Genomic DNA, 144,179 nt, shown 5'->3' with positions numbered 1-144,179 from the left:
TTGAGTCAGATGCCAGCCTCTCTGAGTGGAAGGAGTTTATGGAAAAGCCTAATTGAATAAACCCGAACCCAAAAGAAATTTACACTATTACTGAATAAGCAATCAAATTCAATGCTCCTGGATTTACCCTTTTCCTTTTTCTTGGTTGCTGTCTTTATTAACTTTGTTCCCCACACATTCATTTTCTTTCCAGTAGTCCTTGTAAGAAGTGTTAAGTCAGCTTCATAAAGCCAAAAAAGGGATTAATGTGTCAAATGTATGGATAGCCATACATTCATATAAACAAAGTAGATGACAAAGGCTAGGCACTGCTGCTCTCAGATCTTCTACCATGGTTTTTTGTTTGTTTTTTTAACCATAGTTTTAAAATTCAACCATTCATTCCTTGAAGTTAAGATGCTGCCCTCTTCTGGGCTATTCTTTTAAAATGCAAAATAAAATAAAATAAAATAAAACAATTCCTGGGTCAGATAACAGCTGCTTTCGATCATTAAGGACATTAGAAAAATGGGTGAATTGGTTCCTCTGAGATAATGACTAGGACACCTAAGGATTACGGGTTTTATTGGAAGCAGGTGGAGGGATTGAGGGACAGGGAAGGTAGGAATCACTTTTTGCAAAAAAGGTATAACAGGAAGGTGAAGAAGGGGTCCATAAAAAGTAAGTTGAGGTTACTAAATGACTAAGACTAAGGAAGGTCTTAGGGAAGGAAAAGGACACAAACAAGTAAAATGGATTAGATTAAGGATGAATTTGCCATCTTTTACAGTTCTGCTTGAAACAAACCCTGTTGCCAAATCCTTGATGTATTTTTTCACTCCATAGGAAAATCTTTTGGCAGAGATTGTGTGAATAGCAAGAAAGAACCCAAAGAAAAATCAGAAGGCCCAAGTTCCAAAGGCAAAATAAGTATTGCTAAAAATCTAAAAATAAAGTGATACTTTACAGCAGAAATCCTGCTGAATGCAAACTTGTGAAATCCTCACTGTCCACACTCTTTTCCCATCCATCATTTCCAATAATAAAAGCAAGGAATTCTCCTAGTTAGTCAGCAAATGGTCAGATCCCAAAAAAAGGGGTAAAAAAAATCAAAGTGATAAAGAAGTCAGATGATTAACAGTCAGGGCTAACATTGGACTATTTTTTAATAAGCACCCACATGGACCAATGCTGTGCCTTTCACATACACACACATACACACACACACATACACACACACAGATATAGATAATAAATAGATATAAAAATGAAAGCAAAACAGTTCTCAAAGGCCATAGAGAGGCAGACTGAACATAAATAAATAAAATAAATCACATATGCAAAGTAAACTCAAAGAAATTTAAGGGGTTAATACTAGAAATTGGGGAATCACAGAGATCTCAAATAGGGTACTTGATAAATGTTTTTACCTTTTGGGTCTGAAATTAGCTCTTATTTGCTTGAGAACTGATTGTTAAATTTTCATTAAGATTATTTACACCTCAAAAATTGACAAATGCTATATTTTAGGGCTTGAGTTATTGTTTTTTTGTTCATCCAAACCAAGAAAGTGAAGTAAAAAAATTATGACTAATGACTAAAGAAATAATACTATATGGATGTGAAAGAATATTATTGTACCAGAAAGAAAGAAAAATAAGAATTTGAATGAAAATAGGAAGACTATGATGAAGACTGAAAAAAAATAGAACCAAAAAAATAGTGTATACTGACTACAACTATTGAATAAAGGGGAGAAACCATCAAAAACTCATATTTAAATATGTAGAAGTTTAGAAACATGGACAAAGCTTTGGAATCATAACTTTAGAGTTAGAAGAGACCTTAAAGGTGATTAAAAATCTCTTCATTTTTTAATAAGCAGTATCTATCTGAAACCATCAACAAGCATTATATGCAATGGGGAGAGGCTAGGGGCATTCCCAATAAGATCAGGGGTGAAATAAGGATGCCCATTATCACCACTACTATTCAATACTGTGGTTAGAAACATTATCCTCAACAATTAGAGAAGAAAGAGAAACCGAAGGAATTAGAATAGGGAAGGAAGAGAGTCAAAACTCTCACTCTTTGCAGATGACATGATGGTATACCTAAAGAATCCCAAAAAATTATCTAATAAACTACTAGAAATAATTAGTAACTTTAGCTAGGTTGCAGGATATAAAATAAATTCTCATAAATCCTCAACATTTCTATATATGTTTAGCAAGATACAGCAGAAAGAGCTAGAAAGAAAAAATCCCATTCAAAGAACTTCAGATAATATAAAATACCTGGGAGTCTATTTGCCAAGGCAGACTCAGAACCTTTTTGAAAACAATTATAAAACACTTCTCACACAAATTAAATCAGATTTAAATAACTGGGCAAATATCAACTGCTCATGGATAGGCTGAGCTAATATAATAAAAATGACAATTCTATCAAAATTATACTACTTGTTTAGTGCCCAACCCATCAAAATTCCAAAAACTTACTTTGAGTTAGAAAAAGTTGTAAGTAAATTCATATGGAGAAATAAAAAAGTCGAGAATCTCCAGGGATTTAATGGGAAAAAAAGTGCAAAAGAAGGTGGTTTAGCCCTACCAGGTCTAAGATTATATTATAAAGCATCAGGTATTGGCTAAGAAATAGAGTGGTGGATCAGTGGAATAGACTAGGTGCAATAGCAGGAAGTGATTATAGTAATCTGCTATTTGATAAACCCAAAGAGTCCAGCTATTGGGATAAAAACTCTCTTTGATAAAAACTGTTGGGAAAACTGGAAGTTAGTATGGCAGAAACTTGGATTAGATCAACACCTCAAACCCTATACCAAGATAAAATCAAAATGGATACAGGATCAAGACATAAAAAAAACAATATTTTAAGCAAGCTAGTAAATCAAGGAATAGCTTACCTGTCAGATCTATGGAAAGGGAAGCAGTTTATGACCAAGGAAATGAAGATACCATTAAAAATAAACTAGACAATTTTGATTACATTAAATTAAAGAGCTTTTGCACAGACAAAACCACTGTAACAAGATAAAAAGAAATGTAGTAAATTGGGAAACAATTTTTATGACTAGTATTTCTGACAAAGGACTCATTTCTAAAATATACAGAAAACTGAGTCAAATTTAAAAAAAAAAGACAAACCATTCCCCCAATTGAAAAATGGTCAAAGGATATGCAAAGGCAATTTACAGATGAGGAAATCAAAACAATCCATAGTCATATGAAAAATTGCTCTAAATCACTAATTATTAGAGAAATGTAAATTGAAGGATCTCTGAGGTACCACTTCATACCTCTCAGACTGGTCCATATGTCCAGAAAGGACAATGTTGGAAGGGATGTGGGAAATCTGAGACACTAATACATTGTTGGTGGAGCTGTGAACTCATCCAGCCTTTTTAGAGAGCAATTTGGAATTATGCCCAAAAGGCAACAAAAATGTGAATACCCTTTGATCCAGCAATACTACTACTGGGGCTATACCTTGAAGAGATTATGAAAAAAAAGAGTAAAAACATCACCTGTACAAAAATATTCATAGCAGATCTGTTTGTGGTGGCAAAGAAGTGGAAATTGAGTGAATGTCCATCAATTGGGGAATGGCTTAATAAACTGTGGTATATGTATGTGAGGCAACATTATTGTTCTATTAGAAACCAGGAGGGATGGGAATTCAGGGAAGCCTGGAAGGATTTGCATGAACTGATGCTGAGGGAGATGAGCAGAACCAAAAGAACATTGTACACCCTAACAGCAATATAGGAGTCATGATCAGCCTTAATGGACTTGCTCATACCAACAGGGCAACAATCAGGCACTATTTGGGGGTATATGCAAAGGAGAATGCCATCTGTATCCTGAGAAAGAATTGGGGAGTTTGCATAAAGACCAAAGACTATTACCTTTAATTTTAAAAAATGTTAGCTTATTATGTAATTCTGCTATATCTCATACTTGATGTTTCTTCCTTAAAGATATGATTTCTCTCTCATCGCATTCAACTTAGATCAATGCATACCACAGAAACAATGTAAAGACTAACAGACTACTTTCTGGGGGGGAGGGGGAGGGAAGCAAGATTGGGGGGAAATTGTAAAATTCAAAATAAATAAAATCTTTCCAAAAAAATCTCTTCATTTTTAAATAGAAAATTGAAGCACAGAGAGTAACTTAGCCAAAGTCTTCTATGGAGTAATTGATGGAAAGTTGAAATTTAAACCCAGATCTTCTGATTGCTACAAAATCCAGTGATATTTCCACTAGACCATGCTGGTTTGATTTCAACTGAATTAAAATCAATATACATGCATTTTTTTTGTTTTACTTAGTTTGCTTTTGTGTTGTTTTGCTTTACAAGTAAAAATATTCCAGCAGGTGGGAGCCCAGGGTTAAAGGCCTTTTCTATAGATGAGGTTGGGAGGCAAACTCCCAGTTTTGTTCCCTGAAAGAATGCCTACAGGAAGACATGCTGGTAGCCCCAGCCCATAATGCTGGCCTTGCCAAGAGCAAGATAAAAATATGATTTAAATGTGCAATAGAATCTGTGAGGGTGGATTTTTTTAAAAAATTTTCCTGGCTAGCTTATCAACAGGAACCAAAATATAGACTTGGTAAATGATGGGCAGGGAGTGTGTGGGAGTAAGGAATTTAAGGTGATGTACCACAGATAATCACAGGAAATACTTGAATTCAGATTTGAAAGGTGAATCCTTCCTTCTTGTGATATGTTAGCACATTGTAATTTGGTTGTGACAAAATACAGCATATCTTGTTATACCATTCAGAACCATATACATTATTTATATCGAACAGGAGAGGAAAAAAAAAGTGAAATGAAAAAAATTTCATGACTAAATTTTACCATGTTTCATTTCCTTTTTCCTGTCAAGCTTTCTAAAACTTCTGGAAAGCATTCAAAGGTGGGGGGAAGACATATAGAAGGTTGGGAGGATAATTTTTTTAATAGATTCATGAGCTCAATGGCAACTAATTTCCTTAGGATTAATTAGTGTATTCTTTCCAATTCTTATCATTCCCTCCTCACCCCATCCCTAAGTATTGGGAAGAAACAGTGTGCTATATTGTAATGAATAGTAGATTTAGAATTCCTCCTCTCTGGACATCTCCACACTAGCTAGATGCTCAACAACGTACTGTATATTAAAGACCCTAGAAGAACTTCACCCTCCCCTCTTCTGTTTTGTGAGTGGCTAACCTGAACACTATTCCTCTTCATTAGGATGTTAGCTTCTTGAGGTCAGGAATTATTTTTGATTTGTAGACATTTTGATACTTAGCACTGTGTTTTGCACATAATAATTCTTTCACTCATTCAAAGGACATAAGTTTGAATCCTAGTTTTGCTACTTGCTACTTGTGTGATGGGTAAGCCACTTAACCTCTTTGGGTCTCAGTTTCTTCATCTGTTAGATAGTGAATTAGACTAGATGAACTTAAGTTATTTTCCTGATCTAAATCTATAATCCTATGATTTTGTCATATTGAATTTAGAATATTCTTCCAAGAAGGTTAATTGAGTTATTTCATACGTGTGGGCAAACATTTCTTTTTCTATCAACAACTACAAATTCAGAGACAAAATAAAAATCAGTTACATTAAAGTTACTAATTAGGAAGCTATAGAAAGAGGTCAAATAGGAGATGATAAAATATAAACTATAGCAAGAATACAAGAGATGCTAGGATGGTAGATAAACAAGACTTAGCAAGTGATTGCATATAAGGTACTGAGGAAAAGAGTCAAGGATGACTGAAAGGTTGTAAACCTGAATAATCCGAAGGATGGTTGAACCCTCAACAGAAATGAGGAGGTTTGGAGCAGAGATGAATTTGGAGGTAAATATAATGGGTTCTGTTTTAGACTTGTTGACTTTGAGATGCTATGGGACATCCAATTAGAGGTGTTTAGGAGACAGGTAATACTGAGTGGAGTTTAGGAAAGATTGTAGGATTGGATATCTAAAGTCCATAACCATCTGCATGCAAAAGATAAATGAACCTGTAAGAGCTAAAATACCAAAGGAGAGAGAGTATATATATATATAGAGAGAGAGAGAGAGAAAAGAAGGTAGCCTGAACAGAGCCCTGGACTAGCTAGTCAATAATGTTCAGATCCACCATTAATGAGCAGAAAGAGAAGAATAATCTATCAAAGAAGAATGAGAAGTAGTCAGGTAAGAAAATGTGTTGAAAGTCATGAGAGGAGAGAGTATCCAAGATGAAAAGGGCTGCCAAATTAGACAATCAATAAGCATTTATTCAGCACTTACAATGTCAAACACTGTGCTGAAAGCTGAGGATACAAAGAGAGGCAAAGACAGCCTCTTTCCTCAAGGAACTCACATTCTGGGCAGGAAGTATACAAGCCATAACATATACAAGTTATATTCCTAATAAATGGAAAATTATCTCATTGTGGAAGGTAAGGAATCATAGCAGCTAAGGAAACAGGACAGGTCTATTATAAAAGGAAGGATTTGAGCTAGGTTTTGAGGAAAGTCATGCCACAGAAGGGAGGAGGGATGGAAACATTCCAGGCATGAGGGACGCCAAAGAGTAAAAAGGTTACAGAGGTCAAGAAGGATAATGACTTAGAAAAGAAGGATGATGACATTGGATTTAGAAGTTATTGGTAACTTTGGACTAACAGTTTTGGTCAAGTGGTGGAGCCAGAAACCATATTGGGAACTGAGTGGGAGATGAGGAAAGGGAAGCAATGGAGATATATGAAACCCTTTCTAGGGGTTTGATTATGTAGAGGATGACACCTTGGAGAGAACTTCGGGATCTAGTGAAGGTTTGTTTGTTTTTAAGGTTGGATGAGACCTCGGCATAGTACCTGACTTGACTGGAACTAGGTGGGGGATTAGTGGCTTTTCTACGATAATCAAGAAGAGAGGAATCAGGAGCACCCAGGGTTGTGTTTGGCCAGTTCATAAGGACTTTCAAGGATCTACTGCTAAATTTTCATGTGTGAGCATTTATTCCTCAAAAATCAGCAAAAGCTAAAAATCAGAGTTTGATTTATTGTTTTGATGATTAGACTTAGAAAAGTGATGGAGAAAATGTTAGCAATGAAGATAAACTTAAAAGTGTGTCATCTTGAGGATGAAAAAAGCTACCACTTCCAGAGAACTGAATTCTAAACATTTTGCTTTCTTAATTTTTCTTCTTTTTTTAAAACATGGCTAATATGGAAATATGTTTTACATGTCTTGACATGTATACAGGTATCATCTTTCTCGCCTTCTCAGTGGGGAATGGACCAGAGAGAGAGAGAGAGGGAATTTTCTTAAATGAATATTAAAAATAAGTATTATTTTAAATATGCCATCCATGCATTTTCTTTTGGGGGGGTCAATTATTAAGGATACCTCCATAACATCCTCCAGAGAATAAGTTCTTATCTCTTTTGAGGCTCTCAATCACTTCACCTCTAGACTAAAATACTTGGAATTTTACAATTGCCAACCCCTCTATAAATGGTTCAGTCTTCTAACCCTCTACCTTCCATGATGAAATTTATTTTTTTAATTTTTTTAAAATTAATTTTAAATTAAATTAATTTTTAAATTAAGAAATAATAATTAGGACAGGAAATATATTTTGAAAATGCTCCTTTCTAAGATTGATTCAGTAAACTCCCTTGGTAATACATTCATTCAATTGACTAACAATCCTCCATGTCAAAAATGCTTGAATAACCTGTATCTCTCATATTACAAAGTGAGTATTTCCTTTCATTCTGTTCTCAATGAAGACAGAGAAGTGCTGATCTCCACTTTCTGGTTAACAGTCTCATATTTAATAGGTAGAAATAATGTATCTCACAATGACATTTTACCAGTTGTTTTATTCCTCATTTCCCAAAGGGTTGCTACAATAATTTTCTTTCTTCTTTTGTCTATGTATGAAAATATACTTCAAATCCACTTCCCATTACTCCTATTTTCTTTTTGAAAAATTCTCAATGTGTGCTGGATTTCCCCAGGCCATGATTGATTTCCACTAGCAAAAACACAAGACACCTGCTGCAGGTACTCTGACTAAGGCTTTCCAGATTTCTTTTTCCTTTAAGGAAAACAGTCTATTTTCCCAATGGATCAGAAAAAGTAATCTGAAGTTATTTGAGTTTAATCTTCTTGTACTTTTGCAAAGTATAGGGGAGTGGGGAAAGCAAACCTGTGATTTCTAGGGAACTCCTGATTATAATACCTACATCAATCACTCCCTCAATCAGAAAGCATTTATCATGTGCCTAATGTATTCATGTACTTAGAGCTAGGCATACAAAAACAAAAAACAAAACTCTTCACCTTCAAGGAGCTTATGTTCTATAGGAAAAAACAAGTTAGAAATATATAAGCATGGGTAAAATATATATACAAAGCAAAGACAAAGGTCTTTTGGGGAGGGGGAAGAAATAAGTTGCCTTGGACAAAGTCATGGTTGAACTGAGTTTTGAGTTTAAATGGGAATTCTAAGATATAAAGGTGGGTAAGAAAAGCCTTCCAGTCTTGGGAGAACAGTCTATGCAAAGGCAGATAGATAGAGATGGGGTATAGTGTGGGAGGAACTACAAGAAGTCCAGTTTAACTGTACTACTGAGTCCTTTAAGGGGTCAATTATGTAATAAACCCAGAAAGGAAGATTAAAATCAGAAGTATGAAAATTTCAGTGCTTAGTAGAGAAATTTATATCTCATGCTTGAGGTAGCAGAGAAGTATGGAAGCTTTTTGAGCAGGAGAGCCAATACAGACTGGCAAAGTTTCCATAACTTGGGATCACTGAGATGTGGTTTGCTCATCCATGGTCAAAACAGCTAGAATGTGTAAGACATCTTCAACTCAGGTCTTTTGACTCCAAGACTTGCCCTTCTGTCCACTAGACAACACTTTCCTGAATTCTCTTCTCTTCTCCCTCTATACTATTTCACTTGGTGATGTCATCAGCTCCCATAGATTAAATTTTCATCTCCATGCTGATGACTATCAGATCTACTTATCTAAATGGTGCATTGGATAGAGTACCAATCCTGGAGTCAGGAAGACTGAGTCTAAATTCAGCATCAAATACTTCCTAGATGTTAACCCTGGACAAGTCATCTAATTCTATATGCCTCAGTTCCCTCATCTTTAAAATGAACTGGAGAAGAAAATGGAAAATTACTCCAATATCTTTGCCAAGCCAACCCCAATATGGTCTCAGAATCTAACATAACTGTAAAATGACTGAACTGAAAACTTTCAGACTCACATCTCCAAACACCTATGGTACATCTTAATTAGCGAGTCCCATTAGACATCTTAAACTCAACATGTCCAAAACTGAACTAATTTAAATCTCCCTCTCAATTTCCCTATTATTAACAAGAATATCAGCAGTCTCCCAGTAATCTTGACACAAAACCTAGGTGTCATCCTCAGTTCCCCATTCTCTCACCCCCCCCCATATCTAATCTGTTACCAAGTCCTATTAATCCTAATTTCTTAACATCTTTCATATTCACCCCCCTTTTCTCTCCTGACACTAGCAGTACAGGTTCTCATCACCTCATACCTGGACTGCTGAAATAATCTGCTGAATGGTCTCTTTGTCTCAAGCCTCTCCTCACTCCAGTCCTTTCCTGACTCAGCTGTCAAATTAATACTCCTGAAAAACAAATCTATGTCATTCTTTTTCCACATAAGAAACTTCATTGTTTCCCTAACACCCCCAGGATCAAATATAAAATCCTCAGGCATTCAAAACTTTTGATCCTTCCTACTCTTCCAATTTTTCTTTTATCTCATTTCTGTCTCCACACTCTGCATTTCAGTGACACTGGTTTCTTTATTGTTCTTCATACAAAATACTTTATCTTCTGACTCCATTTGCTTGACTTTCTTATGTCCTGGAATGTTCTCCCTCCTCACCACCCCCTCCTGATTTTCTTCAGAAGCCTTCTTTGATCCTCTTTATTGTTAATTCCTTCCTTCTTTTGATTATTTCTAATATATCTTGCCTACTCATAATTGTTTCTTTTGCCTCCCCATTAGAATGTGAGTTCCTCAGAAAGTCTTTTACTTTGTGATGGAAAATAACATCCACATCCAGAGAAAATGCTATGGAATCTGAATGCTGACAAAGCATACTATTTTCTCTTTTTAAAACTTGTTTTTTTTTTCCTCATGATTTTTCCCTTTGGTTCTGATTCTTCTTTCACAACATGACTAGTATAGAAAAAATGTTAAACATGGTTGTACATATATAACCTATATCAGATTACTCACTGTCATGGGGAGGGTAGAGAGTAGAGAGGGGAGGTAGGAAAATGTGGAAATCAAAAGTTTACAAAAGCATGAATTTGAAAACTATCTTAGTATATATTGGAAAAATAAAATAACATTCATTAAAAAAGAGTAGTCTTTTCCATTTCTTTTCCCTCAAATCTAGCACAGCATCCCCTAAAGCTTAGAATATAATAGGTACTTAAATTATCTAACATTCATTAGCATAACCTGTTTCAGAGACCTTCATTTACCATTTCTTCATTTTGAAGATAAAAATTCATAGCAACAAACACTAAACATGGGTTCTGTGTGGGATGAAAATAAATTTAGGTCTCAGTTGTATATGTCAATCACAAAACCTGAGAATTTTGGATGGGTCCTTTCAATTTGGATTTTTAAAATTCTGGGGTAGGAAGAAGGAAATATTCCAGTGTAAATTTATGTATGAATATGGCCTCTGAAGTTTATCTTTAGAAGTCACCATATGGACCAGAGAAATCCCATAACAACCTTGAATAATGAAAGACAGTTTATTTTTATTTTCAACTTTATTTTTAAAAATGAGTTTATACATTTTAATCCTACCAGCCAAAACTGAATTTCCATATGTTATATATATGAGCTATCAAATATTGGAAGCCAATTGTCTACCACTGAACTCTGTTAACACAGCCAGCATCACTTAGCCTTTGAGAAAAAATAGTATTTTTAAAAAGACAAATTTCAGATAATAGACATGGCATATGATGTGAAACACTTTGTGTTCTGTATATGCTCAGCATTTGATAGATAGCATAACATTGCTATCATGCTTTTTTTTTAATCTAGCCCTCTTCTATATATTTTCTTTCTGCAAGGTCTTATTCACTCAAAGGACCCATATAAATAGAGCAATCTATCTTGACTAGTTGACTTTGGATAAGTCCCTTTTCCTTTCCAGGACTAGTTTATACATCTATAAAATGAAGGATTTGGATTAGATGATCTCCTAAGTTCCTTCTAACTTTGATTCTATGATTCTAAGTCTTTTGGATGGGCCCCATTCAATCTAACACAGGACAGCAACTATGCAGGGGGAATAGTGGAAAATACATTGTCTGGCATTCATGAGACATATGTTGTAATCCCAGAATCACTACTGATTAGCTGTGTGATCTTGAGCATTCTTCATTTCTGAAAAGAATTGGTCATATCAGAAAACTTGAAAAAATGATTCTTGTGTAACATTCTGATTCTGTAAAACATATAAAGATCCCACTGCATGATATTTGTCAGTCAAATCTCAGTTTGGGGCAGCAAATACTCAATTATTCTACAGATTTGAAAAAATATCATTCTTCTAACAATGACAGGTTCAATATACTCAGTCTTGACATTTTTAGAATATTTAAAGCTTTGCTTCCATCTAATGAGAAGCTAACTTTACTTCTGGCATAGAAAAAAATTGAAACTCCACAAAGTACCTATTTTTGGCTTAGTGAGAGACCATTTTCACCGCTACATGTGCCCCTTTTGGTAGATAGAATAAAACATAATATTTAAAATTATACTTCATCTGGTAAATTCTCAATGGCACATGGAATACCATGAGAAAAATGCATATTGGCAATGCTGTATTGATTTGGCTTTTCAAGCTCTAAGTCCAAACTTAAAAAATCATTGTCAGCTAGCATTCATTAAGGACTTACTAAGTGCCCGACACTTATAAGCCAGACACTGATATAGAGAAAGTCATATACATACTATACACATGCACATGGGGGGGAGGGGAGGAGAGAGAGAGAGAGAGAGAGAGAGAGAGAGAGAGAGAGAGAGAGAGAGAGAGAGAGAGAGAGAGAGAGAGAGGTCTAGAGCAGGAAGGGCCCTTAGAAAGTCTGTTCAACCCTTTTAATTTATAGATAAGGAAACTGAGGCCAGGAGGTTAAGTGACCTGATCCAAGTTAATAGACATCAAGTCAAAATCTTGTTATCCACATTTATCCATGATCCAGTGGGAAACACTATAGATCTCAACCCCATCGAATCCTTCTGATTTTGTACAATTCTTGTCCATGTCATTATTCTCCTACAGAGTGAACCTAATGAGTGTGTTAGAAGCTCTCCTCTAGTTCTTTTAGTGCTTTATAGCTATCATGGTAGCACTTGTACTTCTCCTGTGATATCTCTCAGTTCTTTTTCTGCCCATAAATGTTTTTTTTTGATACTGTTTAGGCCATTTCTTGCGTTTTTTTGTCATTTTATCATTTTTAATAGTGATAAGCACTGGAGGTACCAAAGAAAGATAAAAATATCCTCATATTTTAAAAAAAGGAAGGCAACAAGAAAATAGCTCTACAAACAAGAACCATATATTATCAGTGGAAGGTCAGTCAAAAGAAGGCAATAGCAAAACAAGGGCTGGTGGGAAAGGTCTTATACAAAGTTGGGATTTAAGTTAAGACTTGATAGAAGCCTAGAGGTAGAAGTTAAGTTGAGGGAGTATCCCAGGGTAGGATCTGAAGGGCAATCTCTATGAACAGACTCAAAGTCAGGATATGAATCATCATGTGTGAGAAGCTTAAAGGTTAGTATCATTGGAGTGCAGGGTTTTTTTTGGGGGGGGGGGTGGATAAATATAAGAAGTCTGGAAAGGTAGGAAGAGTCCAGGCTGTTAAATGCTTTAAATGTTAGGAAAAGGATTTTATATTTCACTGTGGAAGTGATAGAAAGCCACTAGAGTTCAAAATGGATGAGGAACAGTTGAAGGAATTAGGGATGTTGGAGAAGATGAAGGGGGGGCATAATTACTGTCTTCAAATGCCTTAAGGACTATCACCTAGAGAAAGAATTAGATGTGTTTTATTTAGCCTCATAAGGCAGAATCAGGATCAATGGGTCACAAAGTGACTAATCTAGGCTCAATGTCAGGAAAAATTACTGAACAATTTGGTCATAGGTTCTGTGTCATCTACTGCTGGTCACAAAACTCCAAAAATTCTTATTTAATTTCTTATGCCAACCCCTGATATATAGAAACTATATTATGCAAACTATAAACTCTAACTGTAAAGAATGCTGTGTGTTATGAAAACAGAGAAGCATGGAAAGATCTCCATGAACTGATGAGTGGTCAGCAAAAGCCAAGAAAATTCCAACCATGTAAATGAAAAGAACAAACTGGTTCTACCAAATAATCAAAAGTTAATGTGACAAAATTGTAAGGACTGAGTAGGACTTGAAAGATAATATATGAAAGGACACAACCCATCCCTTCATGAACCAGAAGAACCAGTGTTACACATTGTACATCTTTGGACTTTGATAATGTATAATTGATCAGTTGTGCTGGATTTTTCCCCCTTTTCTAAAAAATACTATTTATTATATGGGATGTTTTCTAGGGGAGAGAAGGAATAAGAGGATGGATGCATGAGATGACTATGGTGATGCAAGAACTGAAAATATAAAAAAAAAACTTTTTTCAGAAAAAATTGGATTGGACTGCCTTAAGAGTCTCTTGGTTCTCCTTTGAGGTCAAGCCAAATAAAGACCAGAGGGGATTTTGGGAGGGGGCCTGGGGATGTTGGACCTGTATTTGTATTGGTCCCTTGTATTTCTTAAATTCTGTGATTCTATGATTGATTGGTGTGGGGTTTGCATTCTTGTATTTGTTTTATTTTTGCCAAGTATAGAGCACCAGGAATTTTGTTGCAATTGTACATGAATATTTAGAAAATAAGCAGCTAAGTGGATAAAGTGGATAAAGTGCTGGGCCTGAGTCAGGACGACTCATCTTCCTGAATTCAAATGTGACTTCAGAAACTCACAGTTGTGTTACCCTGGGCAAGTTACATAACTGTGTTTGCCTTAGTTTCTTATCTGTAAAATGAGTTGGAGAAGGAAACGGCAAACTATTCCAGTATCTTTGCCAAAAAATACCCCAAATGGGATCACAAAGAGTTATATTTGATTTAAAAGAGACGGAAAGAAATTAAGGAAACAGGGACAGTTAGGTGGGCAGTGGATAGAGCATCAGTCCTGGAGTTCAAATCCGCCCTCAGACACTTAATATCTAACTGTGTGACCTTGGGCAAGTCACTTAACCCCATTGCCTTAGGGGGAAAAAAGAATTAAGGAAACAGCAGGATTCATGGCCCTCAAGAATAGTTTGGAAGGCCAATCCGAGTGGGGAAAGGACAATTAATGGTAGTAGTTGGGGTGACAAATTAAAGAGAGAATTGTTAAAACTGAAGTATAAATCTAGAGCTTGTGATCTATGGCAGTAATTCATGTAAAAGATTCATCAGGAATGCCAAGGAAGGGGTTTTCTCTACCCTAACACCTTTGATAGATTCTTGATAGATTCTTTAGAATGGGGCTCTAGGACCCTCAAGTACTTAGAGCTAAACTCTCACCTTAGCAAGTTCTTTTAATGCAAATAACAAAGATATTAGCCCTATATGCAACAAAAAATAAAAGCCAACCTTTGAAATTTTTAAATAGTATTTTTACTTTCCCCAAATTACATGAAAAAAACAAATTTATATATTTGGGGGTTTGGGGTTTTTTTAAGGTTTTTGCAAGGTAAATGGGGTTAAATGACTTGCCCAAGACCACACAGCTAGGTAATTATTAAGAGACCTGATTTGAACTCAGGTACTCCTGACTCCAGAGCCCATGCTCTATCCACTGCTCCACCTAGCCGCTCCTATATATTTGTTTTAAAAAATATTTGAGTTTCAAATTCTCTCCCTTCTCCTTCCCCTCCCCTTCCCTGATATGGTAAATAATGTCATATCAATTATGTACGTATAATCATGTAAAACACATGTTCTGCTTTTTTATCACCAAAATTAAAAGGAAGAATGTCACAGATTTTCATGACACTAATGAAATCATATTTGTCCTTTATTACAAAGTATAAGTAGTATAAGTAGATCATAAATTGATGGCTTTACAAAAATATTAACAATTTCATATTAACATGAGACCAGGATAGGATCCTCTTGAAGGATTCTCAGTGACTACAAGAGGTCTCAGTGCTGGCTGATTCAGAGCCATAATATATTGACAGTATCCTGGCCTGAGTTAATATTCTTCCTAAATTGCCTCACATACCCTAGAAAATATTTATGCATTCTATTTATGCATTTTTACTCATTAGATTTGTATAGCACTTGGCAGTTTTCAAAGAATATTCATATAGGTTCTTTCATTTAATTTTAGCAACAATCTGATATTACCCTTAAATGTCAGAAACTAAGGTTCAGAGTTTAAGACTTGCCTAATGTAGTAGGTGGCAGAGTTGGAATTCAAACCTAAACCTTATGTCTTATCAGACCCTTAGAAAGAAATGTGACATTTAAAACCCAAAGTTTGCTATCTATTCCTTTTTTTATCACTACAGTTTTTTTTAAAGAAGCAATCACTATTTGGTCCACAAAATTTTAATAATAATCAAGTGACTCAACAAATGACCTGGATTCCAGGCCCCCAATTATACACCTGTTTTGGCAATTCTGATATAGTGTACGTTATAAGTTTGATCCAATTTCTTCTTCTCTATTGATAATTCCTAGGGCCTCTTCAGCACTTGTAGTACTCATTCACAATACTAGAAATGGTACCATTAATCTAAACAAATACCATAGAAAGATATCAAATTTTTATAGTACTTTCCCCATAACCAAAGGATAAAGGAATAATGTCCATAATTAATGAGGACTCTGGTGAAGACTGAGATGTCAAGAACTGGGTGGATAGGTGGCACAGTGAATAGAGCCTTGGAGTCAGGAGTACCTGGGTTCAAATCCAACCTCAGACACTTAATAATTACCTAGCTATGTGGCCTTGGGCAAGCCACTTAGCCCCATTGCCTTGAAAAATCTAAAAAAAAAAAAAAAAAGATGTCAAGAACCAAAATAATTTTTTCTCCCAAATATATTGCATTGAGAACTGAAAACCATAAAACACTGGAATTGAGGTAATAATCTTATATATAATTGTTGAAAGTGTTCATAATTCAATATCAAGGGGGCAGCTAGGTGGCACAGTGGATAAAGCACCGGCCCTGGAGTCAGGAGTACCTGGGTTCAAATCCGGTCTCAGACACTTAATAATTACCTAGCTGTGTGGCCTTGGGCAAGCCACTTAACCCCACTTGCCTTGCAAAAAAAAAAAACAACATAATTCAAAGTAAGCATCTGCATTCAGATAAAGTGAGATAAGTTAAATCTTACAAGAATAATACAAGAATAATAGCCTATTTTGAACTTTACCTTCCAAGGAATATGCTTTGAATAATTATCATGCAATTCAAACATCTAAATGACGAGTGGTGTGAAGAAACAAGGAAAGGTCATTGATAATGACCTTTTGAGAAAGTAGTACTACTTTCATCTAATTCCCAGGGGAAAAAAAAGTTTAAAACATAGTTCAAAACTTTCAATTTAGATAACTGAATGAAAGGAACTATGAGCTTTTTGTCTTGGTACCTGTTGAACAGGTTTCTTTTCCCAGGAAACTTTATTTACATAAAACTATTACAAACTAGAGAAGCAAATACCCAGTCTGATGTGTTTACTTTCAATTTCACAACCAAATATCTCCTTAGAATAAGTATAGCGCATTTATTAAATAATTGTGAAAATACCAGTTGATATTACAACCACCATAAAGAAAAACTGCATTGGTGCTTTGTATGATCATTTTATGAATAGCTTGTCTTACTTAAGTATAGGGGGAAGGGGATAGCTTTTTCTCATCAGCTTGAGATACAAAGGAGCATAAAATTAGACTTGAGTTGGATTGACAGATTTGTAGGTAGGCAGTGACAATAGACCCACATCCCTGCCTTTGGTCTTTGAAGGAGATAAAAGAATTTGGTGGGCTCCACATCCGTCTCTTCTCTGCTGTTTGCATTGATTTCTGACAACAAGGCATGTCCAAATAAGTAGTTACTAGCTTTGGGGGCATTTTTATCAACACTGCTCTCACACTGAGAGAACTGCAGTTACAGGGAAAGACGGAAGCCCAGTGATGTTCCAAGATCCTAGAGCTAGCATCCTTCTACCCCATGAGCCCATGCAGCTGTGAGCAGGAGAAGTACAGAAGCATCTGCAATGATTTCTAAACTAGTTCCAAGTTAACTGTATATATTTTCCTCTTTGTCACTGGGAGACAAGAAGTCTTAAAAATAAAATGTTGACCTTCCAGGTTAGTTCATCTTTGGACTAGATAAAAGAGAAGTGGAAAGGGTTTCTCCACTTGGGAGGGCTCATTCTGGGGATCAAATGGAATTTTTAATATGAGTAATATTTGTACTTTTACAATTTTTATCTATTCTAGTTAAATTATTTACTATAATGATGCTGACATAAGCATATCTGAATGATAGCTATGAGTAGGTAGAGCAAATAAAATATATTTTGACTGGTAGACACAAAGACTTCTGGACACACTAGTAGAATCCAAGTTAGTCTAATGGTGGGGGGAGAAGAGGGAAAAAAGGAAAGGATAGAGTACAAATGAATGGAAACCATCTGTCCTTAAGGGTCCAACTGAAAGAAAAAGTCACCTTGGCAGTTACTAACTAACTGAAGTAGACATTTGACAGTCCAAGTAGCCATTTGGACTGTCAAATGTCCAACTCAGTCAATTAATCAATAAGTATTCATTAAGGACCTACATTCTGGGTACTGAGCTAAGCACTGGAATTGTGAAGAAAGGCAGTCCCTGCCCCCTGGAGCTCACAGTCAGTGGAAGAAGGCTTCACGCAAACATGGATGTACCAATAAGTTAGATACTGGATAAATAGGAGGAAACAATCAACAGAGGAAACAACTAGAATAGAATATGGGAAAGTTTCTTATAGGAGGAAGGAATTTTCTTTTTTATTTCTTTTCTTTATTCTTAATTGGGACTTGAAGGAAAACAGAAAAACAAGAAAAAACAAGAGAATACAAGAGTTAGAGATGAGGAGGAAAGAACATTCCAGAAATACAGGAGAGCAGATGAAAATGCCTGGCAAAAGTGGCTTTTATTTAAAATATAATTTTGCCAGATATCTTCCTAAGTAATAGCCATAATGAATTTTTGAAACTGTGTTAAATCATAACTTATCCAATCTCTAGGCTATTTCCTTGCTTTATCCTTTTCTGGTGGGGGGGGTGGGGGGGGTAATCAGTTTACTTAATGAAATTTGTGTTAAGAGCCATTTACAAGAGTAAAAAGGAAATGGGTGGAGTGACAGATGGAGAAAGATCAAGTGTTAGCCAAAACAATAGTGTTATTAAAAATCTGAAATAAATAGCAAAGGCAAGGAATTAGTCCTAAAAATAGTCCACTGTATCTCTGTCTTTTATTCCCCAAAACAATAAAACAGAAAACAGAGAGAAGTCAGAACAGATAGGGATTCTTTTTCAGTTGGAAGGGACTCTATTTTTGTCTCATGCTAAAGCTAGTTTCATTCTTTTTATAAACTGTAAGGCCATTTCCTAATTTCTATGACTTATAGAATTTTTGGAAGCGGCAGAAGTACTAAATAGCATGCTGTACAACCTTATTTAAATGAAGAGAGAGATAAAGTGACATGTCCAAGGCCACACATTCAGTTAGTAGCATAAGAACTGATTCCCAGTTCAGTGACCTTGAAGAGACATTGAATAGCTCTCACACTTATGGAAACATCCCAGTTAGTGTCATTCTGAAACAAGTTGAAGGGGAATGAGGAGGTACAAAGTAAGCCAATAAGTTCATTTAAGTACTTTCTGATACTTCCTAAGATATTTTATACAAGTAATTTTGACTGACCTCATTATAACTCCTTTTTTAAATTGGTTTTGTTTATAAATAGGGTAAATGTCCTGAAGTTTTGAGAAGTATTGACTTTGCAAATTAGAAAAGCAAAAATTAGTGGAGCTTCTGTCCTGCTAAAATTACCCTGTTGCCTCTAATTTGGGGAAGATAAATTCAGCTTAGGAAGATTATTGACAACTGTCAAGTACTAGAATTAGCAGGAAGCCAAGAAGAGTAGGAGGAGGATAGAGCTGATTGAACAATGCATTTTCAGCCGTCATTTTCACTGAAGTCTTAGTTTTTTCCTAAAGAAATGCTGTAGAATAATGGGATACAAAACTCAAGAAATCATGGTGGTAAAAACACTATATACACTTTATGCATTTGGGAACTTCTAGAAAAAGCAAAGTTCTTTAACCTGTGAAAAAAAATTATTCACCTCAAAGGATAGATCATGAGGAATAGTTATGAAAATCAGAGCAGAATAGAGAAATACCCCAAAACTGCCTATTCCTCTGCCCTAGATCACTTAACAAGATTGGGGGAGGAAGAGAAGAGAATCCCTACGGTTCTGTCCCCCCTAGCAGCTACTCTGGGGAAGAGCCCAGCAGATCATTTACAATTATTCTTGATTCTTCCCAGTTCAAACCTGGGAAAGATACAAATTCCTTCTTAAAGTATTTATCTGACTTTTCAGAGGAATATTGTCCTAGAAAGAGAAATACATAAAAGCAAACATTGTTTTTTTTAAAAAAGGAATAACACTCCTACAAGTACAGATGGATGAAAGATAATAATACTTCAAAGTAATGGGAGAAAAAAAGAATTCATTTCACTTTCTTTCCATCATTGCTTATTTTTAGTCTATAATTCAATTTAGGAATTCATTCCTAAAGCACAGTCTATACTAAATTGCCTGTTGAAGGGCTAGAAGAGCAATGTTTGCTGACATGTATGAGGTTTTTATACTCTGTCTGCTCAAGATTGATTCATTTGTACTTTCCCCAAATTTATTTCCACAGAGGGTCACTTGAATCAGCAAGAAATCCAGTCCTTCTGAATTTGATTTCCATGTGCCTCACAACTAGAGTTGTGTTTCCATGTAAAAATGCTACCTTCTGAGATCTGAGCAAAAATATTTTTAGGATGTCTGTGTTAGTGTTCAAGATTGTAAATTTAAAGTCTGCTTTATGTTTCTAGGGCCTATGGAAGAACACCCACTTAAAAAAAAAAAACTTCACAAACATAACTAACAGCAATCCCAGAGAGAATGTGAAAAAGAGGCATTTTTACTGTCTCAGTGACCCTAACAGATGGTTACTGAGTGGTTCATTTTGGGTAAAACTTCCTTTTGTGGTCCCATATCTCTATAGCAATCTGTGGATCTAGGAAAGAAGATAGAAATAATATATCCTGAAATGTAGAACCTAAAGTTTGAGTTGAAGATATTTTAAAATAGTCATCTTTGGATTAGCATGTTGTCTGTTTTCCTCTACACAGTTGGAGCACTTTATGATGATCACACAATGCCTTCTGGGATTTTAGTATAGAAAATGTTGTAGAAAATCTGACTGTCAGAGGGATTACCCCAATTCTCCCCAGGCCAAGAAATTTAAAATACTTTAACTAAGTGTTTGTTCATAGTTGTCTGTGAAATCTAACCTCACTTAGAAAGCACCTTTTGAAATTATCCTTCTATTATGGCGAACTTAGTGTATGAATGTTCTTTAAGGGCAGCAAGTGACATTTTAAAATGTGTATCATGAAATTCTAATTCAAACCCTCAGCAGGAAACACCCTGATTCACAAGGTGCACTGGTTTCATCATTTCTGTTTAGTTTCACAAGGCCTAGAACTGACATCTAATGGGAATAAATTGAACTTGAAACAAGTAACATGATAAATAAACTTTCTCTGAAGATTAGGGCCCTCAGTATACAGACCTTGAGAAGGTCTTCTAAACTCAACGAGTTTCAGTTTTGTTTTGAAAAATGAACAGGTCAGACTTAAATGATCTCCAAGACAATTTATATGTCATTCTATGTCTCCAGATGAATCAAATTTAAATAAATTAAACTTTCCTTTTCCACAGGAAAACAAAATTTCCTTTAAAAGAAAACCTGGCTTTGACTTCTCAGAAACATTACCTTATGTGGCCTAGAGAAGAACATGGCAATTGTCTGATAAGCCAAAAGATTCACAAATGCAGTGATATCAGAATCAAAATTATGATTCATGTCCTGCATCAAGAAGGTGAAAAGATATTTTCTAATCCTTTTCTTATTTTATAAATGTGTAATTATTTCTACTTGCTTCCAAACAGCCTACCACTTTCCCATTTAGACAAATAAGAGGTCACTAGCAAAACCTTGGGTGTGGTTATGTGATAGACTGAGTCACTGACCAGATTCAAAAATCAAATATTTTTGTAATGGCTATCACCCAAACCTATAACAGAGCTCCTTTAGATCAGATAATATATGTATAAGAATAATTTTTTTACCATGCTATCTAGTCACTCTGGTCCACCCTGATCTTCTAGCCTATCATTCTTGACTCTTGCTTCACTTTTCTTGTCAACTATAGTTGACCAATTCAACTTACATAGTCATCCTCAATCCTCCATTACCCCTACTATCATTTATTTTCTCTATTCTTAATCCTATGTCTGCAGAATGCCATCAGAGGAAAACAAGCAAGCCAATGAAGTGCATTAAAAATCCATTTTAATCTCAAACAGACCCTCACTGTTGCATAGAAATACCTTTACTCTTTACCAAATTACTATAATGCCATCCACAAATGATGATTCCTAACTTTTTACCATCTCAAGCCCCCTAAATCATTCACAATCACCTCTCTCTCAACAAATGACATCATTTACCAAGGAAATCAAGTCCATCTATCACTGGCTATCTCAGCTCTTCTATTCCATCCCTTAAGTTCTTCTGTATCTCCATCTATTCTCACCTTCTTTGTTCTATTTTCTGAGGAAGAAGTAGATTCCCCTGGAACCTATCCAGAGGAGAGGGAAAGGATAGGAGAGGGAAGGAGAGGAGGGGAGGGAAGTGGGGGGAGAGGAGGGAGAGGGGAGGGGAGCAGGGGAGAAGAGGGGAGGGGAGAAATTCATATGAAAAATAGCTATGTAGATATAATTTCCATTCTATCTATACGTTCAATACTATTTCCTCTTGAGCCTTTAAAAACCTTTACTTAATCCTTTGAACTTGCTTTACTGCCAAGTTTCAGGAATTATCTGCTCCCCAGATTGAAACACACCTTTTTCTCTCACATTATTTTTCATGAGGTTTCTCTTACTTTTGAAGACAATATAATTCTATGTCTAGAAGGTAATTAATAACTATTAAAAGAATTATCTGCTCCCTTTCTTTACTTATCACCTTACTCATGTTCAATCCATCATATTCAGGTTTGATAACACTCTACTGAAACTCTCCACTATGAAGTTACCAACTAGACTTACTTCTAAGTCTTTTCTTTTACCCCCATACTCTGACCTCTGCAGGCTTTTGATGCTTTTGATCTGCTTCTCTTAGAAGCCATTTCTCCTTTGGCTTCAGTAACTACTTTTTTCCCCAGAATTTCTTTATAGATTTTGACTGCTTCTTTTTGGTCTCATGTCTCTTCATTTCTTACTCCCTAAGACCAAATATACTAGGCTTTTTTATTTCTCTTGGTGATCTCACCTATTCAAATGTTTTTGAAATATCATTACTCTGCTAATAAGTCCCAAATCTATAAATCTAGCCCTCATCTCTACTCTATGCACCCATCCCACATCATCAGCTATCTGCTAAATATTTTCAACTAACTGTCCCATAGTTATTTCAAACTCAGCAAATGCAAAAGTGGAACTTTTCTCCCCTTTTAACCTCCCTCCTCCTCCACAGGTTTTCTAATTTTCCAATTACTCAGGGGCATAACCATAGGACATCCTTGCCATCTCCCTATCCCTTGCTTTTCCCATTGTCAAGCTGCTCTGTTGACTCAACATCCATAATGCCTCTACCCCTGACATTACCAGTGGCTATGAGGCTTAGAAGATGTTCAACAGAATAAACAGAAATTTCAGTAATGCATAAAGCAATAGGAATTTTATTATCATGCTTTTTGAAGACAAATTAGAAGAGGGTCAAGTCAAAAAACCAAGAGCATGGGAAAATAGCGATAATTAGGGAAGAGAATTTGGGGCAAAGGATACAACTGTGATTCAGAAGAGCGACCTACAACTGGGCCTCAATGCAATAGTCTTCAGGCCACAGAAGAAAGGGGTCAATGATAGTCTTTCAAAGAGGCTTCATTCAGGCATGTCACATGCTCTCCATCTCTCCATTTCTCAACTCTCCATCTTTTCTAATCAGTGGTTGGATGCATGAGTAGCTCACTGAGAAAGCCAAAGATCATGTTTTTTTAAGAGGGAAGACATGGTTCTCACTCAGCTGCATCTGGCTGCTTTCCTATCTCTGATGTCAGATGTCAGAAGCAGGGTGATGCTAGAATAAATGGAAGTTTTCAGAAAATGTCAGAGGGGACTTTAGGCAAAATTTGTGGGATAGCATTCTCAGTGACCACGGCAGTGTTAGTTGTCTCAATCCAAAAGCTCAATATGTTTTAAGACTATCAAAATCTCTCACATCCTTTCTCTCTACTCACATAGCCACAACTCTAGTTCAGGACCTCATCATCTCTCACTTGTACCACATTAATACTGTACTAACTGGTCTCATTATGACCAATCCACCCTCCACATAGCTGTCAAAGCAATCTTCTTGACAGCTAGCCAGCCCTGTGGATAGATCACTGGCCTTGGAGTCATGAGGTTTGGGAGTTCAAGTCCAGCCTCAGACACTTTCCACTTACTGTGTGACCTTGGGCAAGTCACTTCACCCTGATTGCCTCCCATCCAGGGCCCTCTCAAGTCATCTTGATTCATGTCTGGCTACTGGACCTAGATGGCTCTTGAAGAGAAAGTGAGCCTAGTGACTTAGCACAGCATCTCCTCACTCAAATCCAATTCATGTGCTTGTCGTGACATCACCTCCCTGATGTCATGATCCTCTTCAAGAATGAAGGACAAAAGACATCAAAGCAATCTTCTTACAGTACAAAGGAGCATGTCCTCTCCTCTGGCTCAATAACTTTCAATGTCTTCCTTTTACTTCTTAGATAAAAACAAACTATCTTTCTACAATCTGTATTTAGTTTATCTTTTTAGGCTCATTTCACATTATTTCCTTTTTAAAACACTCATCATTCCAAACAAACTGGGCAACTAAAGTCCCTAAACTTAACAGTCTCTTACCTCAATGTGATTATGTTGTCATCTGAAACGCACTCCATTCACATCTTAGAATTTTCTCTTTCAAGGCTTATTTAGTCCAAGTGGCACTGGCTCCAAGAAATCTTACCTGATGCACCCCTCCTCCACTGAAGATAACACAAAAAAATGACCTTTGGTCTCAAAGAACCTTAATTCCACTGAGGGAGAAATACATTGGGAGATAAGTACATTTAAAAATGCATTATTTTAGAAGTAACACTGGTAAACTGAATGTGCCAAGAGGGTGCTGAACAAGATAGTGAATGATTTTGTCTGAAAAAAAGACTTAGGGGAACCTAGACTCTGTTCTTTAAAAAAAATGAGTATTTGTCATGTGGAGGATGACTTGTTCTGATGGCTCCAGATAGCAGAATTAATATCAACAAACAGAAATTACAAAGATATAGATTTAAACTTGAGTGATGTGAATTGAATTAACCAATTCCATCACAAGCTCAGAAGAACCAAAACCACAGGAGGACCAAAGGATAATCAAAAAAGAAATGATAGGCTCGTCTTATAGCAGATTACCAATGATGACTTCAGATAAAAAGTGGTATTCAAGACCCAATAAAGCATTTGTGTGAACAGAAAAAAGGGTTGCTTTGTCAGATATAAGAATGAAGGAGTATACAGATAGACATGTTCAAGTTATTGTTCTATTCTCCACAAAATATTAAAAGACAAAGAAGGGGAACCTCCAAAAGGATGATTTAAGGGAATGAACAGATTTCATATAGGATCAAATCTCAAAAATCAAACCTCTGCTACCATCTAGTGCATCCTGCACCTGAAAAAGAAATCTGCCTGCAAAAACTCTGATAAGCTGTCATCTAGCTTCTTAAAGACTTCAAACAAGAGAACTCACTACTTAATGGAAGACCCCATTCACCCTGCGATATCTGTAACTGTTAAGAGTCAATGAAAACATCACTTTGGAAACCTGAGTTATACCTTACTTGAAAGTCACTAGTCAGGTTAAACCCCCCAAAAAAGTTACTAGCTACCTTATAATATTAGTAATACCAAACAAATGCATACTTTATCTATGTAATATGGATGTATTGCTGAACTGTATGCAAATATATGAGCAAAGGTATAGAAGTTTATTTTTAGACATCAAATCATTTTTTAAATAAATTGTGGGAAATGGATAAAATAAACCTTTTGTTAATTTCTTTCAGAAGCAAATAAGAAGACAGATTCAAATCACTGGAAAAACATCAACTGCTCATGATTAGGCCAAGCTAATATAATAAAGATGTCAATTCTACCCAAATTAAATTACTTATTCAATGCCGTACCAATCAAACTACCAAAAAGTTATTTTACAGAGCTAGAAAAAAATGGTAACAAAATTCATCTGGAGAAACCAAAGGATAAGAATATCAATCAAGGGAATGGATCAAAAGCTATACCAGATCTAAAATTATATATATAAAGCAGCAGAGTAATGGACCAATAGATTAGAGTAGGTACACAAGATACAGTAGTAAATGATTATAGTAATCTACTGTTTGACAACCCCAAAGACATTAGGCTTCTGGAATAAGAACTCACTATTTAACAAAAACTGCTGGGAAAATTGGAAAATGGTATGGCAAATACTAAATATACCTCACATCTCACACCAAGATAAGGTCAAAAAGGGTACAGGATTTTGACAAAAAGGAACTATCAGAAACCAATTAACAAGATAAAGAAATACCGTCTCTGTGCAATCTATGGAAAGGGGAGAAGTTTATGACCAAACAGGAAAACAATTCAGACTGCAAAATGAATGATTTTGACTATATTAAATTAAAAAGGGTTTGCACTAATAAAACCAAGGAAGTCAAGATTAGAAGGAATGCAGAAAGCTAGGGGAAACAATTTTCACAACTAGTGTTTCTGATAAAGGTCTCATTTCTAAAATATATGGATAATTGAATCAAATTTATAAGATTACAAGTCATTTTGAATTGATAAATGGTCAAAGGAGATGAACAGGCAATTTCAGTTGAAGAAATTAGTTTTTATAGTCATGAAAATATGCTTTAAAAACCGTTATCTTATTATGTAATTTTGCTATCACTTATACTTTATTTTTCTTCCTTAATGATATGATTACTCTCTCATCACATTCAACTAGATCATTGTATACCATGGAAACAATGTAAAGATGAACAGACTGCCTTCTGTGGTGGGTGGAGGGAAGCAAGATTAAGGGAAAAATTGTAAGACTCAAAATAAATAAAATCTTTCTTTAAAAAAATTATTCTCTAGCCCAAAGGGCAACAAAAATGTGCATACCCTTTGATCCAGCAATAACACTACTGCGTCTATACCATGAAGAGATTATGAAAAAGGGTAAAACTATTACTTGTACAAAAAATATTCATAACAACTGTTTGTGATGGCAAAGAATTGGAAATTAAGTGAATGTCCTTCAATTGGGGAAATGGCTTAACAAACTGTGGTATATGTATGTCATGGAACACTATTGTTCCATTAGAAACCAGGAGCAATGGGAATTCAGGGAAGTCTGGAAGGATTTGTATGAACTGATGCTGAGTGAGATGAGCAGAAACAAAAAAAATAATGTACACCCTAATAGCAACATGGGGGTGATGACCAACCTTGATGGACTTGCTCATTCCATCAGTGCAACAACCTGGGACAATTTGAGGCTGTCTTCAATGGAGAATACCATCTGTATCCAGAGAAAGAATTATGGACTTTAAACAAAGACCAAAGACTATTACCTTCAAATTAGAAAAAAAAAACATTATCTTATTATGTAATTTTACTATCTCATACTTTATTTTTCTTCCTTAAGGATATGATTTCTCTGTCATCACATTCAACTGAGATCAATGTATAACATGGAACCAATGTAAAGACTGACAGAATGCCTTCTGTGGGGTGGGAGGAGGGAAGCAAGAATGGGAGAAAATTGTAAAACTCAAAATAAATATAATCTTTCTAAAATTTTTTTAAATTATGCTCTAAATCATTATTGATTAGAAAAATGCAAATTAAAACAGCAACTAAGTACCATCTCATCAGATTGGCTAAGATGACAAAAAAAAGGAAAATGATCAATGTTGTAGGGGATATGGGAAGATTGGGACCTTAACGCATCATTGGTGGAATTGTGAACTGATCCAGCCATTTTGGAGAACAATCTGGAACTATCTCAAAGAGCAATAAAACTTTGATCCAGCAATACTAATACTGGGTCTATATCCAAAAGAAAGCATATAAAATGTGAAAAGTCCCACTTGTTCAAAAATATTTTAGAAGCTCTTTTTATAGTGGCAAAGAATTGGAAATTGATGGGATATCCATCAATTGGGAAATGGCTGAACAAATTATGATATATAAATGTAATAGAGTACTATTGTTCTGTAAGAAATCATGAATGAAGAGGCTTTAGAGAAGTATGAAAAGACTTACATGAACTAATACTGAGTGAAGGGAGCCAAACCAAGAAAATATTGTACACATAAACAATAGTGTTGTGAGATGATCACCCATGATGGATGTAGCTCCTCTCAGCAGTTCAGAGATCAAGGACAATTTTAAGTCTTGCTATGGACAATGCCATCCATATCCAGAGATAAAGCCATAGGGTCTGAATGCAGAGTCAAGCATACCATGTTCACTTTTTTAAACTTCTTTTATGTATTTTCTTTCTTTCTCAGGTTTTCTTTTCTTTCCCCTTGGTTCTAATTCTTCTTTCACAACATGACTAATATGGAAATATTCAAAACATAAATGTACAACAGAATGCCGCCATGAGGAAGGGAGAGGGAAGGGAGAGATAGAAAAATGTGGAACTCAAACATTTGTAAATGGATGAATGTTGAAAAACTATCACTGGAAAAATAAAATAAAATTTCAAAGAAAAAATGTTTTAAACTAGAACTTTATTGCTTTATTGTCTTACTATTTGCTTGTCATTTAACTGGTATTGTTTTATGCTTATTCACTATTTAGAACAGGAAAGTAATTCCTTGAGGCATTGATTAGGTGATGAATATATTTTATTCCCACTGATTTCAGGAAGCCTTGGCAATAACAGAAGAGTTTCAGAAAATTTCTCAAGCAAGGAGGGCATTTAATAAGCAAGGAAAGATTCTACTTCAAAATTCTCACAACATTTCTTAAGAGATGAGCAGGGACAATAATTATGTAGATTAAACAGATGAGGAAACAGAGAAATAGAGGATAAACTTGGCAAAGTCTCACAGTTAAGTAAGGGAAGAATCAAACTAAGTACCAGTGTCCAAGGCAAAATCCACTATGACTAATACAAATAAGCCAAGTCTTCCTATGAAATCCTTAATTATATTAAAAAAAAACAGAATATGTTAGAAAAATCCAAGGCACTGTGTTAGAGTAGATAAAAGATTAGTCCTGGTGCCAGGATGATCTAGGTTCAAATACTACCACAGATATACTTAATAGTTATCTTACTAAGAACAAGTTAAATTCAGAGTCTCAGTTTCTTCATCTGCAAAACAAGCATAATGAAGCCAGTAGTAACCTAGCTCACAAAATTCTCATGAGGTTCAAATGAGATAATTTATAATGTATAAAGCACTTTGAAAAAACTTTAAGCATTATTTAAATATCAGTTTTCAAATAATGAGAAAATACATTTTCTTTTTACTTTAAAATAGTGCATATGGTTACAAAGGCATTCTTTGATTTGAACTAATAAAACAACATTAAAATATTTGATGTAAAGATGTTTTATCTTCATAAAAACTTCTCATATTCCCAAAGGTAAATAATTAAGAAATACTACAAAAAGGCACATTGTATTATAGTTATGTTGCTGAATCAGTCACAGAGGAAAACTTTGTATCCTTAAGTGGAGGGCTTTCAAGACATTATAGTTTCCTTATTTTCTTCCTTCTCTAGTTTATCTATTTCCTTTCTTCTTTGTTTAATTTTCTTTCTTCTCTTTTTTCAACTTCTACCTTACCATGATTGAAAAATGCAGCCATCACTGGAATCTGAGAAAAATAGTTCTTAGCTAGAATGTGCTTGTGCCTGATCCTGTGAATAAACACAGGTTCATATCCCTGAAAGAGAAGAAAACCCATATTCTGTTAAACATCACAGACATCGTTTGCTTTGACAAAGCAGTAGAAGTGATCACTGACTTATTGAGAACTTGATGCTTCCTTTCATTACATTTCCTTACAGAAACTCCATTTCTTTTCTGTATCTTTGTACCTTTCTCTTTCAATCTACATATCAGCATTAGAAGCAAACCTGACTTTATGTCAATGTAAGAATTAGTTAGACTTGTACATCAAGTTTTGAGAGCTCTGGGGTAGTAGTGTCAAACTCAAATGGGGGGAAAGTGCAAATCACTAAAACATAAAAAAGGATTCCTGGAACCAGGCCCTGTATTGACTTAGAAAACCACATATTAACATTATTTATGTTTTATCATATTTTTATTTTGTTAAATATTTCCCAGTTACATTTTAATTGGGTTCTGGCTGAAACCTGTGGGCCCCATATTTGATACCTCTGCTCTGGGGACCATTTAGTGTTGGGGGGTTAGAGATAAATGATCTGAAAAGTTAACAGACTTCTACCAGTGACTATGTAATTTTCAGGGAAAGAATTTACATCCTGGGTGAATTTATCTAGCTGGCTGACTATGAGAAGAAGAGACAAGACTATAGGGTAATAATGGAAAGGGGTCAGAAGTCAAAAGACTCAGGTTCTAGCCTGCCTCTTCTGTAAATTCTAAGATCCTGAATAAGTCAGTTAAACTTCAAGAGCTTAATTTTATGGTGATTTTTACAAATGGATAATCTCTAAAGGCATTTTCCAGGTTTATAATTCTAAGAATTAAAAGAACAACCTTTCAGACTTGTGCTACCTTCAAATCCAGTATCTTTGTGAACTCCTTGCCTTGACTTTCCATATAACTACTATATTATGTCTAATTCAATAATATTTCTGTCTTTGATGCAGCTCCAGTTTTTTAATCCTTATCCTAAACTTTTACAATTCATCCATTGTCACCATGGTTTCCACTTAAATCCTATTTCCTGAATTGCTCAAATAAATGATGATAAGTATGTACTTGCCTCTGCACACTCTTTTCTTGAGGGGGGGTATTTAAGACAGTCAATAAACATTTATTAAGAACTGTCAACATGGTAGGCACTGTGCTAATTATTAGATATAGGAAGGAAGGAAGGAAGGAAGGAAGGAAGGAAGGAAGGAAGGAAGGAGGGAGGGAGGGAGGGAGGGAGGGAGGGAGGGAGGGAGGAAGGAAGGAAGGAAGGAAGGAAGGAAGGAAGGAAGGAAGGAAGGAAGGAAGGAAGGAAGGAAGGAAAGGAGGGGAGGAGGGAAGGAGAGAAGGAGTGAGGAAGAGAGAAAGAATGGGGTGGGGGAAGAAAGACAAATAGACCCTGCCTTTAAGGAACTTACAATCTAATTGGAGAAGACACTACATTAAAGGTTGAAAAGTTGGGGAGGGGTGGGGAAGAAAATTACCCAGATTCAGGGACATGGTGGAGAAATCAGAGACGTCCCATAGAAGTATAATGTAAGGGACTGTTGTGTGTGGGAGTACTGTAAACTTTCATCACCTGGTGTCCTCAAGACCGGAGCCTTATTTTACTGGTTGATTGTAGAGTGCCGTGGGAGTGGACCAGGGACTGGAGAGGATATTTAAGTACTTGTATTTGGTTTAATAAAAGGAGAACTTGGAGATCTAGGAGAACTTTAAGGAGAACTTGTTATCCTTGTCCTCTGCCCCTTCGACTTTGCCTGGGTAAGGATAGGCTAGCTGGCAGTAACCTAACACATCCTGAGCAGCTAGTCTAACTGGACCTTAACAGTATAACCAGAGGAGAAATGGGATGTCTGAGTGGTGTTCTTTCTTAAATGGGGATTTTGGAGTTCTTGACTCATCCTCAAATCTTTCAGGCAGAGGGAGTGGTGAGGAGGAATACCAAGGCTGATGAAAGATAGACAGTCAGCTAGCTAGATAGATAGAGAAAAATAACTAATATGAATATGCCCCTTTAAAGTTTGCAAAGTACAGGATATCTGCTATCTTATTTAAGCTTCACATTAATCCTATGAGGTAGATGTTACAAGTATTATTCTCATTTAGCTTATAAGGAAAATAAGGAAGAAGGAAGTAAAAAATTCACATACCTCATAAGAAGCAGTCTAAACAAAATCTTTCTCATACTATCCATTATTAATCAATCAACAAGTATTTACTAAGGGTCTATTATGTACCCTCCACTATATGAAGGCACTACAGATATAAAAACAGGGAATGAAACAATCACTACTTGAAGGATGTTTATTTTCTAAAAGGAGAAGACAACAAGGCTTTTATAAGTATATATGAAATAAATATGGGGTCTATCTTTCAAATATATATCCTGAAGCTAGAGACTCCTTGCTAGTTCATTCTTCACATAGTAAAATGAATAATACAAACAAAAATACAACATAACCCTCTCCTCAAAAACATTTAAGGGTATTCCTCTAGAATAAAATACAACTTCCTCAAGTCTGACATTTTTAATGTTTATTCATTTTCAGCCCTATCTGACCCCTAAGTGAGATTTTCTTGGCAGAGTTACTGGAGTACATAAATACTAGTGATTATTACTTTATACTTTTCAAAGTATTTTGTTGTGTATTGCCTCAATTGAATTTACACAATGGCAGGAGGTGAGTGGTCTAGATGTCATTCTACAAAGGTGAGAAGAGAATTCCAAAGAGGTTAAATAATATGCCCAAGGTTATACATTTGATTGGGAGAGGACAGGAAACCCAGCTCTCTACCAGGCACCCAAGCTTTCAATGGAAAGTGTATCAAAGACAGTGGACAAGGAGATTATATTGAGACAATATGTTGTATAGAAATGTTATGGAATATTATTTTGCTGCAAGAAATAAGGAAGAGATATGGAAAGATATATAAACTTATATGGAATGAAATAAGGAGAACCAGAACAATTTATAAATTATAATATCAATATTTTTTAAAATGAACAATTTTGAATAATAGCTAGAATTTATATAATGTTTTTAAAAATGGAAAAACATTTTACAAATATTATCTCATTTTATTCTCACATCCCTAGAAGATAGGAACTATTAAGATTTCCATGAGATAATAGAAGCAAGCAGAAGTTAAGTGACATGCCCAGAATCACTTTCAAGAGCCCAAGGCTAGTTTTGAACACAGATCTTCCTGAGTCTGATCAGTACTCTATCTACTTTTATAGGTTGATAAAGAGTTGAAGAAGAAAATGAACAGAATCAGGAAAAGAATTTTCATAATAACAACACTATAAGGATAAATACCCCCTCAAGATCTTTACAATGCCAGTTGATAAAATATATATTCCATCTATTTCTTGATAGAGGTATTAGATTTAGCATATATAATTTTATATATATGTGTGTATGTATACATATGTGTATATATATATATATATATATATATATATATTCCTTGCAATACATAAGCAGTCCACACCCCACCCCCAGCACACACACATATTATAGCCAATGAGGAAATTGGTATTGCTTGATTGTACATATCTGTTACAAAGAATTTGGGGTTTTTTTCTTTTGTTTAATGAGATGGCAGTGGCAAGGAGAAAAAAAATGGATTTCTGTTCAAGTTTTTAAAAATACCCATTTAAAAATAAAAAGCTTGGAAGTGCTACAGCTATGAAATGTTGTATAAACTTTTTTGTTAGTTTTTGCTTAATTATTTTCTTTTGTTACAAGAGTTCTTATGGAGTGGAAGCAATATAGAAGTTTTTGTAATGTAAAAACAAAGTTTTTAAAAAAATTTAAAAATCAAGTTAGAAAAGCTTAATCTTAATACCAACTACGTAGAACTTCAAATATATCAAGTATATGACCAACACACATTAGTTGCCTGGGAACTTTACAGCAACAATCAAAGGGATTTGACTATTAGATCAAGTAAGAAGAAATGGGCCTGGCTGGGTGATGGCTTCTGCAGATAGCTGTAGTTAAGGGTTAAGAAGCCTAACATCAACTAAAATGGGGTTTTCCAATCCCAAAGGCAAATGTACGAGAATGGAACAAGCTTCAGGGAGAAACAAGCTTTTAACCTTTTTCTGTTAAATGATAAAGCAGTATCTATTTGTGTCAGAAGGCAATGGGCATCCCATTCAAATGAATAAAGTTGAGATAGGCTTAAACAAGTCAATTCACTTCTTGGGACACATACTCAGTTTGGGGGGAGGACAGAAATATCAGTGGCACCAAATATAGGTTGGAACTGAAACTCTAATTTCTATCTCCCCTAGCCCTATCCCCAACTCACTATATTAACATATTAACAACTCTGTTATAGAGAGTATTCAAAGTGTTTTTTCCTAAAAGTTCATAAAGTAGAATTATTTCTGTATTGTGTTTCTCTATCTCCTTATCATGGTTATGGGCCCTCATTCAAGTTTAGTTTCTGAAAAAGGAAGTGATTATTTTTCCTAAATTTTGAGTGGGCAAATACAGCCTATAAATTAAGAGATGTCTGGAAATCCTTAAACCTGCAAACAAAGATAAACTGAGAAGACTTTCTTGTTCTTTCTAAATTGAATGCAAATGCTTTATATCACACTGGCCTCAAACCATAATTATAGGAAATATTTTCAGTCAGCCTGGTTTGGAACTGAAGCTCTACTTACAGAAATCCAATCATATTGGCATCCTAAAATTAGAAATGCATGCAAATAGAACATTTAATTTGATACTGCAGTAATTAGATTAAATACACAAAGGGAGCTATGTGGATTAATTGAAGCAGCATTGGAATCTCAGCTCTGGGAAAGAGGTTCACTCTAGGCCACACTGTCCTAAATGAGATGACACCCATAGTCTTGACTAAATTTCTGGTGACTAAACGTTTATGAGGCAATCTGCCTTATTAAGTATAATATTTAACACTACTGTGATCTTTATTTCATTCCCTAAGGAGAATACAGAAGTACAGTGCAGTGGAGAAAGCCATGGACTTAGAATAGCAGAATCTACTGGGAGACATGGTTCCATGTTCATTTTTCACAAAATTTACCCCATCATCCCCTTGCAATGGGTGGTAAGAATCAGTGAGGTGGCCTGCGGGAACATTCTTTTAATCTTAAAAGGCTGGGGATAGGACTCGACTGTCTTTTTTCTGCCCCAGTACCTTCTCTGAAACTCAGAGCCAACTTAAGGCATTGCCCTAAAGAGAAGGAGAGGCTACGCAACCACGCATGGGTCAGAACCAAGGTCTCCAGGCTTCAAGGCCATCTCTCCACTCAATGAATCACAATACCTCACTGAACCATGTTATATCAGAGCTAGAAACTGCCTGGGAACCCCTCCCTCACTTTATAGATGAGAACACTAAACCTCTGGAAGAGAAAGAGATGTGTTCAAAATCATCCAGGAAGTGGTAGCAGTGGCAAGACCAGGGTTTTTTCTCCATTGCACCCTTATGCCTCTTAATAGTCTAAGGAAAATAAGTTTAAAATTCAATTTAACAAAAACCTATGAATCGCAATGGTCCCTAATCCTACACACATACAGCAGACAAATAAGAAAATCTGCTCAAAATGAGTACTATTTGAAAAGTATTTGCTTTATTTTCCCTCAAGTGACATCTTTCATGGAATTATGGACAGCTGAGATCGATCAATGGTGGACAGAGAATGCAATTCTGCTGCTGAGGAGTCAAACTTCCTTCTGAATTAAATGCATGAATACGCTCTCTGGTCTCATCTCTGGCCTTCAGGGAAAGAGTTCCCTTGGAACAGGGACTCCTCCAATCTGTTCATTAACATGTTCTACCAATTTCATCCCTGACTTCAAATTTAGAAATAATAAATGATATTTCATTTTTGCAATGCTTCTATCATTTATAGTAGCATGAAGCAAATGAATAATGGGGCCCTGAAACTAGGTGACCATATTAAATCTATATTCTATCACAATGATTGCCAGTTAAAGTGAAGTATGACTTTGTAATATAAGAAAACTTATGGGGTTCTCCAATTTCAGGTACTTCTTTAATGACTAAACCTCAGGAAAATAGATGCAAAGGTTCATATTTATAAACCTTTTTCATTTACAGCAATTCCATTTTTAATACATTGAGAACCATCATAAGGAAGTATTCATATTTCAATCAATTTTAGGGTGTTTTCTTTTAATTTTCATACTCTGCTGTGTAAATTTTGATATAAACCCTGAATCTCCAGGACACTTTTTAGAGATTGCCCTCAAGAGTAAGAATGTAATTTATTCTGGGGGCTAATTTAATTCTGGATTTCTAAAACTACCAATAAGCATTGACATTTAGGGACTCTTCAAATTTAATTGTCTTAACAAAAAGAAATGATAGACAGAACTTCCGCCACTGCCAATCTGAGTGGGATCTGAACCAGTGATCCTGAGCTACTTCTCCAACCTTATTAGGAGCCTTCCTCCAAGATGCTGTCCGAAGGAGATCTTTCAGACATGGAAAGAATGACACTGCTATTACAAAAGGCTCAATGAGCCATGCAGAGATATATATGAAGCCAATTCAGAAAATATTTTTATACAACTAAAATCTCTAACATCTGTGTAGAGCTCATTCTCCATCCTGGGCTTATTGTCCTTGCTCCCCTTCCCACATTCTAGAGTTCAGTCCTACTCCTCACACATGATATTCCATTCCCTAGCTCTATGCTTTTGCAAAGGGGCTGCCCCAGCCCCATCTCCTCCCCTTAGAATGCCTAGTTTCCTTCAAAACCACCTAATATCAATTGTGTTTGTACTTAGATATGGAAATGTCATCTCCCCAGAAAGACATGGGCTATTTCATTTTTATCTTCATAAACCTATAGCCTAATACAGTATCTAGCACAAAGTAGGTGATCAAAAAAGTGTTTGAAGAATGAACTATTATCATTTAAACAACTATTCTATTTAAACTGGAAATAGGAAAATGTTGACTATTCAATTTTACAGACTTGTATTTGTATGTTAAGTTATGAGAAGGTTGTAAGATATATATATGTAGGTGGGTGAGGTTACATAATGTATTAATCACTAAAAAATGAAACATCAGAAAAGACAATACAGTCCAGAAAGAACTCTAGCTTGAGAATCAGAGGGCCTAGGTTCATATTTTATCTACCTGGTAACACAATCTGCTCCTTATGTCCCTTTAGATTTAGATCTATGAATCTCTGATGCTCTACCTGCTTTTAACATCTATGAACTAATAACCCTTTATGACTTTGAAAGTTTTTTGCTATTTGTTATCATAGTCTCATAGCAGTACTATAAAGACCGAAATTATTCCCAAATTGCTGATAAATGGAAGTACAGAGAGATTGTGTCACAGAGGAAACTAGAGGCAGAGGTAGGAATGTGAATTGGTATTCAAGCTAAACAATCCTACTCTCTCTTCCCCATACCTGACCCTCCATCTTCCATGTCCATGAGTTTGCCTTCACCATCCCCCAGGCCTCAAATGAACCAACTCTCTCTCCTTGCCACCACCTCACATAATCTCTTTTGTCTTCTTTCAAGACTAACGTAAGTACCACCTTCTACTGAAAGACTTCCCTGATCTCCCCAATTATTGGTTTCCTACTTCCCTAACTACATAGTATCAACTACTTTCTCAGCTTATGGTTTTTCTCTTTATATTTATACTATGTGTATTTTTATATATCAACTTCTCTCCCCTCATTGTAATGAAAGTAAATAACTGTTTCATTCTCTGTATTTTAATTCTAGTGCTTACTGATTAACTGGTCAACTGTCTTCAAACACAGCTACCCATCTAGGTTTCAGAATATGCAATCTGAAAGCAATTAATTTTAACTTTAATAAATTATCAAAACAATTGCCCCCAAACTGCCCTTGAATTTGAAATTAAATAATACTTTAATCTTTCTTACCTCTTCCAAGCTCTGTATTTTGATATGAGCATCTGCTTCATCTTTAGTCAGGAGAATACAATTCCATGGGGCCCATTCCTGTGTTTTGTCCCATCTGACAATGACCAAATCATAGAGATCATCCCAGGCACTGAGGGCTGACTGGGAAGCCCAAATATTCTCAATCAGGTACTGGAGATCTTGCAGCTAGGAATAAAAACAAATCTGAGAAGGAATGGCTAGGCTTAATTCTGGTGTGTTTTTCTAGCTTTTATGTTACATAAAATAGTTTGATTTTAAAATTTCTTTAGCATAGTTAAAATTTTTTAGCATATATACATAAATATATCACTTAAAAGAGTTGTCCCATGGTATCAAAATCCCTTATTTTTATTAAGAGTTATTTATTCTACTCTCTACAGTCTTTTTGGTTCAGTGTTATAGTCCTACCTGGACTTTTACTTAGGACAAGTGATTATTTCTGCCAGAAGATTAAGATAACAACAATATTAACTCTCTTTAACATAGTTCTCTAAGATTTATAAAGCACTATTTATTTTCATGGAAGCCTAGAAACAACTCCAGAAGTCTTTACTGCAGGTATTATTATCCCCCACTTTACAGATGAGGAAACAGGCTCAGAAAGTTTAAGTGGTTTTCCCAGAGTCACAGGTTAATGTCTCAAGATCAAGTCCAGCAACCTTCCCACAACTTATATACTCCAGAGCATATGTGTCATCAGCTATTAGCTATAAGGTACCCTAATTATGTTCAGCACCTGATACTTTTCCAACAGCAAGGGATGGGGTGCCAGGCCTGGAGTCAGGAAGACTCATCTCCATAAGTTCAAATCTGGCCTTGGACACTTCTAAGCTCTGTGACTCTGAGCATGTTAACTCAGTTTGTCTCAGGTTCCTCATCTGCAAAATAAGCTGAAAAGGGACATGGAAAACCACCCTAGTATCTTTACCAAGACAACCTCATTGGGGTAACAAAGAGTCAAACACGACTGAACAACAATGCAGAGGATGGATATTACTATTTCCAAATTGCAGAAGAAAAATGTTTTAAAGACAACAATCTTATGACTTGCCCAGACCACAAGACCCAGGAATCCTGATCTTTCTATCATATTCTGTCTGAGTAACTTCTACTTGTAGATAGAACAATCATTTTGATTGTATTAGGTGAGCATCAAGGTTAGCTTGAAAAATTTATAGCCAATAATTTTTTACTTATTCTTTGTAACTTGCATCATATATTTCATATATTTACTTATAAGTATTCCTTTTCTCTGAAACAAAGTCTAAATATCACTTAGATTTATATCAACAACAAACCTATCAGAAATCATATGATCATATCAATAGATGCTGAAAAAGCTTTTGACAAAATACAGCATCCATTCCTATTAAAAACACTAGAGAATGTAGGAATAAATGGACTGTTCCTTAAAATAATTAGCAGTATCTATCTGAAACCATCAACAAGCATTATATTCAATGGGGAGAAGCTAGAGGCCTTCCCAATAAGATCAGGGGTGAAACAAGGGTGCCCATTATCACCACTACTATTCAATATTGTATTAGAAATGTTTAGAGAAGAAAAAGAAATTGAAGGAATTAGAATTGGGAAGGAAGAGACAAAACTCTCACTCTTTGCAGATGACATGATGGTCTACCTAGAAAATCCCAAGAAATCATCCAAAAAACCACTGGAAACAATTAGCAATTTTAGCAAAGTTGCAGGTTATAAAATAAACCCTCATAAATCCTCAACTTTTCTATATATGTCTAGCAAGATACAGCAGGAAGAGCTAGAAAGAGAAATGCCATTCACAGTAACCTCAGACAATATAAAATACTTGGGAGTCTATTTGCCAAGACAGACTCATAATCTTTTTGAAAATAATTACAAAACACTTCTCACACAAATTAAATCAGATTTAAATAACTGGGCCAATATCAACTGCTCATGGATAGGTAAAGCTAGTATAATAAAAATGACAATTCTACCAAAACTAAACTATCTGTTTAGTGCCCTACCAATCAAAATTCCAAAAAATTACTTTATTGAGTTAGAAAAAATTGTAAGTAAATTCATATGGAGAAATAAAAAGTCAAGAATTGCCAGGAGCTTAATGAAAAAAAAAGTGCAAAAGAAGGTGGCTTAGCCCTACCTGATCTAAAATTATATTATAAAGCATCAGTCATCAAAACTGTTTGGTATTGGCTAAGAAACAGAGTGGTGGACCAGTGGAATAGACTAGGTATAAAGGCAGGAGATGATTATAGTAATCTGCTGTTTGATGAACCCAAAGAGTCCAGCCATTGGGATAAAAACTCCCTCTTTGATAAAAACTGCTGGGATAATTGTAAGTTAGTATGGAAGAAACTTAAATTAGACCAACACCTAACACCCTTTACCAAGATATGATCCAAAGGGTTACAGGACTTAGACATAAAAAAACAATACTATAAGCAAATTAGAAGATCAAGGACTAGTTTACCTGTCAGATCTATGGAAAGGGGAGCAGTTTATGACTAAGGAAGAGTTGGAGAACATCACCAAAAACTAATTAGATGATTTCGATTACATTAAATTAAAAAGCTTTTGCACAGATAAAACCACTGTAACCAAGATCGAAAGAAATGTAGTAAATTGGGAAATAATATTTACAACTAATGATTCTGACAAAGGACTCATTTCTAAAATATACAGAGAACTGAGTCATATTTTTAAAACAAAAAGCCATTCCCCAATTGACAAATGGTCAAAGGATATGCAAAGGCAATTTACAGATGAAGGAGATCAAAGCAATCCATAGCCATATGAAAAAATGCTCTAAATCATTAATTATTAGAGAAATGTAAATTAAAGCTTCTCTGAGGTACTACCTCACACCTCTCAGATTAGCCAATATGACCAGAAAGGATAATGATCATTGTTGGAAGGGTTGTGGGAAATCTGGGACACTATTACACTGTTGGTGGAACTGTGAACTCATCCAGCCCTTCTGGAGAGCTATTTGGAACTATGTCCAAAGGGCAACAAAAATGTGCATACCCTTTGACCCAGCAATATCACTACTGGGTCTATATCCTGAAGAGATGATGAAAAAGGGTAAAAACAAAAATATTTACAAAAATATTTATACAAAAATATTTAAAGCAGCCCCGTTTGTGGTGGCAAAGAATTGGAAATCAAGTAAATGTCCTTCATTTGGGGAATGGCTTAGCAAACTGTGGTATACGTATGTCATGGAACACTATTGTTCTATTAGAAACCAGGAGGGATGGGAATTCAGGGAAGCCTGGAGGGATTTGCATGAGCTGATGCTGAGTGAGATGAGCAGAACCAGAAAAACACTGTATACCCTAAGAGCAACATGGGAGTCATGATCAACCTTGAAGGACTCACTCATCCCATCAGTGCAACAATCAGGAACAATTTGGGGCTGTCTGCAAAGGAGAGTGCCATCTGTATCCAGATAAGGAGCTGTGGAGTTTGAACAAAGTTCAAGGACTATTCCCTTAAATTTACAAACACAGAGATATCTTATTGTCTGATCTTGTTACTACCTCTTAGACTTCTTGTCTCTTCTCTAAGGATATGATTTCTCTCTCATCACACCCAATTTGGATCAAGGTACAACATGGAAACAAAGTAAAGACCGACAAGATTGCTTTCCATGGAGGGGTGGGGGGGAGGGAAGTAAGATTGAGGGGGAAATTGTAAAACTCAAATAATGTCTTTAATAAAAATTAATTTTAAAAAATCAAAAAACTAAATAAATATCACTTAGTTTAAAATGAAGTCCTCATCACATCCAGCATTAAATATAGCACTTTGAGTTTTGCAAGCTATTTTACATGTTAACTTATTTGATCTTCACAAGAAAACTATGAAAGAGGTGCTATTATTACAGATAGTTTTACAGATGAGGAAATGGGGTGCAAGGGGAGGCTAAGTGACTCGCCCAGGGTCAGTCACATTGTTAGTAAGTGTCTGAGGCCACATTTGAACTTGGTCTTGCAAAGAGAAGGAACAGGACTATTCTATTCCACCCAGATACCTTTAGTGATCCTGTACCACTCCTCCTTTGACTAGCAATTATTTTTTTATTTATTTTTTTTTTTGCAAGGCAAATGGGGTCAAGGTGGCTTGCCCAAGGCCACACAGCTAGGTAGACTAGCAATTATTAAATGTCTTTTCTTCTTATAACCTAAACTCAAAGGGTTTTGCTAGAATCAATCGTTCTAAGGCCATATAAAATTATATTCCCCTCCTCTATCTCACAGCATCTCTCTCCTTTTAGCCCAACCAAGGGAAAGTTCCTAAGAGAATGAGCCTTGGATTATAGCAGGTTTTTTCTAAACTTGATACATGAATCATGAGAATTCTTCTAAGGAGAACATGCAAACAAGATAATTGGAGACAGGATAATTTGGACATCACATAGGAAGTACATTCTCTTGAAACCTGACCCTGTTCAACCACATCCCTAAGAACCAAAGGCTTCTCTTTTCCATCATGCCTCAGGGCAATCATCTCTCTAACCAAATAGACACCATTCACATGGACTTCTTCCAAATGGAGAAAACAGTCCAGGTCAAAAATACTGGTGGAATTGCCCAGGTGTTCTTCTAGAGATATTGTGCTAACACAGCAAATGGACTACTTTGTCTCAGACTGAGAAGGAATCATCCAGATTAGCCAATACCTGAATAAACATCTTCTCTATGAAATCCCTGACAAGTGACCATCCCTCTACTTAAAGATCCACAATGACTCAATTTACCCTTTCTGGCTCAGTGGTGGTCTTGAACAAAATCATGTCACGTTTTCTATGGCTCATAGTATCTGTCTATAAAAGTGAACATAGCAGTATTGACATAGCTGTCTATAAAAGTGAACATAACAGTATTGACAAGTAACAAATGTTTAGGGACTAGTTCCCAATAAATATAACTGAAGCATTTCTCTGTTCACAAATATGTAACTGAGCAAAGGAAATAAATGATGATGGAAGCAGATCCCTTTTCCTCAATTCTCTCTGTCCCTTTCAGATTTCTCTCCTTGACCTTGCATCTGCTCTTTCCTTTTCTATTTCCCCTAACAGAGGGGAAAACGTCTGATTTAATTCCATCTCATAGAGAGAAAAGGAGGGGCAGCTAGGTGGCACAGTGGATAGAGCACCAGCCCTGGAGTCAGGAGTACCCGAGTTCAAATCCAACCTCAGACTCTTAATAGATACCTAGCCGTGTAGCCATGGGCAAGCCACTTAACCCTATTTGCCTTGCAAAAAACTAAAAAAAGAGAGAAAAGGAAGACTTGTGAGTTCTTGCCATAAATTCATATAATACTTCAATGGATCTGTGGACAACAAGGTGGACATTCCACAGACACTGATCACAATCCTTTCCTTTATTTGTGTCCTGTAAGATTCTTGCTTATATCTCCCAAAAAACCTTCCATAGGATTCTAATCAATAGACTGGGAAGGGGGATACCTTGCTCTGACACACAAAGAGTCCACCTCCCTTTCTATGATACATCTCTTTGATGATTTCATTTATGCCACTTCTCATGTCCTTGTTTCTATACTGTAGCCTTTGCCTCTGGGGGACTTGTAACTGATTCTTCAAAGATTGCTTTGCCTCATGGTTATATGGCATCATTAGAAGAATATATGTGTTTAAACAAATACAGATTCTAGTTTCAGGGTTACTGAAAGTGTTATTTAATTTTCCAAAAGCAATCTACCCTGCTTCTCTTCCTCCTCTTCCATACTGGGACCAGTCATTGTTCAACTGTAATATGAAACAATTAATCATCTAAACAGGTTTTTTTTTTAGTTTTTGCAAGGCAACTGGGTTAAGTGGCTTGCCCAAGGCCACACGGCTAGGTAATTATTAAGTGTCTGAGGCTAGATTTGAACTCAGGTACTCCTGACTCCAGGGCCGGTGCTCTATCCACTGCACCAGCTAGCCGCCCCTAAACAGGTATTTTCAATCCACCTATACCATTAAACCAATTTTGTTCATGGTTGGGAACCTTATTCAGGAGCCTCTGTAGGAAATCAGGTCTTCATAATAATCCCAAAGTGATACTTCTATCTGGGAGACTTCATCTTTAACTAGGAATAGGAATCCTTTCATTTGAATTCTGCTGCCTTGGACATCCTTCATGATGTTAGCAAACACTTTTGGTGCATATATATGTATGTATATATGTGTGTGTGTGTGTGTGTGTGTGTGTGTGTGTGTGTGTGTGTGTGTGTGTATGTTTTATACGTCACTTAAAATTAGAGAATTATGGAACAAATTTGCCTGTTAAATCTATGATGATATTAGACATTTTCTATTCTCCCTACCTTTCAGTCAATATGTGACTATGGTGATGTGGTTCACCTGTGTTTATGAATTGCAAAATTCTGTCTACTTAGATCTCAAATTTTCCTCAAGGATACCTTGAATACATGGATTGATCAATTTCATAAAGCTAGTTCTAGTGAGATAATATTTCATAACCTTCTGGCTTGGAAAATTGAGACTTCTGTCTCAAAAAACAAAGACAAGGCAATATAACAACATTCAAATATCAAAGTCATTTAAATTGGTCAGTAATTAACCTGTCTCTTAAAGTTTTATAAGATCTAAGTTACTCCCATGCACATTAAAAAAAACTTCAAAACTTTATAGGAAAATAATTTATTTCAAAACTACATATTGAAATAGGAAAAGAAAATTAGACAAGTATTTTCTCAAAATTGAAAAAACATTAAGAGTATCAATTAAGAATAAAAATATCTGGGGCAGCTAAGTGGCACAGTGAATAGAGCACCGGCCCTGGAGTCAGGAGGACCTGAGTTCAAACACTTAATAATTTCCTAGCTGCATCACTTTAGGCAAGTCACTTAACCCCATTGCTTTGCAAAAAAAAAGAATAAAAATATCAATACCATTAAAAGGAAGTGATAATTGATAATTTACTACAATATGTCTCTTTCTATATCTTTATTCTTTCTTCAGCATAATATGAAACAGAATTACATATCTTTTATTCTTCATGTCTGAAATAAGGGCTTTGTCATTCCTATATTTAATTGTATTTTTAATTTCTTCTCCATTTCCATTGTCATTTTTAAAATGAAGAATTAGAATATGTTATCTCTCTACAAAAATTAAATTGTTCTTTAAAGATGTAAAGTTATCTTCTCAATAGGTTCTATAGAAAAAATACAAATGACTTAGATACACCAGTCTATATAACCTGTAATCTGGATTACCTGGATTGTACTTAGCCATGCAAGATTCTATAAAGTACAATATAAGCAATGACTGTCCATGTAAGAATTATTACCAAGATTTTTTAATTAATCATTTACTCACTGACCCTTTTTATACTTTCTTCTTCATAAATTAATTTCTATTCTACCTTTTTAGTAGTTAAGATCTCTGGGTTAATTAAAATTTAAATATATTTAAATGTTTAATGATTTTTTATCTATTTGATAATAAGCATTTTCAAATGAATGAATGAAAATGGAGTTTTTAATCTCATTCCACTAGGCCTAGCAATGCAAATATAGAACTCACATATATAGAACCAATCACAAAAATATGGAAAAAATTTAAACTATTCTTTACTTCAAAAATCTTAGGACAATATAATAGAAATATAAGACCTGGGTTCAAATCTTGCCTACAACACTATGTATGTAACCTTGTGTAATTCACTTAACCTCCATCTTCCCTAGTTTCCTCACCAACAAAATAAGGTTGGCCTCAATGACTTCTAAAATTTCTTCTAACTCTAAATCTATTTCTTCTAGTTCTCTAATGATCTCTTTTGAGATCAGCACAAAAAAATTGCAAAATTAAACTTTTAAACAAACTTTTAAAATTTTGTATCCACTAGTTGCTATAACATTTCAGCAATAGATAACCTAATAATATATTAAATTAAATGTATTAATAAAATATATTAAATGCAACCTAAACACCATGGTTATCACTAAAAATAAGAAACAGTATTGTCACAGCAGTGAATATGATAAAAAAACTAAAGGCTATACATGAGTTTTTATTCTGTTATGTATTTCTAATCATTCTCAAAGTTTATGTTTGTTTCATCTTCTTTCTAGTTACTTGCATTAATCTTGTGTCAGAATATAGACACCGAGTTGAATTGTTGCATATACATTTAAAGATCTTTTTTTTTTCCTTTTAGGTTTTTGCAAGGCAAATAGGGTTAAGTGACTTGCCCAAGGCCACACAGCTTTGAACTCAGGTCCTCCTGACTCCAGGGTCGGTGCTCTATCCACTGCGCCACCTAGCCGTCCCTGCATATACATTTAAAAGTAAAAATGTGAATTTTTTTAAAGTGTCAAAACTGAAATTGATAAGAAGATCTGCTAGATGATGAAAAGAACAAATAATTTCAAAATAGAAAAAGTTTCAAGTGGCAGCTTACAAGAACATATCATATTGCAAATGATACAAAATAATAGAGTTACTTATATTCTGCAACTGAACCCACTATTAGGGATAATGGTACCTTACAGATAATCTAAGAAGGCTAATCCATAATCAAATACCTCCTCTGAGCAGAAATGTTTTCCTTCTCTATATCTTAAGTTTCATTTTTAATTTTACCTGATACACTTTTGTAGCCAATCAGTAATTTGTAAATGAATTTTACCATTATATATGAAAGCTATACTACACAAATGGTACTTGAATAGAATAAAATAAAAATAATCAGGAATCAACGCCTTTATTTATACATTGATTTTGCCTATTACAAAACTAGAAGGCTCTGCAAAATAACTTTGAAACGAATTTCAAAATATTTATTTTATTCTTACTTTTATGTTTTCTCCATTTCTTATGAAGTTTCAAAATAAATGGTTTATTCTCATTTTGTGAAAGAAAAAATCAGATAAATTGAATTTCTTATGATGAAAATTATGCTCATATAAAATATGCTAATACTCCAGTGGAATACTGATTAACACTTTACTAGAGTATCTTTACCGGGTAGTTCTTTGATATAAAATTTAACCTCTGTGCTCCATATAAAAACAAATCGATTGAGTGAGAGGACTTCAAGGAATACCAGTCCGAATTGAACAAGATTCCCTACATCGTCTTTTCAAAGAGTTTATCCTACAAGGGCAGCAAGAAGACACACCACAACTGAGGGTGCCCTCCCTTCTGGAGACTTCCCCAGACTACCAGAATCCATCTAGGCTGCTTGACTGTTCACACAGAATAGACAAGCTAGGAGTCACCAATTCTATTCCTTCTGGCAATATGGAAGACCATTAGGACTTATTCCTTGCCATACCTCTCAACCTTACTGATCCATGACAATGTCATCTCACCTAAGGTACCTAAGGAACACTAAACCTTGCCAAGTGTTCTACAACTTCACCCTGAGAACCTTTAAGCCTGGCAACCCTGCAGTTGAATTTTATTTTCTCTGTTGTTTCTTTCAGCTACAACTCTAAGACCTGAGGACAGGGATTGTTAGGCCTTTTCTATTTGTACTTCCAACATTTAACACATAGTATATATATTGAATAAATTTTTCTTCATTCATTACTTAATTCATTTAGCCTCTGTCTGAAGACCTTTTCTTTTGGGATTTTCCTTTGGGATATCTCTAATGATTGAGAATTTTTTCCCCCTTATATTAAATCTTAAATTGCCTCTCACCAATTTGCATCCACTTCTACTTCTGTCCTCTGGGGCTGAGCAGGACATTGTTTCATGTGAGAGCCCTTCAAAAGCAGCCATAAATGCTCCATCTATATCTTTTTTTTTCCAAGCTCTAGTTTCTTTCATCAATCTTTATATGGGATTTTACCATTCTGGTCACCCTATTCTGGACATCGTCTATCTTCTTTATGTTATTCCTAAAATATGATGCCTAGATCTCACCATAGCACTCCAGATTTGGCAAATTATCAACTCCCTTGTTCTGTTCAAGAGGCCCATTGTAATGCAGGTGAAGGCAGTATTTGCTTCTTTGGCTCTGTTGATTCATACTGAACTAAGTAACTGACCATTTTATATTTAACTTGCTAGCAATGACTTCCTCATCTTCTCTTTGTGAACTTAATTATTAGAACCTTTTTTAATGATAGAAATATCCAAAACTCTCACTCCTGTCAGGTCTCCTTTGTGACTATGAGCAGATGTTGTTGAAATGTCTAATCAAGAATTAGACCTCTAGTCTAAAAATTTTATTAAATTATGATCTCCTTAAGAGTTTGTTTTTCAACTTTATAGTGACAGGAACTAGCACCATATCTGGCATAAAGTAAATGTTGAATTGACTTGGATATAGAATTTGGGCCCTGAATATGAAAAGTTGACTTCATTAGCACTCTACACTAACATACAATGGTGAGTTCACTCTGTCGCATGCTGAAAAGTATTTAATACAGGGTTATCACAGAAAAGGAGAGTGGGAATCCTTTCATTCATTTAGAAAGAATTTATTTTCTACTCCACATAAGAGGTCCTGTTGCATGCCACTGGCATTCTCAGGCAAAATCCCCAGGCTGACTCCAGTTGACCTTCCTACTCCTATTTCCCAAACTCCCTGAGGTGTATCCTCCAATTCAGTCAAACTCAGTTATCATATTTCCCCATGTATAAGAAATTAATTTGGGGGCCTGAAATTTGAAAAAAAAGTCTTACATAAAGTTACTGAAGTCAAGTTCTTTTCATCATAAAATTCCTGCAATTCCTCATCGCTCTCAAAATTCCCACCCTCATCTGTGTCTGATGAAGAATCTGGCTCTGACGGCTCTCCTGCCTGTGCTTTGGTTTGAGGTTGACCGCAGGCTCTCCCTGGGCAAGTCTGGTGTGTGGATGCATGCTTAGTTCATTCTGTTTCATGAACCTGAAGCACCAATCTTGTCTTCCTTTGAAATCAGTCACTTCTTTTTCATCCGTAATTCTTCTTGTCTCCTATTGAACCATCTTTGTGGACACAAAAATTTCAATGACCCTTTACTCTTCAATCCATCTCTAAATCAGGCGATTTGACAGACTTGCAGCCTTCTTCTGCCAGGGGCGTTTTCAATAGGGTTGTTTCTTCCCATAGCCAGTCTCAGATTGTTTTCTCAGTTGGAGGATGACCAAACTGACATTCAGCAGCACAGTTTCCATTCCCTTTTGCAAGCTGGAACACTTTGAACTTGAATTCAGCACTGGATGAAAATCTTTTCTGAGTCATTTCTGGGCAGAACATGGCAAAACATACCCTAATATACTGGTAACAAATACAAAACAATGAAGCACAAAAACAAGTGCAAAAAAAGCAGGAAATGCAAGTAAAAAAAATCTTCAATTACTGTATAAGACTCTCCCAGGTTTTAGACCCCAAATTTTTTTTTAAAAGAATACATCTTATACATGGGTAAATATAGTACTTACTTTTCCCCAAACTATCATTTCATCTCCCACCTCCAGGTCTTTATCCAGATAGTCCCAGGAACCCGGAATATACATTATCATCTCTGCTTATTAGGATAATTAGCTTCCTTCAAAAAGCCATAATTGGTCTAGTTGTCATTGTTTTCTCATCTCCTTAAATTATATTGTAACTTTCTGTCTTAAATGCTGTATTCCACATAGAAGAAAGCTCCTTGAGGTTTTGTCTTTGTATCCTTCCAACCTAGCAATGTGCTCTGCATAGAGCAGACATTTAATAAATCTTTACCAATGAAAAAAGGAATTCTCACTCTCCTTGCCTTAAACACTTAAAGATAACTCATGTGCTCCTAATACATTTTGTGTCCTTTTTGCTAAGGCTATGATTGACAAATACCACAGGAAAACTTGTCTTGTATTTTATTTACTTTCATTTTTTCACATGTGATAATGAGTTCAGTTGGATATTAATGTAAAGTGCTAATGAGGTCAGGGTTTCAGATTTGGAGCTCACTTAAAAGGTGCTTGTCCAAGTCAATGCAAACATTTATTTCATGCCAGACAAGATGTTAGATCCTGTTGATATAGTGAGGAAAAACAGCTGTTGAAAAGATCACAACCTAATAAAATTCAAATTCAATTTCAATTTTTTCAATTCAATTTCAATTCGATTCAATTCAAATTCAATTTCAAATGCTAACAATATTTAAACCTAGAGGAAATAATAAATTTTGTATCACGTTTTGATCAGGCTCAGAAGCAATTTATACAAAGGCAAATTTAGACTTGATTTAAGGAAAAATTTCCAATAATCAGAGTCATGAAAAAGTGGAGTAGAGTACCTCAGGAAAAAAAAAATAGGTTCCTTATCTCTGGGGATTAGATGACCTCCAGTCAAATGATCACTTGTTGAATACACTGTAGAGATTTCTTTTCTTTTTTTTTTCCCTTGGGAGGCAAAGGTTGAACTACCTGACTGCTGAGGTTCCTTGAAATTTTGAAATTCTATGATGCTCTAACTATACTTTGCTGCAACTATGACTAAGTCTACATGATTAGAGAAATCAATCATTTTCCAATAGGTCTGACTTGATCAGATGCTAATTTATGTAAAATGAATGAATACATCTTGGACATACAGAATAAGATGTAATATATTTCTTGCAGCAATTAATGACTACAATGCATTCATTCATCTCACATGTATTAAGTAGTTTTTCCAAAGAGTAAACTCTATTAATGATAGAGAGGATATGAAAAATGAACCTATTTCATGAATTGCAAAATTCAAAATACAAAGCAAAAGTTGCCTTCCTTTTTGAGGGTTGTTTTTCTTGGTCAGAGACACTCGGTTTCCAAACATAAGAAGCCAATAATGGACACCTAAGTTTATAAAATTCAAAGATAAAGAAAACAAAGATCATCATATTATATAGAGGAAAGCATGCTTACACCTATGCCTTCAGAATAGAGTTAAAAGAAAATATATACAGAACTTTGCATACTTCTATAGAACTTACACATTAAACAATCTATATGGTGAAAAATCAATAACACTAGTTCTCACTAATTAGTTTTCTTGATCAGAGTGACAATCACTCCATTTCAGAATGCTATGTGGAGAAAACACGATTAATATGGATCTATGTTTAACATGGATAAACATGAGGAGCCTATATTAGATAGTTCTCTATGGGGGGTGAGAATTGAGGAAGGGAGAAAATGTAAAATTCAGAACCTTGGGGAAAAAAAAGATTGCTGAAAACTACCATTGCATACAGTTGGAAAAATATATAAATAAAATATTTTTAACAATGCTTTCTGTAGAGTCAAAGAGTAACAATTATTTCTATGATCAGTCATTAATGAATAATCCAGATCATACCTGCATCAGGTAAGCAATTTGAGAATCATCTTCATAATCAGCTTCTGATTGATAAAGCTGTTTGAGTAAACCCTTGTATTTCAAAAATGCTTCACGTTGTCGGGCTTCATTATCAAGCATACAACACCGGCGACATCTACTAAGATGACATGAAGTGGCTGAAATAGAGAATTCTGTAGATGGCAGATACATCTCACAACTTCGACAAAAGTAAATATTTTTATAAAGCTTTGCTGGATCTTGTGGAACCTAAATAGGAAAATTGGAAGATTTCAATCTTATGTCAAAACCACTAACTCTGATAAATTAAAAATCATCAGAAGCTGCTAATGATCAGAATATGTTCTGATAGTTTGATTATTAAATGATGCTTAACAATATTTGCAGCTCTAGGAATATTTTTTAAATCAAATCCAGATATTAAAGCATTTATGTTTCAAAAAAACTTTAAGGAAATGAAATGAATCTATTACAGTTGGTAAAAAAAACAACAAATTTCTATGAATTAATATGTAAACATATTCCATTTTAGGAACAAATATAATCTATTTACATGATGCCTTATAATTTTCAAACTGTTTTCACATATACTTCTTGTGACATTCATTCACAAAAACCTTCTGTTTAATGGATGGCAGGCATGAATATTTTCATTTTTCAAATAAGAAAATAGACTCAAAGAAATTAAGTAAACTGTGTTAGATTATAGAAGTTGTCATGAATGAATAAATGACAAAGTAATTATTAAACTCTTAACATGGACAAAACATTTTCTAAGCAATGGGTATGCAAATAGAACAAGATAGTTCTTGAACAAGCACTTATTGAGTACTTACTATGTAGCAGGTACTAGGGAGAAAACACATACAAGTTAATAAGGGATAAAAAAATTCTTCACACTCATGCTTAAGAGACATTAAGGTCATTCTGCCAACATAGTAATTAAAAATCATAGGTTAATCAGTGAAAGGGCTAGAATTCTTGTTTCTTGATTCCTAGGAAGTGTGTTTGTGTGTGTGTGTGTGTGTGTGTGTGTGTGTGTGTGTTGTGTGTGTGTGTGTGTGTGTGAAGAAATAATTTGGATTCTGAATTTCCAACATCATATTGCATTACTTATTCTAATGAAACCATGTCTAAACCATAACAAGACTATCAACTAGATGATCCAGTTATTTCAATCACCTTACCAACCAATTTGTACTAGCTATAAAAAATTAATATTAATTCAGGGGAAATTGTCCACGTAAAAATTTCAGAGGTATAGGGACAGAAAATGATTCAGCTAACAAATAGGTTGATTTACTGGCTCTCTCTAGGGGTGACTGCTTAGAATATCACAGGAATGGCTCATGAGCATCCTCTCCTTCTCCAAGATGTCTCTTAATATGGGATCCACAGATTCCTCCCTGCCATGGGATCCAAGAACAGACTGCAGGGGGTCTCTGAACTTGGATGGGGAAAAACATTACATCTTTATTTTCCCTAGCCTTTGGGTATATGTTATTTTATACATTTAAAAGCACTATTCTGAGGATGGGATCCAAGGCTTCATCTGACTGATATTTATATAATATGCACCAGAGTATTTTGTGCTTCCAGTTAAAATAGTTCGTTGATTCCCAATGCTTTCCTCAATTCCCAACGTCTTTCATTTTTCTCCTCCTCTCTTCTCTACTCCTTTTCACAGATTATTCATCTTCCATCATCATTCCAAATAATGCTCACTTAAAATTTATTTACTCAATACCTTTGTCCTTGAGAGAAAAGCTATCAAAAGCCTGAAGAGACAAAATTTCTGAGTTCATTTCTAACTCCTCTGCTTAGTTAGTGAAGTGACCTTGGAAAAAGATCTATCTTCCTGTTTTATGGGCATGATTCAGGACTAAGAGTATCAGTGGACTTCATTAAAGCTTATAAGTACATAGGCTTATTAAGCTCCTTGCAGAACCTGTGTCCTTCCAGGGCTTTAATGTCAGGTTGAAGGCATCACCCATGCCTCTTTGAGTTCTAGGCCTAAGTGTCTACAGGTCCAAGTTTCAGATAGGAAGTAACTCAGACAAAGCTGAAAGACTTAATCCCCCAAAAGTTCTCCAAGGAACACTTACTGATTCTTCACAAAACTGCAGCAAGTGACAATGACACTGTATAAAAGCACAAGTGTAAAGAATACAGATGAAGAATAAAAGAAAAGGAATTGTTCCCATTCTATACTCAGCAAATTATATAGTTAATACTTCTGCATACAAGATAATGAAGTTTATTATTTCTTGTATAGGACATGTGATAAACATCTTTTGTTCAAAAAAATGTTTACCTAAATTAAAATGGTTCATGGCATCATGGTATCTTTCCTGCTTCTGAAAAAGAAAAGTTGTAAAATGTTTGAACTATCCACGAGAACTGAGAAGGGGCAGCAAGATATAGTAGGGAACAGAAAGGTTCCTTTTCTATGTCTGTGATCCTATGGATTACCAGAGATTTTCACACAGAGTGCTGCACTAGAGACACTACAAGAATGAGGAAGAGGCCTTTGATGCACTGAGGAGGACATAGAAGACGGGAATCACAGAGGTTGGGACAAAAACAGCCATGCCAATGAGGTTGCATGTCCACCTGATTATTTTACCTGGGCAGTCCCTTCCTGACTTCACAAGAAAGGGTCCTATTTATCTAGCATCTAGCTCCACAAAATATAATTTCTGAAACAATTAGGATTGTACCTTCTCACAGATTAAAATTTGAAAAAACATTAGCTTTTTAATGGAAATCATATAAGAATCATAGAATTTTCAGAGCTATAAATAACATTCAGGCTCTTTCAGGGCCAGCTCTCACACTTTACATTTGGAAGCAACTAAGGACTAAAGAAATTCAATGGCTTGTCCAAGACCCAAGGTAGCTAACTAATGGTAGAGTCATGATTACACCTACATCTCCTGGCTCTTTCACTACACCGTGATCTCTATTACTTTGATCTCTGCCCTATGAAAGAAATATTTCAATAAAATTTTACTTCTTTTTTATTATCTTAGCATCATGATTATGAACTTATCCGGTAATATGGGACACAATTTGGGGTTGGCTTTTTGAGTTTGTCCCCTTCAATGACAGCTGTTATTTCTCCTTGCTGTTGTTTTTGCTTGTTTTTGTTACTATCCTGTTTCTAACTTGCTGCTTTTGTCCTATTGTGTGCCCAAGATTCTAGAAAAACAAATAGGGTCTGAGTGAGAGGATCTGGGTTTAGCCTCTCAGCTCATAGGTTTTAGCTTTATGATAATTTGTTCAGGTTAGGAGCCTTTTTAAACTTACTTCTTAGGATCTCCTGGAGCACTGCTATCAAACTCAAATAGAAACAGTTCCCTTTTATTGCATATAGACTTAGAAAACCACAAATTAATATTATCTACATTATACCATATTTCTATTTGTTTTATGCAACATTTCCCAACTACATTTTAATCCAATTCAGGCTGTACTTGGGATTTCTTGCAGACAGACTCACAAGCTTGATCCCTCTGTTCTGATGACATTGACTTAGCTACCACTGACGCTGGGGTGCACACTAGTCATTGTCTCAATAGTACAGTCTTATTCTAGGAGACCAGTAGTTTTTCTGGTTGAATTTGGTAAAAAAAATTCCTAAAAGAACTCTAAGCCAACTTTAATCTTCACCCCCCATCAAATTGCTTAGTTACTGTTGTCCTAAAAGTCCTAAGCTTTAAGTAGGTTTCACTGCTAAGTGTTCATGGTGTTCAAAAACAAGCCAGCAGTAATTTTAAATCTTTCAATGTTAATTTTAACTTAAAATGAAGAAAAGATAATATGGAAGAAGTAGAAAAATACCTTAAGATATCTGGCTGCTTCAGGATTAAACAAAGGTATTTTAATATATTGAAGAAATAGTGTGGCTATTCTTTTTCTGAGTCCTTCAAGATTACTGCTTTTAACTCCTCTCATCATAAGATCAACCTCTCGGTCAATCAATTCTAAGATGTCCTGGGTCAGTTTACATTCATGTTCCTATAGAAGACAAAGAGATCTTTGATAGATTTTATTAAGATTATTTCATGACTGATCAGTTTCCAGATTTTCCATGCAGAATATATTTTAAAAGAAACTAACATGTGTGTGTCTTAATATGAAAGAGAGCATTTGAATAAGAAAATACCAGGAAAGAAAAGAGAAATCATTAAAAAAAGAGACAGGTGAGTAAGATACATAAGGTAATGCAAAAGATAACAGCAATTCAGAAAAGAAAAATAATTAGACAAAAGAACAACTAGGAAAATTAGGGATATATGACTCCATCAACCAATGAATGAACCTCAGTATGCCCGCACACATATAAACTCCCCTACAACTAGCTTGGCCCCACACTTTCTTCTGTACATGCCTGTAGGAATTAGCTCTGTGTCTTTTGCTTATATTGTTTCTCTTCCCACTTCTGAATGAAGTATTTAGTTTTCTAGCACACTCTTAATTAAATAAAAATATTTCATATAATAAAAATATGAAAGCATAATTTAAGTCTCTATGGACACTAAATATAAAACCACAAAACCATAATCTGTCAATTTATATAAGAAAAGCTGGGTTTGTCAAGAAAAAATGATAACAATATTTGTCCTTTATACTAGAAGAAGAAGACCATGACATCAGGCTGGTGATGCCAAGACATGCATATAAGTTGGATTTGAGCAAATCTATCCATGTTTTTCTAGTCATTGACCTCATCATTTCTTATAGCACAGTAGTATTTCATCACAATCACCAGTCATCAGTCTCACTTTCTTCTCCAGAGTCATCTGGGTCCAGTGATCAGATATGGATCAGGATGACTGAAGATGGCCCTGGATGCAAGGCAATCAGAGCGAAGTGACTTGCTCAAGGTCAAATGGCTAGTTAGTGTCTGAGGCTGGATTTGAACTCTGGTCCTCCTGTCTTCAGGATCAGCACTTTACCAAATGCACCAATTAGCTGCCATATTTTTTATTTAAAAAAATAGTATTTCATTCACATAATGAATCTATTAGTCACCCTTGAGATATTTTGGTTTTACATTAGGATTCAGTCAAAACATTCCTTTTATCCCAAAATCAAAGAGAAAAGTACCTTTATAGTGTGTTTCAATGTTAATAGCACATCTAGTCTCTCATCATCACAGATATTTTTAATTACAATGCAGTTATAGATATCTTTCAGCTCTCTGGCTCTGACAGTATATTGCGTATCCATTTGTGTTTCAGTGTTATCAGAGGCTATCCACTTCTTTGGAGCTGAACACTTCAAAAAAATAAATTTATTTGTATTAATACCAATTCACCAAGGACTAGAGATATCTATTCTGTTGCCATCAGTCAAAAGATTACTTAAATAGCATGTTAATATGAATAAAAATATCTAATAAGAATATCAATTATAATTAAGAGAATGAATTAAAGATTTGTAAGAGCATAGAAAAGTTAGAAACAGTGCAAGTAAATACAACAATTAATAAGAAGGCATATTTTATTTGGCAGTTTAATAACTCTTTGGGCATAATTCCAGATTATTCTCCAAAATGGCTAGGTCAGTTCAGCACCATCAGTGAACCAATGTTCCAATTTTCCCACATCCCCTCCAACATTTGTGGCTTTCTTTTTCAATCATTTTAGCCAATCTGATAGGTATAGAATGATATATCAAGGACATTTAATTTCATTTTCTCTAATCAGTAATGATTTGGAACATTTTATCATATTACTACATATTAATTTGATTTCTTCATCAGAAAACTACCTGATCAGCTCTTTTGACCATTTATCAATTGGAAATGACTTGTATTCTAGTAGATTTGACAGTTCTTTATATATTTGAAATAATGTGACCTTTATCTGAAAATCTGTCTACAAAATTTTCCCCAATTTTCTGCTTTCCTTCTAATCTAGGCTACACCTGTTTTATTTGTACAAAAATTAAACTGCCTATATCCTCTGATACAATAGGTTTGTTTTCCAACCTATGTCCTAAAATAATTGTTTTATATTCTATATGTTATATATATATATATATACATATATAATAAAATATTTATAGTCACTCTCTTTGTGATAGCAAAAAAATGGAAATTTTAAGGATACCCAAAATTGGGGAATGGCTGAACAAGTTGTGGTATATGATTGTGATGAAATACTACTGCGCTATAAGAAATGATGAGGTCAAATGACTTTAGAAAAACATGGATAGATTTGCTCAAAATAATCTTGAGTGAAATGAGCAAAAACCAAGAGAATGATATATACATAACAATAAGAACAACTTTGATTGAATAAGTCATTTTGACAATTATAAATACCCAAATTAACTACAAAGAACCTTTGAAGAAAGATGCTATCTGCATCAAAAGAAAAAATTGATAAATATAAGTATGTATGAAATGGTTTTACATACACACACATATTTGTGTCTAATGGTAACCATCTCTAGGGCAGGGAGGAGGAAAGAAAATAAAGTTAGATAACTTTATTATATAATTAAAAGGAATAGCAAGTTGTACATAATAGATTTGCATTTCCATGCACAATTATCTTTTTTTCCTATTCTACTATGTTATGGAAATGCTTGTTTTATTTCTTTAAAACAGAATAAAATAAATAAAATAATAAAAAAAGAAAAATTTTTTATGAGTAGTTACATGGCATAGTATGGTGAATTAAAAAGGAATTGTATGGAGTAACCCATTTGTCAAAATGAAGAAACTATGTTTTACATGTTTAAAATCTATTATGATTATGATACATGATCAGTATGAATCTTTCAGCCTCAAGATGCCTAATGTTGGCAGACATTGTCCTAGCCATTGCCATTCAGCTCATTAATTACTGGATTTCTGCCCAAAAGAGGATATTAACCTTTTAAACACTGTAGTAAATTGCTTGCACCATGGAAAAGAAGCCCAGCCAAGAAATGCTCAGAAAATCTTGATACACTTAAAGGAACATCCTAATGATACAATTTTGAAATTTTCAAGGCATATGAAATATTATAAACTACAAATTTTGGAAAATATAATAGAAATAATATAGAAGATTCTTTTAAGGAACTAGTGAGAAGCTATTTTTAAAAAATACATTGTTGGCCTTACCAAAAAGGCTAGAATGTTTAGAAGGTTGCTTCAAGAGGACGTGATTTGCCAAATCAATCTCACAACTAATGTTGTAGATCAACAGTTTGTTAGATCTAATAAGAGGAATATCTTTTTTAAAGTGCTACAAAATTATAAGATTAGTATGATTTCAAGAGACACTGTTTCTGCTGAGTAATTTCTGTGGGTCTAAGGGTCTCTAAAGGTCCTGAGCTCACCTTATCATTACTCAAATTTTGAGCTCTGAAGCTCTGGACTCAGAACATTAAACTGATAATTTACAAATCTGCATTATCTTGATGTGTCTGGCTTATTTCCCTTAATCCTGATCCACAGCTACTACCTTCTTATTATATCCATTGATCTGATCTGAAAACATCTAGGCTATCAGGCCAGGAACTATGGAGAGAGGGAAGATTCCTTTCCAGACTCTTGTACTTTCCACCAACTTTTTGCATATGCATACCACATATGTGTTTGGGATTGGGAGGTGGAAAGGGAAGAGATGAATAGAAGAATTGAATGGATTAAGGATTAATAATACATCAGTGAAAAGGAAATAATTACTTGCATATTTAAAAAAACCTTATGACATGTTTTACCTTAATTTGATACTCTAATACTACACTGTGAGTACACACACACACACACACACACACACACACACAAACATATACACACAAACACACATTTATGTTCATATTCTTGTTGATATGGATATCATTTTCCCTTGACCACTGAAATTTATACAGGGTTTCTCATCCAGTGTGATTCTTGTCTATTTTCTCCCCACAAAGTGGATCTGTCAAAGTGCTGACAGATTTTCTTCCTTGGGCATAATTTATCTGAAACTAGAATATGAGAGTTCAAGAGATTGATTTATGAAATCACTTGATAATTGTTGTGAATTTGAATATATTTGCAGGCTGACTAGAGATAATTTTTAATAGCTGTGGCCCTAATTATAGGATGCTTTGTTGTTTGATATTCCTTTGTCGATTTTGAATTTGTTACCCTGTTAAATTTAAATAGGAAGACAGAACAAATGGGTGTGTATTGACTATTGTTCAGTCACATTTCAGTCAAGCCCAAGAATTCATGATCCCATTTGGGGTTTTCTAGTAAAAAAATCTAAGAGTGGTTTGCCATTTTCTTCTCCAGGTCATTTTATAGTTAAAGCAACTAAGGCAGCAAGGAACAAGGGAGTTGCCCAAGCTCGCACAGTCAGGATGTGACTGAGATTAGATGAGTCTTCCTGACTTCAAGTCCACTATTGCACCTCAGTGCCCCTTGTTTAAAACAAAATTTAAGTAAAACTTGTTTAAAATAGCTAAATAAGAGAAAAAAATTTAAATTATATTGTTTAAAAACATTTCAAATTATAATTGCAATTTTCCATTCAAATTTCTTTTTAGAAGTATCAGGTTGAGTAATTGTACAAGCATCATATTAGATAATTTTATGTTGAGAAAAACTACTTTCTTAAAACTACTTTATATTTTCAGTAATTATTCTGGCATTTTCTTCCATATTTTTTGGTATAGGTAAATTGACAATGTTAAGTAGTATGCTAAAAAATAAACTAAAAGTGCTCATACCTAGAAAGGAAATTTTAAAATCCCACATTCTCAAGACTGGTCTCAAGAAAATATCAAATCTCAAAAACTGTAAGTGATGGATTATTAAAATAGAAATCTAAAATTAAGTGATTTATTTTAAAACTGACAGAATTAATTTGAAACCCATTAAGCACTTTGAAATGGAATGGAAATAACCTAATTATAAAATAGTATAATGTTTAGGAATGAGGAATTAGGAATCAAAAAGTATTGTTCTAAATGAACCCAGTCTTCTTTATTGTTGGTCCCAAACAGAGCAATCAAAGTCTAATTTTTGCTAGAAAGTATTTCTAAGGTCTTATAATGGTTATATATTTTTAAGCCAAGTTCTTAATTCCAAGTTTCTTGTTGTCTCAATTGTTATATATGTTTTTCCTTTGCATAATTTAACTCTGTTGTAATAATTCAGTTATAAATACCTTTTTTCCGGGGATTCCTCTTTCTCAGATAATCAAACATTAAATATTATAAAATACTACTCTTTCCCTGCCCTTCCTGTCAAATATGGTGATAGTCTGTTCTCTAGTGAGGGCTCCATATATATTTTAAAGTACTTTCACAAAGAGTATGTCTTTGCCAAACCCTGCTTAGCCTTCAAATCCTACTTCCTTCATTATAATATCACCAATTACTCTATCCCACTAGGATTTCTCACTAATTTGAGCTCATATTATTTTTATAATCAATATCAAAAAGTTTAGCATTGTTTTCCTTTTCATCCTGCCTTTCCAACTTTATTTTCTGCTCTCAAAAGCCCATTGTCACATAATTTGAATGAAATCTCATTGTCCTAGAAACATAATGGGTGCTCAATAATGTAGATGACTGGCATCTCTGATACCTAGAATCAATCTGAAGGGAGACATAGGGAAGTGATATTATTCCCATACAAGAGACATGGAAGCCAAGATAACCTGAGGAAAAGAAATTTGTCCAAGGTCAAACAACAAATGTTGTCTCTTGCCTCCCATGTTCCCTTCACTGTGCTGCTCAGCTACTAATTTCATGAAGCACAAAATAATGTATTCTCTTCTGATGCTATGTCTACCATCAATTCATGGTAATGCCTATTTCTGTACCATCACCTTTCCTTTCACACATCTTTGAAAGTTTCTATCAAAGAATCTGAGAAATGACAAATAATTCACCAGTACTGACAATCTGGGGCAATGGAAGAGATAATAAGAAATGACTTTAAGATTTGTAAAATGCTTTACATACATTATTATCTTATTTGATTTTCACAGCATCCCAGTGAGGTAAATTTTACTGATAAATATTATAGCTCCAATTATCTCCATTTTAGAGATAAAAAAATTGAAGGTGAGAGGATTTTAAGTGACTTTTCCATAGGCACATAACTCATTATCAAAATCAGGCCCTGAGTTCTATCTCCCTAAATTTAAACCCAGAGCTCTATTAGCTAGTTGGTATCTAGCTATTTCAATGAAATTGTATTTTATGTGTAGTTAAGTTTTTTAATGAATGATACCTTTAAATTACAAATAACTAGAATAAAGGATAAATGGATTCTATCCTTTCAACAATAAATTAGGGGCGGGAGGGAAAGGGGAGTTTAAAGGAAAAAATGAACTGAAAACATTCAATGTGCCACTTATGGAAGAGCTCTGAGATTGTACATCCTCCCTTTGCAGCCCCCTAAGAAAACTCCCATGTTCAGGGAATTATTCTCCCCCTCTGTGTCAACATTCAAACAAGAAATAATCAAAGTTGAGACTGACCTATCTACAAAACAGAAAATTAGATTCACTGAATTCTTGGGTATTTTTTAAAATCGCGCTCTCTCTCTCTCTCAAAGAGTATAATGTATTGACCTTTTGAAATCTTCTTACAAGTAGGTTGGGATTTTTTATTTAAAGGTATCATCCAGGGCAGCTGGGTGGCACAATGGATAGAACACTAGCCCTAAAGTCAGAAGGACTTGAATTCAAATCAGACCTCAGACACTTGATACTTACTAGTTGTGTGTCCTTGGGCAAGTCACTTAACCATAACTGCCTTGCAAAAACTACCAAAAAAAATGTATAATGCAAAAGGAGCCAAAGTACTCATAAATAAAATATAACTTCACTAACAAACACTAACCTCCACTAAATGCCCCAAAGTTGCCAACACCAATAAGTTGGTCTTCATTCAGAATTATTTGATTTCAGTCCTTCAAGGATTTTCAATACAAATATAAACATTTCAAAGGGTAGGTTTCTTTTCTAGCTTTTTTCTTCCATAAAATAAACTGGCAGCAATAAAAAATGCACAATAATCACATTCTCAGAAATGCTTCAGAAATTTATAAATCTTAGTCAGCTGGCAAGAAATGAGACAGAGCAAAAGCACCACAAGTACAAAACACAAGTACAGTACTGATGCAAAAGAAGAGACAGAGACACAGAGAGACAGAGACAGAGAAAGAGAGAGAGACAGAGAGAGACAGAGACTCAGAGACAGAGAGAGGAGAGAGACAGAGAGAGAGAGAGGAGAGAGACAGAGAGAGACAGAGACACAGAGAGACAGAGAGAGGAGAGAGAGACAAACAGATTGTCAGATGCTGTAGAATACAGGATGAAATGGACACTAGGCTGCATCTTTGAGGGGTTTCTGTTTGCAAGGAGAAGGGCCATCTCTTCATGTGAGATAGGGATGAAGGAGAAGAAAATGTGGAAAGTCTTCTCACTAATGTGAGGAGAGTGGTGAAGGAGATCTTGTAAAATGGTCTCATTTTTTTCCAATGAAATATGAATTAAGGTCCTCAGGTGAGAGAGGGTACAAAGGAAGTATGACAAAAGGTTTAAGGAGAGATAAAAAGCCTTAGAATAGTGGTGAATGGTTTGGTGAATGGGACAGCAAAATGATATGTAAGAAGTTGACTGTATTGCAGTAAGGGCCCAGTTCATATTATGTAATATAAATTAGTAGTGGATCAATTTGGTTCCATAATTCTCACCAGCTCTGCTCATGTCAATCAGAGCAAAGGAGTTAAACAACAGAAGCCATTCAAGGTTAGGGTTTGGCAAGGCATGATAGGACAAAGGAGCAAAAGTCTAATAGATAGAACCAAGTTGAACTGATTTACCAAGAGGATGAACTAGGGAATGTAATAAGCTCAAGGCTTGGGAAAGAACCATGTAGGGAGGAACTGGAGGATGGTGAAGACAGAGAATTAAGTTAGGAATCCAAGTTAAGATGGGATGACAAAAGACTGTGATCAATCAGAGAAATTTCAAAGTTCAAAGACATAGAAGTAGGACCTTTGTGCATCATAACAAAGTTAAGACTCTGAATACCTCTGTGTGTAGCTGAACCAATTGAAGATTTTTTCTATCAGGGCACATTATTCTTTGGGATGAAGACTATCATTAGTCTATTGAGATATCCCACTCTTCATAGAGTAAAAATCTGAATCAACTAAGACTCAATTATAAATAAGATTACATAAATATTTATGATAATTTTCTTGTTAACAAACATAGGTCTACAAAACAAGTTAATGATGTAAGTGCTGTCTGAATAAAGTATTTATTGAATTTAAACATAGCTTCAAGAGTGCTCACTTAATCCAGAATATTGTTTCTTTTAAAAAATCACAAAATTTCTAGAATATTACACATGGAAAATTTTAAAGTCCACACTCAATTTCAGCATAATACTCTCCTAAGGATGTCTGAAAAAACACTCAAGGAGCCTATCAGGGACCTCTGTGGCTTATTACAATGTTTTTCATCTTCACTGCTATTGGTAAATTTCACTAAAAACTTATATTGTTGTCAGTATACTGTTGATAAATAGAAAATTTTCACTCTAGGAGGAATGGCTGATTTTTATTAGTGAATAAGATCATCTAACTAATAGTTCCCTTACTTAAAAAAGAATTGAATAGTTTAAATACATGTGGTTTATACTATATTTACTTTGAGATCCTCAGGTAAGTCATAGACTATATGCTAAATAGAGAATGTGAAACATCATCATAAATAGGTACTTGGAAAAGTATGTCCCTTTCTGCTGGAATGACTTTTCATTATACTGGAAGACCAACAATATAAAAAGAATTTACTCTCTATGGTAACAGGTTGTTCAATATCAAAAAGAAAATTTCAATACATAAAAGGGTAATTGTTTTCATTTTTTTAATTATCTATTTACATGGTTTACATAATAATGACATCCTAGGTGGCGCAGTGAATAGAGCACCAGCCCCAGAGTCAGGATGGCCTGAGTTCAAATCCAGCCTCAGACACTTAATAATTACCTAGCTGTGTGGCCTTGAGCAAGCCACTTAACCCCATTGCCTTGCAAAAGAAAAAAAATAACTAAAAAAAATAATAGGGGAGGCTAGGTGGCGTAGTGGATAAAGCACCGGCCTTGGAGTCAGGAGTACCTGGGTTCAAATCAGGTCTCAGACACTTAATAATTACCTAGCTGTGTGGCCTTGGGCAAGCCACTTAACCCCATTTTGCCTTGCAAAAACCTGAAAAAAAATAAAATTAATAATAATGACATCTTTTTGGTCAAGTATTTCCAGTTATACAATGACCTATTGTGCCAGAGTAAAGCAATGTATTATCTCGACATCCCACAAGTTGTTAGGAGAAATCTACCTGACCCAGGAGACATTGTCAGTTAAGTATTCCATACATTTACCTGAGCCATTTGATATTCAACCTAAAATCAAATCAAAAGGATGACAAAAGTGCTTCTTTATATCCTGTCCTGGAAAATCTCTTTTCTCCGAATGTGCTCATTTTATTAAAAAAAAAAATATGATTCATATTCTTAGTGATTATTTGAGACAATTGGGAAGGGTTCACAATATCATATCACAATATTGAAAAGTACTTTATAGATCTATTCAGTCAAATCTTCTTATTTTACCAATGAAAAAATTGAGGCTTTACTAAATATGAAAAGTGGTTTCCCCAAGGTCACATAGATTTTTATTGGCAGAGCAGGAATTAGGACTTGGGTCCTCTGACTCCAGATCCATAAAAGAAAAATTTCTCAACAAATACATTCTGAATTGATTGGTAAGATGCCAAATACAATTCAAAAACATTCATATAATTTGTCCTCTCCACTAGTTTAAAACATTCTGTCACATTTTTATGCTCAGGACATATTAATATTCAAATGATAATTATTTCACCAACCTTATCCAAGAATGAGACAATGGATTTTTCATACTTTTTATTATTGGCAAGGATTCTTTGCCTTCCAATAGAAGCAATTATTTGTGCTTCTTTTTCTAAAAGTTCACATAGAGCAGCTTTCCTTTTAGCCCCAGTGAAATTGCTATCAATAAAATCGAGTTGTTCTTGCCGCCAGACTAGAGGGGGAGAAAAGTAGAAGATTTTTAGTTTTAAAAAAATCCCAAATCTTATTTTGTCATCATATCCAAACACTGGATATCTTATTTTAAGTTAATTTAAGTCTAGTAAATTCAGTTTTAACTTACAAACCTTTGAAAAAAAATCACATCTAATTAAAGGACAAAAGTTGGAATGTAGATAGGGTAAAGATGATTTTCTTGCAATAAAAGAAAATAATATATACCCTAATAGGAGGCAAACCAATTGAAGAAAAAAATTGACTTTTAAATTATTATCATTGAATTGAATTAAATTATCATTTCCTAAATTTACTTAAATGCAAGCAATTTAATACAAGTTTATTAAATGTCAATAACATGCTATCAAATTTGTTGTAGTGGTTGTTTTTCATTAACATACCAAACCACTGTTTTGTAAACTGATAGGTATCAGGTTGCAATCTATTAAAAGTTAATGCAAATTTGGGGTTATGTGACCAACATGATAAAAGACTAGACATTTTCTCAAATATCTCCAAAATGAAAATTATATAACAACTTCAACTGTCTCCATGATCTTGGACACCCAGAATCCAAAACATTAAATTAAAAAATTACCCAAAGAGGGAAGGCAAAATCTCAAAGACCTTGTACATAAATTGATAAATCAAAAGGGAAAATGTTAACAACAAAAGGAAATCTATTAAGATATAATAAACAAGTTCAGAATCAATGAATAAATATTGCAAAACTAAATAAAATGATCCAATGCTTGATGAAATAGAGGACCTTTTAGAATTTGAGGACATGGATCCATAATACACTATTCCCAATCAGTTCAGAAAATAGATGAGAATTATGAAGACAGAAATTGTGGCCTACGTTGCAAAAATAATAGAATGAAAACTTCATATCTGTAATGGCAAGTCTCATCAAAGAAACAAGAGAACAGAAGGTTGGAAATGCAAGCAACAGAAGTAAAGGAAACTCTGGAAGAGAAGCAAAATAACAGTTAATAAAAATATATTCTTCCAAAACATACTGATCTTGTAGATAGGAAGAGTAAAGAAAGGCTAAATATCATACATCTCCCAGAAGAACATGACAAGACAGAAAACCTGAACATAATGATGCAAAAATAACTACAAGAGAACTAACTGCCCAGGACTTCCTAACACAGAAAATTAAATAGCAATTGAAAAAACTTCATAGATCACATTAAAAAAAAAAGTCAAGGCTGAAAACTCTAAGACACAGTAGTTAAATTGAACAAGTAAATTCAGAATCAAGTTCTGCATAAGACAAGCCTATTTTGCAATTTACCTGAAACCAGTAGGAAATGGAATATTATGATACTAAGAGTAATGGTGCTCAGGCAGAGTTATCTCATCTGAAAATCTAAATCTAACCCTAAATGAATAAAGATGGATGTCGAATAATAAAGATATTTGGAAATATTCCTTTAAAAAAAACATTTTTGCTTGAACAACCCAGACAACAAAAATGAAGGAAGGTTAGAAAAAAGGGAGAAGGGGAGCTAATATAGCAATAGGATGAGCAGAGAAACCAGCAAAACATTTCTTTCTAAACATACACAAGAAGACAAGGGTAAAAATAGAAATCTGGAGGGGGAAACACTGAAGAACTTTGGCATTGTGAACAAAACCTGGCCATACTTGCCTCTAGGTGAATTGATGTTTTTTGAGTTTTACACTACCTAATGGGAGGGCAGGTGAAAGGAAAGAGTTTGTGATCAATGGGTCACATTGAGGATCAAACTGAGGGGTGGCGATGAGGGAGGAGAAGGTGATCCCTGTGGTGAGGAAGAAGTCAAAGAATTGAAGGGGGGAGGCCTTGCTCTGTTGTTTAAGAGATGCTTCGTTGATGAATGCTCCTATAGATGAAGAGAAATGTTCTGTTTTGGGAGATAGGGACCTTGCAGTAGGTATGGGTTAGTAGAATTGGTGCTTAAAAAGACCACTCACTGGAATTTCCAGGGGTAACTGATACCTTGGAGAGAGGGACGGTATGGACTCAGGGAAGAGTTTTGAGAACAAATGGGGAAAAGAAGGTAACTGGGCAGGGGTGGTGGTGGTGGTTATAGATCAGTAGAGGGCTGCATAACCAGAAACATTGTAGAGGTGGGGAGTCCTACCACGGGACAGTGTCCTCTCTGACACCTGAAAGAACTGGCATTATTTGGGGAGTTAGATACAATGGGAAAGGGGATGTGGAACAAGCTCTTTAATATAAGACAGAAACTGTCTAAAAAGGAGAGTCAAAAATGGATAACTTCAAGGTTTTGACTATATGAAAAATAAAGAAAATAAGGAAAGACTAGATAATAGATAATAGAAGTCATGAAACAAAGAAATAAGGGTCTAGAATAAATGGAAAGACAGGTGGCTGATGAAAAAGATTAAGAGGAGTCCTCTCTGAAAAAGGAGATGAAAAAAATGAAATTTTTAAAGCTAATGATTAAGAGCCTCTTTGTTAACATGACACAGGAAATCACAAATAAAATTTAACTAAATGTAAGCATAAAGCTTATTAGGTCCTTCTCCATTCATCACCTTTCTTTCTTTACTTTCTTTCATAAACTGTAGTGTTATCATTATAAAAATAAAAAAGCTAGCTTCTCCCCAAGTGAAAGGCATGATCAATAACAGTGTGAGTCAAAGTTTCTGATTAAAATTATATAGGAAAGGAATGGCGTGGATAGTCAGGAGAGACTAAGAGGATTTGAGTGCAAGACTTCAATCAGAGGCAGGACCAAGGCCTTAAGCATTTCCATTACCTTGGTTTCTTAAATATGGTAGATTTGGCCTTGAAATCATGCAACAGAACTAAACTTCTTTGTCATCTTAGTCCCCAGGACTTCTGTGCTCTACAAAGGGTCAAGCAAGAGCCAAGACTGACATTGAGCTTAATCTGATTTTCCAAGCAATTTAGAACCATTTTCTTGATACCTGATAAAGATTATCTTTCTATGGATGCCTGCCTCTAATACCAAAATGCCCCCCCCCCATTTCTCCCTAGCCAAATTAAAAATTCTGGTCCCAATTTTTTTCTGTTGAACTAATCAAGATAATCCAAGCTATACAATACCACTACTGGGTCTATACCCATGAAGGGAATCATGAAAAAGGATAAAAACATTACTTATAAAAATATTCATACCAGTTCTGTTTGTGGTGGTAAAGAATTGGAAATTGAGTGAATGTCCATCAATTGGGGAATAACTGAACAAATTATGGAACACTACTGTTCCATTAGAAACCAAAAAGGATGGGATTTCAGAAAAGCCTGGAAGGATTTGCATAAACTGATGCTGATTGAGATGAGCAGAACCAGAAGAACATTGTATACCCAAACAGCAACATGGGGGTGATTATCAACCTTAATGGACTTATTCATTTCATCAGTGCAACAATCCAGGACAATTTTAGGGTATCTGTGATAGAGAATACTATCTGTATCCAGAGAAAGACTTGTGCAGTTTAAACAAAGACCAAAGACAATTACCTTTAATTTTTTTTAAAGTATCTTATGTAATTTTGCTATCTCTTATTTTTTCCTTAAGGATATGATTTCTCTCTCAACACATTCAATTTTAATCAACGTAATACCATGGAAACAATGTAAAGACAATCAAACTGTCTTCTGGTGGGAGGGGAAGTAAGTGATATTGGGGGAAAAATTGTAAAATTCAAAAAACAAAGATAATCCAAACGATAAATGATGATTCATCTTCCAAGGAGTCACCATTATTTTTAATGAGCTTATCAATCCTTATAAATTTGTTTTTTTTTCATGTTGCATTTCCATTAGGTTATGAAATTCTTAAGAGCAGGAACTATTTGTCTTTTTTTGAATCCTCAGTTCTTATATTAATGGATTTTTTAAAATGCAATTACAATGTGACTAGAACATAAAGCATTAAGATAACCAAGGTAAAAGGAATTTCATTTTAAATACCATATCACCAATTTGTACAAGTGACAGAACAAAGATTATATCATAATTTTTTTTAGAGTATGGAGTTAAAAGGGCCCTTAAAGAGATCATCTGGTCTAATTTCCCACCAAATGCCTCTTACAAAAAATAATATATGGTTCTTTAGTCTCTCCTTAAACATTTTTTGTGATACATTACAAGGCAGTTTACAGCACTTTTGAGAGTCTAATTATTCAAAAACACATACATACATACATATATAAATCCAAAATTTGCTTTCCTATACTTCTACCTATTACTCTTAGTTCTGCTTCTGGGAAGACCAGACAAAATATAAGTTTAAACTAATCTTTAGATCTCTAAATATTATAGATTGTCAATGTTATTTTAAAATATAGCACTTTGAGATAAGAGCAATATAATTTCCAAAATGTGGTTTAATCGAGAATATTCTTCAGATAATTTTTATACTTGTTTTAATTTGAACTAAAATAGAACTGACACTTTTAGCAAGCACATTAAACTTATAACTTACATTCAGCTAGCAGTTCACTGAAACTCCCACATCATTTTCATATAAAATATTGTCAAATTACATTTCCATTATCTAGCCATGATGAAGTTTATTCTTTAACCAAGTGAAGAATTTTACATTTATTTCTACCAAACTATATCTTAATCTTTTTTGCTTCATCATTCTCATCTGTTGATTGAGTTTTGACTGTTCATTTCAACAAACTGACTGACCCCTGCTTTTGACAAGCATAGATTTAGTACATGGCAGAGAAATTCTATGAAGAACTCAATAAGATTCTCCAAATTAAATATATATTATGTATATGTATGTACATATCTATATAGATATATATAGGATAGGAATAGTTGTAGGTGGCAAGAAATGGGGGGGGCTGTCCCAAAAGTCTCAGTGCAGATTTAAGTTTAAATCTATTATAATACAAAATATGGATAAAAAAAATAAGGAATAAAAGAAGCCAAAAACTTACCAACAACATGGAAACTTCATGCCTATGTGTAACATATATTTTCTTAAAATAAATAATTAGGAGATACAAAATGTGGAAAGCATTGAATATCACACCACTCTGGAAAGCAGTTTGTGATTATGCTGAGAAAATTACTAAAGTATATATAATATTCATGGATTCAGAGATACCACTATTGAGGAACAGACTACAAGGAAATTGATAATAAACAAGAAAAGTCATATATATATATATATATATATATATATATATATATATATATATATATACATCCCAAAATTCTTAAAGTCATACTTTTTATAGAAACAGAACTGGAAACCAAGCAGATGCCTATCAGATTAACTACACAAACTGTGGCATATGAATATAATAGAGTATTAAAGCACTAAGAAATAATGAATGTAAAAATTACATAGAAGCATGGGAAGATATCAATTATTGCAATATTAAAAAGAGTAAGGAAAACAAAATACACAGTGATGGCATGTTTCCTGCTGTCATGGTCCTCTTCAAGAACAAAGACATGACAATAATTACAACAAATTTAAATGGAAAAAAACAGCAAAAAAATTAATAATGAATGATTTGAAATTTTAATTACCAAGTTTCACCCCTAATGAGAGATAAAATAATAGCATTGATTTGTCACAGTCTTCTGGAAAAGGAGACACCTGACATTGTCAGTAGAGGCTAATGATGTAGCTGGTGATCAGTAGGGGCAAAACTTTTACCCAGAGAAAGGAGAGTGCCATTTTGCCTGTTGCAAACAAGATGAGAACCATTTAGGTTAGGAATATCTGCCTTCTCTTTAGTGAAGATCATGTGGTCCTCTGCCCATAATAGCATATAATTGCCACCCAAATGTCCAAACTGACAATGCCCACTAACCAACCTATGCTACTTTTGTAACATCTATAACCTAGCTGCTTAGCAAATGATTATCAGATAGGTTCTGACATGCCCCACACACAACTAAAGTAATAATAATGTCTGTCTTTCATTTTCCAAGAAGATCAGGACATCAGGGAGGTGATGTTGTAGCAAACCTGTGAATAAGATTTAACTGGAGTGCTGTGCTAAGTCACCAGGCTCACTTTCTCCTCCAGAGCCATATGGGTCCAATGGCTAGATATGAACCAGGATGACTGGGGGCCCCTGATTTGAGGCAATCAGGGTTAAGTGATTTGCCCAAGGTCACACAGCGACTGAGGTCAGATTCAAACTCCCATCCTCCTGACTTCAAGGCCAGTGTTCCACCCACTGTGCCACCTAGTTGCCCCCACCATGCACATATACACACACATATACAAACAACCATATGAAATGGAAGGCATCAGCAAATTCGTCCATTGGTCCTAACCCTAAAGAGGAGATGACTGGACTTATCCAATCCTGTGCTCTCCATACCCAGGGCTCCTTGGCCAGATCCATGATCACTGGATCACTACATTTGTGTAGGAACTAGTAGAAATAAAGATTTTTCTCAGCTCCATATTCAAGGCACTCTCATAAATATGCCAGTCATGCAATGGAAAGCTCAGTTAATTGAAAAACCCTATTTTCTAGGGTAGATGCTGTTCAGCTGTGTATGCTTCTCTTGTGGTGGATGGAGTCCTGGGTCAACAAGGCAAAATGGCATTCTTCAGGAGGCAAGTTCTTTCAGGTTCACTGGGCTGGCAAAAGAAGGCAGTTCCAAGGTCTAAACTGAAGGCTTCAGTCTCTGGCATCATCACCACCTGTTTGTGAAGGACATTAACACTACAAGGACCCAAACAAGAATGATTTTTAATATGCATTTCCATTTAGCAATATAAGCCTCCTGAAGTCTATGCATTTTGCCAGAGGTATCATCTCTTATTACCCAGCTCATAACAACTCTGGAAAAAGGGCGATATGTGACCCTGTGCCATCCTTTCAGTATCAACTAGTAGGACTCAGTAGGAGACAAACAACTGCTTTTCTTTTTTCTTAACAGATTTTTGCTGACATCATTTGTTTTTTTCATATCCTCATCTTCCCCCAGTATCTCTTCCCTCATTCTAAACAGAGAGCTGCATCATATAACAAATAGTATTTTTAAAGATACAAAAAGAAGAGATAAAACCAACACAACTGATCAACAAAATTAAAAATGCATGCCTGGACAAAACATTCTCATTTCTAAAATGGGATGGGATGAGAATATATTCTCTCTTCTTTTGAGGCATGCTTGTTCTTTATGATTTTGATATGATCACTGTTGATTTTCTGGTGTGTGTTGTTCCAATTACACCATTGTAGAAATTGTGTCTATATTATTTTGGCTCTGCTCACTTCACTCTGCATTAGTTCATATAGGTCTTCCTATGCTTTTCTGCATTTATTAGAATCATCATTTCTTACAATACAGTAATATTCCATTTTGCATCACAGTATGTTTAGTCATTTCTCACTTTGGCATCTATTTTGTTTCCAATTTTTTGTTATCACAAAAAGTGCAGATCATATATATAGATAGATAGATACACACACATATATGTTTATGTACACACACATGCACATACACATGCAGAGACAAAGACAGAGACAAAGACTTTCTTATCAATGGTTTTCTTGGGGGGGAAAAACCAGTAGCAGAGATTCAATCAAAAGGTATGAAAAGTTTTGTACAGTGTTGTTCTAAGCTAAATTTTGACCAGACTGCTTTTCAACATTTCCAGCAGTTTTTTATCAGGGAGTTCTTTACTACTTTAATGTTCTCTATTCTTATCAAATATGGAATTGTTTAGTTCTGATGTTTTTAGTATCCCTTGTTTGAGATCTAGAAGCTCTATTCTTACTCCTTCCCTGCCTCTTTTTGTTATTTCCCCTGATATTTGAGAGATTTTGATTTTCCAAATGAATTTTGGGAATTTGTTCGAATTTCTTTGGTATAGCATTTAAAGTGAAAATTAAAACTTTGGAAGTATTGTTAGTTTTATTATATTGGCATGGCCCAAATATTCTTCCAGCTCTTTAAGTTGTTCTTTACTTCTTTGAGGAATATTTTGCATGTAAATCTTTGTATTCAAATTTATGTTTTTTTAGATGTTTGGAATTCCTTTTTATTACTGTTTCTTGGATTTTGTTATTGTTATATAAGAATGCAGTTGATTTTTGAAGGTCCATTTTCTAATGTGCAATTACTGAAGGTATTCATTATCTCAATTACTGATGGGATTTTTCAAGTATCCCATATCAGCAGCAAATAAAAAGTTTTCCTCTCTTTACTTACATTGATGCCTTTAATTTCTTTCTCTGGTCTTATTTCTAATTATCCCCATGTTTGGTTTAGATGCTTGCTTTTAGTTTTAGAAGTACTATTCTTTACGATATATATCTATATTTTTAGGTTTTTGCAAGACAATGGGGTTAGGTGGCTTGCCCAAGGCCACACAGCTAGGTAATTGTTAATTCTCTGAGGCTGACTGAATTCAGGTCCTCCTGACTCCAGGGCCGGTGCTTTATGCACTGTGTCACCTAGCTGCCCCTATGAGATATATATATAGATAGATATATATACATATATATATATGTATATATATTTAAAAGTCCCTCCATATCTATACTTATGGGGTTTTTTTGGGGGGGGTGTTAAGCATAAAAGAATGCTGTACTTTGCCAATGGCCTTTGCTGCTTCTATTGAGATGACTAAATGGTTTTGAAGGTTTTGGTTTTAAAAATGATTCTGTTGATTGCTTTCCCAATGGTGAACTTGCATTCTTGATTTAAATATCATTTGCTCATAATGAATGGTTTCTTGGATAAATCACTATAATCTGCTTAACATTATTTTGCTTAAAATTTTTTTAACTAATATTCACTTAATGACAATGGTCTATAGTTGTCCCTTTGTGTTTTATCCTTTCCTGGTTTAGGTATTTGGATTATATTTGTTTTACAAAAGGATTCTAATAGGGTGCTTCCTTTCTAAATTTTAAAAAATAATTTGTGTAGTATAAGTACTGAGTATTCTTTAAAAAATGTGATATAGTCTCTTGTGAATCCATCCAGATGAGGCGTTGCTCCCCCCACGACCCTTGGTAGTTCTTTGAGGATGGTTCAATTTCCTTTCTGAGGTAAGAGTATCTAAGATCTCTGTCTAGTTTTCCATCAATTTGTGTATTTTGCATTTTTGTAGACCGTGTGTGTGTGTATTGTGTGTGTGTGTGTGTGTGTGTGTGTCTTTGGTTTTAAGTAGCACATAACTGTATAATAAATTCTGAATGTTCTTTTTATTTCTTCTTTGTTGTGATCTCACCTTGCTCAGTTACTATTCTTTTAAATTTGCTTTTCTGCCTCTTTTAGATCATATTAGCTAGCTTTTCAAGGCTCTTTTAGTTTTTAATACTTTTAACATTAATATTTTGAAACTCCAAAACCATCTGGGCTGTAAGGGCCCCTTCCGACGGCGCCGTTCCCTCGTCTCTAACCTCCTTCTCTCTCGGCTTCGCGTTCTGTTTTGTCCGCAGCTGCCGGGAGAGGCTGCAGTCTGGCCCCGAGGCACCCCGAGGCCCGCACTCTGTCCCCGCTGGGCCTGGCGTCTGGGCCTGCGGCGGCTCCCCAGGGCTGGCCTCCGTTTCCTCAGTATGCAATGGCACCACCCCAGCTGCCCCCAGCGGCCCGGAGTCTGGGAGGTGCTCGGGTGCTGTGTGTGTACGGGTCTCTATCTGGGGACATACGCAAGTTACACGTGCAGACACGCGTACACACACAAGCAGGCACAAGAAGCTGCTTCCGCCGCTCTAGCCCGGGGCCCTCGGGAAGCCCCGCCTGGGCCTCGACCCTGCCTCCGGCCTCCGGGCCTTCAGCTCCTCCCGGGCCCTTCCCTCTGCGGGCACTGTAAGACTCTGAGTCTCGAAATCTGTGAACTTTAGCCTGAATGTCGAAACCTATGAACTGTTGCCCCTAAGTCCCTGCTTGGTCAGCTAGCTGGGTTTCTGCCAGATCAGCTCCTGAGGATTCTGCCGGGTCAGCCCTCAGACCATGCAACAGGGGTCTTCTCCGAGGACTTGCATCCAATGAGACCACGCAGCACCATCTCAAGACAATCTGCAGGCAGATGCTTGAAACTCCCCTACCAAACCATATATAAGGTCTCTCCTCACTTTACTCGGGGTTCCAGGATCCTAGCCCTGTCCTAGGGCGGAACCCTAGCTGGAGCTAGTTTAATAAACCCTTGCTATTGCATCTCTATCCTGTCGAGTGTCTCTGTTCTGTATTTGGGGACTTTTCTCAGACCTTAACAGCACTTCCTGCGGATCCTCCGGCCCCAGCCCTCCCCGAGCTCCCGGGCCTCCTCAGCATCCCCTGCCAGGCCCGCCATCGAGGCTGCCAGGGCTTGATAAAAGTTAAAAACCAGGAGGAGCCAAGCATTCCTGCAGATGCGCCCTGTCCCCCACCGGAAGCCAGTCCAGCCTGGGCTCTTCTTGCCCCCCATCAGGTGACCTTGGCTTAACCTCCCAGGGCTCCGAGGCCCTTCCACCTCCACCTCCACGCCGGGACCGCAGGATGCTGTAGGAAGACTGGGGGGAAGAACGAAGACAAAGACCCCCCAAGAAGCTGGAGAAAGAATCAAACCAACCCAAACCATAGAAGCACCTATTGTAGTGGAAAACACAGATATCAACACAGCAGCGGAGCTGAATCTATATGCTGCAAACAAAACTCACTCACCATCCAAACTATTAACACAAATAAAGCTTCAAAAAAGCAGAGCCGAGAAACAACAGTCTCAAGATCTCTGACATATGAGAACATTAAAACAAGTTCATTTAATACTATAAATCCAGAAAATGTCCCAAATTTCCAAAAATTAGTAAATAATGATTTAAGATGATGATGATGATGATGATGAGAATCAGCAACATGTAATTATAAAGAACCCACAGGCTCTTAAGAAAACAAAGCTTTTTTCCATGACTAGTCACAAGTTCAACATTACTAAACAACAATAAGGAAAAATATTTTAAAACTACCAAAAGAAGTATAGAAGTCATTTATCAGGAAAGTAGTATCAGGCAATAAAAAATTGGAATACAAGCAGCTATAAAATTAAACATATTCTTGACATGTTCTCACATGATTATTTTCTGATAATTTAAATAATTCAAGCATATGTTTGGCTTCCAATTATTCTGTACTAGGTGCAATTTAGTTCTCTAACATCATAGTCAAGGCCTGTAAAGCTAGAATATAGGTACTTCAAGGAAGTTTATGAACAAATAATCTTCCAAGTCAAAAAAGATCAATATTTAAAACATTTCACACCTTTCAAGTTGTTAATTACATTTTAGAAATCTCAGCATCACATTGACTAAATCATCAAATTTTATCAAGCATATGTACCATAAAAGATGGAAGGCGAGGAAGAGAATTCCAAAACACAGCTCTAACAACTGATAAAAGTGAAGTTCAAATTAAAGCAACTTATGCAAGTATTAATTAATATATAACAGAAATTTTGTTTATAATGATTTCTTAAATCTGAATCAACAACAAACAGTAAAAATAAGAAAGTAGGGAAAGCTAGGTGGTGCAGTGGAGAGAATGCTAGCCCTGAAGTCAGGAGAACCTGAGTTCAAATCCAGCCTCAAGACATTTAATAATTGCCTAGCTGTGTCACCTTGGGCAAGTCATTTAATCACATTGCATTAAATAAATATAATTTTTAAAAAATAAGAAAGGATGAATTCTATTGGAAAAAACAACCAAAGAAAAGTCCAGTTTGTTAAATGTAAACAAACTAAAATACCCCGATAAAATGAATAAGAGCATATTTTAAAAACAATCTACCAGTATTCTCTTTATAGAAGACAAGTAATTCAAAAAGAATGGAATACATTCAAAATGAATTAGTCATCTGGCAGAGTACTTCTGACACATACTGGCGGGGTTATCCCAGGCAAGTCACTTAACTCCTCAATGCCCAGGGAAAGGGCTGAGACTAATTTCTTTGGTCAATTTTTCAGAATTTTCTTGCATGACTGTCATTTCTTTTTTCCATTTTTCTTCTTCCTCCTTTCTTTGGTTTTTAAATTCTTTTTTAAGCTCTTCTATGAGTGTTTGGGTTTCAGTCCAATTTATAGACTCTTTTGAGACTTCCCCTATAGGTAATAGAAGGTGCTACTCTGCACTGGTAGAGGACATTTCCTTATGCGGAAGAGTTGCTATCTCAATGATTCAATCAAAAAGAAAAATGACAGGTTATAACATAGGGTTGAATTCAAACCACAAAGTCTTACAAGAGATTAATGAAAGTATTATATTTTGCTAAAAGGTTCTATACAACCATGGAAATAATGTAAAGACTAACAGCCTGCCTTCTGTGGGGGGTGGGAGGAGGGAAGCAAGATTAAGGGGGGAACATTGCAAAATTCAAAATAAATACAATCTTTCTCTTTAAAAAAAGTTCTATAGAAAATTAAAGTATGTTAATCTTAAATAATTGCATATACTGATACTATACTAATAATTCTGAAGTCAATTAGCATTTATGATGTACTCACTTCTACACTTGTACTTATAAGGTCACACAGCTAATTATTAAGGGCCTGAGGTCAGATTTGAACTCAGGTCCTCTTGACTCCAAGGCTGGTGCTCTATCCACTCTGCCACCTAGCTTCCCCTGCCCAGTCTTGAAGAAGACCAGAGCAACTGGGGGAGGGGGGGGCGGGCAATGCAGAGGCTGAGCAAGCCAGGCCTGTGAAAGCAGTACAGGGGAGATAGATGGAGGGCAGGCCAGGAATGGAGGGGGATGTCATGCAGGAAGACTGTAGAGATAGGAAGGGGCTGGTTACAAGAAGGCTGGAGTGTTAGATAGAGCCTGAGATAATAGGATCCCGGGGAATTTGCCAAGGAGAGATGATGCAGCCAGACTGATAATTCAGAGAGGGCATCTGCCAGGAGGCTCGGTGGAAGGGGACAAAGACTGGAGAAAAACAGTCAGTTAGGAGACTACTCTAGGACAGGCAACAGTGATGAGGCCTGGCTATGGCTGTCCAAGTGGAGAGAGGGATAGTGCTGGGAAGGTGGAGAGGACAAGATTCCCAAGGATGATGCTGAGGTGGGAAGCCCAGCTGGCAGGGAGGAGGGTGAGATTCTTACTAGAATTGGGGACATTTCAGAAAGGAAAAGATATGGAGGGGGATAAGGAGCTATGTTTTAGACAGAGTTTGAAATTTCTCAGTTTGAAGTTAGACATTTAGCAGCATTCATAAAATAAATGTTTACAGTTTTGTGAAAGGTGGCACAAAGAAAATAGACACAATACAGTAATGATGTTTACCCATTATTGAAGAAGACCACAACACCAGGGAGGTGATGCCATGACAAGCCTGTGAATCAGATTTAAGTGAGGGGGACTGGGCTAAGTCATCAGCCTCACTTTCTCCTCCAAATCCATCTGAGTCCAATGGTCAGATATGGATCAGGATGACTGAAGGTGACTCTGGATGCAAGGCAATCAGGGTTATGTGACTTGCCCAAGGTCACCCAGCTGGTACAAGTGTCTGAGGCCAGATTCAAACTCCTGTCCTCCTGACTCCAAGGCCAGGGTTCTATCTACTGCACCATCTAGCTTCCCTACAAAAATTATCATCTTCATCATCATTTGTAACTGCAAAAAGTTAGAACTAACTTGTGTGCCTACTAATTAGAGAATGGCTGGCTAAATTTTAGTATGGAATAGATTATTTCTGTGCCATCAAAATAGAATAATATGAACATACAAGGAATTATGGAAAGACATATTCAAAGTGACATAAATTGAGATCAACACAATCAGAATTTTACATATATTAACTACATAATATATATGTATACGTGCAAATATTATCTATTTAAAGAAAAATTAGAAGGTAGAATTTCTGAAAGACAGAGCAAGAACAGGCTTTTTTTTGCTTAATTGTTCATTTGTCTGGTTCTATTTTATCAAATCCTAAAGTTTTTTAAAAATATTTAATTCCCAAATCTTTTTTATTTATTTATTTTTGTTCCAAGTTTATAATTTAAATCCACACACAAAAAAACACTTTCTCTTGAATGGAGACTATAACCCACTTGGCTATTGGAAAATATATGGTTGTCCCATCAAGAAAATTTTAAAGCAACAAACACAGAGTCTACATTAAATTAAACTTACCTTCCAAAGCATGGAAAAGAAGTTCAAAGTCTTCTTTGAAATATGGATCTATTCTCCTTTCATAGTCTCTTTGCAGCCATTCTCTTTTTTCCCTTTCCTTCCTTCTTTCTTCTTCTATTTCCCACTCCAACCTTACTCTTTTTTGTTCTCTTAAGTTTTCTACATATTTCTTGGCATGCCACCTTCGGAAATATTTTTGGATCACTATTGCCTGTGTGTAAGATAAAAAAAAAAACACAAGGAAAAAGGAAACCTATTATCAATTGTCTTGATTATCTCTATTATTCAAGATAAGTAATGATAGGAATAATCCAAAATATTGTATAATCAGAGAATCAATCATTCATAGGCACCTTTGAAATGAGCAAATGCTTCTTCCTAACAAAGTTTTACTTAGACAAGGATTTAGAGACATTATAGAATTTTAGTACACAGTTGCAGGGAGGAGTAAGTAAAGAATAGCTGAGGTGAGAGTGGGAAACAATTTATCAGTAAATATTTAATGCACACCTAAAATGCGCCATACTTTTCTAGGAACTATGGAGGATATCAAAGAATCAGAAGTCATGGTGCCTATCCTCAAAAAATTTACAGTATACTTGAGATTTTTAAAATTTTATTATGTAAAAATTATAAATGGCAGTTCACAAAGCATAGGGAGCCAAGATGGCAGTGTGAAGGCAGGAATTCCTGGAAACTTGTCCCCCAAAATTTCAAAAATCGTTTCACTCTAGCCAAAATTTAGAGGGGCAAAACATAAAGAAAAGTCAAATGATACAATTTCCCAGTCCAAGGCAACTTAAAAGATCTGCAGAAAGGTCTGTTTCACCAGGACCAGAGGTTGGAAAGAGGCACAGTACATCAGGGCCCCAGAGCAGCCTGGCCAGATCAAACCTGCTCCAGTCTTCCAGGAAAAGCCTGGGGTGCCTGGGTCCCTGGGGGCTCCTAGGTCAGTGGCAGAGGGGTTGGTTTCCAGACCTCTTGGCCCAGGAACTGCTAAGACAACTTGAAGAGGCCATTAGAGAGCTCTGTGGCACCAGAGTAAGCACCTAGCCCCAGCCTCAGAGCCCTGCAGCGAGAACCTGCAGAGCCACCCAGAACTTCCGAAGTACCCAGCCCACAGATGGGAGAGAATGCAGAGGTCTCTCTGCTCTCCCTGGGGCAGCACTCTGCTGTTTGCCCACACTCAGATCTAGGTTGCAAATTGGGCTCTCATACCACCATAGCCAAGCAGGGACCCTCCTCACAGCTTCAGGTCAGAGGAGAGGGCCTATGGTTATCCACATACCAAAGCATAAGCAAGAGAGCAGTCAGAGCCTCTCAAAAGACCTTGAAGGAATTGAGATCCCAGTGGAGTGTCCTAAAAAACTCCCTAAAATCTTGGAAATGTGGTGAATCAGTCAAAGGCTGAGGAAATGAGAAAATAAAAGAAAAAGAAAAATCTGACCATAGAAAATGACTCTGGTCCTATGGAGGATCAAAATACATACTCAGATGATGGCAAAATAGAAACTTCTGTATCCAAAATCTCCAAGAGAAATAGAAAATAGGCTCAGGCTATGGATAAGTTGAGAAAGGACTTTGAAAAGCAAGAAAGAGAGGTAGAGGAAAAATTCAGAAGGGAAATAAGAGCGATGCAGGTAAATCATGAAAACCAAGTCAGCAGCTTGGTGAAGGAAATACAAAAAACAATGAAGAAAATAACATGTTAAAAACCAGTTTAGGCCAAATGGAAAAAAACAATCCAAAAAAGTAAATGAGGAGCTCAAAAACAAGATATAAAAGCTCTCTGAAGAAAATGATTCCTTCAAATATAGAATGGAGCTAAAGGAAGCTGATGACTTTGCGAGAAATCAAGAAACAATCAAATAAAACCAAAAGAATGAAAAAAATTAGAAAAAAAATGAAATATCTCATCAAATAAACAACCAACTTAGCAGATCCAGAAGAGATAATTTAAAAATTATTGGGCTACCTGAAAGTCATGACCAGGAAAAGAGCCTAGACTTCATCTTTCAAGAAATAATACAGGAGTGGCTAGGTGGCGCAGTGGATAAAGCACCAGCCCTGGAGTCAGGAGTACCTGGGTTCAAAGTCTGTCTCAGACACTTAATAATTACCTAGCTGTGTGCCCTTGGGCAAGCTGCTTAACCCCATTTGCCTTGCAAAAACCTAAAAGAAAGAAAGAAAGAAAGAAAGAAAGAAAGAAAGAAAGAAAGAGAGAGAGAGAGAGAGAGAGAGAGAAAGAAAGAAAGAAAGAAAGAAAGAATGAATGAATACAGCAAAATTGCCCTGAGATCCTAGAAGCAAAGAGTTTAAAATTGAAATTGAAATAGAATTCACCTTCACCTCCTGAAAGAAATCCCAAAGAAATACTCCCAAGAATATTATAGCCAAACACCAAAACTCCCGAGTCAAAGAGAAAAGTATCAAAAGTTGCCAGAAACAAGCAATTCAACTCTATAGTCAGGATTACACAGGATCTAGCAACGTCTCCATTAAGGGCTTGTAGGGCTTGGAATATGATATTCTGGAAGGCAAAAGAGCTTGAATTACAACCAAGAATCAACTACCCAGGAAAACTGAACATCCTCTTTCAAGGGAAAAGATGGACTTTCAATGAAACAGGGAACTTTCAAACTTTCCTACTGAAACAAACAGAATCAAATCAAACAGGAAGTCTGATCTCCAAGTACAAGACTCTGGTGAAGCATGGAGGGAGGTGGATGAGGACTAACTATAAAGAACTTACTGATGTTAAACTGTTTGTATTCCTGCATGGGAAGAAGATACTGATGACTCATATGAACTTTCTCATTTATAAGAATAGTTAGAAGGAGGATACATAGACAGGTCAAAGGAGGAAGCTAAATATGAAGAGGATGGAGTAATTGGATGAGAAAAGAATGTACTGGAAGGAATTGAAAGAAGAGAGAGAGAATGGGCTAAGATATTTCACAGAGTCAAGAGAAAGCTTTTGCAATAGGGGAAGTGGGGAGATGAGGGGGAATGAGTAAGCCTTCATTCTCATCAAAAATGGCTCAGAGAGGAAATAACATGCACACTTAATAGGGTATGGAAATCTATCTTAACCCCAGAGGAAATAAGTGGAAAGGGATGGGATGAGGGGGATGGGGAGGGGGGAGGGGTGGGTGATAGAAGAGGGGATATCATGGAGAGGGGCATCAGATACAACAAACTTTTGTGGAAGGACAGGGTGAAAGGAAAGAGAGAGTAGAATAAATGGGAGTAGGGAAGAATAGAATGGAGGGAAATATAGCTAGTAATAGCAGGAAAAGATATTGAAGCAACTTATCTGGTGGACTTAAGATAGAGAAGGCAACTCCTCCCCAGAGACAGAGCCATTGGAATCTGAACACAGACTGAAGTACACTCTTTTTTTTTCCCTTCTCACTTCATTTCTTTTGAGGCTTCTCTATCTTTTTTTTTGGGGGGGGTTATGTTTATTTTCACAACAAAATTATTGTAATAATATAAAATAAACCATAAAAAAATTAAAAAGCATAAAGAAAAATATCAAATTGTCAAATTTTCAAACTACAGTATCTTGTTCATGATCTTTATTATTCAATCAGCAATAATGAGGGGAGGACTACTGAGGCTTTGGTACAGGTTAGAAAATTTAGCATAGTGTAGAGGCAGTGTTGGCTACCTTATCCCATATGAGTGTCTCTCTTATACTTAGAAGTTTAAAAACCTGGTGTATCCTGTGAGCCATTTTCTTTTTCAAAAATAAATGGTTAAATGGTTGGTTTGCTTTTTTTTTAAATTATGAAGCATTTTTCCCCTCCATCCATCCCACTACTCCCACTCACAGAGAGGGAGGAAGACAGGAAAAGAGGGAGGAAGGGAAGGAAGGAAGGAAGGAAGGAAGGAAGGAAGGAAGGAAGGAAGGAAGGAAGGAAGGAAGGAAGGAAGGAATTTTAAATCTACTTTTTCCTGTTCCTCCTTTCTTCTTTCAGATATGTGTATGCATATATAACTATATACATACCAATACAATTTTTTCTATTGCTATTTGTCAATAGTTATTGCCCAAGTATTAACTAAATTATGTGTAAGTAAAGCAAGGGGTTCTGAGAAATTGGATTTTTTAATTGGAGGTTCTCCATCAAAATTTACTAATTCCATTCTTGCTGATCTTGTTTCCTATTGCCCCTAATGAGAATGGACATCCAATGAAGCTTCCTGAGAGTAAAAATGTTTATAAGGTAACTTCCAAGTTGCAGAGGCTTACAAAATATTTAGGGACTACATGCTAGTGACTTATTCTACCTATTTCTAACTCACTGGAGATGTTCTTGGATGATCTAGATATCCTTCAATGAAAACTTCAAAAGAGGATCAGTTAGGTTGAATTTATATTACCTGAGATAAGTCAAATTTCCCCAAGCTCACCAATTTTATTTGAAGCTTTAAATGTAATAATGGGGATTTAAAATGATAGATTCTCTGATATGTGAAACAACGTCTGCTATGGACTACAATCTCCTTGGGTTGGGCTCCCTACATAATCTCATGCTAACTTTTGTCTCTACTGTAATTTGAAGAATAGCTAATAACTGTTACAGTCTGGGGGATCATATTATAAAGAGCTCCTAATATGAAAAATATATTTTCATGAGCTCCACTGAAAGCATGTATTAGCTGAATTAAGTCACTAATGAATACTTCTAAGACTTATAATGGTTCTTATTATTTGTGCCCTTTCAAATTCTGATCAGTTGTATACTTAGCTTCAGTTTACAGTACCAATAGTTTTTCTTCCTATTCAGAATTAATCTTCAAATAATTTTGGTTTTGTTTTTATTCATTGGTTTTTTATATAAAGACTGTCTGAAAGTTAAGATTTAGAAATTTATTTTTAATTTGCAAATGGATGAATGTTGGAAAACTACCATTATATACTAATTGAAAAATAAAATAAAATTTCAGTTAATATAAAGAAGAAATTTATTTTTAAATCTATCAATAGTTTTAGCTTACCTGCTCTAGAAATAGACCCTGCTAAGTTTCCTGTTTATCTTATATTTTTTATCTTATATATTTCTTATATTTTTCTCTGAGAGACTACCTCCCAAAGTAATATGATTTGCTTGATTTTGTAGGGATGAATATGTCTAAATATTGAGTAGAAAAACAAATACCAAAAAAAAAGGAGATAATATATTCATTACATTCAATCAATATTGCTGAGTTACTGTAGATTCCTTTTAGTTTCATAATGTATTTTATTGCCTAGAATCTTTTTTTTTAGATTTTTGCAAGGCAAATGGGGTTAAGTGGCTTGCCCAAGGCCACACAGCTAGGTAATTATTAAGTTTCTGAGACCGGATTTGAACACAGGTACTCCTGACTCCAAGGCTGGTGCTTTATCCACTACACCACCTAGCCGTCCCTACCTAGAATCTTTTTAAAATTTTTTAAAATATTTGATTTGTTTTCCAATTATATACAATAGTAGATTCTGCCCATCATTTTTTGGTAAGGTTTTGAATTTTACAATTTTTCTCCCACCCTCCCTTCCCTGCCTTCCCCCCCCCCCCCCCCCGCCACAGAAGGCAGTCTTATAATCTTTACATTGTTTCCATGCTATACATTGATCAAAATTGAATGTGTTGAGAGAAAAAAACATATCCTTGAGAAAAAATAAAATAATGGAGATAGCAAAAATATGTAGTACATAAGACAACTTTTTTTTTAAGATTGAAGGTAGTAGTCTTTGGTCTTTGTTTTAACTCCACAGTTCTTTCTCTGGATACAGATGGTATTCTCCATCGCAGATACTCTAAAATTGTCCCTGATTATTGCATTGATGGAATGAACAAGTCCATTAAGGTTGATGATCACCCCCATTTTGCTGTTATGGAGTACAATGTTCTTCTGGTTCTGCTCATCTCACTTGGAATCAGTTCATGCAAGTCTTTTCAGGCTTCTCTGGATTCCATCCCTCTTGGTTTCTAATCGAACAATAGTGTTCCATAATATACATATACCACCACAATTTGTTCAGCCATTACCAAACTGATAGACATTCACTCAATTTCCATTTCTTTGCCACCACAAACAGAGTTGCTATGAATATTTTTATACAAGTGATGTTTTTATCTTTTTTTTTCATGATCTCTTTTGGGTATAGACCCAGTAGTGGTATTGCTGGATCAAAGGGTATGCATATTTTTAATTGCTCTTTGGGTGCAATTCCAAATTGTAGAGTTTTTTTAAAAATAAAATTACATTTTTTCTGTTGCTCTCTTATTGGCTATGTCCTCGGGGTGAAAATCCCAGTTCAACCACAGCAAACACACCATGAACTGAACCAATGAAAATGAGTAGACTTTCCTTCTGGTTCCCTCTCTTTTTACCATGGCTTGGAGAAACAGTCCTGGGAATATGTGTTTCTCTTCTATTTTACTGGTCTTCTTCAGTTTCAGATGTAAGAGGTGATCCTACAGGGAGTTTGAGCTATTTTAGAGCAAGGTCTGCAGGTAGGATCCTGGTACAGCCAGTCAGCCTGGGCTTGGAAGCCCTGAGAAGCCAGGGTGAATGGACTCAAGCTCCAAGGACATTTTGGACTTAGAAATGGGGCTGCAGTCTATAGTAACTGAGCTAAACTATGACACCAATCAATCCCTTTCTCCCCAGAGATTGAGGCAGTAGAGGAAAGAATATGCCCCCACATGTTACAGGAGAAAATATTTGCATATTTTTGATGATATTTTTGAAGTAAATATTTCTTTGTAAAAACTAAAAGTAAGATAACTGTCTTTTTAAACTCTTTATGAGAGTTGTGTCCAATAATGTGGAGTTTGGGAACTGTAATTAAAAGTGATGAGGGGGCTAGCACTCCCCTTTTTTTTCCTATAACCATTTTCTCCATTTCCATTCTCCTGCTGCAACTAATTTGAAACATTAGAATCATCCTTGACATTTTATCATCCTTTTCCTTTTGCAAATGAGGAAATAGAAGAAGTCTAGAGGTAGATTTTTCCCATGGACACATGATCACATAATTAATATGATCTGAATCCAGACCTTTCAGTATTCTTTTCATGAAATTGAGGATGAGTGAAACAGTAAGTACTTCTGTCTATCCACAAGTATTTATTATGTATATACCAGTCCTGTGCTAAGTATAGTAGATACAAAGAAAGGGGGAAAAGTTTCTTTTCTCAAGAAGCTCATCTTAATCTACCAGGAGTACTTGGTTAGGCCTTTGGATAGACTAAAATACTCCCAACAATTCAGCAAATAACAATGCTGGAATAATTTTAGAACAATGCCAGCAGTCAGAGACCCTGACAAAACCAGAAGTGGGGGGGCGGGGTCTTATAGCTCCTGGGTGGCATCTCCTTAACAATAGTACTGGGTGCTGGCAGGTGACTTTATACTAAATATACCCCATTCATAGGGGAAATGGTCACAGACCATTTCATCAGGGTACATTTTATAGTCCTATATCAATAGCTCTCTGCTGCCTCTCAGGTCATGTGCTATCTTTTTCCATTTGATTTTATTTTAATTTCTGAGTATCAATTACTTTTAAAATTTGTTCCTAACTTAGTAGCAAGAATATTCAAATATATGAATGAGAATTTTTAAATAACTGTATATATGAAATGCAAATAGTGCAATTTAGAGACATTTTAGTACGCATATTAACTTTAATGAGAGTTTGGAATTTGTGACAGAGAAGTAGAGGATAGCCAGGAAAAATCTGACAAAAAAAAATCCTAGATTTGTAAAGAGAAAATTTCAAAGGATTTGTTGTGGATGATGGGGGTTGCCAATTTTAAGACTGAGAGGCTTTGAATAGTGAATGAATTCACATACATCTCTGGGATTTAAAACTACTCAGGATTTATTATGGAAGGCTACAAAGTGTATAAATTAAAACCTTTTCTCCTCCTGAAAAAGCAATAAACACTTTGAGGATAGGCTAAGCAAGGAGAGAGAGAGAGAGAGAGAGAGAGAGAGAGAGAGAGAGAGAGAGAGAAATAGCCTTACAAGGCTAAGGTAGGGTCAAGAAAAAGAGAGAAGGGGCAGCGCTTCTCTTCTGGACTTAAATACCCCTCTGTAGTAGTTGGACAAGAGTGGTACTTGGGGAGTGGATCTAGCCCTGGCTCAGGTGTTCTCCAATGGGCAAGCTAGGTAATGGTCCTTCCTGACCCAAGGTACGTGACTTCAAAGTCCAACATGTCATTTCCAGCATAAGTTCGATTCATCAACGGGCAAGGTCAGTTGGCTAGAAACTGGAAGCTAGAGGTTGAGAATGAGGAGAAAGTACAAATTTTACATTTAACAATGGAATGACAGGGTCAATTTACATCCCAGGAGCAGATACCATTTTACATTTTTATAAAATTTAACAGTATAAAGATTTACAAAATCTGTTTCCAAGTTACAAATCTCCTGTGTCCAAATTCCCTTCATCAGATTCAGAGGAAAAATAGATAAGACCTCATGGACTAAAATTCTACAGGGGATGTCAGATCAGGAACATTGGAAAATCGTCAAGAATGAAATTCAAAAAACACAAAGGCTAACAATTCGGGTTTGAAGAAAAAATGGGAGCCATCTGAAACACCTAAGCATAGCCACAGATGGCTCACCAAATATAAAATACAGAAGCAAGAGTGGGTTAACAAACAATGAATACAGAATAATGATATGCTTCTCAAAGGATGGAGCTGGGAAGGCTAAACTCAGAATGAACAAAGGCTGGCCAGGACAGATAAGGGCACTGAGCAGGTTGGATTGTTTGTTCTGTTTTGTTTTTGTTAGCTAGATGAGGAAGAAGGAAGGATCAAAGAAGAGAACAGATCTACTTCCCAGGATGGGACAAAAGAGACTAGGCACAAGCTTCTAAATCTTACTTTGTTTCCATTTTTCTCTTTCAACAAGAACAACCTTCAGACTAAAAAGAGAAAACTGGTGGATGATGATGTTTGTCCTTTGTTCTGATATCAGGGAGGTGATGCCATGACGTGTAAGGAAACTGGATCTGGGGGGAGGAGGGGGCTGGGGGCTGTGATAAGTCACCTCCAGAACCATCTGGGTCCAGTAGCCAGATATAGATCAGGATGACTGGAGATGACCTTGAATTGCAAAGTTATCAGACTTGTCCAAGGTCACATAGCTATTAAATGTCTGAGGCCACATTTGAATTCAAGTTCTCTTAACTTTAGTCAATGCTCTACCCACTGCACCATCTAGCTGCTAACCAATATAAACAGGGAGTCAGAGACATTCAGCTTTCATGCAGACATTTGAGTCACATTTCCAAAGATGGACTATACTCTCTATTGTTCAAAAATTAAAGAATTGGTTTTATTGTTAGTTAAATCTAAAAGACTAAGACAAGAGAGAATGTATAAATGTTCTAATTTTTTTTAAAGCAGGAAGAAAATAGAACCAGCAGACTGTGGGTCAATGATATTGATTCCAAGTTCTGGAAAAATATAAGAATGAACTATTAAGTTAGAGGTAGTCAGGAAGCATCTAGTAGTCATCAAGGACAAGTCACAAGAGGTTACCAAACCAAAGATAAATGTAGATAAAGGAGGCTGAAGTTTTAGCAAAGTATTTAATAAGTAGATGATGGAATTCTTGTGGAAAAAAAGTCAGATGATAGACAATATTGTTTTCTATTCTCCAATTGATAAATGGGTCAAAGGATATGAACTGGCAAATGCTCTAAATCACTAAGAATTAGAACCATAATCCTGGTCACAGTTCCAAGATGGAAAAGAATGCTTGTATAGGCACTATACACAAAAGTACAGGTCACCTCTCCTTAGATCAAACAACCTTGAAAGAACCAAAAACTTATAAAGCCTTTCAATACTAAAATCAGCAGCACCAAAAAACCTGACAGGGCACCCTCCACTCTAAGAGAACAACCCAACCTTAAGATAAAGTTAAAAGTCAAGAAATAGGCTGAAAATTAAGTAAACAACAACAACAAAACCAGTCCATAGAGAGATGCTAAAGCAACAGGGAAGATCAAATACAAACTCAGAAGAGGACAATAATTTCACAATAACTATTGAAGAACCTCAATGTTACTTGGCCTCAGGCCTTGGAAGAGTTCAAAAAAAAAGATTCTTAAGTAAAATTAAAGAGGTAGAGGAAAATTTGGAGAAAGAAAAGAATGATGCAAGAAAGTGTTGGAAAAAGTCAATACATTGGCAAAGGAGGCACCAAAAAATTTAAGAAATTAATGCCTTAACAACAGAATAGGTCAAATGATAAAAGAGGCACAAAAATCACTGAAGAAAAGAATTCTTTCGGAATTGGCCAAATGGTAAAGGAGGTACAAAAATTCACAGAAGAAAAGTAGAAATAACCAAATAGAAAGAAGATCCAAAAGCCCACTGAAGAAAATAATTCCTTAAAAATTAGAATTAAGTAAGTGGAAGATACTCTATGATACATCAAAAACAATAAAACAAAAACAAAAAAAGAATGAAAAAAAGAAGAATATATGAAATAGCTTCGTGGAAAAAATGATCAACCTGGAAAATGGATTGAAAAAGAAATAATTTAAGAATTATCTGATTACTTGAAAGCCACAATTAGAAAAAAAGAACCTAGTCATGCTATTTCAAGAAATTATCAAGAAATCTAGATATCTAGAATAAGAAGATAAAATAGAAACTGAAAGAACATTCATCTCCTATTGAAAAAGTTTCCAAAATGAAAATTTCCAAAAATGTTACAGACAAATCTTAAAACTCCTAGGACAAGGAGGAAATAGTAGCAACCAGAAAGAAACAATTCAAATATCATGGAACCATAGTCAAGATAACACAAGTTTTACCAGCTTCCACATTAAAGGATTGAGGGGTTCAGAATATGATATTCTGGAAGAAAAAGGAGCTAGGATTCCAACTAAGTATCAACTACCCAGCAAAACTGAGAGGAGTTTCTCCTTTAGGAGAAAAAAAAATGGAAATTTAATTAATTTGAGTATTTTCAAGCATCCCTGATGAAAACACTGAAGACATAAAAAGGTAAATCTGAAAGAGAAATCATAAGGGATTCAATAAGGTTAAACTATTTATATCCTACATGAGAAGATAAAAGTAACTCCTAAGAATTTTATCATTATTAGATCAGTTAGAAGGTACTAGGGTGAGTTGACTAGGAAGGATTAATATATGAAAAAATAAAAATTAAGAGGTGAGAAAAAGGGATGCATTGGGAGAAAATTGAAAGGAGAGGTAGAATGGAGCAAATTATCTCACATAAAAGAGGTGAGAAAGAGTTTTACAGAAGAGGGAGGGAAAGAAGGGGAGGTGGGTAAAGTTTGAATCATTCTCCTCAGAAATGCCCCAAAAAAGGAAATAACAAGCTCAGTTGGGTATAGTAATCTATTTTACCCTACAGGGAAGTAGGATGGGACAGTAATAAGGATGGGGGGAATTACTGATTGAAGGGAGTGTGGACTGAGAGAGGCAGTGGTCAGAATCAAAACACTTTTAAGGAAAGAAAGAATGAAAGGAGAGAGAGAGAAAGATAAACAGGAAAAAAATATGATTGAGAGAAATACACAATAACTATAATGGTGAATGTGAAATGAATGAACTCACCCAGAAAACAGAAGCAGATATCAAACTGCACTAAAAAAGAGAATCCTATTATTTGCTTTTTTATAAGAAATACATTTGAAGCAGAAATACATAGGAAAGAACTCTCAGACAAACCAAAAGCAAGAGAAGACCTAATTAAAAAAAATAACTTGAGGAAACAGATTATGCTAAAAAGTACCATAGACGACAAAGTAGTATGAATACTAAACATATAAGCACCAAATGATACAATATTTAAAAGAAAAGTTAAAGGAGTTACAAAAGGAAATAGATATTAAAATTATACTAGTGGAGGAAATTCAACTTTAGCCTTTTAGAACTAGATAAATCTAAACAAAAAATAAATAATAAAGTAGTTAAGGAGTTGAATAAAATTTTAGAAGGTTTACAAATGCTAGACCTCTAAAGAAAACTGAATGGGAATAGAAGGGAATATTGCTTTTTCTTGAAGACCATGAAACCTACATAAAAACTGATCATGTGGGGCTGGCTAGGTGGCATAGTGGATAAAGCACTGGCCTTGGAGTCAGGAGTACCTGGGTTCAAATCCGGTCTTGGACACTTAATAATTTCCTAGCTGTGTGGCCTTGGGCAAGCCACTTAACCCCGTTTGCCTTGCAAAAACCTAAAAATAAAAAAACTGATCATGTAACAGGGTATAAAAACTTCACAACCATATGCAGAAAAGCAGAACTATAAACTGCATCCATTTCATATCATAATACAATAAAAAAACTGCATTCAATAAAGGATATTGGAAGCAAAGATTAAAAATTAAGAAATTTAATAATCTAATCCTTAAGAATAAATGGAGCAAAGAAAAAATCAGACACAATAATTTCATTAAAGAGATTAACAACAATGAGACAAGTTATAGGATGCAATAAGAGAAGCATTAGGGAGAATTTTATTTTTAAATGCTCACATGAATAATAAAGAGAAAAAGCAGATCCATGAATTCAGTATGCAACTGAAAAAAACTACACGTATCAGCTTAAAAATCCCCAATTAAACATGACACTGGAAGTCCTAAAAATCAAAGAAGAGTTTAATAAAATTAAAAGAAAACTCAAATGAACTAAAAAAAAAAGTATGAGTAGTTTTATAGGAAAAAACAATAAAAATATATTAACCATTAGTTAATTTAATCTTAAAAAATAAAGAAAATCAATGAAAAGGATGAAGTCAAAATAAATGAAGAAGGAATTAAAACAATCAGTCATAGCTATTCTGCTAAATTATTTGTAAATAAATCAACAATCTAAGTTGTCGAGTGCGGAGGAGGGACCCAGGCCAACATCAATATGATGCATAAGCTGGTTTGTTTATTGATCACAGGATACATACTTTTATACTCTACATTTACGTAACCAATTACATAAGCGTTTTAGCAAGCATTTTTTTCACATGCATACTTTGTGTATGTCTTAGGTGATTGTTTTGAGAACCAAACAGTGTTCTGATAAACAGAGAGAAGATTGTTTTGAGAACCAAACAGCGATTTGATAAACAGAGTGCAGAAGGTAATTTTCTCAGAATGCGCTATCTATCTGAGCCTGGGAATATACCTCCTTAGCTCAGACATGCAGCTACTCCCTTATCTAAGCTCTGAAGTACATCTTGCTGGTTAAAGCACATAACTATTTCTGTGTTAACCCTTCATAGCTCTTAGCCTGGAATACATATGACACAACACTAAGTGAAATAACCCTGTTAGAAAATGAAATTGAAAAAAAAATGAAATTGAAGAAGACATCAATGAATTCCCTAAAAAACAACAAACAAGGACCACATAAATTTACAAGTGAAAGATATCAAACATTTACAGAACAATTAATTCTAATACAATAGAAACTATTTGGGGGCAGCTAGGTGGCATAGTGGATAAAGCTCCGGCCTTGGAGTCAGGAGTACCTGGGTTCAAATCCGGTCTCAGACACTTAATAATTACCTAGCTGTGTGGCCTTGAGCAAGCCACTTAATCCCATTTGCCTTGCAAAAAAAAAAAAGAAACTATTTGGAGAAATAAGCAAGGAAAAAGTTCTAGCAAATTCATTTTATGATACAAACAAGGGATTGAAAAACTAAACTAGAAAGAGGAAAAACAGAGAAAGAAAAACTAAAAACCAATTTCCCTAATGTATATTGGTGCAAACATTTTAAATGAAATATACTACCAAGAAAATTACAGCAATATATCACAAAGCTCATTTGACCAGTTGAGGCTTTTATCAGGAAAGCAGGGCTGGTTTACTATTAGGAGAACCATCAGTATAATTGATTATTTCAATGAACAAAAACAACAGAAATCAAATGATCATCTCAATAGTTGCAGAAAAAGCTTTTGACAAACTACAACACACATCCCTGTTTTTAAAAAAAATAGGAATAAATGGAAATTTCCTTAAAATGGCAAATAATAGCTATCTAAAACCATCAACAACCAATAACTAACTGTAGTGGGGATAATCTAGAAACCTCCCCAGTAAAATCAGGAGTGAAACAAGAATGCCCATTATCACCATTGTTATTAAATATTGTACAACAAATGCTAGATAGAGCAATAAGAAAAAAAGAAATTGAAGGAATTAAAATAGGCAATTAGGAAACAAAACTGTCACTCTTTAAAGATGTTATGATGGTAAACTATAAAAATCCTAGAGCATAAACTAAAAAACTAACTGAGGGGCGGCTAGGTGGCGAAGTGGATAGAGCACTGGCTCTAGAGTCAGGAGTACCTGAGTTCAGATCCAGCCTCAGATACTTAATAATTACCTAGCTGTGTGGGCTTGGGCAAGCCACTTTAACTCCATTTGCCTTGCAAAAAACTAAAAAAGAAATTAAAAAAACTAATTGAAACATGAATAGGATATAAACTAAACTCACATAATCTTCAGCATTTCCATATATAACCAACAAAATCCAGCAATAAGCAATACAAAAAGAAACTCCATTTAAAATAATTGTAGACTGGGGAAAGCTAAATGATATAGTGAATAGAGAGCAATAAACCCTGAAGTCAAGAGGGCCTGAGTTCAAATCCAACCTCAGACACTTAATTACCCAGCTGTGTGATCTTAGTCAAGTCACTTAACCCTGCCTTGCCCAAAAAAAGCCAAAATAAAATAAAATAATTGTAGATATCATAAAATACTTGAAAGGTTATCTGCCAAGACAAACCCAACAACTATATGAACACAAACACAAAACACTTTTCACACAAAAGACAACTGGAAAAATATCAATTGCTCATGGTAGGCCAAACCAGTATCCTAAAGGTGATCATTCTAACAAAAATTATTAACTTATTCAGTGCCTTACCATCAACTAACCAAAAGTTATTTTATAGAGCTAGGGGAAAAAAGAATAATAAAATTTGTTTGGAAGAACAAAATGTCAAGAATATTATGGAAATCAATGAAAAATTATGAAGGAAGAGGGCTTAACTGTACCAGATCTCAAACTGTATTATAAAACAATAATCATCACAACAATCTGGATCTGATTAAGAGTGCTGAATCAGTAGAAATCCTTACCCATGGTCAAAAAGGGTACATGATTTAGACATAAAAGGTGATATATATAAATAAAGTAGAGTAATATGGAATAGCAAACCTCTGATAAAGACCTCATTTCTCAAATATATAGATAACTGAGTCAAATTTATAAGAATAGAATTTATTTCCTCAATTGGTAAATAATCAAAGGATATGAACAGTTGTCACAAGAAATCAAAGCTATCTCTAATCACATGGGAAAAAATGCTCTAAATCATTACTGATTAAATAAATGAAAATTAAAACAAAATTAAAACAACCTCACACCTAACAGACTGCCTAATATGACAGAAAAGGAAAAGGACAAATATAGGAGGTGGTAAAGGGATACCTTACAATTGGTACTGGGGTACCATTGCATTGTTGACAGAGATGTGAATTGATCTAACCATTCTGAAGAACAATTTGAAATTATGCCCAAAGGCCTGTAAAATATATGTGTGTGTGTGTGTGTGTGTGTGTGTGTGTGTGTGTGTGTGTGTGTGTAGGAAGGAAGGAAGGAAGGAAGGAAGGAAGGAAGGAAGGAAGGAAGGAAGGAAGGGAGGGAGGGAGGGAGGGAGGAGGGAGGGAAGGAGGGAGGGAGGAAAGGAGGTAGGGAAGAAGGTAGGGAGGGGAGGAGGAAGGGAGGGAGAGGAGGAGGGAAGGAAGGAAAGAAAGAAGGAAGGGTGGGAGGGTGGGAGGGAGGAAGGAAGAAAAAGGACCTATATGTATACAGAAATATTTATAGTAGCTCTTTTTGTGGTGGCAGAGAATTGGAAATTGAAAGGATGCCCATCAACTGGGGAATGACTGAAGGAGTTGTGGTATGTAATTGTGATGGAATATCATTATGGCATAAGAAATAAGTGGGATGCTTTCAGAAAAATCTGAAAAGACTTACATAAACTAATATAAAGTGATGTAAACAGAATCATAGCATTGTTCACAGTAACAGCTATACTGTAGAATGATCAAATGAAGATTTAGGTATTTTCAGCAATTCATTGATCTACAATAATCCTAAGGACTCATAATGAAAAATGCTATCCACCACCCCAAAGAAAGAAACAACAGAGTCTAAATGTACATTGAAGCATATTTTTTAACTTTATTTTTCTTGGGCATCATTTTGGTCTTTGTTTTCTTTCACAACATGACTTTTGTATAACCTAAATCAAATTTCTATCTCAATGAGTGAGGAAGGGAAAGAAAGGAGGAAGAGAAGAAGAGAATTTGAAATTAGAAATTTCAAAAAAAAAAAACAAATGCTAAAATTTTTACATTTCAAAATATTTCAAGTTAAAAAAAGGAAGACTTGTGAATTCTATAAACACAATGACTAACTACAATTCCAAAGGACTAACAATGAAACTTGCTATCCACTTCCAGATAGAGAACAGAAGGACTTAAGAATACTGAATAATGCATACTTCCTTCTCTTTTTTTTTAGAGAGGGAAGGACAAGACTATGATGGGAAGTTTTTTGCTTGACTATAAATATTTGCAATGAGTCTTGGGTAGGGTAGGGTGAAGGAAAGAATCTGAAATAGAAAAAAAATTGAATGGAATTAAAAAAAAACACTGGTTGGTACCCAAACTCAAATAGTAGTCCTTAATGGAGGATCACGACATCAGGGAGGTGATAGTGAAGCAGGGCAGAGGGAAATGATATAATCTTTTGCCACTTTGAACTAAAGGTCATGCTCTTTGGGGCAAAAAAGGTATAGTCCACCAGCCACGCACAATGAATATTGCCTCTGCCACTCCTTGAGGACCATACTTATGGCATTCACATTGGAAAATAGCTGGAGCCAAGTGCTAAATCACTCCTTGTCCCACCCATCAGAAAGGTGTTTAAGTAGACTGAGGGCTCATCTTCATCTTCTTCTTCGCTTTCTCCTGGGTGTGAGCTTGGCCAGCTTGAGCTCTCTCTCTAAGCCAGAGACCTGCCTGACCTGGCCACATGACTGGAACAATATGGCCCCTGCTCCATAAAGCTAGATCTATGTTGATCTAAGCTTTTCTCTCTCTCTTTCAACAGAATACTTCTTTCCCTACTTCATTCCAAGTTTGTAATTACCAGCTCCAGCTCCAGGATGAACTCTTTGGGGCTAAGGCCAGTCATTTCTTATGGCTGTTTTCCAGCTCCTTTCTTCTTTCCCCTCCAGCAATTTTAGCTTCTTCGACCTTTGTCGAAGCCTGTCCTCTAACTCTCCTTTCCAGATGAAGTTTAATCTGTGAACTGTTTGTGGTTTGTAATATATATGAACTTTGCAGGCCTGCGAATTCAAGTCTCTGCTTTTACAGATGTAAAAGGGGTTACCCTGGGAGTTTTTCACTTAAAGGAAGCTTGACCTTTAAGTTAAACGCTTTCATTTTTAACAAGTCAGTGACTTGGGATTTAAATGAGGGGGAGAACTGGGCAGTCACCAGCTTCACTCTCCCTGGAGTAAGATATTGATCAGGAGACTGGAGACGGCCCTGGATGGAGTGGGAGACCTTGGACAACTTTCCCCGATCTGTTTGATTAAGGTTAGGCAAGATATGAAACAAAGAACAGTCTCTTCTTCCTAGAAATAAGGGGAAGATCCTCAGGATTTCTGACAAAAATAGAAACAATTGCTATTTACAGTCACTCTAAGCCAATAGGGCCCAAATAATAACCAAGAGGGGCCTGGCCTAGAACAGCAGATCAATCTCCAAGGTGGCAAACAGTCAAGACTACTTGTTTAATTTCTAAAAAAAGACTTGTGATGAAAAATGCTATCCACATCCAGAAAAAAAAAATTATGGAGTCCAAATGCAGCCCAAAGCACATGATTTTTCACTTTTTAAAACTAATTTTATGTTTTTTTTATTTTTCTCATGCTTTCCTCCTTTAATTCTGATTTTTCTTTTACAACATGATTAATATGGAAATATGTTAAACATGACTGTACATATCTAACCTATATCAGATAACTCACTGTCACGAGGAAGGGGAAGGGAAGGAGGTAGGAAAATATGCAACTCAAAAGCTTACAAAAAGATGAATGTTGAAACCTATCTTTCAATGGAATTAAAAAAATAAAATCAAATGACATTCAAAAAAAGTTTTTTAAAAAAGCCATTTCCAGCAGGGAAGCATCTGGTGGAAGCTACATTTCTACTTAAGAGGAGTAGGCAGCAGGCTCAGCAAGAGTAGCACAATATCATTAATGGAAAATATCAGCAGACCTGCAGCACCAGATCTGAATTGCACCTCCATGAGTGTGCCCTGGCTCCCCAAATGTATTATCCTCCGTGTATGCACTCTGGCCAGACCATAGGTTTAAGGGGAAAATATTTTAGTGCTCCTTTCGTGACTGCTCCATTTCATTATAAGGGTTGACTTTGAACAAAATGTGACTTCTGATCAGTTAACAATAGTAATCATGTGAATGGGAGCTTGTGAGCTCCAGAACAAATTCAGTGAATGCAGACCCAGAGAGCACCTGGGATCTCATGTACCGGGTTTCTGGGGCCTGCCCAGTGGGGTGTCCCTAAGTCCTACCCGGTGGGGTGCCCCAAGATCCTACACAGGAAATGGCAAGCACTTTCAGTGCCCAGTCTTGCCGCTTTGAACTTACCGCTTTGAATCTCTGTGCATGATATTCATCTGCTGTAAAATATTTTCCCGGAGTTATCAGTTTATCAGTCATATTAGACACATACACACCAATTTTTGTCATCTGTGTGGCTGTTCTACTTGTAGTTGCTATAAGCTTTTTTCTCTCACTGACTGTCTGGAACAAAAAACATATGCTATGTTAATATTAACTAGAAAGTTGAAACCCTAAGATATTCCATTTACTAAGGATATTTTGGTTGACTTAAAATTGTCTAATAATATATTAAACTAAACAAAGTTTTATTCCATACTAATTATTTTTCAGTTCATTTTTATATTTATTTCTGATTCTTATGCTCTTCACACATGGTTACTTCTATCAAATAAATTTCTGACAATCATGTAGCATTGTACTTGGTTCTATTAATAACTTAGAAAATCACAAACTAGGGAGGCTAGGTGGCCCAGTGGATAGAGCACTGGCCCTGGAGTCAGGACTACCTGAGTTCAAATGTGACCTCAGACACTTAATAATTACCTAGCTGTGTGGCCTTGGGCAAGCCACTTAACCCCAATGCCTTGCAAAAAAAACTTTAAAAAAAAAAAGAAAATCACAAACCTTACCTGAGTTTCTCTAGAAAAGATGTTTGTTTTTACGGGTACTTTTTTGGGGACAGTTTGTGTCCCTGCATTATGATATTCTGTCCCTGTTAGTTTATGTCTGAATCCACCCAGAAATGGTTTTTTGTAGTCAATTTTTTCAATCTCAACAGTTATATCTTGATACATTGTAGCACCTACACAGGTTAAAAATCAAGGGTGGATAAATAATTCACAATAATGAGTTTAATAAAATGTGTCATTTTTTTAAAGGACTGCAAAACACACATTGAAAGAAAATCAAATGAATTACCAGCTTGCACTCTAACAGTTAAGATCTCATGACCAGGTTGCGTTGGTTGAAGTACTGGCTTGATTGGATAATGAGTTGGATCTAAGGAAGTTAATTCTAATTGTACAGTTTCATCTGGCTTAACTCCAAGCTGAATGAAGGTTTCATAATCTTTCAGAACTTTCCCTTAAAAGAAAACAGATTATAAATGTGATAAAGAATAGAAATATATACAGATTTTGTTATGGGCATAGAAGGTATTTACAGATGTCTGTGTAATTATATTGTACTATTTAAAAAGTCAAAAACAATGTAGGCAGTCCTCACTTTTTCTTATAATACATTTCTGGAAACTGTTCCATAAAATTGATGATATAAACTAGTCTATACAAGAATATCCCACATAAATTTGTTTCAAACAGTATTTCACAATACTGTCACTAATATATTATCATGAAACATCTGCATTAAGGCATTCCCTACTGTAACATCCTTCCAGGCTTAGGCTGGCTATCCTATCTTCCTTCAGAAAAGTCCTCCACCTTCTGATTCGTGAAAAGCAAACATTCAAGGCAATCAGAATATAATTTTATAATGAACAGTCAGTATGTCATGTAATCAAATGAAACAATTGTAAACCATAAGGATCATTTAACATAATAACATCATACTCCATGACCAAAACGGTTATAATTTTATAACATGCACTGAATAGCCCAAGTACCTAATTTGGTATAAAAGCAGCATCTAGCTCATAATATCAAAAACCAGTTGGCTTCCCCACCTTCCAAACTTTAGTATTTCATAGATATAAACTACCTAACTCTTTCTCAGGTTAATCTTACCTTTACTCCTCAGCAAAAATTCTATAAGTAATCTCTGCCTTGGAAGAACAAAAGTTTATTGAAGGCAATCTTTTGATACTCAAAGACTTGTACACAATAGGTATATGATAAATGTTAATTGAATTGGTTCAGGTACAAGATCCATTTATAGAAATCTAGAATCTCAGAATTGGATGACTATATTTATTTAACTAATTTAACTTGCTTTCACTCAGGTTAATATTACAGTTAAGGGGAAAAGAATATATGTATATAAAATATGTATGTATGCATATGTACATATAAAATATGTATATAAAATCTAGGATCTGAGGAGAGTTCACAAAGGAAGTTAATTTCTGAGTATCAACTTTTCTTCCCATTGTTCTTAGTCTTTATTCCCCTCCATCTATTCTACAATACAAGGAAGTCCTTTATTTTACATTTTCATCCCTGTATTTAGAATAGTACCAGATACAAAGGAGACTTAATTTTTGTTTATTGTTTGATTCACCAATTCCCCATAGTTTTCAATCCAAAGATGCTTGCCTCCTTATTGATCCTTGTACAGGATGCTCCTAATTACAGACTTTTTCCCCTGGATTTCCCCCAGGCCTGGAATTCTGCCCCTCCTCACTTCTCAGTTTATGTCTCATTTCCAAAAAAAGAGGCCTCACTAGGCCCTCAGTCTCAGACTCTTCCATCAGAGATTCTCAGCAATTGATCCCATCTATCTCGTGTTTGCACATACTTGCCAAATTTGTCTCCCCCTGGACACTGGGAGCTCCTTAAGAAGAGACCCTATTTTTTAACCTATCTTTGCATCCATAATACTTAGCCTGTTCCTGGCATATGAGATAAAAACTTAATAAATTCTTACTAACTTTGTCTTTGACTCAGAAATCCAACAATAGAAATTCTATTAAAAAAACTACTCAAAACTCTCAAAATAAAATTACTTCAGAAAGAATAACAGTCACTAAAATGAACAAAAAGTTCAGATATAATAAAAAACATTATATATATATCAAAAGACACATTGGGGAAATTCCTAAAATGTAACAACCTGAGTTAAACAGTACTCCAGATATGACCTAATAAGAGCAGAACTATAATCTCTCTAATTTTGGTCACTGTACTTCTTGCTTGCAATCTGCTAAAAATTCCTGGGTCTTTCTCATAAAAACTGATTGATGCTTAGCCATATTTGACTCAGCATGCTCTTGTGCAAATGATTTTTTGAACACAAATTTAGGGCTTTACATTCACCTCTGTTAAATTTTATAGTATAGGGGGCGGCTAGGTGGCGTAGTGGATAAAGCACCGGCCTTGGAGTCAGGAGTACCTGGGTTCAAATCCAGCCTCAGACACTTAATAATTACCTAGCTGTGTGGCCTTGGGCAAGCCACTTAACCCTGTTTGCCTTACAAAAAAAAAAACCTAAAAAAAATTTTATACTATAAAATATAAAAGTTTTTACAAAAACAAAACCAATGCTATTAAAATTAGAAGAGAAAGTTAATTAGGAAAATAAATAAGAACTGATTCAAATTATAAGAATAATTATTTCCCAACTGACAAATAAAGAATCAAAGAATATGAACAGGGTGGTTCCCAAGGAAGAAATCCAAGTTATCAATAGCCATTTGAAAAAAATGTTCCAAATCAATAATAGATGAATGCAAATTAAAGCAACATTGAAGTTCCATTGTATGACCATCAAATTGATAAAGTAAACAAAAAAAAAGGAACATGACAAATGTTAAAGAAGCTACTGGAAAAAAGATACATTAATGCACTATTAATAGAGCTGTGAAATGGTCTAGCTATTCTGAAAAGTAATTTGGAATTATGCCCCCAAAGTTATTTAATTGTGCAAACATTCTGAATCTGAAATAGAATTACTAAACCTATTATACTCCAAAGGGATTAAAGAGTAAAATAGCCTGAAGGGAAATATTATATTGTTTGGAAAACCTTATTTATTATATTGTTTTAGCCCAACTTTATGTGGTTAGAAAATGTCTAAATCAAAAGCTTACTGTAGAGGTCAGACTAAGCTCAGAGATGCTCCTAGGGAAGTCAAATGGCTGTAAGGAATGCCTGGATATCACTCGGGTCCAACCAGTGCTAAGTGTTTAAAATGTTTATGCTTACATATCAATGAATCTTGATTTGAATGTTTATGCATATTAATAGGCCTTGCTAGTATCTACCCCCTCTTCAATCTTTTTTAACTCTCTCTGCCAAATGACCAAGTAAATCTCTAAAGCTATTTCAGATTTGGGATTTTGTTCTTGAAACCAATATGGACAAATCATTAAGAGCACTTCTTTTTGTGGTGACAAAGAACTAAAGGCGTATCCATCAATGTGTATGGGGGGGGGTGGTAGCTGAACAAATTACTGTCTATGAATGGAATGAAATGAAATGCAATGGATTATTATTACTATGCTATTAAAAAACCTGAAAGGAAGAGTTTTTGCTAAAGCTGAGATTTATATGAACCAATGAAAAGGGAGGTGAGAAGGAGCAGGAGAATAATTTATACTATAACAGAATTAAAAAAACCAAACATCTTAAAAGATTTAAGAACTCTTAGTAATGTAATTACCAACCATGATTCTAGAAGATCAATGATGAAGGATGTCACTTACCTCCTGATAAAGAGGTGATAGACTAAATGTGCAGAATAAAACTCATATTTTGGGACATGGTCAAGGTGGCAATTTATTTTTAGAGTTCACATTTGTTATAAGGTCTTTGCTTTTCTCTCTCTCCCCCATAAGAGGTGGTGAGATGGGAGAGAAAATAAAGTCTCGTTAAATGAAATAAAATTATAAAATAAATAAAAAGTATATATTGAATAAATACAAATAAGAACATAGTATTGAGATACAAGTTGTTTGGAAGGATAAGTAAAAACTTCATATGAAAGGGGTCACTTTAGCTGAGTATTGAAGAAAAAGTCATTCAAAAAAAAATGAACGATTCTATTAGGTTGAAGCAAAGAAAGGGTGCATTCCAGGTCTGGAGGATGGTCAGTGTAAAGGCACTGAGACAGAGGATGAAAAGTAGGTCTGAGCCAAGCTAGGAGGGTGTGAAAGAACAAGGAAGTTGTTGAGAGAAGTTCGGATTAGGGTGTAAAAAAACTTTAAAAGCTAAATGGAGAAATTTATATTTGAGCTTAGAGGCAATAGGGAACCATTGAAGTTTACTGAATAGTGAGGTCAGATGTATTCTATAGGATTTAGATGACTATGAGGAGGGAGGCCTAGAATGGGGAGAGACTTGAGGCTAAAACCAAATGAAAATACATTACAACAGTCATGGCAAGAGAGGTTGAAGTCTAGAACTAACATGTTGGCAACATAGGCAGAAAGAGAGAGGGGGTTTAGATGTAACACAGAAACAGTAAGATTTGGAAAATGACTGTCTATAGGGATTGAGAGAGGGTGAGGAGTCAAGGATAATGCAAAAATGATTGCACCTGGGAAATTGAGGAGCTGGTGGGTGGGTATCAGTATCAAACTCAGAAAACTAGTAAAAAAGGATGAAGACTAAAAATTAGAAGAAAAAAGCAACCATCAGATAAAAACAAACAAATATAACATTTTGCTGAAGAAAAAAGACAAATAAGAGATAAGTCCACTGTTACAGATAGAGAGATGTTCAATAACAAGAAGAAAGTAGAACCACTCAACTCCTAGTCTGCTTCAGGCTTCTCTGTCAGATTATTGCTAAATTAGAAAACGCACAACCAGAATGTTAGGAAAGTCAGTGGGAAAGATTTAAAGATTTTAGTTGACTGCAAACTGAAGATGATGCAGAAAAAGAATGTTATCTTAACTTTCATTAATAGATACAGTATATTTTAGAGAATTATTTCAGTGTAATATCTTTTCAGAAATCCAGGATGGTGAGAGATTATAAGGATAAGCTAGAGGAATTGGGGATGTTTAGTCTTTAAAAAAAAAAAAAAGACTTGAAGGAGAAGGGAGGGATAGGTGTATTTGAAATCCATCTTCAATTATTTCAAGGACTGTCATATGGAAAAGTTACTTCATTTAGTATAACTGAAGGGTACTTAACTTCAAATCAATATAAAAAAGAACTTCCTAAAACTTGGGAGTTGTCAGAAAATGTGTGGGAAGTAAACTCACTGTCACTGAAATTATTAGCTAAAAAATAACTTTCTAAAATGATACTTAACTTCCTTCATTATCTCAGACCATTCTGAGCTTTAGAATTTACTATTTGTATAAGACCTCTTAAATTCATTTTCTTCTTCGTTTTAGTGTTTTCTTAAATCTAAATTGTTGGTTGAATTCAAAATGCGTCTAAATTGGTCTCTTTAGACAATCCCCATTTTTATTTCCCATTAGTTTCCCAAAAATTACATTCTTGAGGATTTTCCCAAACTTCTCAGGTTGATTTCCCTTGAGGATGTTAGTTAGTTTGTGGTTTCCTACCAAACCTTCTTCTGAACTCTCTAAAATAAGATTTCTTAAATGTAGAGTGCATGTGAAACTCAACCTGAATTTCCTGTCACCACAAACAAACATGGAGAGAAATTCATTCTCCCCAACAATTCCCATTATTTCCATCCTAGCAACCGTGTTCCTCCCTGTTGGTGAGAAGCAGGGTCAGCATAGAATTTTCCCTTGATGATTCCTCCACCCTTTGATGGATGCAATCATCATTAAGTCAAATTAGTAAATTAGTCATTGTTCTGCATCTAACAGAGAAAGTTCCAGCAGCTCTCTGGGAAAAAGAAACATTCTGTCACTGAATTATTTTTCTTCTGGGTCAGACTTGTGACTTGTTTCCCAAACTCCTCTATTTCCCCTTTTTGTGCAGGTTATTTGTAATATACTCTCAGAACAACCTCTATTGACCTTCAAGTAATTGCTCTCACATAATTTGTTAATATACAGCCTATTCCACTCCTGGCTTTCACATTTTGCCTTGAATAAGTCATTCTACTGCAGCAAGAGAGGCAGAAAAGAAAAATTGATTTTAATTCTAATGCAGAAGAGCCAAATTCCAGTCATCAGTTTTATCCCACCAGGTCTCAATGATACCTAAGATAGTCAAATCTGCTTCTTGCATTAGAACCCCTATTTCATCTTGTTTGCTGATGAATTTCAGACATTTGTATAAAGATATTTGAGTCTAGTGGTTTTACTACTGCCACCTTCCCTGAGTTCTGTGTCCCATGAACATCAGGGTGTCTCAACTGTTAGTCTTTCTTCAATAGCTAATCTCATATGTGTTTCCAACCTCTTAGCTCTTCTGAACCATATCACCCAGCAACACTTGTCAGGGGCTATATATAGAATTTAATATTTATTTATGACTACAATATGACCCACATCACCATTTAGTATAATAAGAAAATGTAATTAATAATAATGCATGAATGGCCTTTGAGGGTTCCTTGCACCCACAGGCAACAAGTTAGACTTGCCTACACCTAGCTTTGGGAAATATGCAAGCAATGTTCTTTCTTCTTGATCTTTTTTTTAAATTTAAAATCCTTTTTATTACATTTGGAAGAAACAGACAAAAATCATACTTTACTGGTTTTGTGAGATGTACTCCAACCCTGACCAGGAATCCATAATCTCTATATTTTAAGACACAGTCTAATAGTCCAAATATTATTTTCAGGTACCAATTTTTTAACCTCTGTTCACTTCCCAAATCAATTTTTCTTTTCTGCTTCTCTTGCTGTCAATAGGTAATAATGAAGAAAATTCAACTTATGCCCATAGTTTTAATCTTCAATTTCTGATTCAAAACTTCATAAACTTTGACAATGCCTTTTTGATTTCTTTTAGCAGTTTGTGCTAAATGAATCTGTGCTACATGAATCATCATATGGTAGATAATGGACATTCTTATAAATCTTGGGAGCTTCTCTCCCCCTCGCTTGGGAAAGATTCTTTTTCAGTCCCTTGAAAGACAAGAGAGATATGTACCTACTATTATTCACAGTTTGATAAATAGCTACTTCTGTTCCCATCCACAGGAATCACCAATTGCTACCACAATTTGTTTTTTTCCTTGACTATGTCTTGCCTCTGGAGGAGAGGAAATGATGATTTTGCCCAGCCCTGTCTCCCCAAAATCCAGTTCATGCACAAACCAAGACACTGCATCATGATATAAACTAAATAATCGTTCCTTTTCCTTTTGGACATGCACAGACCTACCTATCTATATGAAGAAAAGGAAACTTTATTTTTTTTTTGCCCTGCAGATTTTATCAGTCTAGAGCAGTGACTCAGATCAGGGAAGCTCATGGGGGGACTTCCAGGTCACATGAACCACAAGCTGGAGGACTCCAAGACCTTGCAGATTTCTCTAAAAGAGAAATTATGTACTCAAGATAAAGCAACTCTAGCAGCTTCATGGGCTACCCAGGTAGGTCTAAGATACCCAGAATCCAAAAAGAAAAATCCACAAAACCCACAAAAACCCATGAAGTGATGCAACTGACCATGAGTTCATACAGCAACTATCTCTGCCTCCCATCCCATCAACCTCAAGGCTGAACTAACAGTTCCAGGGACCCACAGGCATACCACTCAGTATACCCCAGACCCCAACTGCCCTCCTCACTCTTTCCAGGGCTATCTGAGAGCCTCCAGATGCAGGGGGCAGGAGCTTGCCTGGGCTCAATGCAACAGCTGGCAGAGCTGCAGGCCTTCAGGAATCAAAAGGAGCTGGGGATCCCAAGCCCATAGAGTCAGGGTGTCCGACCTCTGAGCTGCTAGTACCAGACCAGAAAATGATGGCAGGAACCCAGTGCATGTGATAAAGCTGAGCCACACTCCATGAAGCCTGAGCGAAAAACCAAAGCAACCCAATGAGACCAGTTCCAACAATCCAAAAGTACTGTGGGGCTTAGATCTAAGCTGGTGTCAACTGCCTGGGGTAAGAGGAGCCTAAAATGCTTGAAGATCCAGTCCCCAAGGAAATTACTATCAGAAGGAAGGAAGGCAAAAAATACATAGTAGGAAAATATTTTTTTAAAAGACTGAAATTACCAAAGATCTTAGGAATAAGAAATCTCAAAGATCTTGAACATAAACTGATAAATCAACAGAGATTGTTGATCTCCAGATCTAGAACTGAGTTCAGGCATCTATGAATAAATAATGCAAAACAAAATAAAATGATCCAACCCTTGATGAAACAGAGGATCCTGTGAAATTGAGGACATGGAATCACAAAACACTATTCCTGAGTGGTTCAAAAGAGAATTATGAAGGCAGGTTTTTATGGTCTGCACTGCAAAAATAAAGAACAGGTCTTAAAGGGAGAGAAATTAATTATGAAATTGTAGATTTAGAGTTGAAAGGAGTCTTCGAAGTATTAAGTCTAGTGCCTTTGTTTTGCCAATGAGAAAACTGAAACACAGAGAGGTTAAGTGACTTTCTGTCTTAAAACTTAAATCTGTGATGGCAAGTCTTACCAAAAAAAGAAGAAGAAGAAGAAGAGAGAACAAGGACAATCCAGAAGAAGTGAAACAATAACACTTAAAGAAAATGTCTTCACTATATAAGAAGTGAGAAGCTTGGTGGCATAATTCAGGAAGATGTTCATCATCTTCCTAAATTCAAATCTGGCCTTTATGAGAAGAAACAACTCAGGTCTCCCAGATGAATACAGCAATGGAGAAAAAAAAAGTTGAACAACATAATCAAAGAAATAATACAAGAGAACTGCCCAAAACATTTTAAGATAGAAAATGAAATATCAATTACCAATTGAAAGAATCCATAGATCATTTCCAAAAAAAAATTCAAGGAGGAAAATTATAAGATATATAGAGGTTAAATTTGACAATTCAACTTAAAAACAACAATTTCTGCAAGCAATCAGGAGAAAATTTTTCAAACAAAGGGAAAAAATTCAAGTAACATAAACCATTCTGCAACCTTAAAAACTATAAAGAGGATATGGGATAATAAAGAGTAATGAAGCTCAAGATGAAGCTCAGGGTGATCTACACTGCAAATCTGAACTCAACCATAAACATACAAAGATAAACAGAAAAACGAGTATTTGATAAAGTCAAAACCATAAACTTCTTCTTTTTTTTTTTTTTTAGGTTTTTGCAAGGCACATGGGGTTAAGTGGCTTGCCCAAGGCCACACAGCTAGGTAATTACTAAGTGTCTGAGACCGGATTTGAACCCAGGTACTCCTGACTCCAGGGCTGGTGCTTTATCCACTGTGCCACCTGGCCGCCCCTACTGCGCCACCTAGCCGCCCCAAAACCATAATCTTCTAAGGAAACTTGAAAGCAGTCTGAGGGAAACTGGTCTTAGACTAACACTGTATATTATACTCCATAATATATTTTATGAATATGTAATCTTGATAATAAAAATTAGAAGACCATAACTATGGGTAGGAGATATAGTCTTTTTTTTTAATTTTTTGTTTGTTTGTTTTGCAAGGCAATGGGGTTACGTGACTTGCCCAAGGCCATACAGCTAGGTGATTAGTAAGTGTCTGAGGCTGGATTTGAACTCAGGTACTCCTGACTCAGGGACAGTGCTCTATCCACTGCACCACTTAGCCACCCTGAGATATAGTCTTAGTCAAAGAAGAGATAGATGAAATTACCAAAGATAAAACAGAGAACTCTGATTACTTGAAACTAAAAACATTCTATACAGACAAAATAAATGTATCAAGTAAAAGAAGATAAGTAGTCAAATATATATACTATTACTATATTACTAACAGCCATTCTCCAATAGATATGTGGTCAAAGGATATGAAATTCTCAAAAGAAAAATCTCAAAGTATTCATAACCACACAAAAGAAAGTGCCAAAAAAAAAAAAACTGAGAGAAATGACAAATCAAATCAACCCTGAGTTTTCACCTCACACCATGAAAATTGTCAGAGGACAAATATGGTAATAGTCAATGTTGAAAGAGTTGTGAAATGACAGACATACCAAATACAATGGTATTGGTGGAGCTGTGAAATAACACAGCCATTGTGGAAAGTAAATTGGAATCATACTAATAAAGTGACTAAAATGTCCATATCTTTTAAATCAGAGACTTCATTATTGGGCTTATACTCCAAAGAAGCCAATAAGAAATCTCCATATGGTCCTAAATATTTACACTTTTTTGTGAGAGTTAGGAATTGGAAACAAAGTAGATGTACATCAATTGGGGAATGACAAATTTTGGTATATAAATGTAAGAGAAACATTACTGTGTTGTGTAAGAAATTGTTGTCCTATTTCTTCATTCTCAAAGATGACCATACCATCAGAGAGGTAATGCACCACAAACCAATGAACTGAATTTGAGTAAGGGGTACTGTGTTAAGTCACCAATCTCACTTTCTCCTTGGAGCCATCTGGGTCCAGTGGCCAGAAGAATAAGGAATATAGAGAAGCATGAAAAGCTCTATATGAACTGATACAGAATGAAGTAAACAAAAAAAAAAAAGAAAACAATATACACAGTAACTACAACAAGATAAATGGAAAAATGGAAAAAAACTAAACGCCAAAAATCAAAAGTAAATGTAACAAAATTATAAAGATCAAGCAGGATTCAAATGATGAGAAATGAGAGGATACATTCAACCCACCCATTTGTGACCTTACATATTGAACATGTTTTTACTTTCATATTTTTTCATCAGTTGTGCTGGGAGGTTTTCCTCTCTAAAAAATATTTATTAAATGGAAAGGTTCTCTAGGAAGGGTTAGAGGAGAGATACTTGTGATAACTAAGATGATATAAACAAAAAAATATTAATAAATACTTATTTATTTTAAAATGACTAAAACCCATTCCCCCAAAAATTATCTAGAGGGATCAAGTTGGCATAGTAAGGTCAACTTCAGGGTTTGCAATCTTTCCTGAGATACTTAAGGCAGAAAGTCACTTAACCTCTCTGTGCTTCAGTTTTCTCATCAGTAAAACAAAGGCACTAGACTTAATGCTTCAAAGATTCCTTTCAACTCTAAATCTACAATTCCATAATTAATTTCTCTCCCTTTTACTATCAAACTACTCAAACGTGTAATCTCTACCTGGTAGTCTCATTTTGTATTCATCCATTCTCTTCTGAACCTTCTGCATTCTGGGCTCCTCGGATCACCAATCTAATGAAATTTCTTTAAAAGCACTGCCAAAGACCTCCCTATCAAGACCTCTTTTCTCAGACTAGCCTACCTTATATTTCTGCACCATTTAACATTATTAACCATGCACTCTATTTCTAACATCTCTCTTTTTCTTGTTCTTCTTTCCTAAGTTTTCCCTTTGCATCCCAGAGTTCTTACTAAACTAAGTAGCTAGGCAGCACAGTAGATAAACCACTGGGCCAGAAGTCAAGAAGGTCTGGGTTCAAATCTAGCCTCAGACATTTACTAGTTGTGCAGTCTTAGGCAAGTCACTTAACTTCTGTCTGTCTCAGTTTCCTAAACTATAAAATTTGGATAAAAATAGTACCTACTTTACAGGGTTGCTAAAAGGCTCAAATAAGATAATATTTGTAAAGTATTGATACAGTGACTGGAACACTATTACATAAATGCTTATTTTCTTCCCTTCTTTCTACAATATTGGATACATAGCAATCAAAAAATACTAATTTAAAATATTTGCATAATAAGTATTTGTTTAACTAACTCTTGATACTACCTTTCTTACACTCCTACTAGAAATCAGGCTGGCTAGGATGTGGAATTGGCTGCTTGAAAACAGTTATTTTGCTCAAAAACTGAAATGCTCCACTTTGGAAAGTCCTAAGTTGAACTCCAAGATTCCAATGCTTATACAAAAACAAAAGATTTGGATATCTGAAAAAAATCTTTTTGATATAGTTGATGTATACACAAAAAAAGTCCATGTTCCCCTGAAAATGTTTTTGTTGAAAGTTTATAGATAAAAAATTTAAAAAAAAAGAAAATTAACTAAAATATTTGGGCCACCAATTAAATACAGTCTTATGAAAATGTTTCTTAGTTATTTTAGCATATTTAAGTATATTTGCAAAGTTGAAAATCTAGTATCATATATATCTAATATGACTTCAAATTCCTTTGATAAACTAAACAGACTTGATATTTTGAAGATGACACTGACATCAACAAAGGTTAAGTACACTAATGATTTAAAATGTATCATTTAACTACTAAATAACTTTAAATCTAATTCTAAAACAAAGTCTGATTTTATAAACACATAAAATTAGATAAATTTTATTAGTTCTCAGAACTTACCTTTATATACGAGTTGTATAAATTTAGGTGGTATTTTTATAATCAATGAAAAGTTATCCCTGAGTTGTTTTATCAAGACGCCAGTATTGAAATTATATGTAATTATCTGACCCACGGGAATAAGCACAGCTTTTACTGCAGAAAGAAAAAGAAAAAGGTTAATTTATCCCTTCATACCAGAGGCCAGCAAACATTTCAAAGATGTTCCCTATGAGATAATTTTGAGGCATCCCATTTCACTTATGAGAACAACCACCAGTTCTTATTGACTGTGAGAAGTGACATAAGTCATCCACTCATCCCCGAACCTCCATGTTTGCAAAAACATTCCCCTTGTCTCTTCCCATTTTAATAATACATCAGGAAAAAAAAAGGCTTAAGAACTGTCACAGTGTCAAGTTTGCCAACTCCTGATTTATATGATTTATCCAGTTATAGGGAAAAACCTCTGTAAATGAAGTATTAGGAGAATCAGTTCTAGAAAAGGAGTTACAAGGGCAGAGGGCTCAGGCTAATATTACTACATACAAATATAGTACATTAAATCTAGGTCTTTATTCTCACCTTAAAGTCATACCTTAAAGGCATCTGTTGCTACCTCCATTTTCCTATTCCCTTAAAATATTAGTCTAATTTAAAATTCCTTTATGCATGGAGTTGCAAAGATGTCAGTGAGTTTTAAAGGGAATATCATAAAAGCCTAAAAAGGGGCAGCTAAGTGGCACAGTGGATAGAGCACCGGCCCTGGGAGAACCTCGATTCAAATCCAGATTCCGACCCTTGATACCTACTAGCTGTGTGACCTTGGATAAATCATTTAATCCCATTGCCCCACAAAATTCAGAAAAAAAAATAAGTCTAAAAAAAGAAAACATCTTTATGAAAGTGACTATTCTATTGATAATGCCAATTCTAAGCATTTATATTATCACTAAAAGGTTTGCAAAGCATTTACGTGCTATCTCATTTGATCTTCACAAAAACCCTGGGAAATAGATGCTATCATTATCTCCATTTTACAAATAAGGAAACTAAAGCTGAAAGTTAAGTGATACATAGCTAATAAGTATCTTGAGGTGAGATGTAAATTGAGTGCTTTTGTACTCTACATCCAGCATTTCCATTTACATCATTTAGCTGCCCTATAATGAACAAAAAATAAAATAAATAAATAAATGCCCTGGTCTCTACTCAACAGAGCCTGAAGGAAAGATTTTTCTTCTATTAAACTGGGAAAAGACAAGATTTCATGAATGCATTTGCTTATAAACTCTAAACATAATATAACAAATTCAAGATGTATAACAAAGCAAGGTTTACTTACTCTTATTTTTTTAAACATATAGATGGATTAGTAAATAACTTTAGCTTTATATTTCAGAGTTTTAGAAAATAGTAGGAAAGTATTTTAATAGTTATAGGCAAAAAATAAACCTATGATTCTGCTTCCAAATCCCTCCTCCCCAACTAGGTGGCACAGGGGATAAAGCAAAGATGCCCAAGTTCAAATCCAGCCTCAGACACTTACTAGCTGTGTGACCCTGGACAAGTCACTTAATCTCTATTTGTGGCAATTTCTCACATACAAAACAGGGACAATAATACCACCTAACTCCCAGGGTTATGGTAGAGATCAAATGAAACAATATCTGTAAAGCATTTGGTTTAGTACCCACACAAAGTGAGTACTACATAAATTCTAGCTATTATTTTTAATTTTATTATCATTATTGTTATTATTACATGGTACTATTTTCAAAATTATTCTTAAAAATATTCCTCAAAAGAAAATTTGAGAAATGAAGAAGCTAGTGTTTTTAGCTTATAACAGTTTGCTTAAATATATTTTTATTGGAACAGAGATCAGTCAGTGATTCTGAAAGACTTAGAGTCAATTTTTATTTCTGTGATAATTCCCAAGAGGAATGGATCTGAAACTTCTGATTATCCTTTTACCACCGCTCCGTGTCCTTCTGAAGAATTTAGTTTGTTTGAGGGTTGCTTAGACTTTGGAGATAAAAGTGTCCTTGGACTTAGCTGAAGTATGTGTAGATATCAAGAAATTACTCTAGTGGAGCCAAGGTTGCCACCCCACTGAACTCTCTCAACATTCGCCTCCAAATAACTTGAAAATAACTCCTCAAATTAAATTTTGGAGGGGCAGAACCATTAAGAAGGCAGAGGGAGATGTTTTCCCAATCTAATCCAATGGAGAAGACAGTGAAAAGGTCTGTGAAGCCTGGGTCAGCACAGCCCCAGAGCCTCAGAGGTGGCAATAACTGTAGTCACAGCAGCTTTGGGAGATCTCAGTCTAGACAAGGGAAGCAGGTTAGACAACTGGTCAGAAAGAGATTACAGGGGTCACTTTGCTGGCACCGAGTGCAACTGGCACTGATTGGCAACTTTATGGGCCATACACAATTCTGCACTGCAGTTCTAGGAGAGAAGGGGATTTTGTGGTCAGTCAGAAGGTAGCAGGGGCTCTGGTTTCAGTTGAAAGACAGAGAGTACTTGAGTATAGAAGAGAGCATGGGGCATGTTCAAAATTCCAGGGCCAAGAGAAACACTAGCACTTATGGCTGTAAGAAAACAAGAATGCTTCCTAAAAGACCAGAGTACAGATTAGGAGAACAGTGACCAAATGTCTCTCTGGATCACACCACCTCAGAAGCACGGAAAACCTGCATAGCTCTAGAACTAGCTCTGAAAATATCAGCACAAAAAAAAGCCTTTGGAATAGTCCTTCCTCACCCCCAAATGAACAAAGTCCAATTCATTTCACTGAAATAAAAAACTCCTTAAAAAGTAGAATTGATCAAATAGAGAAAGAGGCATCAAGGCTCAATGAAGAACATAATTCTCTTAAAATCAGAATTAAGCAATGGAAGATAATGATTCCATGAGACATCAAGAAACAATAAAATCAAAAGAGGAAAAGAAAAAAGATGAAGAATATGTGAAAAATCTCTTAGAAAAACAACTGATCAAGGAGAGATAATTTAGGAATCATTGAACTACTGATATCCAAATTCAAAAAAAGTTTCTAAACATCCTATTTCAAGAAATCATAAAGAAGAAAACTTCCCCCATGTTCTTAGATCTGAAGAATAACATGAAAAATTGAAAGAATCTAGTAATTATCTCCTGAAAGAGATCCCAAAATGAAAATTTCCAGTAATATTATAGTCAAATTCAAGAGCTCCTAGATCAAGAAGAAAATATTACAAGCAACTAAAAAGAAACACTTCAAATATTATGAAGCCATAGTCAGGATCACATAAGATTTAGTGGTTTCCACATAAATGAGTGAAAGGTTTGAAATGTGATATTCTGGAAGGCAAAGGAGTTAAGATTATACTCAAGAATAACCTACCAAACAAAACAGAATGATCTTTCAGGGGTAAAACTGACATTTAATGAAATAGAGGACTTTCAAGTATTCCTGATTTAAAAAACTGAATAGAAAATTTGGAATTTCAACACAAGATTCAAGATAAACACAAAAAAGTAAGCATGGGGTGGCTAGGTGACACAGTGGATAGAGCACCAGCCCTGGAGTCAGGAGTACCTGAGTTCAAATCCGACCCCAGATACTTAATAATAATTACCTAGTTGTGTGGCCTTGGGCAAGTCACTTAACCCCACTGTCTTGCAAAAAACCTAAAAAAAAAGTAAACATGAAAGAAAAATCATACTGAATATAAGTTTACATTTCTATATGGGAAAATGATACATGTAAATCCTAAGAAATTTATCATTATTGGGACAGTTAGGAGGAGACTACATAGACAGTAGCCATGAATATAAGTCAAAGATGTTAGGATGATGGTCTCTCCTCCTCAAAAAAAAAAAAAAAATGAAGGTATGGATAAAATCGAAATTCAAGTTCTTAAAAAGAATCAAACAATGAGAGCTCTGTCAATGTCTCAAATTTTAATTATTTTTCCTAAGTGATGCAACATTCTCTGAACAGAAGGCCAAGGTATGGATGTGTTTCTGCTAAAACTGCTTACAAAATGTATTTAGATTATGCTGCAGGCCATCAACAAATCTACTTTTGCAGCCTTGATTTTTAATAGCTTAAAACTCTGTAGTTGATAGCAGCCTTCATTTCCCTTAAAAAACTGTTTTGGCAATAATTAGAGTCAACAAGATCTGAGCAAGCCTCAGAGGGCTTTCAAAATGTAAAATCAATTTCATTTGTCATGAAGAAATATCACAATAAGTAATTTAAGAACAACAGAAATAGTCAAATTATAGAATCCAAGTTAGACAAGGAGAAAATAAAGGATTTCCCAAAGACTAGAGCTCAGAGGCATTCTGCCATCTGACTCAATTATCCTTCTGGAAGATGGGACACTAGGGGTATGTAGATACCTAGTCACCTAGAGGCAGAATGGGGTAAATTAACTCACATGAAAAGGTGCAAAGGGTTTATTATAGTAGAGGGAAAGAAAGGGGCAGATGAGAACTGTTCTAATCTTACTCTCATTGGAGAGGGAATAACACATACACTCAGTTGGGTTTAGAAATTTATCTTACCCTTCAGGTATTAGGAGGGGACAAGGGAGATAATGGAAGGAGGGGATGATAGAAGGGAGGGAAGGAAGAAAGGGGACAAAGAAAAGGGGAAAGAAAAGGGAGGGTGGCTGAGAAGGGGAGACAGATTGAGGAAGATATATTCAGAAGCAAAACAAGGTGAGGAGAGATAGGGTGAAAGGAAGGGAAACAGAAGAGAGATAGCATGGAGGGTAATAAAGATTAGGTAATTATAACTGCAAATGTGAATGGGATAAATTCTCTTATAAAACATAAGCAGATAGCAGAGTGGATTAAAAAACAGAATCCTGTAATACACTGTTTACAAGAAACACCTGAAAAAGAGAGATACACAAGGAGTAAAAGTAAAAGCCTAGGGCATAATGTTATGCTTCAGCTGAAATAGAAAAAGCAATCATTATCTCAGACAAATCATTGCAAAAATAGATCTCATTAAAAGGAATAAGAAAGGAAAACATCCTCTCAAAAATACCACTAAACTTGGGTGCATCAAGCAGTATAGCTTCCAAATTGTTAGAGAAGCTGAATGAGTTACAGGAAGACACAGAGAGCAAAACTACTGGTGGGAGAACTCAACCTTCCTCTCTCAGAATTAGATAAATCTAACCATAAAATAAACAAGAAGGAAGTTAAGGAGGTGAATAGAATGTTAGAAGACCTAGACATGATAGACCTCTGGAGAAAACTGAATGGGGTATAGAAAGGAATATATCTTTTTTTCTGGGATACATGGCACCCACACAAAAATCAATCATGTATTGGAGGATCAAAACCTCATAAACAAAAGCAGAAAGACAGAAATATTAAATACATCCTTTTCAAATCATGATGCAATAAAAATCATCTACAATAAAGATCCATGGAGAGATAGACTTAAAATTAATTGGAAACTAAATAACCCAATTTTAAAAGATGAATTGGTCAAACAACAAAATATAAAAAGAATTAATAATTTCATCCAAGACAATGACATTAAGAAGACAGCATACCAAAACTTTTGGGAAACAGTCAAAGCAGTTTGGGGAAATTTTATATTTCTAAACATTTACATGAATGAAATAGAGAAAAAGGAGATCAATGAATTGGTCATGTAACTAAAAAATGTTAGAGAAATAGAGGCAGTTAGATGGCATAGTGGCCCTGGAATCAGGAGGACCTGAGTTCAAATCTGGCCTCAGACACTAAATAAATGCCTAGCTGTGTGACCTTGGACAAGTCACTTAACCCCATTGTCTTAAATAAATTTTTAAAAAAATTTTAAAAAGCTAAAGAAAAAAATTTTTTAAACCTCCAATTAAATGCCAAATTAGAAATTCCAAAAATTATAGGAGAAATTAATAAAATCAGAAAGTAAGAAAACAATTGACCTAATAAATTTTATTTTTTTTCTTTTTCCTGAAATATGGCTAATATGGAAATATGTTTTGCATGTACAACTGAAATAATTTGCTTGCCATCTCAGGGACTGGGGAAGAGCAGAAGAGAAGGAGAGAATTAAGAACAAAAGAATTTAAAAAGAAAAGAATGTTTTAAATAAATATTTATAATAAAATTTTTAAAAGATTATTGAAAGCAAAAAACCTTAGAGGATTATAAATTCATAAAAGGTTTAGAGCTGGAAGGAACCCCAGAGGTTGTCTAGCAGGACCCCTTTATTTTATAGATACAATTACTTCCTTTTAAAAATTTTATCTATTTTCAGTTAACAAGAATTTATTTTCTTGGGGTTTTTTGTTTTTATTTTTGTTTTTTTAGGTTTTTGCAAGGCAAATGGGGTTAAGTGGCTTGCCCAAGGCCACACAGCTAGATAATTATTAAGTTTCTGAGACTGGATTTGAACCCAGGTACTCCTGACTCCAGGGCCGGTGCTCTATCCACTGCACCACCTAGCCACCCCTTAGAATTTATTTTCTCTCCCTCCAATTCCCACCCTCTCATGAAAAGAAAAAGAAAATCCACGGAAAAAAATATGTATTATCAAGCAAAACAAACTCCCTCACTGGCCATATCCAAAAATGTCTCATCTCACATCTTGAGCCCAATATGCTTCATCTTTTGACCTTGGTAATTCTCATTGCATTCATTAAACAGTTGTAAATTCAAGTCAAATTTACAATAAAATTTACAATAAGTCTCCTGGAATAGACACATATTTTCAAGTCAGTCACATAAATAGCATTTATTCAGCATCTATTTGCAAAACAATGCACAAAGCCCTACAGATCCAAATAAAAACAAAAAAGTAGTCTCTACTCAATTCCAAAGGATTCATGCATGATAAAAAAAAAATACTATGTCTAGAGAAAGAACTGTTGATTTTTAAGTGCAAATTGAAGTATAGTTTTCTCACTCTATTTTTCTATATTTTTGTGATATGGCTAATGTTTAGATATGCTTTCACGTGCATAATGATATCATATTGCTTGCTAGCCTTTAATTTTTAAAGAAAAAAGGAATGATATTGAGTAGAAAGCTGTCAAATACCCTGAGCGAAAGAAAACAGTAATAGACGAACAAAATCTGGAAGATGACTATATTGATTTTTGTAAAAGTTAGATGGGGGGGGCAGCTAGGTGGTGCAGTGGATGGAGCACCGGCCCTGGAGTCAGGAGGACCTGAGTTCAAATCCGACCTCAGACACTTAATAATTACATAGCTGTGTGGCCTTGGGCAAGCCACTTAACCCCATTTGCCTTGCAAAAAAAAAAAGGACATATGATGGTAAAAGTTACAAAATTCACTTAGGTACTCATTTTTTCTCTCCCCACTCTTTACATTTCAGCATACTACTATAATTATCAACTCTTCCCCCTGGATTTAGTCATGGAATTCTACTGGCTGCATTGTTATTTTTAGATTCCTGTTAAATAACAACCCCAATTTTCTAACCTACAGGTTAGAAACCAAGGATATAGAAATATTTTCTCCATAGGCAACCTTTTTCTGAACCCTTCTGAAATCTGAAAAAGAACAATGATTTTCTAGAGCCAATCAATCATAAGGATAACTCCAGGGGAGAATATAGAAAGATGAGTTTAAAATAGTCTGACATGTTCCCCAGAATGAAAGGGAAAGTGAATTAAACAGAAAGCAATAAATCAGAAAAATGAATTCAGAAATCTTGGTGCTAAAAAAAAATTGGAGATTTTCTGGTGGGAGGATCAGGAATGGAAACAAGGTTTTTCATTAGGTATGACTAGTGAGTTCCTCCCCAAGTCTTCATAATGAAGGCTAATTTAGGATAATGCTTTTATAAAACTTCTCTCTGGGGAGCTTAAAGAGTTTTCCATGCTTTATCTAATTAATTTTTTTTGACAGATATTCTTGTGAGGCCAGTAATAGTATCATCATTTATCAGCTAATGAAACCCGTGCAACAGTAATAATTTTTTTTTTCTACAACACACTATGAAGTGGGTAAAAATCGAAGCTTCTTTGCTTCCAATGTGTGGCAAAACCCAAATGGTTTTGCTGCTTCGAGTCTAAGCTCTCTTCCCGCTACCAAGGGCTCCTGGAGAAGAGAGCCAGCGAGGCGGCCCACGTGGTCCAGGCCGGGCTCCGGGACCGGGCTCCGGGGCCGGGCTCCGGGGCCGGGCTCCGGGGCCGGGCGCGCCGAGAAGACTCCCAGGCATGGCGCCGTCCCTGCTCTATTGCTGAGGCCTGGGAAGGCCGCTGGAAGTAGAGGAGAGAACGGCGCGTGGGCTCCAGGGCGAGCCGGGCCGGGCAGCGCGAGCCCTACCTGTGACTATGATGTCCGCCGTGGGCGTCTTCAGGGCCTCCTTTATGGCCTTTATTTTGGACAAATAGGACGGGGGGAATTCAAGCGCAGAAAAGGAGCCGGCGCTGGGGGCCGACTCCCGCGCGCCGCCCGGACTCGGGGCCTCGCCCTCCGAGCTGCCCGGCCTCCCCCGCGTGCCCTCGGCAGAGTCCGGGGAGTCGGAGGAGCCGCTGGAGGGCTCCCGCGCCGCGGGCCGGCCCTGCCCCGGGGCCTCCCCCGCCGGCTCTTCTCCGTCACCCTCCTCGTCCCTCTGCCCCGCCGTCATGGAACTTGCCCTGCTTCCATATGTCACCTCCTCTCCTTGAGCTGTCATCTTCCTGAATTAAAAGGATGAAATAAATTAGACCAAAGACTGCTATCTTATTGTCTGATCCTGCTGTTTCCTCCTTTAGGATGTGATTTCTCTCTCATCACATTCAACTTAGATCGATGCAAAAGACTAACAGACTGCCTTCTGTGGGGGTGGGGGAAGCAAGAATGGGGGAAATTGTAAAACTCAAAATAAAGGAAATCTTTTTTTTAAAAAGGGTTAAATTATTACACAATTTTAAGAGTTTCTAAATGGAATAGCATTATAATAATTGATTTTTTTCTTAAAATAACACTGGTGGGACAGCCCTGGAGTCAGGAGTACCTGAGTTCAAATCCTGCCTTAGACACTTAATAATTATCTAGTTGTGTGACCTTGGGCAAGTCACTTAATCCCATAGCCTTGCAAAAAAAACTCAAATACACCCCCCCATAAAGACAAAAAAAGTATTACTAATATTCTTTCTTTTTTAACTACTACTGACACCTGGGGCAGCTAGCATAGAGCACTGGCCCTGGAGTTAGGAGGACCTGAGTCCAAATCCAGCCTCAGATACTTAATAATTAACCTAGCTGTGTGACTTGGGTAACTCACTTGACCCCACGGCCTTGCAAAAAAAAAAAAACCAACAACAAACACTCCCCCCAATAAAGACCAAAAAAAGTATTACTAATAGTCTTTCTTTTTTAAACATTACTGACATCTGGGGCAGCTAGGTGGAGCAATAGAGCACTGATCTTGGAGTTAGAAGGACCCAAGTTCAAATTCAACCTCAGATACTTAATAATTACTTAGCTGTGTGACCTTGGACAAATCACTTAACCCATTGCCTTGCAAAAAAATAGCAAAAAAGGTATTACTGACACCTTCTTCCCATGTTCCTTCCTCAAAACCCTATCTAATAAGAAAGAAAAGACAGTCCAACAAAATAAAACATGAAGCACATCTGAACACCATCTCTGTCCTCCTCTGCATTCAGCAGAGTTCTTCAGTCTTTGTGGGCCCTTGTCCCTTACATCACTTATAGTCATCTCCTGGTGCTACTTAGCTCCCCACCCCCAATTTCAGTTGCTAGTGTCCTGCTTCTCAAAACCTGTCATTAATTTTGCATCTATTCTTTTTGTATTTCTATCTGAACATGTTGCATCATCTGCTAGCATTCAAATGTCCTGAGAACAAGGACTATTTTAGCTATACATACATATATATATATATATATATATATATATATATATATATATATATATATATATATTATGCCCATTACTTAACATCATAACATTACATAGTAAATGCTTATTGAGAGTTGAGGGTCATATTGCCAGGAAAATGACAGAGTAGTCAATTTTTCCAGAGAAGGAGGAAAATTATCCAGTAAAGAGTAGAACTTCAGGCAGCACCAAGACAAAGCTAGGTTGCTCCTGGAGCTTTTGCCAAAACAACTTTAAACGAAGACTCAAAAAACAGATCTTAAAGTGACAGAACCCAGCCAATCTGGAAAGAAACTTGCGAAGAAAGTTTCTAAAATATCCACACTTTTAACTTAGATATTCAACCACTAGATCTATACTCCAAGGTAGTATGACAAAAAGAAAAATCTCATACCCACCAAAATATTTTCTAGTACCATTTTTTGAAATAGCAAAGAACTGGAACAAAGAAGATGCTCATTGATTAGGGAATGGATAAACAATTTGTGGTACATGAATATAATGGAATATTACTGTGAAACTACTAGGACATAACAGAGAAGCATAAAAGAGAAAGCATAAACAGAGAAAGACATAAAAGATCTAATGGAGAATAAAATAAGAACAAAGAAACCAAGGTATTGGAATGAACAACTGAAAAATAAAATCAATTCATAGATCTAAAGTTATGAAGAATAAACATAATCCTAAAGAAGAAAAATGAGAAGATACCCCCAACCCTACTCTTGCAACAATGGGAAATCTAAAGATATGGGTCATTGATTATACTCTCAGACCTGTTTCATGAAATGATTGGTTTTGCTGATTTTTTCTTTCTTTTTCTTCAAAAATATTTGTTATATTTACATAGTCTGCACTGGTCAATAATTGATCAGGTTCTTTATGGATAACTTTTTAATTTTGGTAACATAATATGATTCAGAATTGCCATTATAAACACTACCCTTTATATAAACAAACAGGCATGATCTAACCCCTTATTTGAAGGTTCTTCCTTGACCTACTGTTGGGTGGGTTCCTGTGGATGTTATTATTTTGATAATGACATTCTTTATGATCATTGGGAAACTTTTTTAAATGCATTATGTTAAATCTTGACTTGCAGAAACAAGTTAGATCTCACTGAAAACAATAAAAATATTTGTTAAATGATTTGTTTCTCTGAGAGTTGAGAGGGATAATGTGAAAAATTCCAGTGATGTAAAAACAAGAGATGTCAATATATATTTTATACTTTAAAAAAAAGAGAGAGAGAGAGGGAAAGTCATGAAATTATAATGACTAAGCTAGGTCTCAAAGAAGAGTGTTGGGAAGATACTTCCTTCTCTGAAGAGGTGGGGAACTATAGATGTAGAATATAAGAGATGAAAGATTCTTTCAATGTATTAGTTCATTTTAGTGAATTTTCCCCCTTTTTTTTTTAAAAATTCTGTGTTGTAAGAATTGTTTCCTAGGGGGCAGAGGGAAATGATGCTTTGGTAAATGTTAGTAATATAAAACCATGAATATTGATGAGATTTACTTACTGAAAAAAATATAAAATACAGCAGAAGGAATTGGAAAGCAAATCCAACAATATTTTGAGCAGGATCTACTATGCCTCAAGAGAATTCAAAAACAGAGTCTACCAGAGGGGAAGAACACCAGTAGGGGAACCCTTCTACTTTCCTTCTCTTTACCCTTGACCCAAGCAGGAAAAAGCAATACTGCTGTTTACAAAGCTTGAATGATTTGGGAGAGAAGTCTACTGAGTCTTTTTATCTACTCTATAACTAAGCCCACTAAACTCTTGAGCACTGTCTTGTTACTGCATCCAGGGCCTTGGCCCTTTACTCAATCTAACTATTTCAGGGAAAAAGATAATTGAAAGCAGGGGAAAAAAAATTAGAGTAAAATTATAATAAATGAGTACCCATTCCATAGAGAAAGAATAAGATACTACCTAAAGAACATTCTTCATGAGAGAATTATTGTCTACAATAAGAGAAAAAATATTCTTATAAGTTGAGTTTAGGGGAAATTCAAACATTATGAATCCACTTTCATAGAGAAAATGTTGGATCTCAGTCCAGGAAATGGGATATATGAGGGAAATTAAGATCACTGTCTCAAAGAAAATTTACACCCACCTGCAAAGAATCATATTGTAGCAGGTAGCATATATGGGTCCACAAGTGTGGTTCAGATCCAGAGAAGTAGGGGGAAACTGGACCATAGATATGATAAAATGACCCCAAGAATAAAGCCTGTAGGACTGTGCATGTAACTTAAGACAAAGAGTGACTCCCTTCATACCATTCTGCCTTTATTCATCAATGATTCCTTTGTTAATTAATATTTCTAAGAGAAAGTGAAAAAATAGGAAAAGATCTACAAAGATAATAACACAGAAATACAAAAGAAAAGAAACAATTAGAAAATAAAATAAAAATATAATTCAGTGAAGATATAATGAAGAAAATGGAACAAATGAAAATTCCTTGGAAAAGGGAACAGGAAAAATATATATGATGTAAATATATAGTGATGGATGATATAGTTTTATAGATTAGATGGAAACATAGAAGCTACTTAAAGTGAGAGGTAGGATGGAAGAAAAGGAAAGATTTTAAACCATATGTTTTAACAATTTGGGCAAGGAAAAAGATATCTCAAACCAGATATGGAGACACAGTAATTAACAATTTATAAACTCAAAAAACTTGGGATAGGATAGCCAGTAAGTCAATCAACATTTACTAAGCCCTTTGTATGTGGCAGTGCTCCTATGCTCACTACTGCAGACAGGTAAAGAGAAAAGGAGAAAAAGCACTGATAACAGGGGAAAGATGAAGATTAAAATCAATGTAAAAGAAATAAATGAAGGCACAAGTCTGTGAATAGATTATGCAAATTAATAAAATGAAGAATTAGCAGGATAACGTAAGTCCAAAATCTGCTATATACTAGAATCACATCTCAAAAACAGAACTATAAAATGAAAATGAGAGATTAGAACAAAATTTACTATGGATAAGGGCATTGTGTTTGATTTTTAAAAAATATATATATATTCTATTTCTGGGGCAGCTAGGTGGCTCAGTGGATAGAGCACCGGCCCTGGAGTCAGGAGTACCTGAGTTCAAATCCAGCCTCAGACACTTAATAATTACCTAGCTGTGTGGCCTTGGGCAAGCCACTTAACCCCATTGCCTTGAAAAAAGAAAAAAAAAAGATAAGACTATTTGCAGTCCCAGTGAGTGTGTCAGGTGGGGTATCTAGGTGACAGAACGGGCAGGTCTGGTTGAGCCTTGAGGGTTGAGAAGAATGGGAGGCCTAGCACAAGGGGTGAGAAAAGCTCTTACAAGAGTGTCCCTGATGAGGGTCTTGGCACCAAGACATCCAGGGCAAGAAACAGGAGGGAATTGGCTAATGCTTTGTTGAGCTGGTAGAGGCACAGATCCCATAAGGATTCGGACTGGTGGGGCAGTTCCGTGATCTGTGCTTTACCAGCAAGAAACAAAGAGGGAAATAAATTTGCTCTTTGCCTTTGAGTGGAAATAGGGGCTGAGAAAGCCCCAAAGTTAGGTGATTAAAAACCCCCTTTCCACAAAAAATCCCTTTGATCACCCCTTAGGGAACAGATGAAAATCAGGTGAGCTAAATTTTAAGCTCTTATATAAACAAGACTCAAAAATACCCTGTCACACATAGAATCCCTTGCTTGCTTTGTTTCCCGCTTCATCCCTATGACTCTGCTGCCAGACTCCCCTCCCCTTCCCCTACTTTCCTCCACAGCTTGCCTCTGCTCCTATCTCATCCCCTGAAAGAAGAGTAGAGAGGAACTGAGAAAAAGGACTCATTAATAGCAGAGAGAGGGAATTGTTTCATGAAGACTTGGTGAAACAAGTGTTACCAAATGAAATATCAATAGTGCAAGGAAAGGGACACAAAAGGTAATTCTTTGAAGCTAAAGGAAACAGATAAAGCTACAAAACGCATGTCAGGATTCTTCAGGTCCCTTAAAGTGAAGTTGTGCCAACATTCTCCAAACAAGAAAAGAGGAATCTAACAACAATAGGAGCCATAGAAACAGAAAAGGAGATGGTGGGTATTATGGATGGGAGAGATATGTTAAATAAACAAATCATGAGAGAAATGCTATTTTACATGAAGAAAGCTTTGAGGAAGCAAATTCAAGGACAAGAGTCAGGTCTTTGTTCATTCCAAAGTACATATGTTGATTATGTAGAAATGTCAAAAATAGGGAGACTGAAGCATGTGCTGGTAATCATTGACCATTTAACAGGATAAGTCGAAGTTTATGGCAACACTAGCTTCAGGAGTTTGTGAAAAATATAGATTCTGATAATGTTAGTCATTTAATTTCCAAAGTATTACAGAAAATATTGGAATAACTGTGAACCTAAGAACCGGAGAGCCCCCAGAAAAGATTTAAGATTGTCCCCTTCTAAGAGAAGTTATTTGGTATGCTCTATCTGAGGGGGGGGACAGGGAGTATTGCAATTAGGCTGGAATTTTTGATTGTTTGTTTACTTCTTGAAAAGTTATACCAATTCAAATCAAAGAATGATGGGGTGGCTAGATGGCGCAATGGATAGAGCACCAGCCCTGGAGTCAGGAGTACCCGAGTTCAAATCTGGCCTCAGACACTTAATAGTTACCTAACTGTGTGGCCTTGGGCAAGCCACTTAACCCCATTTGCCTTGCAAAAACTAAAAAACAAAAAACAAAAAAACAAGCAATATAGTTTATATAGCTGTAAAAGTAAGGTTTTAAATAAGTCATTGGATCTGTTTAAGAACAGTATATACTTAAATCAAAAAAGAAAAAAGAAAAAATAGTGAATATGGTCTGAAATATGGTTAAATGCCATATTAAGGAAAGATGCAAGTTGTGCAGTCTGAGTAATGAGTTTGAAAAACCTTGAAGAGAATAATAAAAGGGGTTGCAAGGGAAAAATGAAAAGGTAAATTTATGGAAGTTAAAGTATGTATAAGTGGGTTTAACTTTGTATAAGTAAAAAGACTGATTTTAGAATCTTTGAAAATTGATTTAAAAATCAATATAAGTCACTTGTACAAAAATATTTGTAGCTGCCCTTTTCATGGTGGCAAAGAATTGGAAATTAAGTGAATGTCCTTCAATTGAGGAATGGCTTAACAAACTGTGGTATATTTATGTCATGGAACACTATTGTTCTATTAGAAACCAGGAGGGATGGGAATTCAAGGAAGCCTGGAAGGATTTGCATGAACTGATGCTGAGCAAGATGAGTAGTACCAGAAAAACATTATATACCTTAACAGCAACATGGAGGAGATGATCAACCTTAATGGACTTGCTCATTCCATCAGTGCAACAATCAGGGACAATTTTGGGTTATCTGCAATGGAGAATACCATCTGTATCCAGAGAAAGAATTGTGGAGTTTGAACAAAGACCAAAGACTATTTATTACCTTTAATTTGGAAAAAAAAAAACATTATCTTATTATGCAATATTGTTATCTCTTATACTTTATTTTTCTTCCTTAAGGATATGATTTCTCATCACATTCAACTGAGATCAATGTATACCATAGAAACAATGTAAAGGCTAACAGAATGCCTTCTGGGGCGGGGGGAAGCAAGATTAGGGGAAAAAATGTAAAACTCAAAATAAATAAAATCTTTCTTTTAAAAAAAATCAATGTAAGAAGAGAAAGAGTACTGAGAGCTATAAATCTTCTGGTTTTACATAATCCAGCTTGTAATAAATTGAGATATGTTCTTCAATGAGATTGGCATAATTTGAAAATGGCAATAGACTGCCACATTGGCAATTTCTGGCTGTGAATTGACTGCAAAGTGATGAACCCCTTAATATGAAATGTTTGACATGAAGGTAATTGATATATAAATGTTAATTTATTATTATTATTATTTATTATTGCTTCTTCAATTATATAACTCTAATGGACTGATGTTCTTCTATATAAAGTAATAAGAATGCAACTGAATTAAGGGGTCTGTAAAAATGTACAAAGTAGCTTATTTAATATCTGTTATTTGAAAAATGAAAATATATAGTTGAGATCCTATGGAAATGTAACACTGATTGGCATAGGTAAAAGTTTACATTAGGGTTTTGAAATGATCATGTGTGTAAGATTAAATTCTTGGAGAATCTCATTTTCTTTTTAAAAACAGGAGTGTATCTGGGATAAGAGGTAAATAAGCATATACAACAAAAATATAAAAGATATCATGTTATAAGGTTAACCTTAATCAAGATAACATGTTGTTTTGTTTCTGTTTTAAAAGAATAAGATGTCAACACATAAATATTATATTTTATGTAGGTTAATAATTAAATGTACAATTTCTAAAGAAGTCAAGACTGTGGATTTCTTCCCCTATGTTAATTACAAACTCAGAAGGATAGTGGATAGGAAATTGGAAAGCAAATCCTGACTGCAAGATACCCTTCTAATAATATTTAATAAGTATGAGGAGCTCTGAAGAATGGTTGAGAAATTAAAAATTATATAACCCTTAGTTGTGGTTGTTTGCTTTGAAATAAAAGCACCTGAGTTATATGAGAATGATAGAAATAATGATAATAATTTGAGATTTTTCTGTGACAATCTCTAGCTATTTGTTATGTAAGAATTCTGAAGATGATGAGAAATCACCTAGCCAAAGGAAGTGTTTATTTATTGTATAATAGGGCAACCTAGAAGGAGGAGTCTCTAGTCAAGAGGCATCTGTCATACCATCTTTATGCAGGAATAGAGCAGATATGATTTCAGACAAAGGGATGTGGGCCTGGAGATCAGAAGTTAGTGCCACCAGAGGGGCAGACCTTCTAGTTGAGCTATGGAACATACTTGTGAAGGGGGTTTTGTATGTTAGGAAATACTCCACATGCTGGGGGGACTTGACTACTTTTCACATGGGTTTGGAAGATAATCCTATTTAGAATATTCTAGTATTGTATAAGTATAAGGAGTTCTGAAGAATGGTTGGGAAATTAAAAATTATGTAACCCTTAGGTAACTTACTGATGAGTAAGATGTTTAAAAGTCTTTATCAATTATGTATAAGAGTGACCCAGGAGGGATGCTCAGAGTAGATCCGAGTGTCGGGGAGGGGGCTCATTGACTGGGACCCTCCATCCAGATTATAATTGGTATTCAGCTCTTGTGAACTGGATTCACTTGGAGGTCTAATTAGATGGAGTTATGTATGAGACAGTTAAATTAGTTTCTGTTCTGTGTGCCTGATACCAGTATGATCAGCAAAGGACGTGCTGTTGGGTCAATGCTCTTTTGAAGTCAAGAAGCCTAGTGGAAGTTTGAAGACTGCAGGTGACAGGTACACTGGGATTAAAAGTTGAAAGAGAGGCTTTTTAGTGCAGTCTGAGGTTGGACCCTTTCTGACTTGGTTTCCCAAATGAGACATTCGAATAATGTCTCACCAGGTAGATTTAAAATTTGGCTTAAGGCATTTGACTTCCCACATGACTTCTGCCTAGAAACTGACATTCAAAATTATATCTATAAAGAAATCTTCCTTTTAAGCCTTGGATCTTTATAGTAAACTGCTATAAGGAAATCTGATATAGAAATTTAGGTCAATTGGAGTTTAATAGCCAGGTAGGATAGTGTGTGGTTTTCATATCTGTTGTTAGCTATATGTTCTGAGAAGAATTAAGATCCCTTAATTTTTATGTTGAAGGGGATATTTAGGTAAGAAGAATATAAGTTTTTGTACTCTCAAGATATAATTCTATGCATTAGCAGTTTCGAATTCTACTTTAAGGAAAGGAATGCAAATAAGTTGAGTATATCAGGAGAAGAATAACCTATAGTATATTTAGAAACATTTTGCAAAGAAAAATTCATTTTAGTTAGGGATGACTGAATTATTATTTTAATAGGAGCAAAAGGTTAAGACTGTTTTTAGGTCACTTTCTGGAAATCCTTTGTACTAAGATGATCATCTAATGTATATGTGACAAGCTCAAATTAATCTGGCATTTTCAGCAAATACACTTGTGTAAATTATGGAAATTTATTTTCTTAGAGTGGAGTATATATATATTATATATATATATATATTATATATATATATATACAATATATATAAACATGACAGTGAGTAAGTCAAAATGTAAATTGTATTACTTCTAGAATTTTATTGTCTAATGATGAAAATGAGTTTTTGTCTGATAAAATGCTGTGTTAAGAAGTTCCTTTACCAGAAGAAATTATCTCAACAAGTCACATGAACTGAAGAGGACTTTTCTGAAACAGACTCTAAATATATTGGATGTCTTCAGGGGAAAGGAGAAAGCCTAGGCCAGTCCATCTTCTATACCTTTCAACTGTGTATTCAAGTTGTTTGGTCAGGGGGATCTGCCCCTTTGATATCTGTAACTTTCCCCATGACTCTATAAGTGTGCCCCCTCCTTGCAGATAAATCCTATGCTTGTTGCCTGCCCATTGCTGAGAAGTAGAAGAAGGAGAGGTGTGACTGTCAAACTCCATTTCTATTCCCACGGACAGTGATAGAGATCATCACCAAACAGGAGATGAAGGTTTTGAAAGGAAGTGATGAGGATTGTGATGTAAGGAAGAAATCACTAATAAGGGTGGAAACTCAATTTCTATTGAAAATAAAAGACTAGAGAAATTATAAGCAATAAAAAGTTAAGTTTCCACACCTGTACATCTAATCATGAGACAGACAAAGTAAGGATGATGTAAGAGTTAACTTTTCATAACTACTTGGAGAAACATTTAATTAGGACCAGACAAGGTCAAATAAAGAAGTTTGCATATTAGAAAAATGAACAGAGAGAGCAAGAAGGGGATGGGGATAAAGGGCGAACTGTTCCTAACTTAACAATGACTTAAGACAGAACTGTGCCTGCTTAATAATGCTTATACATATTACTTTGCACACCTCTTCCTTTACATAAGATGGAATGCATGAAGAAGAGAAAGGAATATATTAAAGAAGGATATATCAAGAATGGTGTGAGGGTGGCTAGGTGGCACAGTGGATAAAGCACTGGCCCCAGAGTCAGGCGTACCTGGGTTCAAATCCGGTCTCAGACACTTAATAATTACTTAGCTGTGTGGCCTTGGGCAAGCCACTTAACCCCATTTGCCTTGCAAAAACCTAAAAAAAAAAATGTTGTGAGGAAAACTTCAAAGAGGATGAAAGAATGGGGGGGTTGTGAGAGATGACCTTCAGTGAAGTTTCCTCAAGAATAGGCTCCTATGCACGATTGTGAGAGATGACCTTCAATGAAGCTTTCTCATGCCTCATAAATATACCATTATCTTTATTTTTCTTTTTACTCTGTAGGGCCCATCTCGTTTCACCAGTTATCTATGATGCTCAGAAATGAGGTAATTTCAAGAATTGTCCTAGCTTTCTTTCTTATTGGATGTCTCCAAAATTGGTCAGAGGAAATACATAATGAGGTTTTTGTAAGACATCATTTTTAATAGAGATAGATTAGCTATGAATAATTATGGTAATAGGGAGTTGAAAACTAAAACTTTCTAATAGGATAGAAATTAGTTATAAATAATTAGGATAATGAAGATTGAATTTGCTTTGTACCAGTTGGGCAGTATTAGTAAAAAAAAAAAAAAAAAAAAAAAAAAAAAGATTGTGTGCTTGTCTTACCAGTCAATTTGAACAGACAGAATTTAAAAGTAGGATTAGTTTTGGAATAAAAGAAGCCTGTGAACTTCTATTTTTGGACACTCCCTAGCTGATGCTGCTTGAGTAATGGGGGCTGTGTCCCCTTCTCATGAGAAGAAATAAAAAACCTTTTCTGCTCTCCAAATGAGACAACCAAACTCTTGATTTCAATGGTCATCATTCCATACTCATATCTTCTTGTGGGGCGGGGGCTTTCTTTTAATTGTTGATTTCCTTTCAGCACATGCCTAGCAGTAGGATTCCTGGGACTGAGGTTATAGATACTTGAGTCACTTTCTTAGCATATTTCTAAACTGCTTTTAGAACAACAGGACCAATTCAAAGTTCTACTAACAATGCACAAGTATCTTTGTCTTTATGCAGCTCTTCCAACACTAATTCTATCTACTGCCAGCTTTGCCACTTTTCTGGGTGAGAAGCAAAGTCTTAAAATCAGTTTGATTTTACATTTCTCTAATTATTAGTGATTAGAACTAATATTTCATTTAGTTATGATCCCTGATAAATCTTTAAAGAATTGCTTGGTCATTTTCATTCACTATCTACTTTAGAATGATTCAGAGATAAATAAATAGATACACAGATACAGAAATATATATATATATATGTATATATATATGTATATATATATATATATGAATATGCATTTATATGGAGTTCCAAAAGTCTTAGTGAAGTTTAAAGCTTTAACAACTTAGATTATAAACCCTTATCAGAGATATTTTAAACAATGGGGTTTTTTTGCACTTGATCATTTTCTTTAATATTATACTTACATTCCTTTTGTTCAAGCAAAAATCTTTCAATTCAATTTAAATGATAATTATCTAATTTTTTTTGTTTTCACCTCTCTCTTGATTAAGAATCCTTCCTTCTATTTCCACCTACCCATAACTGTAAAAGATAATTGATCTAATTCTCCTTTAATATTTTCATATTGTTGCCTTTAATAGTTAATATTGTATATTCAAAATTTATTATGGCAAATGGTGTAAAACACTGGTTGAACATTTATTACTGCCAAATTACTTTCTAGTTTCCCTAGCAATTCTGATCAAATAGATCATTTATGTTCTTTGTTTTCTAGAACACAATATATTACTTAGTTAAATTTCTATCTAATAAGTTCCATGATCTATTTTTATTTTTTATTTTTACAAGGCAATAGTGTTTAGTGACTTACCCAAGGTCACACAGCTAAGTAATTATTAAGTGTGTGAGGCCAGATTTGAATTCAAATCCTCCTGATTCCAGAGCTGGTGCTCTATCCACTGCACCATCCAGTTGTCTCTTTCTTTTCTTTTTTTAACTAATTAAAAAATAATTGGTTAAAATAGTTTTGATGATTACACCTGGTGATTTTTTTTTAAAAAGAAGTTTTAATCATGGTATTAACAAAAGGAAAATTAAAAGTACCAAGAGAGATAAAAAGGGAAACTAATAATGCTTAAAGAAACAAAGGCAAAGAACTAACATCAATATTAACATATATTCATCAAATGGTATTGAAACTAAATTCAAAAAGGAAAATAGAAATAATAAACTCACTTACAAAATATGTATATATGTATATGTATGCATATGTGCATGTGTATATGTATGTGTATGCGTATACGTATATGTATATGTATGTATATGTATATGTATATGTATATGTATATGTATATGTATATGTATATGTATATGTATATGTATATGTATGGGTATGGGTATGTGTATGTGCATGTGTATGTGTATATGTAGTGCCACAATTGTAGGACCATTTAATGTTACTTGGAACAAGACAAATCTAAAAGAAAAATAAATAAAAAGGAAAATATAAAACTAAATGAAGATGTTAGAGCTGAAAATTTTGTGACAGTTTCTTAATGTTTATCTAATTTCTCAGCATCAAATGATATCTTTACAAAAAGGGAACTCTGTCAAGACAAAAAAAAATTACATATAATTTTTTAAAGTAGAAATATTAAACGAACATTTTACAGACTATAATGGAATAAAAATAGCATAATCAGAAAATAAAAACAAAAGATAAAGACCCAGAGACTTAATAATAAGTCAAATAATAAACCACAGAAACAATGTATGTTTATATAAAAGACAATAATAACGAAAACACAATATACCAAAATGTCTAAAAACCAGTTAAAGTGATCCTCAGAAGAAAAACATTATTTCTGAAATTAAAGTAAATTTAAAAATACAAAAATAATAAACACTTAAGGTAACAGGATATAAAATATAAATGTCATACCATCCAAGCTCAGAAAATAAAAGAACTAGAAATAAAAATGCTACCGAAGGGAGAAAAATATTAGTCCAGGTAGATTCAAAAAGAATTCTACTAAACATTTAAATAAAAATTAATTTCTTTTTATACTATATAATATTATGTCAATTTCTAAACTACACAATCAAATTGTTTTGATGAGACAAAATATAGTCTAAATAGGCAAACCAGTGATAGATAAAGCAAAGAAATAAAACAGTAAGAATAATATTGTTCATCAACACTGGTATAAAAATTAAAATAAAATATTAGCAAAAAGCCTATAGCAACAAATCTAATCAATTATTCATTATCACAAAGCTGAATTTAGACCAGGAATGCAAGTGTGATTCAATAAAAGAAAAATCAATTAAAATAAATTATTTTTAGTCACCCAAACCATGTGATTATTACTTCCACAGATGCAAAAACAACTTTGATAAAGCATAACACTGATTTAAGCTTTAGGAAAAAAAACTTACAGATCATATATTATAACATAAAAATCTATCTAAAACCAAAGGCTAGAATACCATACAATGAGCAAGTGCCAGAACTTTTCCCAATAAGTACAGAAGTAAAATAAGATTGCTTCTTCTTCCCACTGCCTTTGACATAATTCTAGAAATGCTAGTTCTAGGAATAAGATAAGAAAAAAGGCTATAAACACTTAAGAGAGAGAGTGAATGAGTTATTATTTTTTAAGTACAATTATGGCCTCAGACTTACTAGTTATATGACTGCTATGTGATTAGCATGTCATTTAACCTCTCTTTGTCTTAATCTAATGGATAGGAAAATGGCAAACTACTAAAATATCTTTGGGAAGAAAATCTCATAGACAGAATGGTCCATGAAGTCAGAAAGAATCAGATAGGACTAAACAGCTGAACGATGAAAATAACATGATGTGTTATCTAGACAGTCAGAAGAGAAACTAGTTTAGACAATTTAGAATTTCAACAAATTAATAGTATACAAATTAAATTCATAAAAGTCACCAACATTTCTGTGCACTCATATGAATTTGTGGTTCCATAATAGAGGAGCTCCCTCTGGTAAAAAGATCACAACTATCTATATTTGCAATGAGATCACAACTTATCTATACTCATATGCACCCTCATCCATGTTTTCCCCAAAAGTTTGCCATGAGCTGGTCATCTAGCATGCTAGAAGGCTTTCTTCCCCTTCTCTCAAAACTATAAAGGAACCAGTAGAACACTTTGGTTGTCCTCATTATCCCTCACTCTTGCCACAAGACCAGCACATATACAATTCTTCGATAAATCACAGCTTGCTCACATCTACCGTGTATCTCTCCACTGCCCTGTTTGATACACGTGTACAGTTCTTCAAGAAAGGAGTATTTCATGGCTCATTGTCATGCAACAATAGCAGTAAAATATTAATATTAAAAAGATGAGACTGCTTTTCTGAGACTCTTGGAGTTAGTAAAAATGTTCCGTAATTTTCAAAAGATCAGTGGAATCCATTTGCCTCCTTTTCAACTCTTGCCTAGGTCACTATTCATTTGCACTGCCTGTCTCAGTTATACAAACTGCTGAACAAGCTCTACTGTGTGTCCAACTACAAGGATTTTGAAATCTGATCAATAACATTTTTCCATATTAAATTGGATGTTCTCAGAGCCCATAATAAACAGGCTAAAGCTTAAAGAAATATTTTTGGAGCACAAAGATGTCACTTCACCACTTCCCACCCATCTCCTCACCTTATTTCAAACCATCTCTATGCCTTTTGGAAATTTGGACTTCATATTTGGGTTCTTCCCTATTCTAATAGGTGAGTGAATGCCTCATCTTGCCAGGGTCAGACTTCCATGGCAGTTCTCAGTTAACCCCTTAATATTCCTCTTCTTTCCTAATACCCCTTTTATATGTTGTCTTTCTCTATTAGAATGTAAGCTCTTTAAGGTCAAGAGCTGTTTTGTTTCAATCTGGATCACTAGCACTTAGCACAGGAACAGGGAAGGGAATAAGCATTTATTAACAATTTTCAATGTAGAAACATTTGCTAAGCACTTTTACAAACATTATATTATTTGATCCTCAAAACAGTCTTGCAAAGGAGTGCTGTCCAAATAACTTAAGAAATAGTTAAGTTCTAGGAGTAGAATGAAAAGTCTTTCAAAGTTGAGCAGCATCCATATGAACCTAATCACATAATATGTCATTAAAGACACATTAATCCAATGACTGAGACATGCAGATTTGCTGAGAAACAGAATGGTTAATGATAATCATCACTATCACTAGAAAATACAGAAAGGTTATTCTTAAGACACTGATCAATAGATGAATGTGCTGAAGTTGTAGAAACTGTTCATTCTATCACGGCAACAATGTAGAACATATACAAATACAGGATCAAGTGGTCAGAATAATTCCCCAGAAATTTACTATTCTTCACCAACTACCATACAAGTCCAGGTACTACAAATACACCCCAGGCTATTTTTGAGAAATCAGTAAATCCACTCTTGGAAACAAAGTGCTATCCCTGATAAAACCATGGGCCATAATCACTTTAAAGGGTGTAGGCCAGATTGGGGAAAAAAATATTTTGAGTAAATATAAACAGCAAAAAGAAGCTCCAACTATTCCATGGGAAAACTTGCACATTAACCCTGGGCTATTGTGCCTTTTTTGTTCTGTTTCAATACAATTAACCCTAATAAAACTAACTAATAAACAAGCTAGTATGAGCCCTCTTTCTTAGGTATCTCAGTATTCTCTCAGAGAGTATGCCATCCTCCAATTAGCATAATTAGAACAGGATGGTCTGATCCCTTACAATCACCCAAGCATAACATTAATCTATAAAAATTCAAGAAAATGCTTTCAATGTCAAAAAAATTAATTATCTCCAATCAGAATAAGAATTAAATGCTTTCAAGGGATAAAGCACCGGCCTTGGAGTCAGGAGTACCTGGGTTCAAATCTGGTCTCAGACACTTAATAATTACCTAGCTGTGTGGCCTTGGGCAAGCCACTTAACCCCATTGCCTTGCAAAAACCTTAAAAAAAAAGAAAAAAGCTTTCAAGGTATAAAAATCTTACAGAGGAAATCAAAACTAGGTGGGAACAAGCTATAGATCAGCTTTAATTCCATCTTTCTATTAGAGATAGTCTTAAAAATCTTTAAGTAAACTTGCAGAAAGTAAACTTATGAGCCATTCACCCCCTCAAAAACAAGCTTTTATCAAATTGCCTGACACATAGTAAGCACTATGTAAATTTTTTCTATTGTTATCATTGTATCATTATATTATCTTACCCATCTGTACAATGTACACAGAATATTAAACATAGAAAATAATAGTAGGATAGCTACTTGTCCCAGGGCAGTTTTTATCTGAACTCTGTCCAACAAGTTAAGAATAAGATATTAATAGCAATAACTTACAATTACTTCCTTTTTTAAAAAATTTACAAAACATTTTCTTCACGAGAGCCCTGTGACGTAGGTGGTACATGTATCATGCTCATTTATGAAAAGGTAGAGGTTGAGACTCAGGTTAAAGGACATGCCCACAGTTAATACAACTAGGAAAATTCAGAGCTGGGATTCCTAATTGGACATCTCACTCAGTACAAATTTGTAGATACAAATAAAACCTGAAATCATAAAAATTCCTTATTGCAGATCATAGTACAGTTGAAAGAAATCACTTAAAGCTGTCTGCCTCAATTTCTCCATCTGTAAAATGGGAGTAAAAAAAGTGCTTCCTTCTCCTTGGTTGTTGTGAGTTACTGGTAATAAAAATTATTATTAATAATAAGCTTTGCAAGAATTGGAAATTGAGTGAATGGCCATCAATTGGGGAATGGCTTAATAAACTGTGGTATATGTATGTCATGGAACACTATTGTTCCATTAGAAACCAGGAGCATGGAAGGATTTGCATGAACTGATGCTGAGCCAGACGAGCAGAACCAGCAAACATTGTACACCCTAACAGCAACATAGGGGTGATGGTCAACCTTAATGGACTTGCTCATTCCATCAGTGCAACAACCAGAGGGCTGTCTGGGATGGAGAAGGAGAAAGAATTGTGGAGTTTGAACAAAGACCAGACTATTACCTTTAATTTTTAAAAAACCATTATCTTATTATGTATTTTTTTATCTCTTATACTTTATGTTTCTTCCTCAAGGACATGATTTCTCTCTCATCACATTCAACTTAGATCAATGCATACTATGGGAATGATGTAAAGACTATCAAACTGCCTTCTGTGGGGGTGGGGGGAGGGAAGAAAGATTAGGGGAAAGATTGTAAAATTCAAAATAAATAAATAATTTAAAAAAATAAAAAGCTTTGCAAATCTCAAAGCCCTATATAAATGCTATCCATTATCATCATTATGTTTAATCATGAATAACTCTCCACTCCTTGCAGTCATTCAACTAGCAATAATTACTTTACATCTTAATTCTGGGTTAAAGGCTCATGTTTTATTTTTTGATGACTTTCTTAATACTCCAGAAAGACAACTCAAACTCAAATTCATGCGGACTGGGCAACTTAAGATCTAAATTAATGTGATTCTGCCCTGTTTGGGGAAAAAAAGCAAGGATGGATTTGCCAGATGAATAAGCACTTGGGAGAAAACAGATTCCTGGGTGCTTTTAGGTTCGACTGATGCCCATCTGCATTAGGGAGTACGCGAGATCAATGAAATCACAGGTCCTGTCCTAACAAAAGAAACAAACAACAAAAACAAAAAAAAAAGTTTGCTCTCAGAGTCGGTCGTAACGCTTCCTAGGTGAAGCAGAGAGATCCGAGCAGCTCCACTTAAACTACCCGAGGGTAGCAATATAAACAGAGAGTTAACTACAACTCCCAGCGAGCATTGCGGCGTACAGAGGATTGCAAGGAATGACGGGATCTTGAAGAGAATCTAACCCGAGAGACTGCAATTCCCATGAGGCAGTGCAAACAAACAATTCCGGTTCACCAAAGGATGTCCAGCGTGAACTGAAGTACGCGCTCCGGTTCTCGCTCCATTCTTTGGATGGAGTGGGAATGGCTTCCTTAATGAAGAGCAAGCATAGGCGCAGCTCTCTTACCTGGCTTAGAAAATAGAGATATTCCTCGCCTACGTTTTTTTCTTCGCGAATCGTCTGAAGCGTCTAAGCCGCCTACTACTGTTTCGGGTGTCCTAGCAACCAGTCACAGCCCCGACAGGTTGACCAGCTCTCGCGAGAACGAGGATAGCCAATCGGGGAGGAACTGAAAGAAAAGTGGGTGGTGTCAGGCTTGGAGCAAAGTTGAAATTGACAGGAGAGAGGAATCTAGAGAAACATCCCAAGAGGACAAATCCATGCCTTAAGGACAGGAGGGGAATAAATCGGCTTCTGGGCCTTCGTGCAATTGCCAAATAGCAGAAGAGTCAAAAAAAAAAAAAAAAGCGTTAACCTCAAGGGAATGTTCCCTTTTTTTCAATGCTCACCGTCCCGCAGAATGCCTTTCAAGGAGTGAAAAAGCTGGGTGCAAAGTTGTGCACAGAAACAGCTCTATTGTCTGAGCTTTCACTGTTCAAGCCAAGGAGTCAAGACATTGCCAAAGGACCCGTAAGGAAAAATGCTATATCCCCTCTAGAGAGCGGATTAACAACCAGTGTAGATTGAAGCATATTTTTTTTCACTTAATATTCAGAGATACTAAGTTCCTAGTCCTTAGCATGTAAATGCCTGAAGAATAGCCCATATGACATGTTATGGCATTATACAATAGTCCAAATCAATTCATGCACCACCTTTCTTAAACTTACAAAAAAGGTGGTGTGTGGGGGGAGGCTAGGTGGTGCAGAGGATAGAGCACCGGCGCTGGAGTCAGGAGTACCTGAGTTCAAATCCAGACTCAGACACTTAATGACCTAGATGTGTGGCCTTAGACAAGCCACTTAACCCCATTGCCTTGCGAGAACGAGAAGGGGGAGGGGAGGGGAAGGGAGAAAAAAAATCTAGGGAGGGAATGATAATATCCAAGTTATGAGCCGGGTGATGTTCAAATCACCAGCCAAGAGATCCTATCAATAGTTTGGCATATATGCAGGAGGGGTGCCCATGCTTCCAAATCTCATGGCTACAGTTTGAGCATATTACAACCCTTGTGGACTGGATTCTGAATTTAGATTGTTGAAGAATCTCAGGAGTAGTTAAAAAATTAAAAATTATAATTCTCTGGCCCCTCTTTAAACAACTTTCCACATTCACAGATTACAGGCAGTTAGGATACTGAGACCACATTGTTTATCAGGCATTGCAAAAATGAAAGAAAAATGTGTTAAGCGCTTCCACATGAAGTCCTTCAACTTTTCTCGATTATCCTCCCTACACTTAAGAACAGCCAGAAATTTCAATCCACAATTCACTGAGATGTTGGAGAAGGAATAATCAGGAATCCAGAGCTAGAACTCTAAGCAGCAATGACAAGAACAGAGTCAAAAGAGGTCTCCTCCTCCTTGGCTCACTCTACCAGCCTTTGTGATTGTTAACAGTCTCAAGTCAATAGTCTAGGTTCTGTTCCTTGGTTCTGGTCACTATAAACAAGGGCATCGTGCAGGCAGAAGTGAGGACTGTTGGTCTCAGCTTTTCCAGCAGCCAGTCTTAATCCATAACAGATGGAGAGAGAGTTCTCTGCAAACAGCATCCCAGAAGCCTGACCTTCAAAATCTACTGCTCTTTCCATCTGGTAAGACAGGAAATGTCAGCTTTTTTACAGTACTCCTCTGTCCTGAATATCAAACAGAAAGTATCTCTGTGGAGCAAAGGAAGGAAGGGAAAGAAACTTAATTTTGAAGTGGCATCTATATATCATTCCATTCAGCCAATCATGAGATTTCCTATTTGAGAACTTGCTTTCTTCGACCTCATTATCCTCTTGCATGGCATCATATCCACTGCATGTGAATGCTCTCCTGACCTTAATGATGAAGGAAAGACATGGCAGTAATCAACAGTGAGTCTTCTTTGTCCCCAAATTATGATCCCCTGGCCCAGAAATATTTCAGTCCTGAAACAAATAATATCTCAGAGTCAATAAAGGCATAGCGTAAGTACTGGTTACAGAAGTATTTTCCTCAACTAGGAAATAGTTTATGATTTAGGAAAGGAATGAATGATGAAAAAGATTTGAGGGACTAGGAAGGGAGGAAAGGAAAAAAAGGGAGAAAATACTCAGAAGGAAAACCTTATGCAAAAGACCATTATGTCTCTTCCACTTTTAGAAAGATTGTCATAGAGGTTACAGTCTCTTCAGTTCCAGTTCTTGAATAACCTTCCTCAAATTCAATCTCTGTTTTTGTTCAGAACCTCTTTCATGCCTAGACCTCATTTACTCAGATTCCATATCTTAAGTAGTCTTTCTGATCCCGATTACTTGTACTCTCTCCCTTTGCCAATTATCTTGTGTTTCCTAGTCATTATCCATATAATATCCCATGTAAGGTCCTAGATAATTCGCAAAGTTTCTTTTGTGGTGGGGGGAGAGGAAGTTGTTGGGGTTTTTTTTTATCTCCAGCATCAAGCATACACAGTAGGCCTGCACAGCTTGGCTTAATTAAAATGATTTTAAATTTAATGAATTGGTTTTAAATGTAATTTTGATTTAATTATTAATAAGAAAAATATAAATAAAAATTTTATTATTAATTTAATTTAATGAATTACTTTCTTAAGATGGTTGCTTTACAGGAATAAAAGTATAATGACACCATAGAAAAATCCAATAGTATTAACTTTTTTTTTATTTTACTAGCTACAAAAAGACATATGATACTATTGTTTTCGATGGATGAGATAGTTCTATTTCATCTATTCCATTCTAAAGCAATGAAACATTCCTACTAAGATGTAAGATTTATCCATGAGATAAATGCAAATACAAATTGAAGAAAATTGAGAACAGATTTGAGAATTTAGAATGTCCCAGTTGGTCTAAAAAAAAAGGAAGAAGAAAAAATTTTTATGGGATCATTTTTACTTTTCATAATATCGATTTCCTATCTATTTAGTATTCATTATATAAAACCATTCCTCTTATTTTTATACATTTAACATTATTCATCCTTATCCCTTTTTTAATTTTAATAAAATTAAATTTTTGCTTACTTTGTTTTAATTCTATTATCAACTGCCATCTAGTGGCTTTAACAGAAGAATGCTATGAAATATTCTTAGTTCGTTCCTTTTGGCTAGTCAAATCAAGTAAATAGCATATTAAGCTAAATTCTAGGAATAACAAAACCCAAAATGCATATTTTAAATTGGCAGGGATCCTTTTTTTTATTTCTTCATTGAAATTTTATTTTTCAAATTATATGCTTTGGTAGTTTCTCACCATTCATCCATTTGCTAATTTATACATTTTTCTACCACTCTCCCTTCCCTCCCCCCTCCCCATAGCAGGACTTAAAATTGTCCTTGATTGCTAAACTGCTGGGTGGACCTGCATAGTTTATCATCTCACAAGGGTGTAATGTGTACAATGTTCTCTTGGTTTCACTTTCTTTACTCAGCTTCAGTTCATGTAATTCTTTCCATGCTTCTTTAAAGTCTGACCATTCATGATTTCTTAGAATAATTGTACTCCATAATTTCTTGAGTCAATGCCCAATTGAAGGGCATCCCCTCAATTTCTAATTCTTTGCCACTACAAAAAAAGAGCATTTTTGAACATGTGAAACTTTTCCTGGTTTTTTTAATGATTTATTTTGTATATAGGCCTAGTAATGGTACTGCTGGGTCAAAGCGTATGATCAGTTTTATTGTTCTTTGGACATAGTTCCAGATTGCTCTCCAGCATGGCTAGATCAGTTCACAACCCCCATCAACACAATACAATTCCATCATTAATGTCCCAATTTTCCACATCCTCTCTAATATTGATCATTTTCCCTTTTTGCCATATTAGCCAGTCTGATAAGTATGAGATGGTACTATATAGTTTTAATTTGCATTTTCCTAATCAATAATTATTTGGAGAATTTTTCATGATATACATATATATATATATATTTAATTTCTTTAATTTCTTCATCTGAAAACTGCCTATTCATATTCTTTGATAATTGAGGAATGACTTGTAATCTTATAAATTTAATTCAGTTCTCTATTTTAGAAATTAGGGCCAACTAGGTAGCGCAGTGGATAGAGCACTGGCCCTGGAGTAAGAAGTACCTGAGTTCAAATCTGGCCTCAGACACTTAATAATTACCTATCTGTGTGGCTTTGGGCAAGCTACTTAACCCCATTGCCTTGCAAAAAAAAAAAAAAAACAAAACCGAAACACCCCCCCCCCCCCCAAGATGGGACACTATTACACTGTTGGTGGATCCGTGAACTCATCCAACCCTTCTGGAGAGCTATTTGGAACTATGCCCAAAGGGCAACAAAAATGTGCATACCCTTTGACCCAGCAATACCACTACTGGGTCTATATCCTGAAGAGATGATGAAAAAGGGTGAAAACATTACTTGTACAAAAATATTCATAGCAGCCCTGTTTGTGGTGGCAAAGAATTGGAAATCAAGTAAATGTCCTTCAATTGGGGAATGACTTAGCAAACTGTGATATATGTATGTCATGGAACACTATTGTTCTATTAGAAACCAGGAGGGAACGGAATTTCAGGGAAGCCTGGAGGGAGTTGCATGAACTAATGCTGAGTGAGATGAGCAGAACCAGAAAAACACTGTACAACCTAACAGCAACATGGGAGTGGTGATCAACCTTGAAGGACTTGCCCATTCCATCAGTGCAACAATCGGGAACAATTTTGGGCTGTCTGCAAAGGAGAGTGCCATCTGTATCCAGATAAGGAACTGTGGAGTTTGAACAAAGTTCAAGGACTATTCCCTTTAATTTAGGAAAAAAACAGATATCTTATTGTCTGATCTTGTTACCTCTTAGACTTCTCTTCTTTAAGGATATGATTTCTCTCTCATCACACCCAATTTGGATCAAGGTACGACATGGAAACAGAGTAAAGACTGACAGATTGCTTTCCGGGGGGGGGGGGGGAGTAAGATGGGGGGGGGAATTGTAAAACTCAAATAATATCTTTAATAAAAATAAATTTAAAGAAACCCTAAGAAATGAGTCCTTTATCAGAAACACTAGCTGTTTCTGTTTTCCTTCTAATCTTGGCTACATTGGGTTATTTAATGCAAAACCTTTTTTGATATTGTCAAAATCATCCATTTTTCAATTTATAATGTATCTCTTGTTTGGTCATAAATGTCTCCCCTAGATCCAAAAGATAGAGTATTTCTTGATCTGTTAATTGATCTATGGTATTGTCATTTATGTTTAAATCATGTATCCATTTTTGACCTTGGTACAGGGCAAGAGATGTGGGTCTATGCCTAATTTTTATCATACTTTTTTCCAGTTTTCCCAATGGTTTTTGTCAAATAGTGAGTTCTTATCCCAGAAGCTAATAATGTCTTTGGGTTTGTCAGACAGTAGATTACTATATCATTTACTACTGTTTCTTTTTTTTGTTCCTATTCGAATCCACTGGTCTATTACTATTTCTTAACCAGTACCATGTAGTTTTGATGACTGTCACTTAATAGTATAGTTTTAGATCTGATACAGCCAGACCTCATTCTTGTGCATTTTTTTCATCCATTCCCTTGATATTCTTGATCTTTGTTGCTCCAAATGAATTTTGTTACTATTTTTTCCTATCTCTGTAAAGTAGTTTTTGAGGGAGTTTGATTAGTATGGCACTGAATAAGTAATTTAATTTGGGTAAAATTGTTATTTTTATTATATTAGCTCTGCCTAACCATGAGCATTTAGCATTTTTCCAGTTATTTACATCTGACTTTATTTGTGTGAATAGTATCTTGTAATTGTGTTCATAGTTTCTGGGTTTGTCTCAGGAGTGTATTCCCACACATTTTATGTTGTCCTTAATTACTTTAAATGGAATTTCTTTTTTTCTATCATTTGCCCCTGTACTTTAATTTTCATATTTACAAATGTGATGATTTATGTGAGTTTATTTTATATCCTGCTACTTTGCTAAAGTTAATTGTTTCCAGTTTTTAAATTAATTTTCTAAGATTCTCTAAGTGTACCATCATATCATTTGCAGAGTGAAAGTTTTGGTTCTTTACTACCAATTCCAGGTCCTGCAATTTCTTTTTCCTTCTCTTATCGTTAAAGTTAACATTTCTAATACTATATTGAAAAGTGGTGGTAATTATGTATATCCTTGTTTCACTCTTGATCATATTAGAAATGCTCCTAGTTTATTCCCATTTTTTATGTTTATTGATGACTTTAGATAGATACTTTTTATTTTAAGGAAATCTCCATTTATTCCTATTATCTCTTGTTTTTTAATAGGGGGATGATGTATTTTTTTAAAGGTTTTTTTAGCATCTATTAAGATAATTATGATTTCTCCTTGTTTTGTTATTGTTCAATTATGTTGAGTGTTTTTCTAATATTGAACCAACATTGCCTAACAAATATAAATCCTATCTGATCATAGTGTATTATCCTAATAATGACTTGTAATCCCTTTGCCAAGATTTTTGCATCAATGTTTATAATTCTGTAATTCTATTTGGCTCTTCCTGGTTTAGGTATCTACACCATACTGGTTTCTAAATCAAAAGGAATTTGGAAGAATCTCTTCTCCTATTTTCTTAAAATAGTTTCTATAGAATTG

General features: G+C 35.3%; 1 protein-coding gene across 1 annotated transcript; it reads right to left on the bottom strand.

Moving 5' to 3' along the window:
• Positions 1-28,333: 28,333 nt before the first annotated feature.
• Positions 28,334-137,753, bottom strand: IQUB (IQ motif and ubiquitin domain containing). Its single transcript, XM_074193806.1, is given in 14 exon segments — positions 28,334-29,336; positions 29,339-29,485; positions 37,373-37,558; positions 50,689-50,937; positions 54,532-54,708; positions 55,801-55,971; positions 64,596-64,771; positions 78,876-79,086; positions 97,635-97,790; positions 98,240-98,412; positions 98,529-98,693; positions 110,609-110,743; positions 118,907-119,262; positions 137,557-137,753. Coding segments are annotated over 13 exon segments (2,352 nt in total). The 5' UTR covers positions 119,259-119,262; positions 137,557-137,753; the 3' UTR covers positions 28,334-29,282.
• Positions 137,754-144,179: the final 6,426 nt, after the last annotated feature.

The sequence above is a fragment of the Macrotis lagotis genome, chromosome 7, assembly GCF_037893015.1.
Source record: "Macrotis lagotis isolate mMagLag1 chromosome 7, bilby.v1.9.chrom.fasta, whole genome shotgun sequence".
NCBI lineage: Eukaryota > Metazoa > Chordata > Mammalia > Peramelemorphia > Peramelidae > Macrotis > Macrotis lagotis.
The sequence above is the reverse complement of the archived record's forward strand: the minus strand, read 5'-3'. Positions and strand labels throughout refer to the sequence as shown.